Source organism: Lepidochelys olivacea, assembly GCF_965140295.1.
Source record: "Lepidochelys olivacea isolate rLepOli2 genome assembly, chromosome: 18".
Lineage (NCBI taxonomy): Eukaryota > Metazoa > Chordata > Testudines > Cheloniidae > Lepidochelys > Lepidochelys olivacea.
Genome location: NC_140428.1, coordinates 23,675,633 through 23,818,366, shown reverse-complemented (window position 1 = coordinate 23,818,366; position 142,734 = coordinate 23,675,633). Strand labels below are relative to the sequence as shown.

General features: G+C 45.9%; 3 protein-coding genes and 1 pseudogene across 8 annotated transcripts; 3 read left to right on the top strand and 1 right to left on the bottom strand.

Moving 5' to 3' along the window:
- Positions 1-24,900: 24,900 nt before the first annotated feature.
- LOC311532884 (uncharacterized protein) lies at positions 24,901-36,210 on the bottom strand. 4 transcript variants are annotated; one of them, XM_084651824.1, is made up of 3 exons: positions 36,102-36,210; positions 26,021-27,157; positions 24,901-25,432 (listed from the first exon to the last, which is right to left on the bottom strand). In XM_084651824.1, exons 2-3 carry the CDS (start codon positions 26,601-26,603, stop codon positions 25,191-25,193), a joined length of 825 nt encoding a protein of 274 aa, XP_084507950.1. In that variant the 5' UTR covers positions 26,604-27,157; positions 36,102-36,210; the 3' UTR covers positions 24,901-25,190. The 4 variants fall into 4 exon arrangements, with proteins under 4 accessions (XP_084507950.1, XP_084507949.1, XP_084507948.1 ...); XM_084651823.1 differs by lacking the exon at positions 36,102-36,210 and adding an exon at positions 35,769-36,070; XM_084651822.1 differs by lacking the exon at positions 36,102-36,210 and adding an exon at positions 33,519-33,607.
- On the top strand, positions 32,694-34,094 carry LOC311532984 (actin-related protein T2 pseudogene; annotated as a pseudogene). The gene is made up of 2 exons: positions 32,694-32,740; positions 33,289-34,094. The product of its transcript is annotated as an actin-related protein T2 pseudogene (transcript).
- SSU72 (SSU72 homolog, RNA polymerase II CTD phosphatase) lies at positions 35,189-97,230 on the top strand. The gene is made up of 5 exons (XM_084651826.1): positions 35,189-35,411; positions 51,152-51,295; positions 90,124-90,263; positions 94,725-94,843; positions 96,637-97,230. The coding sequence occupies exons 1-5, from the start codon at positions 35,332-35,334 to the stop codon at positions 96,736-96,738; spliced, it is 585 nt and encodes a 194-aa protein (XP_084507952.1). The 5' UTR covers positions 35,189-35,331; the 3' UTR covers positions 96,739-97,230.
- Positions 97,231-105,777: 8,547 nt separating this feature from the next.
- Positions 105,778-134,441, top strand: TMEM240 (transmembrane protein 240). 2 transcript variants are annotated; one of them, XM_084651781.1, is made up of 5 exons: positions 105,778-105,833; positions 106,847-107,137; positions 107,365-107,471; positions 127,091-127,299; positions 134,053-134,441. In XM_084651781.1, the coding sequence occupies exons 2-5, from the start codon at positions 107,087-107,089 to the stop codon at positions 134,199-134,201; spliced, it is 516 nt and encodes a 171-aa protein (XP_084507907.1). In that variant the 5' UTR covers positions 105,778-105,833; positions 106,847-107,086; the 3' UTR covers positions 134,202-134,441. The 2 variants fall into 2 exon arrangements, with proteins under 2 accessions (XP_084507907.1, XP_084507908.1); XM_084651782.1 differs by having other exon boundaries at positions 105,781-105,833; positions 107,330-107,471.
- Positions 134,442-142,734: the final 8,293 nt, after the last annotated feature.

The window sequence follows — 142,734 nt, the reverse complement described above, 5'->3', positions numbered from 1 at the left end:
AATGTAGCTGCAGCTGGGCTTGGTTGGGGCCTGGAGGTGGGGGTGGAGCGGGGCAGGAGTGTCAGTTATTGAAATATTTAAGGAGACCTATTTCAGGGGGTTCGGCTCATACCCTGAAAGGTAGTACAGTGTCTCTCTCCCATTGATTTCAGCGGGAGTTAGGTACCTAAAAACCTTTGAGGATCTTGGCATTAGTGCCTCCAGCCTTTCACATCTAGCAACACAGGCTCAGTTCCTGACTTGGTTACAAGTGAAAATATGTGAGCATCTGAGTTTTAGTCTCTAGCTCACAGTGGATGTTTTCCCTCACCCCTGAACCACCCTCCAGTTCTGGATAATTAATGATCACAGATCAGGTGGTGTCACAAGCCAGGAGTAAGGTGTGTTGACAGGGAAAGGCAGCTTGGACAGCATTTTCCTGCACAATGCCTAGGCCTAGCTAATGCTATCCGCTCCTCAATTCCATGAACATCAAGTTCACCCCCACACAAAGCCAGGTGACATTCCCAGATTCCTGACACCTTTATTTAAAGGGATAATTTTACCGCTCACTAGACCCTTTGAGCACTGTTCAGTGACAGCCCCAAAGCTTCGAGGAGGAGCTGGCAGATGGAACCATGCAAACAGGAACTGGCTTCCAGGTGGTGCTTCAGGTGCAAAGACATTGAGGATTCCTAACTGCAAACTCACCATGATGTAGCAACCTGACTGGAAAACACTTAGTGTAGCACCATTTGCTAGATATGCTTTGTGTGCAATCCTTGATCATATGGTTGGAAATTACAAAGTTACCTACTTCTGAATAGGCTCCTCTTTGTAAACAGCTGTGCACCTAATAGAAAATAGGTGCAAGATTGTCCTGCAGTGTCCCCCTCTACCTGAGACTATCGCAGGGGTTTATCCTGGTGCTTGAACGTCATAAACAAATAGGCAAAGTACCCATGACAGCTGCAAGCAGCGTGAGAGGTTTGGGGCTTATCAAGAGAGTTTCTACCCCTAGTTCCTGGGATGGTTTACAAAGCTGGGTAACTGTCATTATCCTGGTTTTGTGATGGGGGCAAATTTAGGCATAAAAATGTTGACTTGCCCAAGATCACAGTGAATCAGCGACACAGCTGGGAGGAAAAACAACGAGGAGTCCTTGTGGCACCACAGAGACTAACTCCTTGTTTTTGCTGATACAGACTAACATGGCTACCACTCTGACAGCTGGGAGGGTCTCCCAATGTCCTGTTCTCTGGCCACTGGACCACCCTGGTTCTTGCCCCACTAGCAAATGCTCACATTCCCTCTAAGGCTCTAGAGGAGCAATTAAGGCTGGAAAGTGGCTATGGGTCTATCTCTTTAAGAGGAAGAAAGCAGGCTGAGGTCAAGTGCTGCTGCGAAATGAGTTCTCAGATTGTTCTCTTTAAAACCGTCTTTGCCTAAAGAAGCCAACATATGAGTTTAGTGCCACAAAACTGCTGGTGACTTGTCTCTCTTTAAGGACGAAATATGAAAGGGAAAGAGCTCTGTGCTTTCTTTCTCAGGGCCAACAGCACTTCAACAAACCAGTCAGGAGACAGAAACTCAGAGGAAAGAGCTTAGAGATAAAATGGAAGGGAAAGGAGCCTAGCAGGGAGAGGAGATGAAGGTAAAACAGCCATTCCAGGAAGAGGGGCATGAACTGGCTGGGTAAACAGGTTTTACTGATGAGATGAAATTAGGAAGGGAGGAAACTAAATCAGATCAGGGAGGGGGCCAGAGAAAGTTGATCTTTTAATATTCTTTGTTCTTCTTTTCCGAGGGGAATTTCGTGCAGGTGCCAGGTGCTGGACTGAGCCATGGAGGTTAGAGTCATTGGCCCACAGAGCACAGGTACGGTTCCCCGGGCCTGCGGATGTTGTTGTTATTAATTTGTATTACAGTAGCTCCTAGAGGCCCTGCAATATGAGGGTCTTTGTTAACACCCTTTTGTGACAAGATGGGGAGCTACCCCTCCCTGGCTCCATCCCCCTTATATTGCCGTGCCCCATTCCAGCCAGGTCCTCAGTAGTCTCTGTCCCCTTCAGGGTGGTGGGGAGTCATGTTCTGTGGCTCTAGCGGGGCTAATCAGCCCGAGGTCTCCTGGGTTGAAGACCTTCTCCAAAAGCCACACCCACTCCACTGGGTTCCAGCTCAAGACCCTTGTGGGAACAGCCTGAGCCAGTCCCTTGCTGCTCCTTGAGCTACTCCTGCCTCTTCTCCTCTGTGGGCTTCCCCAGCCTCTTGTCCAGCTTCTCCCTCTTTGGGGTGTTGTTTGTCTCACCTTCTCACCAATTTGCTGGAGGGATCCGTGCTCTGCAATTCCTCTGCCCCTGGCGGCTGTCCCAGTTCCCTCCTGTCTTGCAGCCCTTTTATCTTGATCTTGACTCCCCACAGCAGTGAGTTCCACAGGTTGCCTATGTACTGTGTGAAGAAGTAGCCAAGTCTGGAGTGTTTTTCTTTGTAAATGAAAAAAAACTTTTTTTTTTTTTAATAAGATCCCTTGAAAAATTACACTTAACTGCTTTTACCAAACCTGCCCTCAACCCGCCATTTATTTCCCCCTGGTGACTTTTTGGACATTTACCCAAGTGCGGCTGGGCTTTGGGAGCATTCCTGAAGGCTTTGACAGAGGCAGATCAGGACTCTAATGCTGAGCTGTCCTCTGCTGCACGGTGGAGCACTCGGGATTTTTCTTCCAGATGATACAGAGACCTTTCGACGGACAGCTCAGCACAGCCTCACTTCAGAAATGACACATGTCGGACATCTCCAAAGTCACAAGCAGTCTGTGCGCTGCAATTCAATTCTGCTCAGGTGTAACAATCTCAGCTGTTTCAGGGCTCCCTTTAATAAGGTCTTTAATCTCCCAAAAAGCAGCCCTGGATAATTATGGCTCTCATAATGCTGCTGCTGGGTCCCTTTCTAGCAGCCCGAGAATTGCTCTGGCATGTCGGAGAGGCTGAAAAGAACTTTCATTTTCGTTTCTCCAGGGAGGGGGGAAACCCCAAAATCAATAAAACTGACCTTGAGCTAAGAACCGGCTTTGATCCTTTTATGATCGGGTAATTGAGGGAGGCGCTTTCTGATTTAATAAGCAGTTTGATTGCAGGCCAGATCACACTGAAAATTACGGGAAGGGATGTGCTGCAAAAGCCGTGACAGCTCTCCCTTGGCACGAGGTTATAGTTTAGAGAGGAAGATGCAGAGGAGAGAGAGGTTTCAGAGTGACAGGTTTCAGAGTAACAGTCGTGTTAGTCTGTATTCGCAAAAAGAAAAGGAGTACTTGTGGCACCTTAGAGACTAACCAATTTATTTGAGCATTAAGCTCATGCTCAAATAAATTGGTTAGTCTCTAAGGTGCCACAAGTACTCCTTTTCTTTTTAGAGAAGAGAGACTGGCTTTGGGAAGCAGAGATGGGTGGGTACCACAAATCATTTCCCACTGGCATTAGCTTGAATTTGAAAGTGGATTTGCTTGGGCTGCATACGTGCCCCTTCGGGGTTCATTTGTGTGGCTGAATTTGCTCCCGTGACTGTCTAGAGGGCAGCCAGAAAACTCTCAGGCCCAGAACACTTGTGCCAGATGGATTCTCAATTCTCATGCACAGGCATTTGCCCACCGTGAGCAACCTATTTGTGATGTGTCCCTAGAAATAGAGTTAGTGAACAGAACCCAGTAGGGTGAAATTCACCCATGGGCAGGGGGCCAGCACAAGACTTGTGTACCACTATGAGGGCTTTAAGGGTTGCTGAGAACTTGTGCTGTTCCTCTGCACAGGGTTGAATTTCACCACACTGGAGGGAATTGCAGTCTGATCATGGAACGATCATGAGCAGAGAAAAGAGGTGAATGTATTCTCACTGAATACACAACTAGTCACTGTACTCAGCTCTGCTGGGAGATCATTACGAACCAGAGTGCATAGTTCTCAGTGCTGCCAGTCCTCACTATTTTACTATGAGTCTCTTGATATTTGGTGTTTTTCCCAAAGCCCCAGCTCCTGGAGTCATGTGAGCATGTCAGAATCTCAGCTTTAATAATAAAAAAAGGTTTCTAGTCTTCGTGGTTGCAGCAGCTCTGTCTCTACAGCAGCCAGCGGTGTGATTTGCAGCTTGTGTAGATGTACTTGTGCTAGTTTTAAATTAGCTTGCTCACTAAAATAGCAGTGAGGATATGGTGGTGCGGGCTTCAGCGGAGGCTGCACAAGTCCACCTGGTGCCCCTGGGTATGTACTTGCTTGTGCAGCCTCACTTCTCTTTTTACTGAGCTGGTGAGAGTCCAGCTAACATGGCTAGGTCTCACAAGCTGCAAATCACACCCCTGGCTGCAGGGTAGAAGTAGCCTGGTGAAGCTTGAAAACATGACCCAAGTGCATCCTACAGGCTCAGGTTTCAGAGTAACAGCCGTGTTAGTCTGTATCCGCAAAAAGAACAGGAGTACTTGTGGCACCTTAGAGACTAACAAATTTATTAGGGCATAAGCTTTCATGGGCTGAAACCCACTTCATCGGAGGCATGCAGTGGAAAATACAGTAGGAAGATATATAGATATACACAGAGAACATGATAAAATGGGTGTTGCCGTACACACTATATGTAACGAGAGTGATCAATTAAGGTGAGCTATTATCAGCAGGAGGAAAAAAACCTTTTGTAGTGATAATCAGGCTGGCCCATTTCCAACAGTTGACAAGAAGGTGCGAGTAACAGTGGGGGGAGGGAAAAAAGCATGGGGAAATAGTTTTACTTTGTGTAATGACCCATCCGCTCCCAGTCTTTATTCAAGCCTAATTTAATGGTGTCCAGTTTGCAAATTAATTCCAATTCAGCAGTCTGTTGTTGGAATCTGTCTTTGAAGTTTTTTTTGTTGTAATATTGCGACTTTTAGGTCTGTAATCGAGTGACCAGGGAGATTGAAGTGTTCTCGGATTGGTTTTTCAATGTTATAATTCTTGATGTCTGATTTGTGTCCATTTATTCTTTTACGTAGAGACTGTCCAGTTTGACCAATGTACATGGCAGAGGGGCATTGCTGGAACATGATGGCATATATCATGGTAGATTCAGAAACCAGAAGATAAAATAAAAAGAACCTAAAACTTATTATTTAAAAAAAAAAATCTCATGCTTTTTGGGGACCTGACTCATAGTTTTTGAGCTATTGGAATTGGCAATACTGAGTTGTTACTCAAGCAAAACTTCCCCTCCCCTCTTGCATGTATTCTTCCTCAACAGAAATCTGGCGAGTGCATCCCCAGTACCCCACACTGTCTGACATCCAGCAGGGATATTTCCATGGGTGGCAAACTGGAGCTTTGCTTTGATCTCTTTTGACATCTCTCTGCTTTGGGATCATTAGCAAGAATGACAATGTGGTGTCGAGATGGAGAGTTGATTCGGGTAATCTCTGTGCATTTCACTCCAAGATTTCAAAGCACACGTGGCGTTATTTTGTGAACTCAGGCAGTGAGGAAGGAACCACCTTTCTGCATTGCTCACAAGATGTGCTAACAAGGGGTATTTTTAGATGCTTTGGGCATGTGGTGTGCAAGAACAGAAATGTTGTTATCACAGTGCGGCTTCTTCGCGGCATCATAAATAAGGAACTAGCTTGCTGCCAATACAGCCCAAGAAAGGGACACAGCAACAGGGACACATGCTCACTGCCGGCATCATTTTTCTTGCTTTTCCTGGAAGGAGATACAAACTGTGGTTGACACCCGGAGTGACAGGAGCCGAGATGGTTATTGCAGCTGACTCACTAGAGCAGGTGAGTCTGATTAGCTCCAGCCAAGGGATATAATGATATAATGAGAGTCTGTAGAGAGCTGTGGGCAAAAACCAGATTAGTCTTGCGGGGAAAACCTTGAAAGAAACCAAAGCTCAGGAAGAGGCTTCGGCTGAGGTCTGTTTGTTAATTACTACCAGTAAAAGCACAGGCCTGAAAGGGGGGTAAGTTTGTGCACTGTGTTGTCTGTAGGGTAGGGTGGAGGCTGCCTGTTTGCACCCTGTCTCTGGTTTCCTTTTGTCATTACTATTTGTATTATCATAACACCTCGGAGCTTGGACCAGGACCTCCATTGCGGTAGGCACAGCTGGGCAGACACAGGACAGAAAGATGGCCCTTACCCCTAAAGGTTTACAAGATCTCTGAGCTCCGTTCTGTGGGGAGGCTACGGCTGGCAGATCTGGACCCTGCCGTCTGCCGTGTCTTTCGCAGATGGGGGTCCGGCTTTCCATGGCGGTTTTGTTGTTTTCTGTCATCTAAACTCTCGTTCTTCGGAAAACCTGACCGCTGGTTCTCCATGGGTGGGCCCAGCACCAGCCACACCACAGGAGGCATGTTCACCAGGCACCTCCCCCAAACTGGACTTTCGGAAAGACTCGTCCTCGGATTTAGAGCAACTGACAGCAACTCCTGGGCACCTGATCCTACCGCAGGGGAGGCAGCACAAAGCTACCCTCTCCACAATCAGCACTAACCCATCCACCAGCCGGCAGCCTCAGGCCTGGACCTCTGGCTCCTCCAGGTCAGGAGTGAGAGTGGAGGAAGCTGGGGCTGCCGCTGGCCATGCTGTGCCTGCTCTGAGGGTAAATAGAGGGTTTCACTTCTCATGCTCGTACCATTTGAGGGCCTGGGTTCCATCCTCGGGGCTGACCCATGGGGTCACGTTATACCAGGGTGACGTTCTCTGGGAATTTCTCTCCGAGAGCGACTCTGCAATGTCCTGGGACATCCCCGCCACCCTCCCAACCAGGACTATGGAAGTGCTCAAGAAGAAGCTGCCCCTAGACCATCCATTGCAGGTTTTGTACTGAGCCCAGTGCTTGCTGGGCCACAGCTTTGGGGGTCTGGCCAATGCTGTGTGAGTCCGTAGTGCAGACTTGGGGAAGGCCAGCTCTGTTCTCATTAACGCTGGATAACTCCCTGGAGTTACTGCAGATTTAGACCAGCATGACCGGGGGCTTGTTTACATGGGGAAGTATGACCAGTTAGACCGAGATAGTTATACGGACACCACCCTAGGTGGACACTGTCATTCTGCTATAAGAGGGCCTCTTTCCAGTTTAGTTTATGTAACTTGGGAACGGATTTAAACTAAACAATGGCCCCCCCATATCAGTTTAAATTTCACACGAGATTATACCAGCTACACCTCCCATGTAGGTAAGAGCACTCACAGCTCATAGAGCCAGATCCTCAGCTCGTGTAAATCAACTCCAGTAAATCAACTTCGGTGGAGCGTCACTGATTTACCCCGGCTGGGGATCTGAGCTACAGTTACCAAGTCTCAGTGTCTTGATTTAAGGAGTTCTCAGTAAATGGGGCTTGGTCTCTAGTGATTGAATTCCCCCTCTCCTGCATTTAGTAAAGTCTCTGGTTACCTTTTTCCCAACATACCTCTGATTTTCTAGGCATGCCATGAAGCAGCTTTGGCTGCCTTTTTCCAGTTGATTAAAGGCTCATAAAAGTGTGATATACAAACAAGGATGTAATGAGACGTTTATGGGTTCTGTCGCTTTGAGTTAATTGCCAGCCAGTTAGATTTATCACTGACACGCGGTTTTAATTCATCATCATTCCTTCTTTTTTAATAATCAAATAGTGTTTAATTAACAATAACTGGTTTTCTGAGTGCACATTAAGTACACATTGGAGAGAGCCCGTAAACAAAATATATGTAGCTGGAGAGGTATCTAGAGCAGTTCTCAGTTTAATAACAACTTGCCTGCTAATTTATTGTGCTGTTGTACAGGGGCAGCCCAGACCGGGGTACATAACCCAGCCTCTGCTTATTGCAATCCTTAAATGGCTGCAATTTCATAAGAGCAGCAATAACACGAATCAGTTCCACTTGAATCAAAGTGGCAGCCTGTTTTGGAGCTGCCCAGGCTGGCTTCCTTCCCTGGTTGGAAGTGACTTGGTATCAGAATGAGAGCCAGTAAGGCAATGTAGCAGCTTGTTGTGTCCTCCCTGACTTGCAGGAGATGGAGACCTACATTTCCATTTGGACTCAAACTGAAACAAGCAACCAGCTAGGCTGGGAAGAGTTGGGGAGGTGGATGCGCAAAGGGTAGATTGCAAAGTCAGTCTGCAGCAAGGCCCTGCAAAGAGTTCATTTGAAGTAGTTTCAGAGTAACAGCCATGTTAGTCTGTATTTGCAAAAAGAAAAGGAGTACTTGTGGCACCTTAGAGACTAACCAATTTATTTGAGCATAAGCTTTCGTGAGCTCCGATGAAGTGAGCTGTAGCTCACGAAAGCTTATGCTCAAATAAATTGGTTAGTCTCTAAGGTGCCACAAGTCCTCCTTTTCATTTGAAGTAGGTTTGCCATAGTGTCCCTCTCCCCGGGGGAGGCTTGCTCCAGGCGATACTGATTTGTCTTTAAAGGGCAGGCGACAAATATCCTCTTCAAAGGTTTTCTCTGTTGCTCCTGCTGGGGTCATCTGGTTTTGGCAGGTGTCAGGTCAGTGGAAAGTGAGCTGTAGCTCACGAAAGCTTATGCTCTAATAAATCGGTTAGTCTCTAAGGTGCCACAAGTCCTCCTTTTCTTTTTGCGAATACAGACTAACATGGCTGCTACTCTGAAACCTGTCATTCTGATGAGTGTCTGTGACACTGACTCATTCTCCCTGGAGCCTCAGGCCCACATAAACTCCATGCTGTTTGGCAGTCTGCTTGGTGCTCTCACATAGGACCCACTGCTGTGCCCGTGTAAGCTGGATTGCACACTGTACTGGCCCTAAAGGAAGCATCGCCTATTGATTAGCACACAGCCTGGAGGCTGGGCACCTGGGTGCTCGGCGTAGCTCTTCCAGCTGACTCACTGTGTTAGCTTGGGCAAGTCATGAAGACCCGGTTTCTCAGACTTATTTAGCCAGACTCTACTGAAATCAATGGGAGTTAGGTTCCTAAATATCTTTGAGAATCTGGCCCGTGTGCCCTGTACCTCAGTCAGTAGCCACACTTCCATTACCTTCAGCAGTAGAGGAGCCTTAACCTCACTATACCTTGGCAATGGCCAGTCCTTCCAGTTGGTGAGTACCCCATCTCCCAGGGAGCCCTCCTCTCCCATTGCTGGGGTTGGGTGGCGCTTTTCCATCCACTTTTTTTTTCTCAGTGGAAGTTGGGGGGTTGACAAACTGACTGTTTTTGCAGAAGGTCTGTGACTTCCTTGGAACTTTGGGTTTTTCATTGGAAGCCTGAACAGTTTTTTGGAAGGTCTGTTTTCGATTTAATCAATGAAAATGTCAAAACTGTCCACGGGGGGGGAGAGGGGAAACCCATTTTCCGACCAGCTTTATTTGTTGCCTTTGTCAGATCAGGGGTTTGATGGGCATGAGACCTGCCAATTCCCAGGCTGGCTGAGAGCCATCCAAAGAACCTCATTCTGCATGGCCTGGCCCCCTGTGGTGTTGCTCAGACCTGCTTTGGAGCATTTTCTACTCTCTAGGCACTGGTGTAAATGATGACGCACACGGTGGAGAAACAAGCTTCAAGGAAACAAAACCCTGTATTCCCCCAGCTGTGTCCTCCCCGCCCCACCATGGTCCTCCTCCCTTCCTTGACCCACCCAGATTATTCCATACCCAACCCTGTACCCAGACACCCAGAACTCTGGAAGCAGAACGCAGAGCCTTGGGTCCAGCTCTGTGGCAGAACAGCATTGCCTTTCCCAGCTCCCTCCCCAGGGATGCTATGTCCACCACGAGCTGTTTGGACCGAAGACACAGGTGGCTCAGTGATTAAATCATATGACATGTCTGCAGCCGGTAGGTTTCCCATCTCAAGATAAGGGATCCCTGTCCTCTGCTGCCTGTTCATTTAAGCAGGTCCTTACGTGCAATGCTGCAGACACCAACCTGGGAAACTGGAGCTGTTGTCCTGGCTGTCACGTAGGAGATAAAAGCTGTCAACAAGCTTCAGGCAAGGAGCCGGCTCCCTCAGGCAGGAGAAATGAATGTACAGATGTTAACACAGCCAGACTGCTGCTGGCAGCGTCCAGAGCTTCCTGCAGCCCTGGAGCAGAGAGAATGCAGCTGGGAGAACAGGATTACTTTATAAGGGGGCAACTGAGGGCTCTGAATGGCACGAGGATGCCATTTCATCATGGCTGGCTGAGTCCCCAGCAGCCAAAGCGTCTTCTGGAAACACCACAGGTGGCTGGAGAAGGTGGGAGACCAAAGCTCTGCAAAGCACCTGAGGTGGGCATCTCTCCCAATATGGCCCCCGCTGGGCAGTTGCTTTGGACGGTGACCCTGAGGTTGGTTTGAGGGCTGGGAAGTTAGCCTCTTGATCGGCTATAACTCACTGGTCAATGTGTGTGATGCACCCCCTCCACAGAGGATGAGAGTCTGGTATGGGCCCAAGCGGGAGAGCTCAGGCTGGAGCAGCTCCCGCTTTTAGCTCTGGAGTTTCCCGGGTCAGTCCTTGGTGTTGGCCAAGATGGCAGCTGTCAAACTACCACAGGCCGGGCCCAAGTGTCGTGGCCTCTTTATGGGCAAAGGCTGATGCTTGGCACTTTCCCACAGGGTGGGAGGGTTCTGCATTTTTCCTCCGGCTGATTGTGATGCTGGCCAACCAGGTGCCAGCTCTTGGCAAGGCTTTAGGCCTCAGCTGAGTAGGGACAAATCCATTGCTGTCCCCCTGGGGGTTAGTATAGTTAAGATGGGTATTGGACTTAGGACAATGTGTTTAGTGCTTAGACTTTATGAAATGCTTGTAAGTGGCTGATCTCTCTTATAATATCTTTATCCCATGCTATAAGGTAATATTTAAGTTTTTGCTTTGCAACTGTAAAAAATGTTTGCTCTGAAATGGTGAACCCAGGCAGGAGGCATTGTCTCCTGCTCATCAGGAACGGCTGTCAAAGCTAAATGGGACATCGCAATGCAAAGACTTTGTTAATTTCCCCCTTACACCCATGAAGAGGCTACATGCAAAAGAGCTCATCCCATCAGCTTGAATTCTGGAAGAAAATAAAAATGGCTGAAAAGAAAATTTACATAGTTGTCTGGTGTAGTATATTTTGTAAAAAAGAATGAAACGCTAATAACCTGAGACCTCACCACACCGCCCCTGCTATTTAAACTTACTGAGAAGCTGGTAACTCTTATTTTATGGAGCCTCGGGATTAGCTAAATGTGTATTAAGGGCACAGGAAAATGTTAAACCAATATAATAATAATTAATTACTAAAACATTAAACCCGATGCCATTTCTGAGGTTCAAGTGGGCCCCAAATGCCTGCAGCTTAATTCTGAAGTTCTTGTTCGGCCCATATTGTACCATCAATTTTTAAGCAGAATTCCCCATTGATTTCAACTAGGGGGTCTATTTAAAAATCACTGACCTCAGTGGGAGACTTACCTGTATAAGGATCTCAGACTTTGCCCCAAAGAAACTATATTGACGACTAGGCACCGTCCCATTAATTGTATGTTCCATTGATTTATATTTCACAACAAATAGATTGTTAATTTGCAGGCTAAGGATGCAGAACAAATGTAAAAGTTAACAGAATAAACCCTTAATTGTGGGCCATCTCCTAGATTATTTAAATCAAAGCACTGGGACGGGATTCTGGGGTACAGAACTAAGAGTGGTCTGGATTGTGTCTACTCTGTATGAGCATTCACACTGCGCTGATTCCAGCGCCACAAGTCCTGTCCCACCATGCAGTGGGCTGAATGCAGAGCCTTGGATGGATTCTCTGGGATGTGCCTTTATTTGATCCGAAGTCCTGGACGGGACCCAGGAGGGGCTGTGGCCAGGGTATTACATAGACACTCTGATGGAACTTCATGCTGGAGCCCCTGTGAGCCATCTGGGCTCTGCATGGAGCAGCAAGGGACCAACCAGACCAAGCACAATCTGGGTAGCTGGACAGCTGGTGCCTTCCTCAGGCAGCCAATCAGAGTTGTTAATTACCTCTTCTCCAGCTTGGTGCAAGGGCGCTGCGTCCCCAGTTTAATATATTCATAAACCCCTCGAATGCTGACTCAGGGCCCAGTCCTGCAAGGCATGAGGGCCTTAAAGCCCCTTTGAGTTCAGTGGGAGTGAAGGGTGCTCAGTACCCCACAGGATCCGCTCTTTAATTTGTACCGATCTTCATGGCAAATTGATTGGGCTACACAGCTGTTCCCAGGGCTCTTAGCAGTTGATTCATCGTGGCCTCTTGCATGCAAAATTCATTCCGGTCGCTTGGAGGCCAGGGAAAACGGGGTGGGGTGGGCGGAAACGGTTTCCAGACCGTTCTCCTGACTGGGCTGAAGCTCAGTAGCTTCGTGGTGAGCTCCAGTCCCAAACAGCGTCCCTGGGAGCTCTTGATTCTCGTGCCCTCTGTATTTTATAATTATGGAGGGAGCTGGGGAGCTGGAGCCTGCTTAGCACTGTCTCTTCCGGCATCGCCATCCACTTCCCTTCAATTACATTAATCACCGAGGATAGTCATCGCCTTGCATCAATACACCGCTCCAGCAGAAAACCTTGAACAACTCATCAGCTTGGTGCCCGGCATGTGTGGCCCGGGGTGAGATGGGCCAGACCGGGCCTGGAGTGTGGGGTGATTGCCTGCCTCCGTGTCATGTTTAATACAGAATCAGTATTTTTACTCAGGGTCTGTCTGAATTCAAATCAGAGCTGGTCCGCTTTGTGATTCCTGTGTGTGGATCTGATGCTGGATTGCCCACCCTGGAGACCAAAGGCCTCTGTCCACTACCCCCAAGGACCACATGGAATGTGGCAGGGCAGTCTTCCAGCATGCTGATCTGACAGCGTGTTGAGACCCAGCCCTGGAGGGGCTGCCTCTAGGACTGAGAGGGGTGTTCAAGTCCCCACGGGCCATTCAGTCCTTGGCCACACTGCTGCCCCAGGAAAGGGGACACTGCCGAGTTGTGTGTGTGGCCCAAGGCGAGACAGCAAAGCAGAGAGATGGGAGAGAGGTGATGACAGGCCGGGGGGAAGAGGACTGAGGCTGAGGACAGGCTCTGGCCGGTTCTCCCTAGTTAGGAGGGCTGTGATCATTTTTTCTCTAGCTGCTCACCAAGCCCAGTGCATTTCAGTGGGCACCCAGAAGGGCCCCGTAGTTTTGCCCAGCGTTCTGTAAACAGGGACGAGGGACTTTTCCCTTGTTAAATGCCTGCAACTCGAACCTGAAACACCATGCCAGGCACTACAGAGACAGAGGGAGGCATCTGGTATTGTTTTAAACAAAAGGGATCCCAGGAAGAGAATCATCTGGCCTCCAACGCAGAGATGGGGGCTGATCCAGGATCCCACCCCCCAACCTGCTTGTAATTTGGGAGGAATTCAGCTCAGGATTCACCTCAGGATCTAATAATGTTGCAGGTCACCCTCATCTCTCTGTCCCCACCTGTCTGTATTCACAGTGACACTTGGCTGCCATCTAGTGTTAAAAAAGAACCTGAAGCAGCAGCTGCTAAAACTTCGGGGAACTGCCTGTTGGTGAGCGTTGATAGAAACGTCTGGATGATTATTTTACAAGACACGCTAGTGGATGACCTAGTCTGCACTGACAGGCACGTGGAGAGAGACATATGAACAGAGTGTTTTAATGAGGCATATTTAGGAACAAATATAGGGACTGCTAGGAAAGCTATTCACGATTATTGTTTATGATTACTTTATTAAGCATACTTCAGTAACATCAGACATTTACATGGTGCATTACAAACACAGACCAAAACATGTTCCCTGCTCCAGAGATCTTACAGTGCAAATTCTCTTGGACATAGTTTTTCTGGGTCAGTAGAGGTGCCACAGGGATTCTGGCCATAGAGATTAATGGAGTAAAACTAAACAAGAGTTAGTCCTGATTAAATGCATGAATGGACACTCTTATTCCAGAATAAGAGCATCCACACATGGAGTTAATCAGGACTAGTTAATCCACCTTAAATTCACACTCTACTTTATTATGTATTAATTTTCATGTGTTGACAAACCCTAATCTGCTTTAAAATCACACCTTTAGTTAATCTGGCTGAATATTCCTGAGTGTCCCCATGTAGACAAGTTCTCGGCCCTCAGAAAGACTTGCCCATTTATTGCACATAGTCCAAGGCTTGTTTGCATACAGTTACCCAGTGTCACACCACTGGTTTACTGTTTCCAGTAGGTCTTCTTTTGAGGACACCCTTATTGTTATCACTTCTGCATATAGCAGCTTCTCACCTTTTCCCATTGGGGTTTTCCCACAGACAGAGAGCCAGCCCGTGGTACAGTCCAACTTTCACTTCCACAGGGCTTGTCATTCGAAAAGGGAAGGGACTTGTTGGTCTTTGGATCACCGTTCTAAGAGGTGTGTCATGCATTCCCCGTAATTATTAAATCCTCAGACACTCCCCCTGTCCTCAGCACCGGCGTGAGCATCATGCTCTCCCTTTTATCGTATGACTTTTCTAGGTCTATAAAAGCCCAGATGCTGTCCTGCTGGTGCCACTTCTATCCGCTTCTCTGTCCCTTGCCGAATTACAAACATGGTACCTGTGGTTCCTTGTCCTTTCCTAAGGAAGCTCACTGTTCTTGTCCAGGGAGGGGTTCCCCCATTTTCCTAATCCTAGCATCCCAGATGTCCACATTACACCATCCCCACCATGATAACTGGAGCTAACTGACATCACTCTGGGCAGGCACAGTAGAGTCAGCAGGGACAGTCTGACGATGGAGGCTGAACCTTTCCCCTGGCTCCTCCACACGGTCCCTGCAGGGCCCGAAGAGACCAACTTGGTAGTCTCTGCTACGTCTGCAGCAAACCCTGTTGCAGTGGCAGCATCTGGTCACAAGAGGGCAAGCTGCGAATGGCTTCTGATGATGGGCTGGCTCCTTTCACTCTAGGCATGATGATTTTGTGGATCAGGAGTGAGACCATTCCCCTACATGGAAGGAGTCTGCCTAAGAAAGAGGCCAGTAAGGCCCAGGCTGTGGAGGGTGGATTGGACTTTGCCTGGATGTTCTCCCCAGCTGAGCAGTATCTACTAATGATCTTTCCTGGAGAAGGGATTATGAGTGACATTCTGCCCTGGAGTTGCCTCCACCTGGCTCAGAAGGCATGGCCATAGCTGGGGGATCGTGGGGAGGCTTGACCATAGGTGGCGTGTCGGTCTTGGCAGCTGGAAGAATGCATTTAATTGATTCAGCAACAGCCTTTATTTGAGTGCACAAGCAAGCAGAAATTGCATCTATTCCAAATCCTTCCTGGAGTGTCCAGAGATGGATTTCAATCAAAAACTGGGATCCAGACCCAACCAACCTTTAGACGAGTCCAAGCCACGGTCCCTATGTCTAGATGATGGGCTAAACCGAACTCTGGGAAGTGACCTGATTCCCCACCCCAGACTTTGGTGAAGTTCAGATTCAAAATTTCACATCTGCCTCTTCTCTCCACAGTGGGCCAAACTAACCCCCAAATCTGGACAGCCTCTGGCTGGAGCAAAGTTTGGATCTGGATCTCAGCTTGTGACTTGGGCTCATCTCTGGATGGATAAGCGAGGAGAGGGCCGCTTGGTGCATAAATATGTGTCAACAAACTCCGTGAATAGAACTCCAGAGCAGAAGGAGCGGCCCAAGGCAGGGGTGTGCTTTGCTGCATCAAATGTTAGGTTGAAGGCTGGATGGCAGGAGCTGGAATAAAGACATCACCTTTGAATCATCAGCAACTACACTTCACATAAAGAAAAGGAGTACTTGTGGCACCTTAGAGACTAACCAATTTATTTGAGCATAACTTTCGTGAGCTACAGCTCACTTCATTGGATGCATACTGTGGAAAGTGTAGAAGATCTTATTATATACACATAAAGCATGAAAAAATACCTCCTCCCACCCCACTCTCCTGCTGGTAATAGCTTATCTAAAGTGATCACTCTCCTTACAATGTGTATGATAATCAAGTTGGGCCATTTCCAGCACAAATCCAGGTTTTCTCATCCCCCCCCAAACTCACTCTCCTGCTGGTAATAGCTTATCTAAAGTGACCACTCTCCTTACAATTTTCAGAGTAACAGCCGTGTTAGTCTGTATTCGCAAAAAGAAAAGGAGTACTTGTGGCACCTTAGAGACTAACATTCTCACAAATCTTGGGAGACAGGCCAGTTCTTGCCTACAGACAGCCCCCCAACCTGAAGCAAATACTCACCAGCAACCACACACCACACAACAGAACCACTAACCCAGGAACCTATCCTTGCAACAAAGCCCGCTGCCAACTGTGTCCACATATCTATTCAGGGGACACCGTCACAGGGCCTATTCACATCAGCCACACTATCAGAGGCTCGTTCACCTGCACATCTACCAATGTGATATATGCCATCATGTGCCAGCAATGCCCCTCTGCCCTGTACATTGGTCAAACTGGACAGTCTCTACGTAAAAGAATAAATGAACACAAATCAGACGTCAAGAATTATAACATTCAAAAACCAGTCGGAGAACACTTCAATCTCTTTGGTCACTCGATTACAGACCTAAAAGTTTCAATTCTTCAACAAAAAAACTTCAGAAACAGACTCCAACGAGAGACTGCTGAATTGGAATTAATTTGCAGACTGGATACAATTAACTTAGGCTTGAATAAAGACTAGGAGTGGATGGGTCATTGCACAAAGTAAAACTATTTCCCCATGTTATTCCTCTCCCTCCCCCCCACCCCCGCCACTGTTCCTTAGATGTTCTTGTCAACTGCTGGAAATGGCCCACCTTGATTATCACTACAAAAGGTCCCCCGCGCCCCCCCCCGCCCCCGCTCTCCTGCTGGTAATAGCTCACCTTACCTGATCACTCTCCTTACAGTGTGTATAGTAACACCCATTGTTTCATGTTCTCTATGTATATATAAATCTCCACACTGTATTTTCCACTGAATGCATCCGATGAAGTGAACTGTAGCTCATGAAAGCTTATGCTCAAATAAATTGGTTAGTCTCTAAGATACCACAAGTCCTCCTTTTCTTTTTGTGTCATACTTAGAGCTTCCTTGGTGTTGCAGCTTGGCCCCACTCAGCTGTCCAGAGACAATCCACCCTCAGTTAACACCCATCCTCCTGCCTTCTATGTGAACTGCTAAACAAACAGCTGCGGTCAAGAGAGGTGCTTGATTAAGCTCCAGTAGCTTTTGAATGCCTTGAGGAGGTTATGAAAGGAATTAGCGACTCCTTAAGAGGTTCTCAAGAGCTTGCCATTTGTTTTCTCTGAATGATATATATACACACATTTGGGAAAGCAGAAATTCTTCCAAACAACTCTGGAGTCAGTTCCTTTTTAATTGTGGATGAAAACCCCTCATTAGGTTAGAATTTGTGTTCTCGCCAGATGGCAGCGTCTGTGTGTGCCACTGCCATCTAATTGCAGACATTGATCAAGATTACAGCCAGCTGATTTCATTTCTGCCCTTAACTTCAGCTACTTGTGCCTATTAAATCTCTTTGCTCACCGCATTCCCACTGGCATTGTCCAATGCAAGGCCCTGGTGCCCTCCACTGAAACCGGATCTCTGCTGGCGGCACTGCTGGGGAGCCGTCAAGCTAAGGTTTGGGGTTGTTTTTTTTAAGGCTGAAAAGTGCTGTAATTAATGAGGAACTTGGCACCTGCTGGTTTGGGAGACTCGGGCTGCATGGCCCTGCCCAGGATGTTATGAGCAATGGAGGTGAAGAACAGCTTATGAGAAAGAAAGGGGGTGTGTTTATAGACGGGGGAACAATTGGGATTATGTGAAAAGCGGAGGGGATCAAACAGTGGCTAATGAGTGCTGAGGTCTGTTTGGATCCATCTCATGATTTCCCATTTAAGAAGTCCAACAGGTGATGCACATTTCTCCTCCTGCCTCCTCTGCTGAGAAATCAGCTAGAGTAGCAGCCGTACTCAACCTGGGGGCCACGACTACCCTGCCCTTCCCATATTGCTAACCGGGGGCCTGGCTAGATGGGGGTGAAAGTTCTGGGGAATCCTAGTCTGGAAAAGGTTGAGAACTGCGGTGCTGGAGGATCGTTGCCTTGAGGGCTGAAATTCAGCACAAGCAGGACTGAAGCATCGCTGAGCTCAGGCTGGCTTTTGAGTAACCTTTGGGAGACTCTAGAACTGCTCTGCGTACTGCAGCAAAACATTCATGGCATGACCCAGCCGAACTGTGTATCTTTTCCAACTCTCGATTGGGTCCGTGACACCAGGTGAAACTCAGCGGATTTGAATTGTGCAACAAACTGACAAATTAAACAAGCTTCCTGGTGAGTTTGGCACAGGCTTGTGAATCATTTGGGGTGGTCTGAGTTTCCAGGGGGAGCCTGGATCCCAAGTCTCAGGGTGACCACAGGCTCTGGAATTTCAAGATTTCCAGGCAAAGCCAAGTGAAATTCAGCCTCTATCTCTTTTGGAGTTTGCTGGAACTTGAAATACAGGGGCTGCAATGCCCGTTGGAGTGCAGGCGAGGAACTGCTTCCCACGGTCGCAAGACATACCCTGCGCATTCATCTGCCTGGCAGTGGTCCGCAAAACGCTGGCCTTCTCTGCGCATGAAGCTGAAGGCTGCCTTGATAGCTCAGAGACAGGGTTTATTGCTTGCTCACAAAGTTAATCCATCAAGCACTCCTGATGGTGATTTATTTCCCTTTGTTTCAAAGCTGTTCCTTGCAGGTTTTCAGTTGGCAAATATGAACTGGGAGAGAAAATGGGAGCAGAATTTCTGCATTTTAAGACAAGGCTCTTCTGCTTCCCATCACCATCGGGCTCGATGGCCCCCTTTTTGCCAAGCACCTGAAGGAGAATGTGTGGTCTAGTGGTCAGAGCTGGGGAGCCGGCATCAGGAAAGCATGGTTCCTATTCCTTGGGTGAGTTCCAACCTTTCTGTGCATCGTTTTCCTTGTCTGTCACATGAGGGTCAGCCATTTTATTGTCTATTATTTGCAAAATGCTTTGAGATCTGCCTGTATGAAGGTGCTCTTGACATGCTAAAGACTCCCTTGATAAAGGTGCTCGGGGTTAGTGGATTGAAGCATGACGTGCTTTCTGAATCAAAGCATCTGACACACTAACAACACTTCTTGGCTATGCATTTGTATACATCCATCCCCCTCCTGCTGCTACCGAAGTCAGTGAGAGGTTTCAAAGGGAGGAAGGAGTTGGGACCAACGGCCCCATCAAATCCTGGCATGCAGCAGGGCCACGGTACCCCTATTTAATCCCCCTTCTCAGGGCTAAATGTGGCCTTTCTGGCATCTTGTCCCTGGGTTTAGATGTGAGCTGCAGGACTTGATCATGCACAGCTTTGCCCTCTTTCTAAACTGGAAACAAAGCTGTCGGCCATGAAGTGCCTGCCTCCATCCCGTGCAGAGGAGGGAATTGCTGACTGCAGCCCAGCCCTTGTCTGCTTCCTATCTCAGGAATGCAGAAATCACCGTGGGAGCTGCCTTCCCCTGGCCCTGGAACAGGCAGTTTGCTGAGGAACTGCAATACGTTGGAAGAGCAGTTTTGGTTCCTCTGCCTTTCTCCCGTCTAGCTGTGAATTTCACGCAGCCCGCTCTCCTACCCCAGGCCAAGAGAACGCATGGATTTAAATCCCACCTTGGCCGACCTGCAGCTTGCTGCGGAGAGAGGCAGACACAGGAGTCTCCTGTTGGCTGGTAGGATTTACCTGTATTCTGTTCTGGCAGCCAAGATGCTGGTGACAGGTTGGAGGCGGGGTTTCGGACAATAATGAGTGACAGGTTTCAGAGTAACAGCCGTGTTAGTCTGTATTCGCAAAAAGAAAAGGAGTACCTGTGGCACCTTAGAGACTAACCAATTTGTTTGAGCATGAGCTTTCGTGAGCTACAGCTCACTTCATCGGATGCATACCGTGGAAACTGCAGCAGACTTTATATACACACAGAGATCATGAAACAATACCTCCTCCACGGTATGCATCCGATGAAGTGAGCTGTAGCTCACGAAAGCTCATGCTCAAATAAATTGGTTAGTCTCTAAGGTGCCACAAGTACTCCTTTTCTTTTTAATAATGAGTGAGGAGCTTGGGGACTGAGTTGGGAGAGAGGTTAAGAGTTCCTGAATACGTCTAGCTTGACTGGGACAGAGATGAGGCGTGAGAGACACGATGAGCCTGATTCTCAGTTACTTCACTTCAGTGCACAGAGTAAAGTGCGGGTGGGGGGGGGAAGAGGGGTTCAGATGGCTTGAAGGCACCTTTGGGCAGCATATACCTGGGGCAATACAGGGGCCTGCCAAGTTCCCATCACATATTAGAGCATCCTCAGGGCTGCCCTGACTTAGACCCTACTTTCTATTGCTCCCAAAGAGTAGCTAGCTGTAAGCTGAGACTTTCAGCTGCCACGGGGATTAAAGCACATCTCCCCTGAAAGGGCCGAGTCCTGCCCTGAGAGTGGGTAGATTGCTATGGACCTGCTAGGACTTTTACTTTCTCTGTATCATTTAACTTGAGTAATGCTTCCTCCTCCATTCACCTTGATGCAGGACTATGGGAGCCCTGCATGAGAAAGGGTTACTCCCATAATGAAGGATTACAGGCTCAGGCCTCTGTCCTATCACATGCCCTCATAATGCTGACCTTGACGCCTCCTTCCAGGCTTGTTCCAGGCAGGGTTTGGGTGGGCTGTCCGTTTGCTCTCCAAGAAGCTCTCATACGGCCTCTGGGATTGTGTGCCTGGAATATAAAAAGGCAGGCCCTGAAGTGAGCGGTGGAAGAACATCTGCTCAGTGAAGGGGTGATGAGAGAGAGCCACACTAACCCTTCAAACCGATGATTCGGCGTAATAATGACACCAGCGCCTGCCACGGCATCTGTTTGTACTCAGTGAGACAACAGCAGCAGTCTTTGACTAGCACCATTCTGGAGCTCTGGACTGGGGGGCGGCGGTTGTGCCCACCCCCCAGTGTGATTAGACAGTGCTAAAGTGTGCTTCCTCAATGATTTAAATGTGGCTGCATTTGTCAGTCGGATGGGAGCTGGGAACAATGTAATGGCCAGTATTAAACTGATGGCCACACTTCCTAGCGATTCCAGCTCCAGCATATCGACAGTGCTGATCAGATAAGTCAGAAAAGTGAGGGATAAAGGGAAGCCTGTTTATACCCAGCCTGCCTTGAGGACATCTTATGCTGCTATCCATCGAAGTCTTCCCTTTGGGTATGTCTACACTACGGAATAAGGTCGAATTTATAGAAGTCGGTTTTTTAGAAATCGGTTTTATATATTCGAGTGTGTGTGTCCCCACAGAAAATGCTCTAAGTGCATTAAGTGCATTAACTCGGCGGAGCGCTTCCACAGTACCGAGGCTAGAGTCGACTTCCGGAGCGTTGCACTGTGGGTAGCTATCCCACAGTTCCCGCAGTCTCCGCTGCCCATTGGAATTCTGGGTTGAGATCCCAATGCCTGATGGGGCTAAAACATTGTCGCGGGTGGTTCTGGGTACATATCGTCAGGCCCCCGTTCCCTCCCTCCCTCCCTCCGTGAAAGCAAGGGCAGACAATCGTTTCGCGCCTTTTTTCCTGAGTTACCTGTGCAGACGCCATACCACGGCAAGCATGGAGCCCGCTCAGGTAACCATCACCGTATGTCTCCTGGGTGCTGGCAGACGCGGTACGGCATTGCTACACAGTAGCAGCAACCCCTTGCCTTGTGGCAGCAGACGGTACAGTACGACTGGTAGCCGTCATCGTCATGTCCGAGGTGCTCCTGGCCACGTCGGCTGGGAGCGCCTGGGCAGACATGGGCGCAGGGACTAAATTTGGAGTGACTTGACCAGGTCATTCTCTTTAGTCCTGCAGTCAGTCCTATTGAACCGTCTTATGGTGAGCGGGCAGGCGATACGGACTGCTAGCAGTCGTACTGTACCATCTTCTGCCGAGCAGCCATGAGATGTGGATGGCATGCAGTCCTTCTGCACCGTCTGCTGCCAGCCAAAGATGTAAAAGATAGATGGAGTGGATCAAAACAAGAAATAGACCAGATTTGTTTTGTACTCATTTGCTTCCCCCCTCCCCTGTCTAGGGGACTCATTCTTCTAGGTCACACTGCAGTCACTCACAGAGAAGGTGCAGCGAGGTAAATCTAGCCATGTATCAATCAGAGGCCAGGCTAACCTTGTTCCAATAAGAACGATAACTTAGGTGCACCATTTCTTTTTGGAACCCTCCGTGAAGTCCTGCCTGAAATACTCCTAGATGTAAAGCCACCCCCTTTGTTGATTTTAGCTCCCTGAAGCCAACCCTGTAAGCCGTGTCCTCAGTCGCCCCTCCCGGTGTCAGAGCAATGGCAAACAATCGGGCATCTGAGAGTGCTGTCCAGAGCAGTCACAATGGAGCACTCTGATGGGGCTAAAACATTGTCGCGGGTGGTTCTGGGTACATATCGTCAGGCCCCCGTTCCCTCCCTCCCTCCGTGAAAGCAAGGGCAGACAATCATTTTGCGCCTTTTTTCCTGAGTTACCTGTGCAGACGCCATACCACAGCAAGCATGGAGCCCGCTCAGGTAACCGTCACCCTATGTCTCCTGGGTGCTGGCAGACGCGGTACGGCTTTGCTGCACAGTAGCAGCAACCCATTGCCTTCTGGCAGCAGACTGTGCAATACGACTGGTAGTCGTCCTCGTCGTGTCCGAGGTGCTCCTGGCCACGTCGGCTGGGAGCGCCTGGGCAGACATGGGCGCAGGGACTAAATTTGGAGTGACTTGACCAGGTCATTCTCTTTAGTCCTGCAGTCAGTCCTATTGAACCGTCTTATGGTGAGCGGGCAGGCGATACAGACTGCTAGCAGTCGTACTGTACCATCTTCTGCCAGGCAGGCAAGAGATGAGGATTGCTAGTAGTTGTATTGTACCATCTTCTGCCAGGCAGGCAAGAGATGAGGATGGCTAGCAGTCGTACTGTACCATCTTCTGCCAAGCAGCCATGAGATGTGGATGGCATGCAGTCCTTCTGCACCGTCTGCTGCCAGCCAAAGATGTAAAAGATAGATGGAGTGGGTCAAAACAAGAAATAGACCAGATTTGTTTTGTACTCATTTGCCTCCTCCCCTGTCTAGGGGACTCATTCCTCTAGGTCACACTGCAGTCACTCACAGAGAAGGTGCAGCGAGGTAAATCTAGCCATGTATCAATCAGAGGCCAGGCTAACCTCCTTGTTCCAATAAGAACAATAACTTAGGTGCACCATTTCTTATTGGAACCCTCCGTGAAGTCCTGCCTGAAATACTCCTTGATGTAAAGACACCCCCGTTGTTGATTTTAGCTCCCTGAAGCCAACCCTGTAAGCTGTGTCGTCAGTCACCCCTCCCGGCATCAGAGCAACGGCAGACAATCGTTCCGTGCCTTTTTTCTGCGCGGACGCCATACCAAGGCAAGCATGGAGGCCGCTCAGCTCACTTTGGCAATTAGGAGCACATTAAACACCACACGCATTATCCAGCAATATATGCAGCACCAGAACCTGGCAAAGCGATACCGGGCGAGGAGGCGACGTCAGCGCAGTCACGTGAGTGATCAGGACATGGTCACAGATTTCTCTGAAAGCATGGGCCCTGCCAATGCATGCATCATGGTGCTAATGGGGCAGGTTCATGCTGTGGAACGCCGATTCTGGGCTCGGGAAACAAGCACAGACTGGTGGGACCGCATAGTGTTGCAGGTCTGGGACGATTCCCAGTGGCTGCAAAACTTTCGCATGCGTAAGGGCACTTTCATGGAACTTTGTGACTTGCTTTCCCCTGCCCTGAGGCGCATGAATACCAAGATGAGAGCAGCCCTCACAGTTGAGAAGCGAGTGGCGATAGCCCTGTGGTAGCTTGCAACGCCAGACAGCTACCGGTCAGTTGGGAATCAATTTGGAGTGGGCAAATCTACTGTGGGGGCTGCTGTGATGCAAGTAGCCCACGCAATCAAAGATCTGCTGATATCAAGGGTAGTGACCCTGGGAAATGTGCAGGTCATAGTGGATGGCTTTGCTACAATGGGATTCCCTAACTGTGGTGGGGCCATAGATGGAACCCATATCCCTATCTTGGCACCGGAGCACCAAGCCGCCGAGTACATAAACCGCAAGGGGTACTTTTCGATAGTGCTGCAAGCTCTGGTGGATCACAAGGGACGTTTCACCAACGTCAACGTGGGATGGCCGGGAAGGGTACATGACGCTCGCATCTTCAGGAACTCTGGTCTGTTTCAAAAGCTGCAGGAAGGGACTTTCTTCCCAGACCAGAAAATAACTGTTGGGGATGTTGAAATGCCTATATGTATCCTTGGGGACCCAGCCTACACCTTAATGCCATGGCTCATGAAGCCGTACACAGGCAGCCTGGACAGTAGTCAGGAGCTGTTCAACTACAGGCTGAGCAAGTGCAGAATGGTGGTAGAATGTGCATTTGGACGTTTAAAGGCGCGCTGGCGCAGTTTACTGACTCGCTTAGACCTCAGCGAAACCAATATTCCCACTGTTATTACTGCTTGCTGTGTGCTCCACAATATCTGTGAGAGTAAGGGGGAGACGTTTATGGCGGGGTGGGAGGTTGAGGCAAATCGCCTGGCTGCTGGTTACGTGCAGCCAGACACCAGGGCGGTTAGAAGAGCACAGGAGGGCGCGGTACGCATCAGAGAAGCTTTGAAAACCAGTTTCATGACTGGCCAGGCTACGGTGTGAAAGTTCTGTTTGTTTCTCCTTGATGAAACCCCCCGCCCCTTGGTTCACTCTACTTCCCTGTAAGCTAACCACCCTCCCCTCCTCCCTTCAATCACCGCTTGCAGAGGCAATAAAGTCATTGTTGCTTCACATTCATGCATTCTTTATTCATTCATCACACAAATAGGGGGATGACTACCAAGGTAGCCCAGGAGGGGTGGTGGAGGAGGGAAGGAAAATGCCACACAGCACTTTAAGCACAGCACTTTAAAAGTTTACAACTTTAAAATTTATTGAATGACAGCCTTCTTTTTTTGGGGCAATCCTCTGTGGTGGAGTGGCTGGTTGGCCGGAGGCCCCCCCACCGCGTTCTTGGGCATCTGGGTGTGGAGGCTATGGAACTTGGGGAGGAGGGCGGTTGGTTACAGAGGGGCTGCAGTGGCAGTCTGTGCTCCAGCTGCCTTTGCTGCAGCTCAGCCATACACTGGAGCACACTGGTTTGGTCCTGCAGCAGCCTCAGCATTGAATCCTGCCTCCTCTCATCACGCTGCCGCCACATTTTGAGCTTCAGCCCTCTCTTCAGCCCGCCACCTCTCCTCCCGGTCATTTTGTGCTTTCCTGCACTCTGACATTATTTGCCTCCACGCATTCGTCTGTGCTCTGTCAGTGTGGGAGGACAGCATGAGCTCGGAGAACATTTCATCGCGAGTGCGTTTTTTTTTCTTTCTAAGCTTCACTAGCCTCTGGGAAGGAGAAGATCCTGTGATCATTGAAACACATGCAGCTGGTGGAGAAAAAAAAAGGGACAGCGGTATTTAAAAAGACACATTTTATAAAACAGTGGCTACACTCTTTCAGGGTAAACCTTGCTGTTAACATTACATACATAGCACATGTGCTTTCGTTACAAGGTCGCATTTTGCCTTCTCCCACCGCGTGACTACCCCCTCAACCTTCTCCCCTCCCTGTGGCTAACAGCGGGAAACATTTCTGTTTAGCCACAGGCAAACAGCCCAGCAGGAATGGGCTCCTCTGAGGGTCCCCTGAAGAAAAGCACTCTATTTCAACCAGGTGACCATGAATTATATCTCACTCTCCTGAGGATAACACAGAGAGATAAAGAACGGATGTTGTTTGAATGCCAGCAAACATACACTGCAATGCTTTGTTCTACAATGATTCCCGAGTACGTGTTACTGGCCTGGAGTGGTAAAGTGTCCTACCATGAAGGACGCAATAAGGCTGCCCTCCCCAGAAACCTTTTGCAAAGGCTTTAGGACTACATCTAGGAGAACCGCAAATGCCAGGGCAAAGTAATCCTTTCACATGCTTGCTTTTAAACCATGTATAGTATTTTAAAAGGTACACTCACCAGAGGTCCCTTCTCCGCCTGCTGGGTCCAGGAGGCAGCCTTGGGTGGGTTTGGGGGGTACTGGCTCCAGGTCTAGGGTGAGAAACAGTTCCTGGCTGTCGGGAAAACTGGTTTCTCCGCTTGCTTGCTGTGAGCTATCTACAACCTCCTCCTCATCATCATCTTCTTCGTCCCCAAAACCTGCTTCCATATTGCCTCCATCTCCATTGAAGGAGTCAAACAACACGGCTGGGGTAGTGGTGGCTGAACCCCCTAAAATGGCATGCAGCTCATCATAGAAGCGGCATGTTTGGGGCTCTGACCCAGAGCGGCTGTTCGCTTCTCTGGTTTTCTGGTAGGCTTGCCTCAGCTCCTTCAGTTTCACGCGGCACTGCTTCGGGTCCCTGTTATGGCCTCTGTCCTTCATGCCCTGGGAGATTTTGACAAAGGTTTTGGCATTTCGAAAACTGGAACGGAGTTCTGATAGCATGGATTCCTCTCCCCAAACAGCGATCAGATCCCGTACCTCCCGTTCGGTCCGTGCTGGAGCTCTTTTGCGATTCTGGGACTCCATCATGGTCACCTGTGCTGATGAGGTCTGCATGGTCACCTGCAGCTTTCCACGCTGGCCAAACAGGAAATGAGATTCCAAAGTTTGCGGTTCTTTTCCTGTCTACCTGGCCAGTGCATCTGAGTTGAGAGTGCTGTCCAGAGCGGTCATAATGGAGCACTCTGGGATAGCTCCCGGAGGCCAATACCATCGAATTGTGTCCACAGTACCCCAAATTCGAGCCGGCAACGTCGATTTAAGCGCTAATCCACTTGTCAGGGGTGGAGTAAGGAAATCGATTTTAAGAGCCCTTTAAGTCGAAATAAAGGGCTTCATTGTGTGGACGGGTGCAGGTTGACATCGATTTAACGCTGCTAAATTCGACCTAAAGTCCTAGTGTAGACCAGGGCTTTGATGTAACTTGGCTGGTGATGGCACATGCATTCCCAAGCAGCTCTCATCACAGGTTCTCCTTTGCGAAACCCTTGTAGGTCAGATGGCAGCATCTCAGATCCAGACAAATGCACTGAGCTTCAGACACAGGCTCTAGAGGGATTTTTAGATCGACTGTGGCTTTAAAGGTACCATCGATCTCTGCTGTCATAGACCTGTCAATAGATAATAGGCTGAGCAAAAACTCCAACTCTAAACACCCTGAACTTTGTGGCTCAGGCTCAAATCATACATGTATGGCCACCCCCACACCTCCCCCACCCCCGAGAGAGAAAGGGACTTGCACAAGGTCTCACTGTGAATCGGTGGCAGAGCCAGAAACAAACCCAGGAATCCTCGAGCCCTGCTCTGACCACAAGCCAATGCTTCCACGTGCACAATGAAAACAGTCATAACAAGGTTAACAGGGGTTACCCAGAGTTTTATGGGCTGGAGCCGCTCCCTTACTCTTCCTGCTGTGGAAGTCCCGTCCCCCCTGCTCTGACACCCCCACTGTTTTGTGATGCAGCTGATTAAAGCAGCTGACTCGCAGCCTGCAGTCTTGTGACGGGATATTTTGTGTTTGTTGCACTGAGCTGTCCTTTTACAAATCACACCGAGAGCAGTGAGGCTGCACGGGGAGGATTGCTGTGGGGAGGGGAAGGAATGGAACACCCCTGCCCCCACCCCCAATTTTTGAATGGCAGCAGACCAGTTCCCCAACAGCTGGTGCAGCCTTGGCACTGCAGTGGCACCAGTGGCCAACAGTGCATTGCCATCTGGGGCAAGAATGCCCAGGGCCCTCCCCCCCATAGTCACAGATGTGCTGATGTTGCCTTCCCCTCCCCAGCTGCCAAACCTCCCTGCTTGCTGAGGTGCATGGAACATGCTGTTCAGATGAAGAACTATGAGAATGCTCAAATCCCCAGGCTCTGTGAGCTAAACTCACACATATCTGGGTAGGAGGGGATCTGATTGTACCACCCTGCCTGCTGGCCTAGGGCATGAGTTCTTCCTAGCAAGGGAGGACAAATGCAGAGAAGGAAATGCATGTGGATTTCTTCAGAAGAGCACTTTCCAATGAGAAGGAATCAGCTTCTCTTTCCCTCCGAAGCCTCATCAGCATTACCCAAGCTGCTGACGTGACCGAATGCTGAAAAAGAGTTGTCTGACTCCAGAGTCTTAAGGATGCTGATGGAGAAGAAATAAAAAAAGGCCACACCCATAAAGATGAAAAACACCCCTCCCTGGCACTACTGAGGTAGCACTTCTACATCAAGGAGTCTTCTGCTTGCTTTTAGCCCTTTCAATAAATTGCTGACCTTTTTGGATTTAAAAAATCAAGCAGAAGCAAGAGTCATAAAGCCAAAAGAAGACGTTTTCTTATGTAAACAAGCAGGAGCAGTTCTCGTCAGTTTAACTTTCTGATTTTCAAGCACTCACCATAATGTCCTAGGCTACAGAGTATCAGAGGGGTGGCCGTGTTCGTCTGTATCCCCAAAAACAATGAGGAGACTGGTGGCATCTTAAAGACTAACAGATTTATTTGGGCATAAGCTTTCGTGGGGAAAAAACCCACTTCTTCAGATGCATGGGGTCTGCAGAGGAAGTTTTAAATAAAAACTTTGAATAATTAAATATTTATTTTCATACTAGGTTTGTTCAGGTCTTATAAAGATCACCAGTTGCCTGAAAGAGAGTCCCTTTAAATTGGAAAGCATGCAATCCAGCACTTCAAAAAAGTTTGTGTTCTTTTGTTTTTTAATACTTGTATAGACAATTGAAATCAAAAGAGTAGATTTTTTTCAAGGCTCAAATGGCACTTAGGCACTCAATTCCCATTTATGAAAATCTACCCCAAAGTCTCCTTCACTGATGTTGTCCTTTTTCCTTTTGGCAAAGACTTATATACAGATTATCTCCCACTTGTGTTTCTAATGGAGCTTGAAATGGCTTTGTTCTTATTATTCTTGTTGTGCATATGCTAATTAAAAGCCAAATCAACAAATGTTTGCACAAATAAGACAGATCTATGACAAGACAATAAGACTGATCTTAGGGATTTCAGTACCTATCTGGACTTAGAATTGCAGACTTGGAGGGCATAAAGATGTTGTAGGGAGGAGGGTTTTAGGTTTACTGGGAACTGGGGAACCTTTGGGGAAAGGAAGAGCCTATGCAGGAAGGATGGGCTGCACCTAACCCAAAATGGAACCAGATGGCTGGAGTGTAAAATTGAAAAAGTTGGAAAGGATTGTTTTAAACTAAGGGATTGGGGAAAGCTGGCAGATGTGGATGGTCACACGACCTGAGCGGAGGCATCCCTTAGGGATGAATTTATTAAAGGGGGAAGAGTAGCACTGGAATTGAATTGGAATTAATTTGCAAACTGGATACAATTAACTTAGGCTTGAATAAAGACTGGGAGTGGATGTGTCATTACACAAAGTAAAGCTATTTCCCCATGTTTATTCCCGCCCTACTGTTCTTGTCAACTGCTGGAAATGGCCCATCTTGATTATCACTACAAAAGGTTCCCCCACACCCTCCTGCGGGTAATAGCTCACCTTTCCTGATCACTCTTGTTACAGTCTGTATGGTAACACCCATTGTTTCATGTTCTCTGTGTATATAAAATCTCCCCACTGTATTTTCCACTGTATGCATCCGATGAAGTGAGCTGTAGCTCACGAAAGTTTACTCTCTAATAAATTTGTTAGTCTCTAAGCTGCCACAAGTCCTCCTTTTTTTTTTTGAAAGGGGGAAGTCTATCGCCTAGTAAAGAGGATTGAAAAGAAGTTGGTAAATTACAGGTGGGAGTTAGCGAGGAACAGTCATTTAAACACAACTCATGAAGGCAAGCAACTGAATATAGACAAATGGACAAGTGCTGATATACAAATGCTAGAAGTCTAACTACTAAGATGGGTTTCAGAGTAACAGCCGTGTTAGTCTGTATTCGCAAAAAGAAAAGGAGGACTTGTGGCACCTTAGAGACTAACCAATTTATTTGAGCATAAGCTTTTGTGAGCTACAGCTCACTTCATCGGATGCATCCTGTGGAAAGTGTAGAAGATCTTTTTATACACACAAAGCATGGAAAAAATACCCCCCCCCCCATACCCCACTCTCCTGCTGGTAATAGCCCATCCAAAGTGACCACTCTCTTTACAATGTGTATGATAATCAAGTTGGGCCATTTCCAGCACAAATCCAGGTTTTCTCACCCCCCACCCCCCCACAAACTCACTCTCCTGCTGGTAATAGCCCATCCAAAGTGACAACTCTCTTTACAATGTGTATGATAAACAAGGTGGGCCATTTCCAGCACAAATCCAGGTTCTCTCACCCCCCCCCCTTTTTTTCCAAAAACCACACACACAAACTCACTCTCCTGCTGGTAATAGCTTATCCAAAGTGACCACTCTCCTTACAATGTGTATGAAAATCAAGGTGGGCCATTTCCAGCACAAATCCAGGTTTTCTCACCCTCCGTCCCCCCCCAAACTCACTCTCCTGCTGGTAATAGCCCATCCAAAGTGATCACTCTCTTTACAATGTGCATGATAATCAAGGTGTGATTATCATGCACATTGTAAAGAGAGTGGTCACTTTGGATGGGCTATTACCAGCAGGAGAGTGAGTTTGTTGGGGGGGAGGCGGAGGGTGAGAAAACCTGTATTTGTGCTGGAAATGGCCCACCATGATTTTCATACACATTGTAAGGAGAGTGGTCACTTTTGGATAAGCTATTACCAGCAGGAGAGTGAGTTTGTATGTGTGGTTTTTGGAAAAAAAAAAGGGTGGGGTGAGAAAACCTGGATTTGTGCTGGAAATGGTCCACCTTGATTATCATACACATTGTAAAGAGAGTGGTCACTTTGGATGGGCTATTACCAGCAGGAGAGTGGGGTATGGGGGGGGTATTTTTTCCATGCTTTGTGTGTATAAAAAGATCTTCTACACTTTCCACAGGATGCATCCGATGAAGTGAGCTGTAGCTCACAAAAGCTTATGCTCAAATAAATTGGTTAGTCTCTAAGGTGCCACAAGTACTCCTTTTCTTTCTACTAAGATGGGTGGATTAGAATGCCTGGCATTAAATGAGCATATTGATATAATCGGCATCACAGAAACTTGGTGGAATGAGGATAATCAGCGGTATGTGGAAATACCAGGGTACAAAATATATAGGAATGACAGAGTAGGTAGTGCTGGTCGGGGAGTGGCTCTATATGAGTAAGAAAGCATAAAGTCCAATACAGTAAAAATCTTAAATAAATCAAACAATACCATAGACTCTGTAGGGATAGAAATTCCATGCTTGGCTAAGAGGATAGTAGTAAGAACATATTAGCAACCACCAGACCAGGGTGGTGACTGTGATTGTGAAATGCTCAGGGAGATTAGAGAGGCTACAAAGGCAGAAAACGCAACAATAATGGGGGATTTCAACTATCTTCATTTTGACTGGGAACATATCACCTCAGGAAGGGATGCAGAGATGAAATTTCTAGACACATTAAATGACTCCTCTTTGAGGCACCTAGTCCTGGAACCCACAACTGGAGAGAAGTCCTAAGTGGAGTACAGGATCTGATCCAAGAGGTGAATACAGCTGAACTGCTCTGTAATAGGCAGCAGGTTTAAAATAAACAAAAGAAAGTACGTCTTCACAGAGCCAACCTTTGGAACTCATTGCCAGGGGATGTTGTGAATGCCAAAAGTATAACTGGGCTCAAAAAAGAATGAGATAAATTCATGGAGCATAGGTCCATCAATGGCTATTAGCCAAGATGGTCAGAGACACAACCACATGCTCTGGGTGTCCCTAAACCTCCAACTACCAGAAGCTGGGTTTGGAGGACAGGGGATGGATCACTCAAAATTGCCCTGTTCTGTTCATTCCCTCTGGCCACTGTCAGAGACAGGATACTGGGCTAGATGGACAATTGTCTGACCCAGTGGGGCTATTCTTATGTTTGTACAAAGAATTACTCTACTTACAAAGTTGAATGATTGTAAGAGCAGGTGTTTTTTTGGATTTACTTAAATTAGACAAACCACTGGGTCTTCCACAGAGCTCCGTGCAGAAGGAGCCTTAAGTCCATGCAGATCTCTTTGCAGAACAAAGGCCTGATATAGGAGTGGGATAAACCCAGCAGGAGTACGTTCAGTCTGGTCTGAGGGGCCATGCTCCCGCAGCTCAGTCCTCCCACAGTCCAAGCTGAACTCTATTACAGAGCAACCCAGTTCATTTGGGCCTCCATCTTTAAATGCCCATCCATGCCAATTTTGCTGACCTGGCTTTAATTTATTGTCAATGTACCTCTGTTGCCCCCGGCACCTTTGCTTGGATAAGGACCCTCAAGAGGCAAAAGCAGATAGCTGCAACTGTGTCAGATATAGACTCTGCCATGAGCAGACTGGAAAAGTTTTCAAATTCATGCTTATCTTTTTGGATTGTCTGGGAGGCAACATAGTCAGTGCAGGCAACCTGGGTATCAGGACTCTAGCTTCATAGATGGTCAAAAGAGACCATTAATGATTATCTAGTCAACTCCTGTATAACACCGGCCAGAGAACTTGGCACAATAATTCCCACATGAAGCCCATAATTTGTGGCTGAGCTACAGCATATTTCTGAACAAGGTTCTGTTCCTGATTTGGGAAGGGCAGATGGTCTAGTGATCAGAGTAGAGGACTGGAACCATGGGCTCTACCCCTAGATCTGTCTCTAGTATCCTTTGTGACCTCAGGTAAGTTACTTAACCTCTGTGTTCCTTGATTTTCCATCTGTAAAATGGGGATAATATTTTCCTACTTTTGTAAAGAGCTTCGGGATCCTTGGATGGAATGCACTATCAAAATTTAGTGTGGTTATTATTGTTTTGTGACCTCAGGAATCTAGAATATTTATCCCTGAACATTCTAACTTCACTAAATTTCCAAAAAACCAAAACCAAGCCCCAGCGCCAACCTCAGCAGCTTCATTCTCTCTTCCTGCTGTAATGTTTGATTAAAAAATCTTACAAACCTGAGCTGTGATTTTTGACAATGGATCCGGTCATGTAAAGCTGGCATTGCAGGAGAGATGACATCAAGATCTGTCATTATTTCAGTGGTTGGTCACCCTAAAGTGAAAGCAGCTGTGCCTGGAGATGGTCAGGAGGAATACTATGTTGGAGAAGAAGCCCTGTCCAAGTTGGAGGACCTTATCTTTGAAATATCCTATTGACCATGGCAGGGCTGCATCTTGAGATGACGTGGAGAAGCTCTGGAGACACATCTAGGCGTGTGAGCTTAGAACAGATGCCAGCGAGAGGCCAGTGCTAAAGAGCGAGCCCCCTCTGAATCCCCTTCACAATTGAGAAAAAATAACTGAGCTGATGTTTGAGCATTTTAAGGTACCAGGTCTGTATCTATCTGTGCAGGCGACATTGGCATTGTATGCATCGGCTCATACCACTGGAATGGTAATGGACAGTGGAGATGGAGTTACCCATGCAGTGCCCATCTATGAAGGACACTGCTTACCTCATGCTGTTTCCAGGCTGGATGTTGAAGGCAGGGATATCACTGAATACCTCATGAGGCTCCTCTCGACAAGTGGCTGTTCTCTCATGAGCAGGGCTAAGAGAAATATGGTGAACTGTCAGATATCAAGGAAAAGTCCTGCTATGTGGCTTTAGACCCCAGCCAAGAGATTAAGAAGAAGTCAGAGGAGGTCCTGAGAGATTATAAACTTCCTGATGGAAATGCCATCAAAATTGGTCTTCACCTCTGCAGAGCACCAGAAAATCTTTTCACGTAGCATTGGCATTGATACACCCAGAGCTTCATACTCTGATTTCCAACAGAGTTACAAAGCGTGATGGGGATATTTGCCTGCATCTGTATGGCAATGTGGTATTGGCTGGTGGCTCATCCCTTTTTCAGAGACTAAATGAGAGGCTGTTTAAAGAGATAGAGCAGCAAGTCCGTAAAGGAGTTCATGTAAGGATTGTAGCCCTGCCAGACAGGAAGTGCTCTGTGCAGATGGGAGCTTCCATCATTACTTACCTGGCATCCTTCATGCCAATGTGGATCACTGTTTGGGACTACAAAGAATAAGGACCTTCTGTTATGCACAGAAAATGCTTTTAAGAGGTCTCAGGTCAGAGTTGAATTGTGTCAGCTACCATTGAGAATTGCACTGAAGACTTAACTGGAAAAAAAAGTTGTCCCGTGATGGTGATTGAATAAAAGTGAAAAAGTGCATTAAATGATCTTTGCAGTGTTGTTATAGCTGTGTTGGTCCCAGAATATTAGAGAGACAAGGCAGTTGAGGTACTATCTTTTATTGGACCAACTTCTGACAGTGAGAGAGACAAGCTTTCAAGTTACACAGAGCTACAGGACCTGAAGAAGAGCTCTGTGTAGCTCAGAAGCTTGTCTCTTTCACCAACCAAAGATATTACCTCACTCACCTTGTCTCTCTGTGGTATTTATAAGGTGCTCATCATTTTGGAATCTATGGTATTAGTAGTTATTATAGCCTAAAAAAAGGATGCTCTGGGGGATAAACTGATCACTACAATTGTCAGGTAGGAATTATCCCCCCACCCTCTTGTTCCCCCTCCCTGCCCCTGGCTTTGCACTCTGTGTAATCATTTGTGTCCCTGCCAAATGTGTGCCAGATGCCTCAGTATTAGGATTGTAAATTTAAATGGCTGCATGAGGGTCAGGGCAATGGCGAATCAGGGCCTTTTTCTATAAGAAAGTGAGTTCTAGAGAGTTTCCCTACTGAGACTGTCACTTAGTGCCAGAGGCTTTTCTGATGGTATCACCTACCCTTTAGGGACTCGGCAAACTCATTTCTCACCAGCTCCAAAGTGTGCCTGGCTTTTATGCCTGAGAGCCTGGGTGGGATTCGAACCGCTGTCCAAAAGGCAATTCATTCTGAAGCACATTCTCTGCCTCCTCCCCTGGGCATGGCACAGAGCGCTGGCAGGCCCTCTTGCTCCACTAGGGCGGCGCTGTCACACTTGTGCTTCTCCTTTCTATGACTGGCGGCCCCTCGCTCTGGTGTAACGCTCACAGATCCGTCTTCTCTATGGCTGGCGGACCTTCCCTGCGGTGGCGCTCTCTCTTTCGGCCCGCCTCTCGATGGTATGCGAAGGGCTCCGCTCTCGCGCGGTCTCTATGGTTAGGGGAAGCAGGTCGACGCTGCCCCTGGTGACACGTCCCGGCGCCGCCCGTCGTTGGCTCTGGCCGCCATTTTATGTGAGCCGCAGCCGGAGCCGGACGGCCGGGACCAGAGGAGTCACGATACCGGCGGAGGGGAGCTGGGCCTCTTCCGCGTCCCGCCATGCCCTCCTCGCCGCTCCGGGTGGCCGTGGTGTGCTCCAGCAACCAGAACCGCAGCATGGAGGCGCACAACATCCTTAGGTAACCGGGGCCTGCCCGTCACTCCCCCTTCCCCGGGACCGGGCCTGCCCGGCCCTGCCCGTCGTGGCCCCTTCCCTCGCCGAGGCCGCCCCTCGTCTTCCCCACGCACGGGGGCTGCTCGCCGCCGCGTCTGCCCTGGGGCCTGCCCCGGACCGGATCCCCGCGCCCCTGCACCGGGCCCAGCCCGCTATCCTGGGGGAGGCTCGTAATCTTCTCCGGCGACTGAGCCTCCCGGCCCTGGGCACTCCCCAGCCAGCGTCCCCCTCCCGCCCGCTTCCCTTTGCCCGAGCCACCTGGGCTCGGCCCCGCTGGAGCCCGGCCCGGGGGCGGGTTTGAACTGCTCCTTGTGAGACTGACCCCGGTTCCTGGTCTCCATCGGGTCTCGCCCCCGTATTGACATGGGGCGGGGGGGGGCGGTTCGGTTCACACTCTCGCCGGAAGAGATCGACGGGGCCCCACCTCCGCTGGCCTCGCTCAAGTCCCGGGCTGGGTTAATCTCCTTGGCCAGGGGTCTGGGCCCTATCCCGGCTTCCCCGGGCTGCTCCGCCCCTCTGATAAGGCTGGCCCGGTCCCAGGGCTCTGGCGGAGCATTAACATCCGCATCTCTCCCCCCCACAACAACCCCATGCTTGCCGGCCCGGAGCAATCCCATGGGCTGGCTTCTGGGGGGCTCGGCAGCCTAAAACCAACCTGCCCCGGCGTCATCCGCCCTCTCTGAATACACCGGCGGGATTCAGAGACTCGAGCCCCCTCTCGCTGGCTTGTTAGAGGGACACTGGACAGGCCGCTCAGCTCTGAACGTTCAATTTCCCCTTCAGGAATATGGCCGCTCGCATAGTTAGTGCTGCCAATGTTTTCAACTCTTCACTTAGTTTAGAGCGGAAAATACACGAGAGAGACCGAAAGGAGGGAGGAAAAAAGTGATGAGCCAGAAAGTGTGTTTGTTGAAGCTCCCTTATCTAGCACAAGGAAGTAATCTAGGTCTTGGCTTAAAATAACTTGAAAGGAAAGTTTAGGAATAAACTGAGGAATGTATTTAAAATGTTTTAAAGCACACATGGCACGTGATCAATAAAATATCTCTCTGGTGGTGGCAGCCATCTTGGTCGAAGGCAATTTACCATGTTAGTAATAGTCAAACTCATTGTAAGACTCATTGAGACAATATCATAAACATCCTGTTGTAAACAAAACTGCCTTTCCTGTTACTAAACACTAAAAAATATTAAAAATTAAGGGATTTTAAAAATGCAGTATACTTTTCACATTTTGCTGTTTTACTCTTTGTATTTCTCTCAGCTCCTACAAGGGAAACGGATGAAGTCACTTTCAGGTTCCCAATGCTGCAAGTTCTGTTGGGATTTAAAAAAAAAAATCATGAAAACATTTCTATTGGTCTTAGATCTTGCAATGAGCTCTTAGCCTGTTAGCACAAAACTTAGGTTTTAAACAATATGAGTTAATAGTTAACAACCCCTTAAAATCATCATTAAATGGCTGTCTGGATAAAAAATATTTTCTTTCTTGTGTGCTGATAATGCTTCAGACAATTAAAAAAGTAATAAGTTATAGAAATTTACTGCTTCCATTTCCAAAATGACAGGTGAAATTCAGTGTTGATAAGTGCAAATGCACATTGGAAAACATACATTCAAATGATGGTGTCTAAATTAGCTGTACCACTCAAGAAAGAGATGTTGGAGTCATCGTGGATCATTCTCTGAATATTCTGGCTCAATGTGCAGCAGCAGTCAAAAAGGCAAATAGAATGTTAGGAACCATTAGGAAGGGAATAGATAAGACAGAAAATATCATAATGCGATTAAATAAATCCATTGTAAGCCTATTCCTTTAATGCTGCATGTACTTCTGGTCACCCCATCTTAAAAAGATATCAGAATTGGAAAAACTACAGAGAAAGGCAACAAAAATGATTAGGGGTATGGACAGCTTCTGTGTGAGATTGATTAAAAAGACTGGGACTGCTCAGTTTAGAAAAGCTATGACTAAGGTGGGTATGATAGAAGTCTGTAAAATCATGAATGGTGTGGTGAGGGTGAATAGGGAAGTGTTACACACACACATACACAAAACACATACATACCTGGGGTCACTAATTGAAATAATAGGCAGATAGTTTAAAACAAAGATAAGGAAGTATTTATTCACACAGTCAACCTGTGGAACTTGTTGCAGTGGGATGTCATGAAGGTCAAAAGTATAACTGGGTTCAAAAAAGAATTAGAAAAATTCCCAGTGGATAGGTCCTTCAATGACTATTAGCCAAGATGGTCAGGGACGCAACCCCATGCTCTGGGAGTCCCTAAACTTCCAACCGCCAGAAGCTGGGACTGGACGACAGTGGATGGACCACTCGATAATTGCCCTCTTCTGTTCATTCCCTCTGAAGCGTCTGGTGCCAACCGTTGTTAGAAGACAGGATACTGGGCTAGATGGACCATTGGTCTGACCCAGTATGGTCATAATGTTCATTTATGCTGTTTTGCTTTTTACATATTCCTAATGTGGACAATGGAAAATATTCATTTTCTAGTGAACTTCAATTTGTGGTTTATAGACTCTTAAGTCAGAGATGGAAAATACCTACTTGATCATCCAGTCATCCATCTTGCTATTGTGGGATTGTGCCCTACAGTGCTTTACATGTTTTTCCAAAGCACACTACAACTAGATATTGCATCAAACAATGTGGGGGAATGTTTCAATTGAACAAAACTGTTACTGAAATTTTAAAATAGCATAGAGGCATTTATATTGCATTTTATAAAGTTTCTCAGACAAAAAATTAGGTTTTATAATACAGGATACTGTCCCTTTGAAACGATGGGCAGAGTTTTACATGATATCTAAAAATGCTTGAAAGAGCTTTCTGAAACGTGATGCTCTGAGGGGTTGTAAAACTATTCTGTTTGTAGTTTATTTTAAAATATTTGCACTGAGAAACTGAAACAATAAAATTAAAACCCTGTTACAGGGCTTTTCTTAGTGTTGAGGAAGTTCTATTAAATAGTTCATATCTTAAATACTGTTTACCCTACTCTCAAGTTTCAGTATTTATGGGTATAGGCTTTACAGATTTTGTTTAAAAAAAAAACAACACTAATTTTTTTTTAAGTCAAGTCTTTTCACTTTGGCAGTGTTATTTTTTTTCTAGTTCTTAATTAGTGGAGGAAACATTTGTCAATACTGCCCATCATCTTAAAAATTTACTCAGTTTATGATATTTTTGACCTGTCTGAAGCACTATAGAATTTTAAAACCATTTATTTTGTTAGTCTTAATACATGGTTTATGTGGGGTGTTTTCAATATTTTTATTGTAATAGGGTCTTATGCTTTTTTTTTTTTTAAATGCATGAAATTATCAGGTGTTTCAGGTAGGTTTGATATAAAATTGAAAACTTGTCCTTGACAAAAATCTCAATATTTGTCTCTGTTTTGGACTCAGAAATGCCAGTTCCAAATAAAAACGTTTTTCTGACACATTTCAACTCTTTTCTCTTCCCCCCCCCCCCAAAAAAAAAAAAAGGGAAAAAAAGAAAAACAGTGCTCTTGCGTATAGAAACTTCAGGATTTGGGATGGTTCAAAATTGATCAAATTATCTTTTAAAGGTCTGCTTCTGCTATAACCCCCCCTCAAATTTTAACCCTCTTTAAAAAAAAAAAAGGAAGATTTTTTTGAGAAATCTATAAACTCTTGACCCTTTTAAATTGAAGCACAGTGGATTCCATTTAGGGTGAGATGTATGGTTTAGTTTGGAAACTTAGCTAAGGCTGTTTGTCAGACTGACATTCTGTATAGCTTTATACTATCACTTATGCCTTACAGAGAGTCAGATATCTGTATGTTTTCTATATTCTTTGTTCTCTATGGCTGCAAATGTCCTACAAGATCAAACAATAGCTGCTTTCTGTTTTTTTTAAAATGGATTTCCCAATGTCCCAATATAGTCCCTCATCTATTACTTACAACTATATTTAAACTTTTTACAACTATAACGCTATGATACAAAAGTCGAACAAGATCTGTGAAACTACTGCATATATGTAGCTTGTTGAAATATAAAACCAAACACAAAATACCCCAAACAATATTGACCAAATAAATGACTTTCATATCTTAAAAGTTGCCAAACCGGATGTCATTCTGTAACCATACTCAGCCACACCTAGCTTATCCTATGTTGTAATGACTTTTATAGTTTTCACTTGGGATACACTACAACAGAGGTTCTCAAACTGGGGGTCGGGACCCCTCAGGGGGTCATGAGGTGGTTATATGGGGGGTCGTGAGCTGTCAGCCTCCACGTCAAACCCCACTTTGCATCCAACATTTATAATGGTGTTAAATATGTAAAGTTTTTAATTTATAAGGGGGGTTATGCTCAGAGGCTTGCTATGTGAAAGGGGTCACCAGTGCAAAAGTTTGAGAACCACTCCACTACAACATGGTGACGTTCTCTTGCATAGTATTTTAAATGTATGCAGTAATACTACATAAAATCATAGTTATCTATGGGAATTTGCACAGTGAATGATAGTACCTTTGCATGTGTATATGTAAGCTTAATACAGTAGAATGTTACCGTTTCTCTCTTGGATCATGAAAATTTAAATACAAACGGGTCTATAATACACTGATACTGTCAAGGTCTCTGAGACCGTTTGCCACCCCTTAACTGGTTTAAAGTTGTTGTGCAAGAGCAGTAGCCATTTAGGGAAGGGGGAAGAATAACTTTGTCAGTGAAGAATTCTAATGAAAATGGATTTCTTTTAGTTTAAGAATCACGATCTATTCATAATGTAACTTTTATTTGTATAGTGGCAGTTCTCAAAGTCCCCAGTTGGGATCAATGCTCATATTGAGTATTGTATAAACTTGTAAAATGACATTTCCTGCAAGTATTTTGGGTCAGTCTAAGACAAGATGCAACAATTGAGTTGAGCAAACAGCAAAAGGGAATGGGGGGGGAGGAGGAGGAAGGTAACAGTAATAAAGTTCCATGGTTACATAGGTTAGTGGCAGGCACAGCATCATGGTTCTGAACCATTTACTTTTTTTTTTTATAAAAATATAATTAAATATCAAAGTCCCTGGGTTTGGTGATAGTATTGTTACAGTATAATGTGTATCAGTCTGTGAAACTGCAGTATATTAATAGAGAATGTATATAAAGCAAACATAGAATCCTACACTGAAATAATTCAGATTTATATTTCCTTTTATGAAGACACATTATAGTAGTACATCTCTACCCCGATATAACATGTCCTGATATAACACGAATTTGGCTGTAACACAGTAAAGCAGTGCTCTGGGGGGCAGGGCTGCGTGCTCCAGCGGAGCAGCGCGTCAGTGTGTCTGGCTCTGACACGGGGCTCTGAGTGGCGTGTTAAGGGTGCCAGTCCAGGGCTGAGGGGTTGGATAAGGGGCAGAGGGTCTCGGGAGGCGGTCAGGGAGCAGGGGGGTTTGGATGGTTTTGAGGGCGGGGTGGTCAGGGGATGGGGAACGGGGGTGTTGGATAGGGCGTGGGAGTCCCAGGGGGCCTGTCAGGGGGCAGGGGTGTGGATAGGGGTCGGGGCAGTCAGGGGGTTGGGTTGGGGGTGGTCTCTGGAGGGGGCAGTCAGGGAAAAGGAGCAGGGGGTCTTAGATGGGGGTGGGGTCTTCGGAGGGGTGGTTAGGGGTCGGGGGGGTCTCTGGAAGGGGTAGTCGGGACAAAGGGGGAGAGGGTTGGATGGGTCGGGAGTTCTGAGAGGTCAGTCGGGATGGGAAGTGACTATTAATAACGGAAATGTTCGAGGCCAAAGCAAGTTGGATATAACATGGTTTCACCTATAACGCGGTAAGATTTTTTGGCTCCCGAGGGCTGCGTTATATTGGGGTAGAGGTGTATTGTTGCCAGAAAAGACTATAAATTAATGTAAATGAACAAAGTTTTATTTGTTCTACAGCTATGTTCTTCAGGACAGAGAACTGTTTGTCAATTCATTATTGTAACCTCATTGTAAATGGACAGCACTATGTACATTGGATCATCTCAACATGGCAATTTGAACATATGTTTATATTTATATGCTAACTACAGGAATGAATGATGGTGTGATAAGCCAGTGAAGGAAAGACTAAATTACTGGGGTAAAAGGCAGCGTGAAGCCTCCAATATGCAGGCATAATATAGGGGCTATAGCAACTGCAATTATTTCCTTGCTTTTATCAGTTTGCATCACAGTTCAGTGTTCTTTATTAGTTTGTAAGCCTTAACTGAAAGTGATCTAACTCATTTACTGAACCTAGTGTCTGTGTCTAGGCCCACAGTACAGTGTGCTCAGTCCAGGAGGAAGGGAATACCCCTTGTAATCAAATTAGGAAAATCACTGGCAGGTTCTAAAGGCTGGGAAAGTCCATCTTCCATTGAGAACTTGGGAAATAAAATCCACCTTGAAGTAATGCAAGACAGGACAATGAACAGATCTGAATACCGAATAGACTGGGTACAACTTGTATAGTGCATTGTCCAAAATTATAAATTAAGCATGTAGGGAATTACAAATGGAAACAGGATGAAAAGAATTGGGATTAATTTACAAGACAGTATTTGGAAGCTTGCAGTATTATCCCCAAAAGAACGAGGAGTACTTGTGGCCCGTTGGAGACTAACAAATTTATTTGAGCATAAGCTTTTGTGGGCTAAAACCCACTTCATTGGATGTATGCCGTGGAAAATACAGTAGGAAGATAGATATAGATGTAGATATACATACACACACAGAACGTGATAAAATGGGTGTTGCCATACACACTATAATGAGAGTGATCAATTAAGGTGAACTGTTATCAGCAGGAGAAAACAGGATGGCCCATTTCCAACAGTTGACCAGTTGCTCTATACCTTGAGTATGCACAATTTATCTGATTCAAATTCTCCTTTTCTGTCACTTATAGCAGATACAAGGATTTTCTTTTATCTGCAAATCCTTTCAAATAAGAATTTCCAAATTCTTCTTAATGAATTTATATACTTTGTTATATATAAAGTACCATACTGAAAGTGCCTTCCTAAAAAGAAATGTACTTTTGAACTGTTTCAGGGTAGAGTTCTATGCCTACTATGTTTACACTGTTAATCTGTTGCAATTTCAGACTAATATAGTAACAACTCCTCAGTCTCTTGAAATTGGGATTTCTGTATTTGTAGCTGACTTCTGGTTTATTCAGAATTTGTAGCTTTTGAGTGAGGATTTATGCATTACATATACATTCATACAAGTTCATTTTTAGTAAATTGTATGTTTAGAATTGAGGTGGGGTGTGAGGTATATTATTAATGGTGTAAACAGAATGAGAGTTGAAAGCTTATAAGAAACTTCATTAGAGCCTTAAACCACAAATCATGTAATATTGGGGGTTTAACCACATAGGAGAAACAGAAGTTCAACCAAGTACAGTTTACAATAAACAAGCTTCAGTCAGAGTTTCTATACCAATTGTGTAGTATCAATCAGCAACTGAACTAAATGAAGAGTATGCTTAACTTTTTGTCAGATTCCCCATTTAGTTTACAAAAAATGTTTTTAAATTATTTAGCTTGAAACCAGCAAGAATGAGCAAATGCCAACATTGATTTATTACATTTTTATATTGATAGAATTTGACTTATTTGACAAACATATTCAAAAAGGCTAACGTAGAAATTGATCCAGTTGTCAACTTTCTGAAGATTTCAGAGACCGAAACCAGTCAGCAATACGCTTTTAGATTGCAAATGCAGTTTTTAAGAGTAAAATGCGTACTGGCTGAGTGGGATCCAACTTTAGATTAAACTGAAAACATTATTTAAAGAAATGCTGTTCATTATTCTACTTTTATTTATTATAATAGTGTGTGCTAAACTTGCCTAGGAACTGAACTTTTACTTTTTTCCTAAACAATGTTGTTGCCATTCAATTGCAATAAAGCAGTTATTTTACATCCCTTTATATTATTATGTTCAATATTGGCCACTTGAGAGAAGAATCTCAGCAGTATTTTGAGTTTAAGGTTAGGTGAGATTTCCTTTTTAGAACACAAGCCATATAAGGTTCCAGAATATTAACTTATCTGCTTGGACTAAAGTTCTGTTTCTTCTGCTTTAGATGTCACCAGCGTCTAAAACTGAATAAGGACTGCTGTGTCCTTTTTCAAGTGTTAACGATTCATCAGTGCTATTGAGCACTGCTGTCAGCTGTTAAACAACTGTTGTGTTCCTAGAAGTAGAGTTGTATGTCAAGTGCGTAGAGATCCGTCTGGTGGAAAATGCCATGGCCCCAGTTCAGCAATGTACTTAACTTAGTGCCTAACTTTAAGCATATGAATAGTCCGCCTGATTTCACTGAAACTGTCTTTGTGCTTAAAGCTGGGCACATGCATACCGAATCAGGGCCTATCTGTGTAAAGTTATTGCTAAACTAAGGCTATGTCTAAACTTGCAGAGTTTTGCACTGTCAGTTTCAGTGGTGATAGTGAACCGTTGAAAGAAAAGAGCTGGTTTGTGAACCCATTTACTTCCACAGAGAGTGTTTACATTTGCAGTACTTCCATCCCCGATGAGGCATCGCACAGAAGGCAGCTATCCCACAGTTCAGCTCTCTCTATTTTGATGATAGGCCTTGTGGAAAGGTGGGGTGAGGTGATCGTGGGGCATCCTGGGTCCCTGCACGGCCTCCTCTCCCCAAACGGTGATCAGCTCCAGTAGCTCGCATTGGTCCAAGCAGGGGATCATTTGCTCCATGGAGCAAGCGTTGTCACCTGGCCAAATGATAAGTGAGCACTTGCCAAGAAAACACAAAGGGGAGTTTCAAAGTTCCCCAGGGCTTTACAGGGGGAGGGTGGGGTTGTCTGTTTACCTGGTGTCAGAGCAGCAGAGCTGCTGGCCCCCCAGAGTGGTCACCTCTGCACTGTGGGATATCCTGCGGGGGCTAAAAGCTCTGTAAACAGGAAGAACGTGTCTTCACTTCCACATCACTGCAGAAGCATCACCAGTAAGAGCTGTATGCCTCTCGTGGAGGTGGTTTTCTTTTTGCGGTGAGACTTCTGAGGTTCACTGCAAAAAGTCATTAGTAAGTGTAGACGCTCCCATGGTTTTTGTGCAAAAAAGGGACTTTTTCAGCTTTAAATTGCAAGTGTAGACATGCCCTGAGTGTGGGTACAGTCTCCTATCTAGGCTCATAACTTTAACTAGCATTCATGGAAATTATTTACACAAATCTTACATCCATCAATGGACCTCTTAATGCATTGGGTTAGAATGAGGCATTTGCAGTGATCAGCAGTGATCTGAGGTGCGCTAGTATTGTCTTGCTGTTGCTGTGGATGGTGTACTTGGAGTTACCTTAATATTTCCCATATAGTTATAAATAACTTTACTCTGACCTTGATAATGCAAAACTCTGTATAAATTATCCTGTACTGTAAATGTTAGATTTCTTTTTTTTGGTATTACTGAAGCTTGGTGCTAGCTATCTGGATTCACTCACTAATCCAACTTGTTTAATTGCTTAGCAGAAGAAGGCTGTGCTGAGTAATTCAATTGGCACTAGCAATAATTTTTTGTACAGTTACCAGAAATGTGCTGAAACACTTTCAGATTATGTCAAAGCACAACATGTTGTGTAAGTGACACACACAGATGTACTCTGGCCACTACTAATGCAGTGTAAAGACTTTGGTTTTGAGAGCTGTGCTCTGACTGTTTAGGGAAGAGAGACGTCTCAAAAATAAGTCAGAATGCATCAGAATTTCAAATCTTGGGGTAGGAAGCCTTGCCAATGAAAAGTTTCTATTTATTATTTCAGATGAGATGCAGACTTCATCAAATGCAGCTTTTACCTTTTGAGAGAGGGTGGCTGTGGTAAGTGTTGTGGTGAAAGCTGTGGCCAGTATGTCTGCATCTCCCGTGACTCATTTCAGCCAGTGGTATTGTGGTATGCGAACAGAAAAAATCAAGGAGAAAAAAGTGGAAGAAAATGACTTGACTGTTGCAGTTCCACCATCCTGACCTGGGAGGGAGGGCGGGTAGAGAAAGAGGAAGAAGAAAAGGGTATGGTGCCAAAATCTTCTCTTACGCCATTATCTTATGGCAGAGTCGTATTGCGAAATCCCACTACTTGATGAAGTGATGACTGTAGGGCAGAAACAGATGGGTGGAGAAAGGGCAGGAGAGGGATAAGGGAGCTCCATTTTACAAACCTGTTTTTCACAGGTACAGACTGGCTAATTCACACTATTTGTAGTCCTTCCAGATACCATTTTACATCATGTAGTGTACAGAATTTATTAGTGAGCCTTATTTCCATATCAAATTTTTAAATGGGGGGATTTGTTCTTTTACTGAAGCGCTTCTCATAATTGACAACCTGTTTTCATGGACTTTAAAACATCTTATTGGTTATTGTAGCTACAGGAATGAAAGTTGATATAAATCTGATGTTTACTTCAGACCAGTTTGTGTTCACATTTCTTGTGTAACTGCATCTCAATTGTTTTGAAGTTAAGAAAATATTTGAATACTAGACAGCAGTATAAAAATTGAATTTTCATGTAAGAATAATGGGAGATTGGTGTTAGCTCCCCTATGAAGTTATTTCTGTAACAAACACTGCCTTTCTGGGATTCCACAGGTAGAAATGTACTGATGTATTTCAACTACAAAACAGATCTGGTGTTAGTTTGGATGCAGCAAAATTTACAAAAACTGAACAGTTTGAATTTCATCATTAAAATTTCCATCTGTCGTGGTTCTCCTATTGTACTTTTTTGCCCAGTAGGGGCAGTAGAATGAAACTAATGTAAGTATGGAAAATGGCCTAGGCATGAGTAACAGAGAGATTAGCCTCTGTGCCAAAGGTTGGGGAAGGGAAGAGAAATTAATCTTTTAAAAAATGAGTCTTCCTCTCTTCAACTGTGGGAAATCATATATGCTTTCCACTTCCATCCATCCCACCTATCCTCCCCTGGTCTAGCAGAATGAAACTTACCAGGATCACCTCAGTTTCATATCACAGTTCCTGTCTCCACTGTGTGCAGAAACAGTAGAGCATTCAGAATTATTGGAGAGGGAGAAAGTATAGGAAGGTGAGAAGAGGGGAAGATGGAATAAAAAGCACGGTAAGACAAATACATTACTAAGGCAGCCTTCCTCTTCTTTGTGGTGTGGGAACACATGAGAGTTTAGGATAAAGCTTGGTCCTTCACAATCTATGCCAAGAAGGTTTTGGAGCACTACAGAGACAGAGCACTCAGTCCCTGGGAATAGGATGTGCATAAACACTTAAAATTAAACACTTGTATTTTATTTTTGTTTCTTGCAATTTGATACTTGGAGAGCAAGGAATTGAGATGCTGAAGGTCAGTTGCTCACAGTACATGCTCACATCTGCTCTGGATCTCAGGGCTTGATAACTTCGGTCTCTTTTGTGTTTTGACAATTCAGTGACGTTGCAAGTCTGGGTCTTTAAAAAGCAAGCCAGACTCTTGAAATGCCTTTCCAGAAATCACATCAGAATTAGAAAGCCAGATGTTTTTACCTCCTAAACAATACTGACAGACTAATGGAGGAGTTCTTCTATGTGCTGATACTCAGCAAAGCTTAGCATTATTACAATCCTTTGTTTTCAAGTGGCAGCTTGCCGGGCAGCTTGCTGAGGTCAAGGGTGTTGGTGGCACTTAATACATTAATAAAATAGCCAACCAAATAACCCTAAATATGAGAAATGTGGTAGGCTTGAGCTTGGTGATATAGGATTATGGTTGGGAAGCCATACTGGGAGTAGAAGATATTTGCAGTGGTATTGCAGTATATGTGAAGCAACAGACTGATCCTGCTTCTCATAATCTTAACTCCACAAATATTCAACGGGGTGGGGTTGTGCGCACGTGTGCATACACCCCCCCCCTTTCCATAATGACCTAGTGAAAAGATATCTAAAAGTCAGCACCATGCAGTTGATTGTTTGTCTGCCCTCGAAATTTCTTTTCTGTTTTAATTATTAAAAGAATAGCTGCTGACAGGAATGGAATGGAAGACATGCCCGGTTTATTATGACTTTTGGCTACAAGTCAATAAAGTATCCATCAGACTCTGGCAAAATTTGTGGACAAACTAATTTTCAATCTGGTTGGAAAAACTTAGCTGATTCCGATGTTTGTACTTGTATTAAATTTAAACAATGCACATTTGGTGCTTTTAAAAAAATTGGTAGACAGGTTTATATAATTTAATTTAAAAAAAAATTAGTGTTCTGTTTGAAATACTGAGTACTATCATTTCTGATACTGCTCCTTCCTCCTTTCAGATGTCTTTCTGATCTGTAACAGTGAATGTTCTGCATTCGTACTTGTGCAATTCAGCATGGACTGATTTAAATGAAAGGAGGAAAGTAACTAAAAGTAGTCCTAATCGCTGTACAGCTGACTTAATTTGCTGAAATTTTATAGCCATCTCTTGGAAGCTGCATATGTGCATTTTTAAACAGTAAATTGACATTTCAGGGAGACTTAACCTTTGGGTTGTTAAGCATTGTATGCTTATCAATTTAATTGGAGAACTTTTTAAAATGGTAAAAGTCTTTCAGAAGACCTGTAATTTGGGTCAAGAAGTAGTGAATCTATAAGAATAAGTAAGATCTCTTGTTTAATCACTTGCTTTATTAGATATTGAAATTGCCAAGTGCATTTCTTAAGTAGGTACCCTGAAAGCTGCTATAGAGGGACTTCAGTCAAAACAAGTGAGAACCAAGCATAAGAGGATCTGTCACTTATACGTTGGAACCCAAATTCTGCAAACCTTTGTGTGTCTCAGCCCATTTTTTCCTGGTTAGACAACCAACTGTTTTGTTGGTGTGGCGGGTGGGGTGAATGGAGTGGAATAAAATTGATAAACAAAACTGCCTTTCTTTGCAGTGAAAATAATGGATGGGCTTGGAGTTTTTTTTGCTATCCCCCGACCTCTTCTTTACCCCATAATGATTGTCAATACACTGTACACGTTTGCTTTTTTGCTTAGTATGTAAGGTGGTTAGCGTCAATTAGCTACTACTAAAACTATAATTCAGTTATTTATTGCTCGTCATTTAATAAGATGTCAACTTACACTGTGTGTTGATTTTTTCCAAAATAAATTTCTCCTTCCTGGTAACAGTAGTGTGGTAAAGTCTCTTGGGTGGTCTGTGGGCCAAAAGGGGAGTCAGGACAGCAGCCAAAGGTTAGAAATGAAAAAGACCTTGTAGCTCATCTTGTCTATCACCCTGCCAATTCAGCATCGTTACCTACAGTATATGTTCTGGTATTCCATTGCATAGTTTTAAATGCCCAAGCAGGGGTGCTTCCATCACTTTCTCTGGCAGCGTATTCCATAGCTTAATAGTTTTGTTCTCAGGAAGATTTTTTCCTGATAATCAGCCCGAATATCCTTAAAAGGGTGTAGATACAGTGATGATGCAGTTACAGCTTTTGGTAGGGGAAAATACTTGGAGAAGTTGAAATTCATGGGATCTTGGTATTACGGTTTTTTGCACATTTTACTTCCTGATTACATCTGTGTTTAGCAAGGTTGGGGTGGGGGTAGAACCTGGTAGTTTTGATTTATTAGTGTATATAATTCAGTAATCAAGGTCCTGTGTCACATTAGAACCAAATTCTGTGGCAAGGGCCCTTAAATTCAGCAGCAGTATTATTTACTCATCTCCTTAAAATCTCGTCACTCCCTTCCTTTCCACTTCTATAAAACTCGGTGAAGGCTCACAGAATGTAAATTCAGTGATTTTAATTTGATGGTTTTTTTTTTCGTTATGCTCTCCAGGTTGCCCATTTTCATAGAACTTAGCTCCCATGATGTCCAGACAGTCCAGCTCAAACCTCTTCCTCCTCCCACCCAGTTGTGTGCCAGAGGAGAGCTGTATTTGTGCATATGTATACAATTCTATTCTGGTATAATACGTTTTCAAAGATGCAATATTGTGAAAATTAGACCTACAGGTGCACTAATAATTTTTAGTAAAATTTTAGGCTGGTATACATTTTCTTTTCAGAATTTTAAATGAGAGGAATCTGTTCCTTTTGGGACCGATTCCAAAGCAGTATCTCTCATCTGTGTTTAGTAGTGGTACCGATAGGTTATCAAGTATGTATCGGTCATACAGTGTGCTGCAAGTGACTCGCCATGGTGGAATATGAGAGCATCAAACCAAGGACTGGTGCCAAACTCAGGAGCTGCTATCTGCTTTATCTTCCTGCTGGAGTTTGAAATGGAGATCTGGCTTCAGTGCCAAAATTAATAATTCAAACTGAAGGGGAGACGCATGCTTAACTGTCAGAAGTAGCACACTGAATCTCATGCATTAGTCATGGGTAGTCTGAGAATAGATGCTATATAGGTGCAGATATATTTTTATAGTCATAAAATAGGTTCTGTGAAAGGCCCTAACAGCTTTACAGATTCTACTTGAAGGCCTCTGTTATAAGATACTGGGACTCTGTAGCAGAGTTATTTCTCTCCATTAAACCCTACTCATTATTAAAGGGTGGGACATGAGGACAAATTTCACTTTCTTACGTTCCAGCCTTCCCATAATAGATGTACTATCAAAAAATCCTTTGTAGTGGCTTAGATTGCATCAGTGTTTCAGGTGCACAGCTGGAGTCAATAGGAGAACTGTTACTATTGAATATTGCCTCTTCCATAGAAACTGATTTTGGATTGGCAAAAAATGAAGTGTTTTGACATTTTGGTGTATTAGAACTACACATTATCAGCTGTATTGGTGATAGTCTTGTGGCTAAGGCCTTATCTGCACTTGCTTGGTTTTTGCGTCGACACAGATGTCTAAGTGCAGGTGCCTAGTGTAGTCATGATTTGTACCAGTACAGCAGTTTTGAGTCCCTTTGCTAACTCTTTTTCAACCACTAATATCAGGAAGATCAAGATGAACTTTTTCAATCTCAAAGCTTTAATTTTATCTTCCTTGGGAGATACAGGTGGGGAGCTTGTTCTAACTTCGGGGGCTGCTTTTTTTGGTTTATGGATGAGTGTGGAATGTTTTGAAAATAAAGGTTTGTCTTATTAACCATGTCTCTTTTTTTCATAGTTTCTGTGCTCATCAATAAAGCTTCCCCCTTCTGTTTTCAGTCTCTCATTGTGCTTATGCTGCATATTAGGGTTGCACCCATACAGATGCAAAATTTGGGAGACAGCAGGAAGTACAACCTTTGATTATGTAACAGTTTTGAGTTCTTCCTGCACACTTTCCACTCTGTGGTTGAACAGACAACTCTTGGCATGAGGATATTAGAGAAACAGAGTTAAACAAAACCCACATAATTTCAGCTTCTTTAGAACACAATGGAAAAAAGTTTGTGAGTTTGAAAAAGAATACAATCCAATTTGTTTTGTTGTGATATCAGACAAAGACTGCCCGCAACTTCACACTTTCTGGCTGCCACTTTTTTGCAACATTACTAAAGTTATTTAAATGAAGTGTAGGATACATATTGTGCACCAAGACTTACATTAAATTGCAAATGTATAATTTTTTATCTTAAATGTGTTTAGAAGGTTGGATTCAGAGTTGACAGGTCTCTAAGAATCTTATTTTTTTTCCAAGTCCAGTGCATTGCTGTTCAGCACCTAGACATGTAGGTTTTAAATCTTTCCAATCTAATTATAAATCCCTTTTTGTGTCTTTCAGCAAACGAGGATTCAGTGTTCGATCCTTTGGAACAGGGACTCATGTGAAACTGCCAGGACCAGCACCAGACAAGCCGAATGTTTATGATTTCAAAACAACATATGATCAGATGTACAATGATCTGCTTAGGAAAGACAAAGAACTGTATCCCCGTGGAATGACCTTTTTAAAAAACCCTATATGGTTCATCTTTGAAAGGTGTAATTCATTATTTTGCATAAGGAATACACAGCTGCTTGACTGGCAAGAGCTTTGTTTTAAGGTTCTAGGCAGGTGTTTCACATTCTGTTAGGATCTCTAACACTCCCCTTGTAACTTGCTATTGAGTTATAATGCATGCATTCAAAATCCTCTTGTATAGTAAATTAACATACTTAGTTCTTGAACAGAACTATGAATATTTTACACCTTCATCCATGAACTGCACTGCACTGTGGGCTATGTTTTCCCAGTGCAGAGCCCATTCCTGGCAATGGGCATGCCAAGAGCTGCCACCAAAAGAATGAAAATCATATGTAGCTCAGTCAAGCAAACAGGTAAAGTTTAGAGTAGACTAGTGGCCTAAGGGGAGAGAACATAATCCATCAAATATTTTCTCTTCTCATCAAGAAGCTAATTGTTAATTTCTGGTTTTGGCTGTACATCAAAAACATATTCCTTAAGTATATTTCCAAGAATGGGCACAGAAAGCCCAATTAAATGTGAGGTTTACTCCCAAAGACCAGAGGTGACAAGGGTCAGGCACACTACCTTTCTTCACATCAGCCATGAGCACACAGTATTTTAGGACATCTATACTTTATATTTAAAACAAAAAAACCCCAAACACATCTTTAGTTTGCAAGATCAGGGCACTTGTTTGGGGTCTTGTTCTCTTTACGCAGGATCTGATTTTTAATATTAAAAATATAATTTGGTGTGAAAGGGAAAACTAAATTTATGTAGGTTTTGCTTATTAATTTCTAGTGGTAAATTACAAGGCCCTTGTTACAAAATGTGATGCCTCTGAAGCGAGTCTGGATAACAAGGTATAATATGGCAGTCTGTCCCATCCTTTACTGTTGCGTGACCTAGATTTTTAACTTCTAGGGAGCTGCATAAAAGTAATTTTGGATCAAATTAGTAAAATCTTGCTAATGTTAGATTTGATATCTATCTTCTATAGCTATCTGGAAATGGCAGCTAAAATGTTATCTTTTAAATATTTATTTTTAATATCTTTTGAAGCTTCACTATTATATAACTAAACAGTTTATTTTTGTATGGCTGAAATTTTTCAGTTTTTTTTTTTAAAAGGCTGAGAACAGGCAAACAGGCACTAGATGAAGATTAGAAAATGGGGAATACAGTGAAACCTATTTTAAGTGGCCACCCAAGGAATCAACAAGTTCAGTAGCCCAGTAGAAGAGATGGGCTTTCAACTATTGGTTCAACAAAATTGTGTACTGCAAGACTTGAGTAGGCTTTTAAAATTGTGTTAAGACATGGAGGAGGTCCTTAGTGCAGGTTTCACTGTGGCTTGATTTGAGTCAGCAGGTTTTTAGTTGTGTATTTGCTGACTAGAAAACATTAAATTTGAGCTCCATAAGACCCCAGTAGTGGTGGTTTCTTTCGTGTTGAGTTTTCTGAATGTACTCAGCTAAGACGAGCAGCTCCATAAAGCTGTACAGTACAATTAAATTTGATACTATGTTGGAAATTTCCTTCCACATGGTTTTCCCCAAAACGGATATCCATATTATGCAAGGACATTAGGGAACCCAATTTCTGATGAAAAGGCTGAGTAGCAGTATCTTTTAAATTTGAAATGTAGGGCATCCATTGAATCGGTACATAACTTAATTTTGTATGATCACATCTTTGGTGAAGAAAAGGGATATTTCCCAGCCAATCCATCCTCTAATTGAGATGGTGCACATCTCAATGCAAACACTTTTTTCCCCCTTCAAATAGAGGACTGTTTGAATTGTGCAGTCTTCATTCTCAAGCACTTAAGAATTTGCAGTGACTACCACTTTGCCTATTCTGTTGTATTGGGAACGTAGCACTGTTTTAAGATACAACAAAATTAAAACACATCTGGTCCTCTATCCAGTATCTTCTCTGGAGTTGCCTTTTGAGCTCTGCTCCACATTAGAGGCGGAGTGGCTATGCTCTGAGCCACAGATACTTATGCAGAGTGACATTGAGCACTCCTTTCTATTTTGATTTTCCCGTTTAAGCAAAAGCCCAGTTTGGGGTGGGGAAGGAGTTATGTCTGTATATTTTATGCCCTCAAATGTTGCAAATTCAAGTTCTTTGAAACAGATATACTTTTTCAGTACAAAAGGCAGCTCAACTTCCAGACTCTGGGTGAGTGGGTAAGTTCTTTCCTAAATTCGTGAAAACCAGAGACCCCTCTTGTTCCTGCCTGTGAGCCAAGGAGCAGCTATCTTTGGGACCATGGCATTGTTGGACTCAGTTAGGGCAGCTGATTACTCTTTGTGGGGGGGAAAGAGGTGCTTTGTCGTAGGGTGGGAGGGAACTACTTTTCCTTTGGTGTCTCAAAGGGGATGTGGGAGAAGGAGGGGGTCCAAATTCCTTGGCTTGTCCTTATGCTCCCCAAATCCTGCTATCTTCAGTTAAGTGGGGAGGACTGCCACCTTCAGCCTTTCCACATTGTCTGAAACAGCCGTTCTTAGTGACAAGGGCCAGTTTGTGTATCTCATTACCTCAGTATGGGAATATAGGTCCAATGCAGCACAGTGTGCTCCTGTGTTTAGGAGTGACTTCGTGCTTGAGTTCTGTAGGCCAGTGGGGAGATACGTGCACTGTGGACACTTGATATTCAGTAAGTAGTTTTGGCTAAACTACTCCAGCCCATCATCTGCTAGCCAGTCAACGAATTGATAACTGCTTCGGAAAGCAGCCGTCCCAACCAGGCCTGAAGTTCTACGATGGTGTGGACATCAGTCAGCTGAGGTAAAAAGCGGCTTAGAATGGCAAGGTGTGTGAAAACTCTTTTCTCTATCAGTGGTGGGGAGGAGGGAAGAACAACAAGAGAATCCACACTTATACAAAAATAAAAAGCATCTGGATTGCACTTAAATATATATTAGTGCAAATTCTCAAGTGTTATAGCTGTAGGTTATAAACCTTTCCATAAGTAATCTTCCACACTAAATGAGGACATATTTACAAATGTAGGTACTTCTCTGTGTTATAGGTAGAAGAATGAGAAATACTTTCAAAAGAGTAGCTTGTTAAAAAGGAATGCTTTTAGTTCAGAAGGAGTTGGGGATGCAGAAGTAACGAAGTTAGGTTCTGCAGGGATATACATGTAGTACTAAGAGATTAGTGTTTTAAAATTAAAATGAAGTCAAACACTTAAAATGAAATAAACATAGTTGTCAAGACTAAGTAATCAGGGCGGCTGTTGCTATGTAGGAGAGATTCAGCTGTTTAAATTCCCTCAGAATTACTGGGAGACGAGTAGCAACATTTTCAATAGTATTGAAGTCCCTTAGTTGCCAAAGTCCTGTTTTCATAAGCCTGTAGACCTATCATACGTGAACATACTTTGTCACTCGGGGGTGTGAAAAAACTCTCCCCCGCGTGATACAAGTTGCACCGACATAAGAGCTCCTGTGCATAGCGCTATGTCCACGGGAGAGCTTCTCTCACCGACATAACTTCTGCCACTTGTCGAGGTCATTTTATTATGCCAACAGGAGAGCTCTTGTGTTGGCATAGAGCGTCTTCACCAGACAGCAGCAGCGCTGTACGTATAGACATCATCTTAGCTTCAGAAGTGCCTGTCACCTTTGAAAATAGGATTTTAGATGCTTTTGAAAATTATGCCCTAGACTCTGTTAAAGGTTAGCATACGGAGTCAGATAAGTAGAATAAATATGAAACAAGATGACATACAGAAAATAGTAATTTTATGTCCATATGTTTAATCTGAAAAATACTTTACCCATCAAAGAGTCCATGACAGGAGACAGAAATATTGGTACCAATACCTGTGTGCCAAATACACTTGTTCTGTAGCCCAGTCTGTTACTAAAATATAGCTCCAAATTTTTATATTCACCCTTTTACTACTAAGAAACCATCTGTGTGGGGAAGGGAAACCCACTTGTGGACTCAATTTTGAATCTGCTCCTGCAGATACCAGCAGTTAACTAGAAATAGATCTTTAGTTATTGAGCATGTCAATTTCAGCCATACTGCCTTTTGTCAAATCCCTCAGGTAGGGTCATGCTTCTGCAGGCCTTGAGATCTGCTCCTGATGGAATTTAGTGGGAGTTTTCTCATTTGCTTTAATAGGACCAAGCTCGTAATTGGGAGCCTTCCAAAGAAAACCCAAGTGATGCGGCAAATATTGGTGATCGATAGGTGGCATTCTTTCCTCTGAGTCCATATTAAAAAGGGAATGGAAATGTTTAATTTAAAAAGGTCCCAAATTCTTAGCAGAAATTCATGTGCAAATATAAAAACTGCAAATACATGTTAAAATTACCTGTTTTATTTGTAATTTAAATCTACTATTTCATTAAGCTTTGGGATCTAAACCACAAAAAATCATTTTAATTAAAACCAATGCCTCATATGGTGTTAGCATCCCCAGTAGGACATTTTTCAAATTTATCTTTTAGATGAAAAGTAGAATCAAGGTCCTCCTGACAACTTATAGTCACTTATGGCTCTTTCTTTTCCTCATCCCCCCCCCCCCCCCCGTTCCCTCCCCCATGAGAAATGTTAATGTCTGTAGCCTGGCCAAAATCCAACTTTTTAAATTATATTCTGCCTACTTAAATTCTCCTTGAAGTTTCTCATGGATATAGGTTCTCAAACTTTATATTGGCAACCCCTTTCAGACAGCAACACCCTCCCCCCCTTATAAATTAAAAACAATTTTTTATATTTAACACTTTTAAATGCTACATTTGTAACCTTGTTTAAAATGAATTTACCTTTTCTCACCACTTTTAAATTGACTAAAACATATTTTTTTCTAATTATAAGCAGATTTTTTTTTTTAATATTTACTGTTTAATACTGGGAGGAAGCAAAACAAAAAACTTTCCACAGCAGACTTAGCACCCCATTACTTTTACTTCGGCGCTGCTGCTGTTGGCACGTGCTGTCCCAGAGCTGGGCGGCTGGAGAGCGGTGGCTGCTGACCAGACATCCAGCTCTGAAGGCACTAGCAGCAATGCAGAACTGGAAAAGTAAGGGTGACAATGCCATATCATGCCACCTCACTTCTGCATAACATTTGACCTTTCCGCTCAGAGGGGTGGCTTCGGGGGGCAGGGCAGTGCTAAGGCAAACTTTGAGATGGCTATAGCTCTTCAGCTGCTGAACAATCAAGACCTCTAATGTTGTCTCGGTCTCACCTTTTTTAGTCTCAAGACAACGAACATGCATGTACGATGCTACAATCCCCAGAGTCCAGTTTTCTTAAGGTGGTGATAATACAAATATATATTTTATTTAGGAACAATGATAGATGCATTATACGTTTACAATACTTTTTGAAGTAAACACACTACATTGCGACAGAAAGGTTTGTGTAATTTTCTAAAACACTAGATTTAAATTCCATATATTCTAGCAGTCGGTCTCTGTTTTGTGCATGTACTTGCGACCCCCTGAGGAGTTGCGACCCCCAGTTTGAGAACTGCTGATGTAGAACCTCTTCCTTTCCTAAACTACTGTTGCTAGGTGGAGTTAAACAGTTGCCTTCTACCTCAGAGCTGGTGGGTGAAATTGTTACGTATTAATTTGTAAATTGCTTTGGGATCCATCTAGATAAAAGATGGAATGTAAATTTATTATCAAACTAATTTCAGCTACGTTAAATACAAAAAATAAAAGGTTGCCAATTAGAAAAGATTAACATCCGTATTGTGAAGCTCTTCTCCCAAATCTTTAAAAGGGTATTACATTTGCAGGGAAGCTGGCTGAAACCAAATGTTTTTGAAAATAGCTTTTGATTAAAGTTGATGTCTTGGCAAAACACTGGCAAAATGCTCCATGTTGCAGAATAGTGCCCTTTTTGCCATCAGAAATATGGAGCTGACTAAGGCCTTGCATTTGCCCTGTTTTTAGCCATCACTGTCGCTGTATTGGTGCAACCCCTAGATCAGCACAGCTGCTGTTGGCACCTGTGGTGCTAACCATGGTTTCCAGCAGGGACAAGTTCTGCCAGGGCAAGTAGCTACTTTGTCTACTGTAGGGGCTTTCACTGGGCAGCGATGCCTGTGGCTGGTCACTGCTGATTATAACCATGACACATCCCCAAAGTTGATATGGCAGCATGAGGAGCTGCATGCAAAGTGCCTCTGATGTTCCAGTGAAGTGGTGAGTAGCTGACTCATCCCTGGTTGGTTGACAGCAGGAAATCCTGAATAGGGGTCACTCTGGAGGTCATTGAGGAGACTAACTGCCATCTCCAAGGTGTAGTGTGGTTTAAGACCCATTGATCTTACTAGAGGAGAGAAAGGCACATCTCAGTGGGGATAATGGGTTGACATTTTTGCTAGAGGCTCATTCCTTTCTCTCCCCTCCAGTAATATCCTAGGGATTATTGCATCCCTATAGCTGGGGTAATTCGCAATCCACAACTCCCGGAAATGTGCTTATATACAAGTCTCCTTCATCTCTGTTGCTCATGAGTCGTGGCCATCTTCTGGAGTGGTTGGAGTGATTACTTTTGCCACTTTTTATAGCTGTGTAAACAAGGTAGTAGGTTTATTTCGAAGTACATAATGATTAGCTGAATAATGCCTTTTAAAAAGAGACAGTGACACTGCAGAAAACAGACCCACACATGCGAGAAATCAAGGACTAAGTTTCCAAAAGCCAGACACCAACTGGCTCATCAGGTTAGTCTCTGTGCACAGCTCTCTGGGTTCCAAAGCACCATAGGACCAAATTCTGTAGCAGTAACTCCTAAATTCTGTGGCAGTGTTAAATTTACTATGTCATGAAATGCCTTCATTCCCATTTCACCCACCCACACATCTATGGGTCGTAGGTGAAAACATTTGTTGATTTAGTTCCAAAGATGGGGTTTCTGTTATGGTCTCTAAGCAGCCTAGCTCCACTCCTTGAGCTTGGGCTGTTGCACTGTTGCCCTGCTGACCAGCCTGTGCATTTGGCGTCCCTGCTCCTTGGCTGTAAGCTGCACTCCAGCTCTGGGTCTTCAACCTTGGGACTGACAGGAAAGAGAAGGTATATAGAGAAGGCCAGAAGTTCTGTTTAATGCAGAGAGTAACTTCCCTAGTCTTAGTAATCAAGAAGGATGCTTGAAGCCAAGTATGTACAAGTTTGAAACATACAGATTCTTCTCTGGAGAAGAGAAAATGGTGAAAATCCAGGAGAGGGGAATTGAGCTCTGCTCCCTAAAATCTAGACCCATTTAACGGGATCACCATTGTAAAACTTTGTTTTGCTCTTACTAGGAAGTTGAACTAGTATTTATTTTGGTTTGGTTCAGTTGCTTTAAGCATGTTAGGGTTCAGTTTGGGTTCAAGCCATCAAAAAAAATAAATGGGCCAGTAACCAGTTCAAATCAAGTTTAGGCCTTAATAGAAGTTAACTTAAAATTGAAACTCTTGGGTTTTTTTACTGTTTATTTTTCAACTTCGTGAGTTTTCCTAGTATTTTCTGTTGTCAAATAAACATGATTATTTCTTATGAACAATTTGAGCAAACTAAAATAACATCTGTTATTCGATCTCATATTGGACCTATACAGTTAAAGGATACATTTGAGTTTGGGGCAACTGGAGGCAGGAGCTGCCTTAGGGGTTGGGTATAGGTGGGAGGGCCTGTCTAAGGGGGAGAAGGGTTGAGGGGCCATTACTGTTTTCCTTGGGCTTGATGAGTTATTGTTAACTTCTGGGACCAGGGAGTATTCTACCTCATCTTTCCCCAGTGGAGAGTCTCGGGGATGGTTTGTCTGTCTCTGGGAACTCGCATGGTATGTAGGTAGCTCCTAAGCTTCCTTTCTCCTATCTTACTCTTGTGGCCTGGCAGCTTTCTATTCTCATTATACCGGAACAGGCCTTTCTGGTAGCATTCACATGCCTATCTTATAAAGAAAACACAATTACAATAGTCTTTTAAAATATTGATCTTAAAAAATGCGGAACCTTTATTTTTACCTGTAACTGAAATTTTTTTTTTCAGGTTCAGTAGGTAGGACAGTATTCTGGTTCAGGTTTGGTTCTGCTCCAAGTAAAAATTCTGGTTCAGTTAGTCTCCCTGGTTCTTACTAATCTTTGTTTCTGTTTATAGTTACTCCCTCCCTGCAAAAACCAAACAAACCTGAACAAATGGCAGCTGTTGCTTATGTCATGTGGACAGACCAACTTGCTGGCAAATATGGCCTCGTGGTTTCCCCCATAGCAGACCCTTACCCCTGGTTTACTCCTCTTTCTTCCACCTTCCCAAGAAGATGTATTCCTCTTCACTGGTGAGATGCAACATGATAAAGCTCAGTGAGAATAGGGTGAAGTACTAAGTGTTGGAGCAGGTCTATGTGCCTCAGTTGAGGGACCATTCTGATCATCCCAGAGTTTGGGGCGAGAAATGTGAAGCATGTGTCAGCATGGAACATTAGAGCTGCGTGAATAACCAAAAAATTATGGGGGGAAATAATTTCGAGTTGTCTTAGTGAAAATTGTTCAGCGAACCAAAAGTTGAATATTTTGCTTAAGGTTGAACAAAATACTTGTTTGAATTTTGAGATCTTTTAAAATATTTTTTTCAAATGAAATTGAAACAAACTTCAAAACAAAAAGTTGTATAGAATCAAAACCCTTTATTTAAAAAATGTCCAAATGAAATGTTTTGATTTTTTTCAATTGTTTTGACTGAAATATTTAGGTGAACTCAATGTTCCAATTGACCCAAATCTACAATATTTATTTATTGGTGGTAGGAGGGGGAAATTTTTTCTAAACATTTACCCAGCTCTAATGCACATAGTCTCCACAGGATCCAGATGAGCAGAGGTGGACTTAATCTCTTTTCTTGAGCACGGTGGTAGGTTTAGGAGGTGTACAGCTATGTGTTGTTGCAGCAGATCTGACCTACATTGAGAACTGTCTGTCCTGGGAGCCGTCACTATTTGTCTCCCTAAATTCTTCAGTTTGGCTTGGGAAGGTGTCTGAGTCATTGCTCTCAGGGGTTCTCCCACTGCTCCTCTCTCCCATGATTGGTCCAGAGGCAAATACTGAGGAGGCGGCTTCCTAAAGCTTCCCAACCCAGCCACCCGGAAATAGACTCTGTGGGGTGTGGTTGACTAGCTCTTCCTCAAGAGAAAAGGCATCACTGAAAGCTCTTCTCTTACTCAGCCCTTTCAGAGAGCATGTGCAGAAAGAAGTCTGTATAACTCCCAGAGAACATTTTTCTTGCTAACCCTCATCTGTAGGAATGATCACTGTGGTGAAGTAAGGAGACATTCTCCTGTTCTGAGAAAGGAGATGAGCAGATTGCTTTGGCTTTAAAGTCCTGGAGCCAGCAATTGCTCCGAGCAGGCTTTTTTTTCTTGCAGAATGTCCGGATTTCCTATCTGGAAGTTTCAACAGTTCAACTTCTGGGGGAAATGTCCTTTGATAAATCTAGTTCCTTGGGTACTTGCTCTGATCCTTTTATGGCATAGTTCTTTGGTTTCTCCTGCCGTGCCGCATCTCCCCCCCCCCCCCCCACCAGAGCCACTGGTTTAGGGATTGGAAGAGTGTAATCTGTATGCCAGGCGGCCTTTCTCTATTGTGGTAAGAAGGACTGTCCAATCTTAGAAGGAGTTGCCCTAAGCTTGAGATGTTGCAGAGCAACTCTTTATCAGCATATCATAGGGAATGTGGTCTAGACAAAAATGAGAGCTGGAGGTCCATCTTGAAACAATGTAGTCCAACATCCCTCCCCATTCAATTTTCAAGCCATTCTCTGATTAGTCTTAATCTGCTTGGAAAACTCAGATGATGTTAACAACAACCAGGAAAGAACCAGGATCACATCTTTAGCTCAGAAGACATAAAAACAAAGGAATTGCTATACTGGATGAGGTTGGTACTGAAGTAAGGCTTACTGGTCTATTTCCCAGGACCCACACCTGCCACCTTTCTAAAAATATGCATGTTTGCTACCCTTCTGTTTAGTTAGTAGCTGCTTTAACGGAGTTCCTATTTTTGTTCCAGCCCAGCTATTTCATTCTTCAGAACTTTTATGGATAGTTTCTCTACAATATTCCAGTTCTCCTTAATTGGTCCTCTTTCTCCCTGGTAGCCCAGCAGACAAACCTATTCTCTTGCAGGCTTCCAACTTTTGTCTTTTTTAAGGAATTTATTTTGTTTTCATGTCTTTCAGCTATTTGCTCTTCAGAGTCCTCCGTAGTTCTTAGATTTTTGTTCCTTTTTGTTGGCTTCACTACAGTTAATGCCATTTTCTGAGGGAGACTTGTGCAGCTCAAATAACCTCTTGAATCTGGCCCTTTTAACCATATTGTGCAACCTTGTCCCAGCTTCCTTTTTTGCTTAGAGGTATAAATGCCTTCTGGGAGTTTGATATGCTTTCAGCAGCTCCATGCCGAGTTTTGACTAGGATCAGAGCTTCATCCTCTTTCTTTCTAGAGTTAAGTGTTACAGTACTAGTTTTTGGGACAATTCCTCCTCTGAGGATGTTGACCTTAATTGTATTGTGGTCACTGTTACTTAATAGCCTCTCTAGAGCTGCTTGTTGAATCAATTCCTATTCAAGTATAGCCTCCCATCTTGCGTGCTCTAGAAACTAGTTCTTCCAAGAAGCAGTCCTTTAAGGAGCTGGAATAAAGTTTAGAGAAATTCCCATCATGGCAATTGATTTGTGACAATTGACCAAAGTTGCGTACTACCGTTTTGTTAAATTTAGTTGTTCCTTTCACGTCTGTCAGTCGTGTGCAGTCAGTGTCCTTTTCCTGATCAGGAAGCTGATATTCTAATCCCTCTGTATATTTGAATACTTATCTACATGGAAATACCTTTTATGAAAATACCTTTTCTAAAGGGAAAAGGTTTTGGAGTCTTGGATCATTTATCTTCTCCCTTTCCTAACCTCCCTCCCATGTACTTTCTTCTGGTACCCAAAATTGGCAGCCACGCTCACACTAGGCTTGACGTTGCCACTTCTAGTGCCAGTCAACACCATCTTCAGCTGTTCAGATTGGGGTCAGACAACTGAGGCCAGTTCTGTGTGTTAGACCAGGATTTTGAGACTTCTAAATCCACTGTTATCTATTTGTGGTAACCAGGGTTCCATGTTTTACAGGACTACAGCATTCACCTCTTTTTCTGCAATCGAAGGCAGCGTCCACACTATGAAGTTTTAGGAAACTTCCTACTAGTGCTTCTGTCCTTTCAGTTGCACTGGTGAGAGCCCTAATATAGGCATGGCTTCAGCAGCTTCTGATGATTTTACCCTTGTGTTGGTTACGTCTGCTCCATTCACTTCAGTAAGGTATTAACTGTGAAACCAGCTGAAATGTCAACATAAATTTTGCTGCTGATGATTTTAGCTTGAAACTTCCAGTTTAATGTGCTTGTCCCCTGTTGTTGGATTCACTGGTAGATACTGGGGGAGAAGTACACTGAGGTGGCTACTTGAGGCTGGGAACTAGTAGTTGAAGTCCATCCTTCTCCCCCTCATCGACCTTGATTTTTGGATCTTTATGGCCTCTCACTAAAGGGGTGGGGAAGGATAAGAGGAGATATAGAATACTCTGGTGCCAAAAACCTGAAGGGGGAGATTTTCAAAGGCACAAGCAGAAGTTAGTCACCCAGCTACAACTGAAAGTCAGTGGGAGTTGCAGTATTACCAATCCGAAGCATAGAAAAATCAGAGTTCGACCCCTCAAAACATGAGATTTTCAATAATAAATCTTAGGGTTCTTTTTATTTGCTTTCTGAGTCACTAGGGTTCATGTCTTCAAGCTTTTCTCTGAAACCATGATGGCTAGAACACTTTTTGTAAGTGAAAGCTGAGATTCTCATGTAATAACATGGCTCCTGGAGCTTCAAGAAAAGTGCCAGATATTGCGAGACTCATGATAATGGCAAGAGTTTGCAACCCTGGAGTAGGGTGCCTGATTGCCTTTTGTTCCTTTGAAAATTTCCCCCCTAGCTGCCTCTGTCGCAGTTCTGAGTTTCATAAGTCCCAGCTGTAGCTATTCAAATTACCTTGTTTCCTCTGGACAACTTCTGCAGTGTAGTTATGCATTGTCATTGCAGAATTCTGCAGCTCATTGAAAACTGGGAATTTGGAAGCTGTGCCAGAGTAAAATCAAACAAAACCCAAAACCTTTTTATTAAATTCAACAGATTTTAATTTTAAAACGACACAAGGAATGGTGTACTAATGGTCACTTTTTTTTCCCTTAAATTCAAAACGGTTTTAATGAATTTAATTGCCACAGAAATTCTAGTGTTCTGCGGAATTCAGTATTGCTGTGCCACAGAAATCTGCATCATAGGGAGCACTGGCCCTGCTAACAAGCATGAATTTTTAATGTGTGAACACAAGATTTGATTTAGTGAGGCTGAGTTACCACCTAGTTGAGTGTACGATCAGAATCCTGCAATAAGTAGCTCTGCAAGATACCATTAGGTCTTCTATTATGCTGCACATCCCACCTTAATGGACCTGATTGTCATGCACTGAAGAACGTATATGGCCTTTAAAGGTGCCACAGTCCTGAAACCTTGTATTCAGTAAAGGTCCCATAGGTTTTTCTCCAAAGATAGTGGTGGTTTAGCCACATGTTCTGCCCCAATTCCAGTTTGGCGAACTTTGCCTATGCAAATTCTCTTGAGCATCAGTTAGATATTGGAGAGATTCTCAAATGGATTGGTAGATCCTTTTTTGGTGGTCTACAAGGCCACCAAAAACGCAGTGCGGGTGGGAAGGATAAAGAAATGAAAAGGTTCTGAGTGGTCGAAGAGATGACTTCTAAGAAACAATTCTCAAAGAAAAATATGAGGAAGGACATAGTTTTTCACTCGCCTGGAACAACTGAGTAGCGTTGCAGTGTGCTGTTCTTTAACAGCCTCGCTAAACCGCATGGTCGGCTCCCATTCAGTGGTAGGTGACCTGATCTGTCGCCTTTGCAATCACTTACTAAAAGCCTGTATGATGCTTTGCAATCTGTTTGGATGAGAAGTGCTATAGAGATATGTAAGTCAGGTAACGGGATCTATGGGTTGCTTTAGAGAGATTTTTATTTAGTGTTGATGAGGGGAGGGACTTGCCTTATCTGACACATACTTGGGTTTGCTGTCATTGAAATTAAATCTTAGCGAAGAAAATACACAGAATAATGTAGCCAATAAGATAAAATTAAAAAGGGAACAGTCTTTGGGGGATTTGGGGAGCGGGAACGAGCTCTGCTGAACAAGAAGCCTTCAAAATCAAAATAATATTGGCCACTGAATCTGGTACATGATCTACAGTCAGGAGATTCTACGGGCTTTAATATGAAATATCTTTACCAGATTAAAGATATCCAGGGTGGGGAACCCTTCATTTTATGTAGTTGAACAGAGCTTAGACTCATAATGTAAACACTTCTGTTGGACTTGCTAGCCCTTGCATTGAGTTAAGATCACTGGTCTTTCAGAGCCTTGTTAATAAATATTGATTCTGGTACTACGCTGGAGTCCTGTTGTGTTGGGTGCTGTACAAGCATAGAAAAGAGATACCTGCCCTGAAGGACAGCATGGGTAGTTCTGGTGGATCTTCTATATGCAGATGTAGCAGTTGGATTGGCTTGATAAACTGTAGCCACTCAACTGATTTGTCAAGCTTATGTCACAAATGTAAAGGGAGTTTTGTAATAAATCAAAAAATCTCCATTAACAGGATGTCTATTGGATACATAACGTGCTTTGAATGGCACATAAAGGCAATCTATATTAAACCAATAAATAGTAACAACTCCAGGGAGGCATAAGCTATAAATATCTGAGTCTCAGACCTGATCTCTAGTGCATGGCGATTGGACTTGAAAGCTTTTAAAAATCTTGTAATGCCCTTGTGGGAAGGAAAGCGTTGCTAAAAGGGCATCTCCTGCATTTCTTGTGCACCCAGAGGCTCCTGCTGGGTGTTATGAATGCAGAATTGGGCTAACGTAGAACTTCAGACAATAACAATTATTGAAATAAGGAATAGCACAATGAGTAGAGAGCCGAGTGATTCAACGTTAAGCCTACTACACCATCTTGCACTCCTGCTGTGATGAGGGATGAGAAAAGCCTGACAGTATGTGTTAAGAATGTTAGCCTTTTACATTTTCTTCCACTTGTCAGTAACACACTTAATGTTACTTAAAAATAGTCTGTCTGTCTGAATCTATTTAATACTACTTGTATACTGCTAGCATAAAGATTGCCTGTAATTTACAATAATTGAGCCTGAGCTTAGCTTGAGAACAGAGTAATTCTTCACAAAACCGTAGAGTCTAGTTCACTGAGAATTTTATTTTCTTGGTTATTTGCAGTTGTTCTTATATCTGATTTCAAATGCCCTGAAGAAAATGCACATTTTCCTTGGAAGAAAAATATCTGAAGCCTTTAAAATTAACATGTAAATACCGCTGCAGCTAAATATTTTACAGTAAAAAAGTTGCAGGTAACCTGGGGTGCTTTGGCTATATCTATTCAAGTGAAGTCTTTCGAGTTTTCTACTGTGTTTTTAAACTTTGGATTTTTTTCCTTACATTTAATGATCTTAAAGATGAATATACAGCTGCTTTTCCAGGGTATCTTGGAGAAAGCAGCATGATCTGAGGGTGAATGGACATAGTGGGGGGAGATACCTTTAGTTAAGAGCAGAATTAAATGGACATAACATTACTTACTGTCATACCAGCTTTGGTTGTCCATTAGATAGATCTTACTAGCAAAGCAAGGTAGAACCAGGCTAGTGCTGGGATGAGAAACTTCCAAGGAAAATGCAAGGTGCTGAAGTGAGTCAAGGTGGTGATTCACGAAGGGATAGCTCAGTGGTTTGAGCATTGGCCTGCTAAACCCAGCGTTGTGAGTTCAATCCTTGAGGGGGCCATTTAGGGATCTGGGGCAAAAACTGGGGATTGGTCCTGCTTTGAGCAACGGGTTGGACTAGATGACCTCCTGAGGTCCCTTCCAGCCCTGATAGTCTATGATTCTATGACAGTTTATGCCAGATATGTGTACGGCTTATGTCTCCTAAGTGTAAATCAGCACCAGTATCTTCTGAGTCAGTGCTGAAACACTGTCCCTAAAAGGTGCTGTTCTGCCTGAGGTGCCATTTCCTGAATGAAACCTAACTCTTGGGACTTGTTTACTTGAGTAAATTGTGCTCCAGTTTCTTTCCTCCTCTTCACTCCTGACCTTTTTAATGTCCCCAGTTGAGCTTTAGCTTTTAGCTCTGTTCTCCCTGCAGAGATGTAATGGAGAGAAACCAACCTTATCAGAGATGTTTCATGGCCTGAGAGAGACCGAGAGGCGGACAGACTGAGGGAAGTAGCCAGGAGCAGTGAGGCTCACTTGCTGGCCTCCCTTTTATTCAGAAAACCTCCTTTTGTGCCTCAGGCTATTCACTTCCTTGTCGGAACCCCTAGAAAGTGTTTGAATGCCTAATGGTTCAAAGGACTCCCTTTCTGCACTTTCCATAAGACTATCCTGGCCAAATTCTACCTTGGGTAATGATATTCTACCCCTCACAACTCCCTCTATAGTTTCAATTGGCTATAGATACTCTTAAACTGTTGTGTAATGCTAATAAGCAGCTGTCATCTTCCACCTAAAGTGGCTGCCATTCAGTGGTGGGCGAAGTGGTTTCCTGCAGCTGATTTGTAAAGCACTCTGGGGTCCACCTGGCTGGAAGGTGCCGGCCTACTTTATTACATTCCTTTTGTCCTGGCCCTTGGCTGGGAGACTGTGCTCCGTGGAGCTTGTGCTGTGCTACACAATTTTTTTTTTTTTTTTGATACCTGACACTGAAAGGCTTTAAACCCTTGAGTTGAAATTCTGGCTCCATGGAAGTCAACGACAAAACTGATTTTAATTAAGTGAGGCCAAGATGTCACACTCTGCTGTTTTGTTCTTCGCTAGAAGACTCGGATGTCTGAGAAACTGAGTTGAGAGGGAAAAGTAATATTAAAAATTGGAATTTGAACAGCCTCTAAAAGGTCCAACTTTCTGCATATCAAAGTTTCCAGTCTTGCAGGAACGAGAGCTTTCTGGAGAAGGGACTAAAGATTCATTGATTCAAAACCTTAAAAAAAAGTTCTCAAAGGCAATGTTCACTACTAGATCCTTTTAAAATTAGACTCTTTTCTATAAGGACTGCACCTCACCTTTGTTGCATTCATGTTAAAATGGAAAGACTATTAAATTGGTATTTCCATTTCAAGGAGGCAATATTAACTGCAGGCTCCATTCAAGGATCAAAGAGTAGATCTCGTCTTTTCTTTCTAAATTTTTACTCAACTACATTTCCTCTCTTGCCATAGTGAGTCTCAGCTGCTCAGGCGTATACCCGAAAAGATCCAGAGCTTGAGACTCTTTCATATGTAAAACTGATCTTTAAGAAATCTTTAACAATTGTGCAAAGCAAGTCTAAGTTCCTTGATTTGTTGAATTTCAGTGATATCAAATGAAATGCATGTCAGCCAGGCAGCTTTGGATGAATGTACACCTTTCCCCCAACCCCCCCACAGACCAGAAGGTAGTCCATAAAAATAGCATACCCAAAGTAAAGGTGAGACCTTAACCTGAGGTCATATCTACTCTGGACAGACCGTTAAGATCTTAAGGCAAGTTGAGGAGTTTGGCCTGATTAACTTTGCCAAAATGACTACCTCTTCTCTTGCTAATGCTGTTGGTAAACTCCCTCCCTCCCTCCCAAGTCTGGCTGCATTTCAGTGGTGCTCTGTAGTTTGTAAAACACTCTTAAATTTCATTCTGAAGGATTCTAGAGTACAATATTTATTACATTAATGTACTCTAGAAAAGTGTGTTAGATGCATTGCTCTGGCTGAAGCAAATAGCTCTTTTCCAAGCCAATCAGTGAAGCAGATCAGTAATGAACATCTTTTACATTACTGCACCAATATCCATCAGGCAAAATAACTAACAACCCGTTAATGCTGAGCCCCATATAACCAAAGGGTCCCTGGAGCAGTGCAATGCTTGACTCTTATAAAACTGGACAGCTTGTTAGCCTCTCCCCCAGGTAACTTGTACAGTGACTGCAGCTCCTCCTGGTCAGCTTGGTTCTCGCTTCTCAGATACGAGTTCCCACTGCCTCTTCCCTGTTTCCACCTCTCCTTTCCACCTTTATGCTTTTTGCATCAGCTTCCACTGAGGCCTGGTCTACACTTAATTGTTTTGCAGGTGTAGCTATGTCGGTTAGGAATGTGGGGGGAAAAAAATCACACCCCTAACAGATATAGCTTTGTCAGCAAAAGCCTCAGTGTAGATGCAGTTATACCAGCAAAACAGTTTTTTGCTGATACAGCTTAGTATGACCTGTTCCAGCAAAAGAACTGTTTGCTGGCGTAAGAGGTGTCTCCACTAGGAAGGCTGGCTGGCATAGCTATATAGGCAAACCTTTTCTAATCCAGGCAGGGCATGAGCCTCCTAGTTTCTCCACTCATAGGCTTTCCAAAAAGAGTTAAGGAATGAGAGGCTGACCCTGCCATCAGTCCTAGTATAATGGAAAGGAATTACAATGGGCATTGGTTCTGTGATATTTTGGCAACATTTTGACATTTATCTCCCATAGATGCTTTGCCTCAATATTTATGTATCTCCAGAAGGTTAAGATTATCGCTTTTCCCTACCATTATCTTTACTTAAAAGTTGCTTGAATGAAAGCTTCTGATTAAAACTGGCTGACAATGACTTCTAAATGGGGCAATAGACTAATAGAGACAATCTTCTAGCCAATAACATTGCTATGTCACACCACTTTGTTTCCGTGTTTAGTTTGCGTGCAAGACCTATGAGAGATCCTCTTCCTTGTCCTGATATCCACTGTTCTGTAGAACTTTAGGCCTGGTCTACACACACTTCTTGTACCGATTTTAACTATTCCACTCCTACCCAAAATAATTAAATCAGTACAGCCTCTAGTATAGATGTAGTTGAACTGGTGTAAAGATGCCTTACACTAGTATAGCTGCTTCCCCTTCTGAAATGGGAATAGCTATACTTGTATAAGGCATCTCTAAACTGATTATAATTTTGAGTCTACACTAGGGCGCTTGTACCACATTAGCTATAGCGGTATAGTTAGTGATACAGTTTTTGTGCAGAAAAGACCTCTAGGGCATGTTTAAATTCATCGCCACTGTGAGCTGAGAACTTCAGTCATTGCCACTTCATCAGATTGCTCTTTTCCTGGCTGCTGCTTATTTTAGTTCCCTTCTGCTTTTCCATCATGCTTGTTGAACTAATCTGAGCATTGTCCCATTGAAGTTAATTCTTCAAAGGGCCAGTTCTGTGGGTGTTTTGGTTTCTGTGCTGGTAGCAGAAGCCCATCTCAGCCAGGGCTCTATTGCATACAGATTTTTAAAACAAACTTATTATAATATCTAGGTGGTATTACTGCATTCATAACCACAATATTTGAGCTTTACATACAGCATATTTGTAAATGTGTTATTTTGACTAATAGCTACTGAAACCAATCCATTTGAAAATTCTTATCACAGAATGTTGCAGCTGGGGGAGCAAATTCATTCCTTCAAAAGAAATGGTTCTCTGGCAAAGCTTGGGTTGGGCTCTAAGAGCCTTGAAAATGCCTAGGGGACAGTAGAGGACATCAAAAGAAGGAAGAGAACTTTTCAGCGTAGCAGCTGGATGAATTGGAACCCTACCTAGGCAAAATAGTAGTGGCCTGAAGTAGAGATTTTTGCAAATCACCTAGGAATTGAGTTCTTCAGAGCTGTATGACTGTCTTGGGGTTGTGTTGGGCTCTTGGGATTTTAACTGTTCCAGAAATCAAATCTAAATATGTGAAATACTTCAATATTTTAAAATCACCATGCCATTTAATGGATGTGTACATGTCTTAAAAACGACGAGTCCAGTGGCACCTTAAAGACTAACAGATTTATTTGGGCATAAGCTTTAGTGGGGAAAAAAACCCCACTTCTTCAGATGCGAGTCTTAAATGCATTCCTAAATAGCATGTAACTTCCACTTTATAAACTTTCATTTCCAGAGCAAACCGTCCCCTACACACCTGCTTATATGTTAAGTGCACCGCTCTGCTCAAATGGGATGCTCTGCCGCACCCTTTTTCTGCTAAAGGTGGCTCTTTCAAGTCAGCATTTGGGAAACTTGGGGGCAACGTGAGGGAAGCTTACACTGCTCTTTCCTTTGATATCCTTTCTCTAGTAGTAGGTTAGCAATCATCAGAACTGCCACAGTAGTGTCACTAGTCACAGTCAAGGCAGTACAATTGCTAGGCCTGACTTTTCCTTTGATGTGTCTACCAAGCCTTTACAATTAGGTTGGGTCCGTTTGTAACAGACCTGTTAAAAAGGTAGCCCAGAACATTGCCTTTCTGTTTGATGTTTCTCCATAATTGTAAGCAAAGCCACTTCCTAGTCTACCTTCTCAGCTATTTGAGACTGTCTAGGATCTTAAACACATCTGAGCATTCTTGTCTTGAAGGCTTATCTGCAATCCATTTGCAGTGAGTGTGGGTTATTTTTCTGTATATGTAATGCTTATATGATGTCTGCCACTTGGTAACATGAAGGGGCTTAGCTGTAGAGCAGATTAATTTCCCTTGGGGCAGAGCTAGTCTCCCTGCTACCAACAGGATTCCTCACCAGACTTCCCAAACTAAGCAGATACCAATATATTCTCTAACTGTGCCTTGTGGGATCACAGCTTTTCGTTTTCCTAAAGCATCTAGTAACTTGACGCTAGTACCTAACAATTTAAATCATAGAAGGTTCTTTTGGGAGAGTCCCTGTGTAGTGAATTTGATTTACATCTCTGATAATCTGAGCCTTTATAGTTCTTGATTTAATCCTGCTATTCTTGCCACCAGAGACATGAAATGTTGAGCTCAAGAAAACCAACCCTGTTGGCATATGTAGGTACAGAAGAGCAAGTGAAGCTTGATGTTTGTTCTTTTTGATCAGTGGTTCAAATCACAAATGCATGTGGAGTAAAATATCAATACTCTTAAAGATGCAGGATACTGAAATTCAGAGTGAACTGAACAAAATTCCTCTGGCAATAAACTTGCATCTGAGGGAGGTCTAGGTATAAATTATATGTTCCCCTAAAACATGTTGAGAATAAACTTGTGTGGCTTGTTTTGTGAGGCTCTGTGCAGGCAGATATGATTAGATGTTAGATTCAAAATAGGGTAAAATTTTCAGAAGGGCCTATGATGCCTGTCTCATTTTCAGAAATGGCTTAGATAGTTAAGAGCCTAAGTTATATTGACTTGAATGAAATTTAGGCTTCTAAGTCACGGGGTGCTTTTGAAATTTTTACCCATAACCTACATCTTGGGAAGGGAGGAATCCAGAAGAGAGGTAGGAGCAGGAAAAAGCCCTGAGTCAGCCACATCATGTCTGTCCTGCTTCTGGTGTGAGGCCCCCAAGTGTGTGGCTAGTCATGTGTGGGGAGCAGATTGAGTATGTTTTTTAAGAACGGAAGGGCGATTTATACCACAAGTGTAGGGGAAGTGGAGTGCTTGCTCTGCTTCCAACATGAATATTCTGGCACAGTTTCCTTTATTCAGGGAGAGAGGCCTAGGAGTGCAGAGCATCATAGACTTTTATAGCACTGGATCGTCATGCGGCATACTATATCTGGCAGTGTGAGTAGGAAGGGCCGTTATGGGAGTGGGAGGATACGTAATGCATCGCCAGCTGCAAATGCACATGCAGTGCGCTCCCAACAGAAAACAAGTTGGCTCAGCAGTATTCCCGCTTTCTCCCCCCGACCCCCGCCAAAAGAAAGCCCCAAAGAAAACATTCTGTGGATGACATTACTCCTGGCTTTGAAGCATTCTGCTTGGGTGATCTCTCTGTTAATGTATGCTACCAGCATGTGTGTAAGAAGTGTCTGGATGAGCTTCATGTCCCAGATAAAAGTGCTTAATCAGCTCTGAGAAATGTCTTTAAAAAGCAGCACTTTTTCAGAAATGATTTTCTACAGTGAATTTCTGAGATAAAGGGCAGGCAGCAAATGGCTGGGTGCGCTATAAATAGCATTATGCAAATGCCTGCAAATGATCCTCTAAACAGCCAAGGCCACGGCAAATGATGAACAAGTGGGGGAAAATGCCGTTACCCCTCTGATTTAGGAATAAGGTATGTTGAATACCATATGGAAGAGCGGTACTCAAAGTATGTGCTTGCGAATGCTTTGGACGCTAACCTTTCCTGGGGGGCGGGGAGGGAATGCAGCCGCACTGCAGAGCAGATGCTTTAGACTGGTCCAACACAAGGCGGTTGAAGATGAACCTATTGCTAAACCCTCTTCTTTCTGAACCGGGTGTATCTCGTCGCTGAAGCCGTCTTGCCCTTGTAACATGTGGAACAAAGCCACTTAGGGCTGTTTACGGTTAGATGTGGGCTGACGCAAGGCAGTTTAGAAATAAGTTTGCCTTTTTTTTTTTTTTTTTTTTTTTTTTTTTGGCCCAAAAACGTAGCTGAGGTAAGGAGGGATCCATATTTTCAAGATGCAGTTTCTCAGCTGTTACCCCTGGGTCCCGCGGCGGAGAAAGAGGTTAGACTATCATGCATTGTTGCTGCCCAGTAGAAGATTTGGAAGTCTCCAGCCACATTACAAGCATGTCTACTCCCGCTGTGAACCCGTGCTCGCATTGAGAACTGATGTGAAACGGGCTTGCTCTGAGAAGCATGTTATAAAAGTACTGTAGACAATGTAAGGTAGTGGTGTATAACAAGCGTCTCAAAACTGAATCCCTCTCCATGCTGGTCAGGAAGCTGCTAGAACCCAGCCAACAATAAGTATATTCAGATATGGTTGTTCTAGCACTAGGTCCTAAGACAACCCTTATACTGTTCTGAAAATCTCTTCTTGCAATTCCCTTGATATGAGCCCAAATCATCCTTTGCATCCAGAGCTTTTGGGGGCAGGGGGAGGAAGGAATAGGGAAAGGGATATCTCAGTTCATCTGAGTAGTGATGAGTAGGTGTTGAGCAGTTTCCATGGATGCTCCTGTGGAGGAAAGTGTCAGCTGAAGCCAGCATAAGTCTGCTCCTGGAATGATGCAGGCCTGTGCAGACTCTTAAAGCTGCCACATTCATGACAGGGCGCTGTTTGAAAAATTGGATAGGGAAGGGTGAGGAAATTAGCCCTTGCTTCCCGTATGGCATTTTCTAATCCATGCCACATTACTCCCGTGCATTTATTCCAATCAGTGGGGTGACTGTCCTAACTCATAGAATTTACTTCCAGAGACCTTTCCACGGTGGAGAGCCGTCTTGGACAGCTGAAACCAGTTTGAGGGATTGTGGCTGTGCACAGAACCACGCGCTCTGGTGACACTAAACAGAGTTGGAAAAAGAAAATGCCACTGCTGTCTCAGAGAGGGAGGGGGTCAGCATCTGGGATAATTAGTCTACCCTAAAATTCTGCAATGCCTCCTTCCCTGTACTCAGGCTTTAACATTGCCAGTAATCTACCCAGACGTGTCCTTCCTCATCCCTCCAGGCCTTCCCTCACATTGCCCCCAAGATTATGTTCTGAGGAGCAAAGTCGGCTACTTATCTGAAACCTTATGATGGGCTCCCTCTCTTCTCTGTTGCTTGATCCTCTGTGTTCATTCTCAACTCCCTTCCCACTGCTGCCAAGTTAGTGTGCCTCTGCGTGCTGCTCACTATTAGCTTGTCAGCATCCTGCAGTTCCCTTGCTAAGTGCTCCACGACTATCTGACTGGGGACCCCCCTCCCCATTACTGTAAATCTCTTTTCCCACAGATGGGCTGTAGGGCACTGAGCGCTAACAAGCGAGCCGTGACGGAAGCCTTGGGGCCCAGCAAAATGCTGCTAGGCATGCCGAGAAAAGAAGCAGCCATGGGATTGGGAGGGAATTTTTCCCAATACAGTTTGGCTTTCCAAAACACCCTTGTTTTGCCCGCCCACCATTAAGGTGATGTGCTGTGATGCTGCTCTTGCTGTCATTCCCAGGAGTAAAAACCCACTCAGACACATTAGCACCGTTGCCACTGGCCAGGTGTGGGTAGAAACCAGCTTGCTCTAGGAGCACCAGCAGTGCTGTAGGCCGGCAAGCAATGCAGCCGAGCCCCACACGCTGTTTTTCTGCTCCTTTCAACCTTGCAGTGAAAAGGGAAAATCGAGTCATGAAGCAATTGTCCTCTTTGTAAATGACCCATGCACTAAGTTCGCGGGCCAGTCTGTGCATAGTAAGGAAACAAATAATGCTGTCCAGTGGGAAATGCCTTTTTGTTAGCATATCCAGCTCATCTAACCCAGTGCTGGGCTGTTCCCTGGAAGAGGCGATTTTTGTCCCTGTCTGTGTTTATAAATGACTCCAGCTTCTACTGCTTCCCTCAGGAGACTATTTCACGGTCTAATAGAGCTCGCTATTAGGAAGTGTTTCTCTGCTACTCGGCCTAAATTTTACCTTGCTCAGTTTCATCCCCTTACTCCTAGGTGCACCTCCACAGCCATGATTAGGAGATCTGAGGGTTGCATTTTTCTTGATTGTGATCATTCTCTCAAATCCACACTCTCTCTCCAAGGCACTAATTTTTAAAAGAATCAACATAGGTTAAAATGCCAAATGCAAAAGCAATTGAGAAGCTTTCTCAAGTAGGAGCAATCAAAATTGTGCACAGCTGCTTCCTGTTAATAGGAAAGAGGGCCAAAGGCTGTCCCAGCATGGGTGTGTAGTACTAGGTGGGGCTTGGTACTTAGGACCTATCTACAGTAGGAGCACTGTACCATTACCGGAATTCCAGTATGCTATATCTGCAAAGTGCTCCTAGTTTGGGGGCAGCTATGCTGGCAAAGCTGCACTTTGTACCAGTATGTCAGTAACTCCTAGCTTTTATGTAGCTCTTTTCATCAGTAGATCTCAAAGTGACCACATTTGTAAGGCCCTATCTTCCCCATTTCAGTCCTGAGGAGCGAAATAAACTATACCAAGAAAAGTGTAGTTTTACCAGTACAGTATAGCTGTGTCTACACTAGAGACTTCAGCTGGCACAGCTATGTCAGTTAGGAATCACACCTTTGCCCACGCCCAATCAACCGTGCTATGGTGCCAGAAGCCTGTAGTGTAAACATAGGCTTCGTTGACGAAGGCAGCAGAAAGACCACCCTGTCAAAGGTGAGAAAGGGTAGCGAAGTTAAAGGCAAGACCCACAGGGCGAGGAAGAGAATGGTGAGACATGGTCCCTGGAGGTGGGTTACTGACCGTTTTAGAGAGGACTAATAATTAGAGCCTTTCACTTCTAGGTTGCCAATTTGAACCTTGCCCTGTTTCACCAATGAACAGAAGCTGTTACTGTTGTGGGTGGTGTGGAGACTCTGTGAAATGCAATGGGTGGCCAAGGCATTTCAACGCAAACCACTACCATCATAATTGGCCCCCTTCTTAGCAGTCTGAGCAGACAGGACATGGACTGAATGGGCCGTGAAGACTAAACTAAGCCAGAGGCTGTTCCTCCAGGGCAAGGTTGAGCTGTGTTGGGAATCCAGCCTTGCTGCTGCCCATTCAGGGGATAAATACTAGATTTCATTCTTCTTGTTATGAGCACTAAGCAACAAAATATTAAAGATTAAAAGCTACTGGCATCACAAGGAGCATCTTAATCTGACACCTATTTCCTGGATTAAACTGAACAGGTCATCCTAAGGATGACTGGGCAAACCAGATCGAGGTGGATTTGCGAAATGAAAAGCTTTGCATTTTCATGCTGAATTTATTCATCCAATGCAATAGAATAAAAATGACCTCAGTCAGGCTAGTATAGGGAGTATGTTGGTTTAGTTTGATCTTGAGTGCTCTTGTTTTCCCCACATGAAAATGTCCTTTGAAAACCTGTTTAGTTGCCATTTCACCTGGTGTTGTGGCTTCCTTAAGTGAAGTTGAGCCTGGCTAGTGCTTAGATGAGATCTCAGAGGAAATCCCACATGCTGCTGGTTCTGGTGATTCAATGGGTAGGAGCTCTTTCCTCTGACCCCATGTGGGATCAGCTCTCCAGGATAACATCAGGCACTGTGCTGTATTTCAGATGTGATTTAAAACTTTGTGGTGTTATGGCCTTTATCACAAAGATAAATGGCATCACCTCTGATGTCCGTGCTAAATTCAAATGTCAGAAATTGCATTCTGCCTACCTAAGTTTTCCACCTACAGTTTCAAACTAAATATGATGATTATCATAGAAATGTAGGGCTGGAAGGGACATCCAGAAGTCCTCTTGGTACAGCTCCCCTATGCTGAGGAAGGACCAAGTAAACCTAGAACATCCCTGACAGGTGTTTATTCAACCTGTTCTTTAAACCCACCAGTGATGGGGATTCCGCAACCTCCCTTAAATCCTATTCCAGAACTTACACTACCCTTGTAGTTAGAAAGTTTTTCCTAATATCTAACCTAAACCTTCACTTACTGTCACAAACTGTTGTGTGGTGCTACTGTGCACTACTGAACTGTTCCTGGCTGTAGTTCAGTGCAGGGTGACACAATTCCTTTGTGTAGTTCAGTAAACACTTCTGTGAGGCACCAGAAAAATGTTAGATAAGTGTTATGTATTGTGTGATCTTTGGGAGTAAGAGAACCAAAGGTTATTTGAGTTGAAATGTAGAATCCTAGAATCGTAGGACTGGGAGGGATCTTGAGAGGTCAATCTAGTCCAGTCGCCTGCATTGGTCCTACTTAAATCATTTCAAGGTTATGAACAATTAAACATACTTCAAGGGTCACAAGTTAGTTTGGGCCTAAAATTTAGATTTTTATTTTAAAAATACTACGAAAACTAAGATCAGTTAAAGGATTCCCCTACTTTGTGATACAACTATATTTTGTTTAGTTGTAAACATTCCCCTGCATTGATTGCAATCCAAACTTCATAGCATTACTAGCACATGATCCACAAAAGTAAAGTGACTAATCTGATTTTCATTGTCCAAGTGGAGAGGAATATAAAAATCAAGAACTGGTATTAATAAGTAACCTTGATATTTTAACTTTATTTCCAGTGTTGTGTAAGGCATTGACACCAAAAAACTTTTCAAATGTGTTTAACCCCAAAGTATCCCCTTTTTGTGTTTTAAGACACTTGATCTAATACTCGGAACCTGAGTTACGTTACACAATACAATGAGCTATATAGACACGGTCTGAACTACATAAATTTTATGTTTAAAAACATGCAGTTTCCATGCAAACTGAAATGGATCTAGCCATATTCTTGTAATAGTAAATTGTAACAGGCTGCAGTGTGGGACTTTTAATCCTGATTCTTTTTCAGTCTTATTCCCTGGAGAAATAAGGAAGGCTCTTAAACTACTGGAAAGCTAGATCAGTGTTTTTTTTTTCTAGGCCACCTGGAGGAAATGTTTGGTTTTCATTTCTGCTAATACGACACATACACAATACAGAATTGACGTTGTAAATAGTAGCCAGTTAGAAAGCTAAGATGATACCATGGAAAAATGAGACCTGTAAATGCCAGTCCAAACAGCTATAATTGGCTTGTCTGCATAGCAAAACAGAACATTTGGTTTCTACAAAGAAAAATTATGGTATCTGTACCGGTATGTTGACTACTGTACCCAGAGCATGAGCCATTTGCATGTCAGATTTTTATTTGAAGATTTAAAAGCCCTAGGTGCCGGGGATAGCTATAAAAATGTTTTCACCAAAAGTGTCCACTTCTTTGGTAAACGCAAAGTTAAAAGCTGGATACAATTTACCAAATGGTTTTTAATATAATCCCCACTGTGTTTTAGATAGCGACAAACTTTCATCTTAAATCAGTTGTGAATTTCATGTTTAAAAGGCTCATTTGGTAGGTGTATAAAATGGAACATTTGAAATACTTGGGTGGATTGAAGCTTAACTTGATAATATGTACAGAATGTTACCTAATATATGCCAGTAGTTGTACTCATGCACTATTTGCATAGTGCCTTTTGTGGGCCTGAGAAGGCTTTCCGGTATTAAACCGTGCACCATATTAAACCATATATTCAGACTCTGCTTAAATGCAGCCCCTTTTGAGCATTATCATGGTACCAACAGTGCTACACAGTAGGGGCAAGAAATTAAAATTAGGGCTGTCAAGTGATTAAAAAAATTCATCGGGTGATTAAACAATAATAGAATACCATTTACTTAAATATTTTGGATGTTTTCTACATTTTCAAATATATTGATTTCAATTATAACACAATACAAAGTGTATAGCGCTCACTTTATTTTTTATTACAGATATTTGCACTGTAAAAAACAAATTGTATTTTTCAATTCACCTAATACAAGTACTGTAGTGCAATCTCTTTATCATGAAAGTTGAACTTACAAATGTAGAATTATGTTAAAAAAAAATAAACTGCATTCAAAAATAATGCAAAACTTTAGAGCCTACAAGTCTACTCAGTCCTATTTCTTGTTCAGCCAATGGCTCAGACAAACAAGTTTGTTTACATTTGCAGGAGATAATGCTGTCTGCTTCTTGTTCACAATGTCACCTGAAAGTGAGAAGGTGTTCTTATGGCACTGTTGTAGCCTGCGTCACAAGATATTTACATGCCAGATGCGTTAAAGATTCATATGTCTCTTCATGCTTCAACCACCATTCCAGAGGACATGCATCTATGCCGATGATGGGTTCTGCTCTATAACAGTTCAAAGCAGTGTGGATCAGCACATGTTCATGTTCATCATCTGAGTCAGATGCCACCAGCAGAAGGTTGATTTTCTCTTTTGGTGGTTTGGGTTCTGTAGTTTCTGCATCAGAGTGTTGCTCTTTTAAGACTTCTGAAAGCATGCTCCACACTTCGTCCCTCTCGGATTTTGGAAGGCACTTCAGATGCTTAAATCTTGGGTGGAGTGCTGTAGCTATCTTTAGAAATCTCACATTTGGTACCTTCTTTGAGTTTTGTCAAATCTGCAGCGAAAGTGTTCTTAAAATGAACATGTGCTGGGTCATCATCCAAGACTGCTAGAACATGAAATATATGGCAGAATGTGGGTAAAATAGAGCTGGAGACATACAATTCTCCCCCAAGGAGTTCAGTCACAAATGTAATTAATGGATTCTTTTTTTAATGAGCATGGAAGCATGTCCTCTAGAATGGTGGTCGACACATGAAGGGGTATGCAAATGTTTAGCATATCTGGCACATAAATGCCTTGCAACACCGGCTACAAAAGTCCCGTGCGAATGCCTGTTCTCGCTTTCAGGTGACATTGTAAATAAGAAGCGGGCAGCATTATCTCCTGTAAGTGTAAACAAACTTGTTTGTCTTAGCGATTGGCTGAACGAGAAGTAGGACTGAGGGGACTGGTAGGCTCTGAAGTTTTGCGTTTTTGTTTCTGAGTGCCGTTATGTCCCAAAAAATCTACATTTGTAAGTTGCACTTTCATGATAGAGATTGCGCTTGTATGAGGTGAATTGAAAAATACTTTCTTTTATATCACTTTTACAGTGCAAATATTTGTAGTAATATAAAGTGAGCAGTGTACACTTTAGTCTGTATTTCAATCTTTGAAAATGTAGAAAAAAATATGTAATATATTTCAATTGGTATTCTATTTAACAGTGTGATTAAAACTGATTTAATTTTTTTAATTATGATTAATTTTTTGAGTTAATCTTATGAGTTAATTAATCAACAGCCCTAATTAAAATAGAATATCTGTCCAACTATGACAATGGCTTCCTATGCTGGAAAGGGCTGGCAGAGTGAAGTACCCATGGCGTGTATTGCCCTTGCCTCTTCATGCTGTGTGCCATAAACACATGATTGTCTAGCTGTGTTTGAAATTTAAATGCATCAGATACTACTGCTGTTTATTTTAAAGTATAGTTGGCCTAGGAAGATGATCTGTGCATTGTTGTCTGTGTGCCAACTCTAATTAATTAGAGCTCTATGGCTCAGATGCTGCTGAAATCTCTGTGAAGAAACAGATTATGCTAAACCCAGTTGGACAAAGAGTGAATAGTACATAATTAATGGAAAACTCAGGGTATCAGGGTGCACAGTTAGTGATCTATTCCTCCTTCCCTCACTTAACTCCCTTCCCCTGGCATGACTGTACAAGCCCCGTTTTATTTCCTGTTCCTCCCATTTCATTGTCCTCATCGCTTCCTTAGTTATTTACTCTGAATTATTTTTTCCCCTTATTTATATTTTGGCAGTGCCTTGAAGCTCTAGTCATGGACCAGGACCCCACGTGTGAGGAGTACCAACACAGAGCACAAAAAGACAGTCCCTCCCCCTAAAGAGCTTACAATCGAAGTAGTGACCCAATAAAGTTACCCATGTCTGAGCTATGCCATTGTTCAGGCCAAGGGCTGTTCCTGTTGAAGGTGAAACCATTTTCTTTGTGCATTAAGGGCCTAAATTTTCAAAAACTATTAGTTATTTTAGGTGCCCAACTTGACACCTTAAAGGGACTTGATACTCCAAGGGTGGATGCTAGGCACTGTCTGAAAATCAGACCTCTAAGATGTCTGAAGTTAGTCATACAAAATCACTAGTCACTTGAAAATGTAGGCCCTAGAATACATAGAATTATAAAGTAAACATCCAAGGGCATTTGAGGGAAAAGAACTTTTTTTGGCTATATCCTACTGCTACATCTGTTCTGTACTTTAAATTGTGTATGTAAAATGCTCAGTTAACCATAGAATGTCTGAGACCATGAGCAGACAAAATAGGTGGGTGGGGTCTAAATGCAAAGTCTGTTGCATCTGGAAATGGATATGAAGAATGTCCTATGTTTAGGAATGGTCATATTTTAAGAAGGGGAACTGTGAAGGTTTTTACATCTAAACCATACAAACAGCCAGTATTTTACTGTCCTCTCTGTATAGGAGGTTTTTGTCCCACATCCATCAATATGGAATTTGACCACCCTACACAGCAATAATTGTGGTACAACTACAGTGTCCTTCCAGCTACGTTTCATGCAGGAGCCCCTCTGTGTTTTGATATAACTGGTGACTCATTCTCCCCACTTTATTTATAATCAGGGGGAAAACAATCCCAAAATAAAATGGAACAATTGATTTAGGGCAACTTTTCCTGGCCTATTTTATATTGAGTTTGAAACGGACTTTCTTCTTTACTGTTACAAGCATTGTTACAAAAATTGCCTGCTTATGTACAAGTAGTTCTTGCCATGGTCTGGCTGAGGTAGCACCGGAAACCATATTCTATGATACTGGCAAGAATTGCCTCTCTTTTTTTTTTTTTTTAATAGTAACTTCCCTATTTTAATGCTTGTGAAAGGTGCTGGGATGAAAGTCCTGGAGACAGAAGCCTTTATCCACAAAATGTACATTATGGCCATTAGCTTCCTCCCCCTTGGTTCACCCCAACAATGTGCTTCAGTCCTTCTCTGAATGGTCCACATCCATAGGTGAAAAAGGAGTTCATTTGCCATTCTTGGTCTTTTGAAGACTGTTCACAATGGGTACAATGGTGAGCGCTGATAGATGTGGTTTTGTTTTTGTGTGGGTGTGTTTTTTGCGGTGTGGCCACCTACATGTTGGAAACTTGACTGGAAGCTCCCATTCTTCCCCTGTTGGCCATCAGAGGGTGGTAACTTCTGGCAACCTAATGATGTAGAGCTCCCTATCTCATTACTGAGTCATCTAGTTCCCCTGTAACTCTTTTTTTTAAAATGACAGGATGTTAGTGTAATAACTTCATCCCTTTTCATTTCAAGGTAAGATTATACAGAGTTGGTTTAATTAATTAGGATTGTCTTCATGCTGGATTTAATAAATGCATAGCAAAGTTTAGCATTAATTAATGTAACTGACAGGACTGATAAAAGCATGTGGTAGGCTCATTTTGTGAACACATCTGCTCATGTATTTAAGTCCTGACTTGCAGTACTCCTGCTCTTCTACTTCCTTGCCTTCCCTGATCAGAGATTCCCCGTGATGTCACATTGCAGGACAATTTTGGGAGTTGGACTAATGTTTCAATGTTAAAGAGCAGTTTAATAGCTGGCTGTACTATTTAATACACAATATGTCTGTATATTTTCATAGAACTGGAAGGGACCTTGAGAGGTCATCTAGTCCAGTCCCCTGCACTCAAGGCAGGACTAAGTATTATCTAGACCATCCCTGACAGGTGTTTGTCCAACCTGCTCTTAAAAATCCCCAGTGATGGAGATTATACCACCTCCCTAGAAAATTTATTCCAGTGCTTAACCACCCTGACAGGAAGTTTTTCCTAATGTCCAACCTAAACCGCCCTTGCTGCAAATTTTGTGTGATATTGCAGGAGTTCTTTTAATAAACCTCCCTTTTTGGGGTGCTTGCCCTTTCACAGTGCAGTAGTAGGTTAATGCATGAGGAAATATAATAGCATTGGTCACTAGCTTTGGGTTAGATCTTTCAAAAGCCATTTTTTCTGATTTCTGTGATCAAACCCTTTCACACTTCAACAGAGGGGCAGATTTTGATCTCGGTTACCCTGATGTAAATTTGGAGTAACTCCCCTTGAAGTTAATGGAGTTAATTACTTCTGATTCTCCCTGGTGTGAAGTGTGGAATCTCGCCTCACTTTGCGATGTCCAGAACACATCTGTTATGTGGTATCTGAAAGTTCTCTAACAATCTAATTCTCTTGTCTCAGCAGACTTTGCACTCTTTTTTTGCCATTTAAAGTGCTTAAAAGAAATCTGCCACCATCAAGTGCAAGACTTTTCCCTAATCCTAACTCCAAAAGAATGGACTCTGTTCAGGCTCTCTGGTTTCTGTGCTCCAAATCTCACTAGAATATCTGGTGCCCTGGCCAAGATCACAGCTTCACTGTCGCCTTGCTACAAAAGTAAAACTAGAGTTTTTTACATCATTGTGAGCTTGTATGGTGGTAATTTTCCACGCCCCCACGAGCCGTTTCCCTTTAATGCCACCTTGTCTTTTTCTCTTATTGTCCCCTTGTGGTTCCATATACGAAGTGTACGCCAATTAAAATCCTAATCTCTGAAAATGGTATCCACAGGTTTAGAGTTGGGTTAGGTCTGGCCTACAGCTGTGAAGATGCATCTTTAATGTGGGGGGAGAGGATAGAAAACATCTGGATGCTGACACTAAGTCAGCTTCTGAGGGATCTCTTCCATTTAATGCAGCTTGACTTAGCATCGCTTCAAGGGTCTGAGTGTGAGGCTCATAGTGACTTCTATCGTCTGTGATGGTAATGTACATTTATTCCCTTAAAATCTCTGTATTTCCTTGTTCCAGAATTGTCAATACGTGAATCATACAGAAGAGTGTTATCCCACCCTCAGAGAAGTTTGCACGAACACATTATTTTACATCTCAGATCATGCTGTTTACACGATGAACAGAATATTACTCTTACTAGACGCTTTTGTAAACTTTGGGGAGAGAACCTAGCCTTTAGTACGATCGACTATGCTCTAACTTTTTCTTAAATTTTAACTTCTGAAATAGAATTTAGAATAACTACAGTACTCAAAGGTGGTGAATAACTTCATTGTGGTATAAACATAAACAGAGAGCCTGGACCTAACACATTCAAGCCATACGGTTTTTGTTTTAAAAACCAAATCCCCCAACCACTGTATCTGTATTTTATTACATGATTCACTCTGTTTAAACATTTTGGCATGTTTAGTACAACTTTTGAAATAGTTGCAAATTATAGAACTATAAATCTTTAGGCCTCTGGAAAACTGTAAATGGCGGAATTGGGAATAAGAAAAAGGACACACGTCTAACTGGTTAGAAGCACAAAGTCGTACAAGAGAGATGACTGAAACTTAGATAAAGTGAACTTCTTTAAATTTTTAATTAGAAATTTTCAGGCTAAGTAGCAGAAATACATCTTTTAGACGATTTATTGAAATAGGAAGCAAAAATATTAAACTTAGAATTTAGATAAATGTTTTAGATAAATGTTTGCATGAAGAGAATTCCAACTGAGAATGTGTAAAAAAAGCTCGGGTTCTGCTGCATTGTCTTAAGTATCTACTCAATGGGCCTCATTCTCCTTACACTGGTTTAAGATCGGCACAATTCCACTAACTGCAATGGAGTTACTCCAGATTTACATTCATTTAAATGAGAGGCGAGCTGGGCTCATTAAGTAAGAAGAAAGACAATGCAGCAACAATAGGATGGAAGAACCCAGCAGCACAGGTTGGCAATTGGCAGTGATTCATGCTAAACAAATGCAATATAGATCCAGTCCTGTAGAAGTTATTTTGGGTGGGTGTTTAGAGAAAGTGATTGCTTGATCCAGTTTTCTTAACCAAATCACCATGGTTTGGAAGCCTAAGACTGTTTTAATATTTTAGTAGCTGACTAAACCTTATAATGATAGGACATTGCTGCACTCTTCAGAGTTGGCGACAAAGAATCCCTGTTGATGTCTTAAATACTAAGTTTTAATTCCTGTACCAGTACTATATAGCAATAAACCAAAGTGTCCTCTTACTATACAACACATAGAATATCAGGGTTGGAAGGGACCTCAGGAGGTCTAGTCCAGCCCCCTGCTCAAAGCAGGACCAGTCCCCAACTAAATCATCCCAGCCAGGGCTTTGTCAAACCTGACCTTTAAAACCTCAAAGGAAGGCTATTCCACCACCTCCCTAGATAACGCATTCCAGTGCTTCACCACCTCCTAATGAAAAAGTTTTTCCTAATATCCAACCTAAACCTCCCCCACTGCAACTTGAGACCATTACTCCTTGTTTTGTAATCTGCTACCACTGAGAACAGTCTAGATCCATCTTCTTTGGAACCCCTTTTCAGGTAGTTGAAAGCAGCTATCGAATTCCCCCCTCATTCTTCTCTTCTGCAGACTAAACAATCCCAGTTCCCTCAGCCTCTCCTCATAAGTCATGTGTTTCAGTCCCCTAATCATTTTTTGTTGCTCTCCGCTGGACGCTTTCCAATTTTTCCACATCCTTGTAGTGTGGGGCCCAAAACTGGACACAGTACTCCAGATGAGGCCTCACCAATGTTGAATAGAGGGGAATGATCACGTCCCTCGATCTGCTGGCAATGCCTCTACGTATACATCCCAAAATGCCGTTAGCCTTCTTGGCAACAAGGGCACACTATTGACTCTCAACCAGCTTCTCGTCCACTGTAACCCCTAGGTCCTTTTCTGCAGAACTGCTGCCGAGCCATTAGGTCCCTAGTCTGTAGAGGTACATGGGATTCTTCTGTCCTAAGTGCAGGAGTCTGCACTTGTCCTTGTTGAACCTCATCAGATTTCTTTTGGCCCAATCCTCTAATTTGTCTCGGTCCCTCTGTATCCTATCCCTACCCTCCAGTGTATCTACCACTCCTCCCGGTTTAGTGTCATCTGCAGACTTGCTGAGGGTGCAGTCCACGCCATCCTCCAGATCATTAATTAAGAATATTGAACAAAACTGGCCACAGGACTGACCCTTGGGGCACTCCGCTTGATACCGGCTGCCAACTAGACATGGAGCCATTGATCACTACCCATTGAGCCTGGCGATCTAGTCACTTTCTATCCACATCGTGACATCAGACTCTAAGCCGTCTACTGCGCTGCTTGTAAGAATAGCTTCTTTAGTGTGGATGAAAGCGTGACTGTGTGTTTGAGAGGAGTAAGAAAAGGAGGTGCCAGCGTGATATGTAACCTAAACACGTTCAGGCCGGTACTTCCCCTGGCTTTGGCATTGAGCTAGACTTTGAGGTGGGAATAGTCTGAGCTCAGAGTCGTCTGTTCAGCACGTGCGCGGCCAGCTGTGCTGAATTGCTTGTGAAGGTTTAAGATACGTATTGCTAACTATAAGGAATGAAGGAAGACACTCACTTTGCTGAGGACTTGCCTGTATGTATCTGCCAACTAATATACTAATAACACAGAGCTAGTGTGCATCTCTGTGTGTTTGAATTCTATGAGTTGGGAGGTTATGAATAAACTGATTAGAGGGGCAAACAGTGGGTGGGCTTATTCTTGTTTGGGATAAGGTGGGAGGACAGAGTATAATCTTCTATGAGATGATCTCTTGAAAAACAAAACTTTAAACTAAGTTGAGTTTGTTTTACTGTTCATTGTGATCTTTTTCGCTTTGTGTGGAATGAGTGGTGGACAGCTGATGAGTTGAGTTCTTTAAATTTTGCAAAGACCTAAAGAGTTTTTCCATACCAAGAAATGAACACCATACATCTTTCGTAAAATTGAGAGACTGCTCATGTAAATAGCTTGTGGCTTATTGACTAAAAATTAGTACATAGTGCTAAGGGTACAGGAGAAATTAGGTGTGCATGCAGGCAACATTTTCTGCCTAGAGTCAAACGCATTTGAGCCTAATGCTAATTATGCTTTTCAGTTTCACCCTTGTGGGATTCCATTGGCTTCAGTGGAGTTACTGTGGCATGAGATCAGAATCAGGCCCATTATAAAAGGCGGTGGGATCAAGGATGTAAAATGGGCATAATACAATTGACAAGTAGTGGTTTGTCTAGGTTGAAAACATCCTGGAGAAATGCATATGCTGCTAGTGTTGACTTGCTGAACATCACAGTGGTGAGGTTCCTGCTGGAGCTGAGAGCCAGCATTGCTGTTCAAAAGTCAAAGGAAAAGTTTGTGTACACCATCTGGAGAGGTGGCTATGCCAAAAAATGTGTCTGGAATGCATAGGGGAGGAGACAGTGGGGGTGGGACACTGTGTGGGCAGAAGAGGAAGGTCTGACTCAAATGACTCTCAAGATATCTGAGCAAGCATAGTGGAGACAGTGACACAAGTGTCACACCATGAAGGCATATTGAAATTCACCCCAGCTTGTGATGAGGGAAAGAAAACAATCATGAGTACATAATGCAAACACTCACCATTACCACCTCCAGTTTTTCAACGTGTGGTATGTTGGTTTTTTCAGGTGCAATGTGTATAATAAGAGCATATATGAAAATGGCATAAATCTTAAAATACTTGTTTCTGGCCTCTTATTCTGTATGTAGGCAGATGGCCCCTGGGAGAAAGTAGCTCTAAGTTGGCAGAAGAGGTAAAACTTGACTGTGGGCTTTTTAGTAAATGTAATTCTCTGCCTTAGTGTTCAGCAAAGAAAGCTAAAGGACAGATGCTAGAGACATATTTTATCTTAGAAAGGAAACATACCCGGGAGAAACTGATATTGTGCCAGAGCATGTGATTAAGAGAGTATATAGACCGAAAAATCCAGGACCAGATGGGTTCCAAATCAGGATTCTGAAGGAAGCAGAAATTGGGGGCATACCTGATAGATTGGAGAGTAGAAGGAAAGCATATGTTTTAGGCACATCCGGGGAACTAACATCCATTAAAGCAGAAGCATGAACAACATGGACTCCCAAAAGGAAGAACGTGGCTAGTAAATCCAGTGGAGCTTTTCAAGGATGTAACCAAGAGTGACCTGGTGAAACTATGGACCTAGTAAGTGCTATAGAACTATTTGAGTGGATAACTAATTGGCCATTGTAGACCAATCATAATTCCAAGTGAAAGCGTTTTTGGAGAAAGGGATAGCGCAAGGCTTGGGGGAGTGATTTTCATTAGTGATCTGGAAGAAGGAAACATTGCAGTGAGATGACAATTGGCTGAGGATATAAAAAGGGCAGTGCCAATCTTTCTTTTGCAGAGCAAAAGACATTCAGAAGAATGTTGTCTGTTAAGCAAGTGGTCTGGACAATTCACTGCAGAGAATGTAGGCTGATAGTGAAAGACCAAAATAATAGAAATAGACTATCCACTCTATCTACAGCAGAACACTGAGTAGGCAGAGGAGCTGGGGTTAATTTTTGATGCAATTCAAAACTTTTGTTTTATTAAACATCAGAATTCAGTGTTGAGGAGGGCATAGGTGAGCATCTGTAGGTTAGAGGAAGTGACTTAACGCAGTTCCTTCAACACCACTCGAGAATGGATTTGGGATAGTCTGAATAGATCTGGTTACCCAGGCAGCAGAGGGGAATTTTAGAACTCACAGGATAACGAGAATGAAAGATTCAGGGATTTGAGTCCTAAATTATTTCAAAGAGTTAGAAACTAGATCTTTAGAAAAGAAGTTAGAGGGGATCTGGGAGGAGTATGAATCTGTAAAGAATGTAAAAATGGATAGCTCACTTCAATGTTTGCAAGATTCAAGATCAGAAAGGGTCTGGCTACTAAAGAGGGGAATTTCTTGACACAAAAATCACACATTTGTAAATGGTGCATCTTTATACTGGTAATAATCAGTGCAAACTTGCATTCTCCAAAGACTTGTTTGTAAGTATCACTGCTTCTTCTAAGGTGAGAGGAAAGATGTGCATTGGCTAATAGGTTTTCTTCTATTCACACATTTTTGGTGTTCCTTCCTAATCCACGTCTGAAACTGCTTCCAGAGAGGGTTTTGCCTAAGGGCTTTAAGTTTAACCAATTTATTTGAGCATAAGCTTTTGTGAGCTACAGCTCACTTCATCGGATGCATACTGTGGAAAGTGTAGAAGATCTTTTTATACACGCAAGATCTTCTACACTTTCCACAGTATGCATCCGATGAAGTGAGCTGTAGCTCACGAAAGCTTATGCTCAAATAAATTGGTTAGTCTCTAAGGTGCCACAAGTACTCCTTTTCTTTTTGCAAATACAGACTAACATGGCTGTTACTCTGAAACCTGGCTTTAAGTTTGGTGTATTACCTTCTGAAAATATCTATTTTTAGAAATGGAGTGTCTGGAAATAAATAAGTGGTCTTTCACCTAGGTTTCAAATTATAGCAAGACTTTGTATGTTGAACAGTTTAAAAAACAATTGAAAAAAATCCTAGAGGCCTGATTCTGCAGTGGTTTGACAAAAAGCATAAATGAGCCACAGGTTAAAATGGCCCTGTATGCTGGCATATTTTACTGAAACCGAATGTTGCAGAAGCCTGGGAAGATAATGATGGTGTTGACAGCAGTATGTCCCATTCCTGTATGGAACTGGAATGCAGTGTGTGAATCCTGACCCTGAGATTAGTCATATCACTGTAATAGATACTAAGCAGCAGATGAAATTCATCCCTTTCATATGGAGACGGTATAAAGTTCCAATAAGCATAAATCAATGTCTTTCTCCAGCACACCCAGGCCTGGTGACATATTTTCAAGGCACTTTTCTCCTTTGGATTTTTTAATTCCCTTAAGAAGATCAGTTATACAAACCCAGTTCTGAGTAGGTCCCACACATTTTTGCAACTAGCATTAAGAGCACAATATGACTGGCTTGTAACATATAGGCCCTTACTGTGGGAAATATTGTATGCAAACAGAAGACATACATTTTTATGTATATAAAACGGGTACATGTCATTAATTGTTCAAGTATTGTGGCTACGGAACTCGCTCTATAAAAGACAGACGTTTCTTAAAGCTTCTTCATTTTCAGAGCCTTCGAGGGTGATTTTTGCTTCTGTACTGACAGTAATAGTAAATTTCTGTGAAGGTGGCTGTGTATTCCAGAGACGCTGTGAATTTTCCTGATTGGGTTGTTTTACCAGCTTTTAGGAGATTGCTGTAGAGTTCAGTTAAGTTCATTGACCTTTATATTTTCAAATAGGAGACATCTTTTATCTCTTCCTTGGGTGGGTTTATGGGGTTTTTGTTTTTTGTTTTGGTCCTAATTATTAGCTTCTAAGCAAACAAAGGCAAATAAAGAGTAATGGAAGCATTTACTTTACTGAAAATACAAAAATTTACTTTCCAAGTTACTTAACTCTAGAAACTTCAGATATACACAGAATGGGATTTTACACATGTTGGACAGAAATAAGCGAATCAAGCCACGACCAGAAAGATTCCAGAACTGCAAAGATGTGTTTGATCTGATTCTAACTTGTGAAGAAAGAGTCTATGATCAAGTAGTAGAAGGTAAGGACCTTGGATGGTTAAACTAAGTTTACTTCAATTACCCTTTTAGTCCCTCTCAAATTGGAAACATCTGTATCCAACCCATCTGGCGTCAGGTGGCAGATGCATCTGGGAAAAGACTAGTGGTCCCTGATCTGGGGTCAGATGTGTCATAAAGGTGATGGCTGGCTGGGAAAATGCCAACTATATCTGTAAAAGATGTTAGTGGGGTGTGCAGGTGCCTTCAAAGCAGGTTGGTGGGATTGGAGGAGCTATCCTGAAAGTCAAGTACATTTACAGACTAAGATTCCAAAAGCTTCTGAGGTCGGAATCCCAGCAGGCTGAATATGGTGCATCCTGTCTTTATGGAGAGGGTGTCACCTTGCAGGAGAGAGATGCAAGACAACCCTCCTACCTACTTCCCTGAAAGCAGAAGTTGCCATTTGGAAATGAGTCCATACAAAAGTCTAGGTGTGTCAGTTGCCCAATCTTTACTACAGTTCAGACCATGTTAACAGTAACCAGGCTCTGGCATAAATATGGCGAACATTGGTTCAGTGTGTCCACACAGCAGTGTCTCACCAGCTATGTTGGCCTGTCCACATCTCCATAATACATAACTGGGTCTGTATGTTCTAGGAGAGCTGCCTAGATTTTCCACAGATTACTGATTCAGCTGAAGACTGCCAGAGGCAGAGGGTTGCGGGTGCTCTTCTATCAGAGCCGTGCACCATGTGATATTTTCCCCCCTGCCTTCCCCACCCCCACCCCATGCAAATCCTGGCAGTGGGAAGACTCCTAGACTTTAAGGCTGATCATCTCGTCTGCCCTCCTGCACATTGCAGGCCACAGAACTCCACCCAGCCACTCCTGGAATAGACTACTAACCTCTGGCTGAGTTACTGAAGTCCTCAAATCATTATTAGAAGACTTCACATTACAGAGAATGCCCCATTTACATTAGTTTAAACTTGCAAAAGTGATCCATGTCCCCTGGTGCAGAAGAAGGCACTCCCCCTCTCCCCGCCAAAGAGTTACTGCCAGTCTGACCTGGGGGAAAATTCCTTCACAACCTTAACTGGTGATCAGTTAAACCCTGAGCATGTGTGCAAGACCCTGGAAAGCACCAAACACCTGGAAAAGAATTTTCTGTAGTAACTCAGAGCCCTCCACATCTAGTACCCGATCACTGGCTGTTGGGGATATTTGCTACTAGAAGTCGCAGGTGGGCTACATGCCACTGTAGGGAGTCCCATCATACCACCCCTCCATCAACTTATTGAGCTCAGTCTTGAAGCCAGCTAAGTTCTTGCCCACACTGCTTCCCTTGGAAAGCTATTCCAAGGCTATTAGAAATCTTCACCTAACTTGTTGATGGCCAATTTATATCCATTTGTTCTTGTTAGCATTGGTGCTTAACTTAAATAACCGATCTCCCTCCCGGGTATTTATCCCTCAGATATATTTATAGAGAGCAATCCTATTTCCCCTCAGCCTTCTTTTGGCTAGGCTAAACAAGCCATGTTGTTTGAGTCTCATCATAAGGTAGATTTTTCCATTTCTCTGATCACCCTAGTAGCCCTTCTCTGCACCTATTCCAGTTTGAATTAATCTTTCTTAAACATATGAGAGACCAGAATTGCACACAGTATTCCAGATGAGATCTCATTAGTGCCTTGTATAATGGTACTAACGCTTCCCAGTTTCTATTGGGAATATCTCGCCTGATGCATCCTAAAATTGAATTCGCCTTTTTCACGGCCGCATCACGTTCATGGCTGATAGTCAGCCTGTGATCAACCAATACAACAGGTCTTTCTCCTCCTTTGTTGCTTCCAACTGATAAATCCCCAGCTTATAGCAAAAATTCTTTTTGTTAGTCCCTAAGTGCATGAACTGGCTCTTTGCACCATTAAATTTCGTCCCATTGCTATTACTCCAGTTTTTAAGGTCCTCCAGATCTTCTTAGCTAGCTAGGCAAGGTTAGAGGGTCCCATCTGCATTTCAGCAGACCTGCATTAGAGCCTAGTTACTGCCTGACAATCATGTTACAACCCTGTCCATAAGCAGGGTTGAAGCCAGGTATGCCAAAACAGTCAGAAGCTGTGGGCTAACAGCCTTGGTGTGGATATATAGAGTCAGCTCCATTACAACCTGACTATGAACTTATTAAAAACTGTAGCTTGGATGATCCCATAGTCTGAGAGCTATCTCCAGTGCTTAATGGTATCAAGAAATGTTAAGTTTGTTTTTTATTGAGAGAAGTGGAAACTGGTTCATGTTACACTAAGTAAGCAGGTTTCAGAGTAACAGCTGTGTTAGTCTGTATTCGCAAAAAGAAAAGGAGTACTTGTGGCACCTTAGAGACTAACCAATTTATTTGAGCATAAGCTTTCGTGAGCTACAGCTCACTTCATCAGATGCAAAGCTTATGCTCAAATAAATTGGTTAGTCTCTAAGGTGCCACAAGTACTCCTTTTCTTTTTACTAAGTAAGCAACCGTTCAGTTGCTGAATAGTGAATGCTTAATGCTTACATGGCACTCTCTTGTGCTAAAGGCCTTTAAACAATCCTTATAATGTGCCAGAGACGTAGAGACGTGCTATCCCCATCCTGTGAATGGGGTAAATGAAGCCAAGAGGTGACATGCCCAAGGAAATGGAGGTTCAATAGCTTTCTTGGTGGTTCTTTCTCAGTTGAAGCCCTCTTTACCTGTTTCTCTTAATGCTGTCACAGAACAGCTGCCACTGTTGACAGAGCCCAGCTGAGTGTGCCAGAGGGGCTTTTGGAGAATCTTGAGGAGCCTCATGGGCGTGTGCCGCCACACGCTGAAGGCTAATGCAAATGTGATGGTGCTTAGAAGTGAGAGCGGAGGCAGGAACGGAGCAGTGTAGCAAAGTCACTAGAGGAGCTTCTGCTGAACTGTTGCCCTGCATTTATCTTTGGCCGGCATTGCCATCACCAAATACGAAGGACGCACTCTGGTTCGTTAGAAGAGTCTCTTTACTACTCCACTGGAGACAAAGTTCCTGTCTTAAACATCCCTACAAATGCTGTCCCTTAAAATTCAGAGTGCTTGGCTCCAACTAATGGTAAAATTAGCCTGGGGAGTATAAATCGATAGTATAGATGTAACAGTGCTTTGCACATACATGGTGCTTTTCAAGGGGGATTGTCCTCATGTTACAAATTGGGGAAACTGAGCACTATGAGGCTAAATCATTTGCTTGAGGGTATACAGTCAGTGTCTGTACCAGGAACAGAACCCAGCCTCCTCGGTAACCATTCAACATGCAATATTCCATGAATCGTGAGGAGTTGTCTTTAAATTCATAAAGCAGCCAATAAAATCCAGTATCTTATATGTTTAAATAAAAGTTTTGCCTGCCTGCTTAGTCCCGTATCAGCATGTTGCCAGCTCTCCAAATCACTGTCTATTTCCTTTGGGTTTCTGTCAGTTGTACTATTGCAGAGCTCTGGGGGCTTTAAGGGAGCTGGCTTGGACCCAGTTTGGCTTTTACAATAGTAAGCGCCCTGAGATCTGAATGAATTGCCACTAAACTCAGCATGCGCTGCTCGTAGAGAACAGCTCTTGCTCTAGTATTTTAGAAGAGCGTTTTGTCTATATGAGGGTCGGTGGTGGCAGGCAACTGCTCATTCAGTTTCCACATTGTGCACCTCTTTCACAGTGTGACGAGACTCTTCATAATTGGCAAATGAACGAGGGTTTGAGTGCTGCTGCATAGCTCCTGCTATGAATGGATGATGAAATGTTAAACCGGAGCCTTTGGCTAACTTTGCCAAGCTGAGGTTGCAGGAGGTGGGTGGGAAGGAGAGCCTCTTGTTAATGCAGAGCACATGACTGGAAGCTTTATAGAGTAGTGAGGAACCACACTAATAGATATTCCACAGCCTTGCAGAATATGCTTCCCTGGGAAGTGTTAACTTTTTTGATCTGTGAGTGAAACACATTAAGGCCAGTTATTTCAAAAATGACTAGTGAATTTGAGCCCTGGCTTTTGAGACACCTTAAAGGGACCTTACTTGCAGAGGATATGTGCAGAGCATTCTCTGAGAAACAGGCCTCTTTAAGGTGTCTCAAGTTGAGTACCCAAAATCACTAGTTGCTTTGGAAAATCTTTGCCTAGGTCTTTATGATCATCCAAGTAAAGGCTGGGCAAGTAACTTTTGTGCTTGGGCAGGTGAGCTCTTGTATCCTTCTGGAAGGTTCAATTATTTTATTTATAGCCAATCTCCTTTTGCTTCACTGAATACTTGGGGGTGCTGCACAGCAAAATAGAAAAACATAAAATAGCCTGACCTCTTAAAACAAGATTCAGGGAGGACTGAGACAGGACAAGACCTGTTTCGTTACTATAGCCCTCTCTCCCCATAAAGGCCTTACAAATATTTTCTTGGATGTCCATTTAAAGCCTGATGGTTTTCTGAAGTGTTGCTGTTTTGTGTGGTGTTCCCAACTAGATTTGAATTCCAGAGAACAGGAGACATGCCAACCCGTACATGTGATTAACGTGGACATTCAGGATAATCATGAGGAGGCGACTCTGGGAGCTTTCCTTATTTGTGAGCTATGTCAGTGTGTAAGTATAAAGTTCTCATGCCATATGGGCACCTTGGACTTAGCTGATTACAAGGTTTTTTTTAAAAAAATACTTAGTTTGTTTGTTTTTGTTTGTTTCACCTGTGGTAGGTGAATCTTTACCTAAAACAAAATCCATATTGACAAACTGATGTTTCTAGAATCCTTCCTTAGGATTCTCTTCAGAACGGATGTGCCTAGATGGATGAATCATCATTGAATGAATGTTTTTCTAGGCAAAAAAGTTTAAAACAAATACATAATTAGCCATGGGCATTGTACTTGAATGAATACACAATTCTTTTAGCAACTATTGTTTAAATCCAATATTGCATAGCCTGCACGCATCAGCACTTATTACACATTGAACCCCAGATGTGCTAACACTTCACTGTGTGCATGGAAACCGTATATACTTACAGGCGCTTATGTCGACCCAAGCTTTTACTATACAGTGATTATTTTTAGATGTTCGGTTCTGAGGTGTTACAAGAATGAGGAGTGCATCTTTTCGGAGGGTTGCCCAGAATGAATCCCTCATTTGTATGTGTGGTGGGGGAGACGTAAAATGCTTAAGCAGCTGGTACCTTCTACTTTCCACCTTCAATAGTCTTAGCCCTACCACCTTATTTAATCAACACTTGTATCTTTGCTGGCTGATGCATTAAATTCTAAAGAAATCTAGCATCGTGTCCACGAAGGCAAAGGGAAAATTCTTCCACAAGCTAATAAGCCTTGATATTCCACTCTTATGGCAGACTGGTATTCCATAGGGAGTCTGGTCTAATCTCTTGATGCCACACACACACTTTCAGTCTCCAGAACCTTCTGTAGGCTTGATGAGATGGCAAAGCTCTCAAGTCTCCTGTGTGTGCTTGTGGAACTTGCACCTAATGTGGAACTTGCCGCTACTTGGATTCTTTCGCAGGGAATACTGGGTGGGGTGGAGGAGAGGTCTCCTCGCATCGCATGATCCAGGAACATGTTCATATGTAGTGCTGCCAAGAATATGCTCTAAGTAAATTGGTTTGTTTGTTATGCTATTGTTACCCAGTCTGATCGGAAGAAAAATATCACCAATATGTTGAGTGGGAACTAGAGGGGCTGTAGATGTAACTTTCTTAGGTCCTATATAGTCTCTCTCGGTCTTCTCTTTTGTCTGAGGACAAGACATAATTCCTGGCCACACTAGTTAGAAGCCTCCACTGCTAATATAGGTAGTAGGGGACGAGGATCACAATGTAGATGGGACCTTGACTGTGTTTTGTAATCTGGCTCAAGTCTTGGCTGTGTGTTGAAATAGGATTAAGGTGCCATCCGCATCGCAAAATGGGACAAAGTTGTAACTAGGTCAGGGACAACGGTATTTAACCTGCTGCCTCGCACAGTGGTCTTTCTAATGTATATGGGGCCACTGTGTGTGTTTGAAAAATGGTTCTGATTCCAGTGTGAATATGGCCCAATGTGCCAGTCTGTCTGCCTGAATTCCTTTGGGGATTTGTTTTTGTTGCTAGTAGTGAACTCAACAACCAAGCTGCATCTTTAGTAATCAAATGTGGTACAAATTACATGTCGATATTATAGTTGCATGTTATTTTGTATGTTAAAGAATACATATGTGTATCTACATATTGGGTGCATTCTTAGAATTACTAGCAAATTGCCAATGAAGTCCTTAATGTTTTATAATTTGGTCCGATTTAGAAATAAACCTAAACAAAGGAGAGCTGCCTTGTTACAAACTCGATCAGCATCATCTGATGTCAATTACTGATGTGTTCTTCCTCTTCTTAGATACAGCACACAGAAGACATGGAAAACGAAATAGATGAGCTGTTACAGGAATTTGAAGAGAAAAGTGGAAGGACTTTTCTTCACACTGTCTGCTTTTATTAAAGCACATCCGTCGCTTAGGCCTTAATGCAGATGAAAGAAGCATGTGTGTAACGTTCTGACCATACTGTACTTTCCTGGAAGATGAACTTCGAACTTTTTTTGTTAATAATTTTCCTTTTCAGTGTTTGTTTTTACGTTTCAGGTGTTCTGCCACAGGCAGGCAGAGAGACCTGCTGAATTGTACATATGAAAATGAGAAATAAAAATATACATAAAGGCCACCTATTTAAAAATAAAAATCAAGATTTTTTTAAAATCCTACTTTAATTGTTGCAAGTGGGATTTTAATTATAAAGAGTGTTTCTTGAATATGATACAGTTTATATTGTATTTTTCCAGCTTACCAATTTATTTTATTTCAGTTGTGCATTTTTTTTCTTCTTTTAATGTAATTGACTGAATGGCTGGAATATGCAAAGATGTGAATGGGAAATGAGTATCTGTATAATATTAGATATGACATTGGAAGCATCCAATAAAAATGAAAATCTCTATTTCCTCCCTATCTTTGTTTTCAGAACAGAAGCTGGATACCTGCATGTTGGTTCCTTGTGATGAAACTAAAGGTCTCTAAAAAAGCATTAGAGAAAGTGGGGTTAAACAAATGAATGTGTGTTTTGAGGGTATGGCACTGAACTGGGACTTAGAAGTTCCAGTTTCTAGTCCTGGTTCTGCCAAAGATTTCATATCTGACCTTGGGCAAGCTGCAGAGTGTCTGCTCCTGACGTGAAATGCATTGAGGTCAGTGAGACTCCATACATGTGCAGGGATTTGCTTATGCACATCTCATTGCAAGAATCAGGGCCTTAATCTATTTCTGCCTCATTTCCCTGATATGTCACTTATAACCAAGGTGTGCTATGTGAGGATGAAATAATTACTTTAAGGCCTTAAGATACTATAATGACATGCCACAAGTAAACAGATGTGTTCCATATAAAGAATGGGAAAGTGTAAAACCTAGAAATAGGAATGATTTAATTATAAAAGGAAATTGAGTGTTTTTTGGATCTAAACATTCCCTCCCGTGTTATGGTCTCAAACAAGGTTAGTGTTTCTACTGGCAGGCCAAAAACTGACCAGTCACTGTTCATAAAGGAAAAGCAAAACATAATTGTATGGCTCAAACTGAGGGAAATGCCAAAGGTGAACAGCATAAACAGTGAAAATTAAGTAATTTATTAGAAGGTAAGAATGGAAAAAAGTGAAGAGCTACTGGTAGAAGATGAGAATCATATGTTTGATGGTGTCTCTTTAAAGGGAGCCTATCAAGGATTGAGAGAGGACTAGGTTTGTGTCCTTTTTACTTCTTTATGATGTATTATAAAAGGTGTTTGCTTATTTTAAAATGACACTGGAGTCAGAATCCAGATTCCTATGTTCTATTTCTGGTTCTCCCATTGACTTGCTATGGAGTCTTGGATAAAACTCTTACCCACCCACCCATTTCACAAAGACACTTAAGCATGTGCTTAAAGCTCCCTTGACTTCAATGGGATTTCAGCACATGCTTAAAGTTAAGCAAGGGCTTAAGTGCTTTCCTGAATTGGGGCCTTTGTGTGTGCTTTCCAATCTGTAAAATGCCGATATTTATCTACCTCTGTGAAACACTTTGAGATCTATGCATGAAAAGCCCCATGGAAGTGGCAAGTATCTACCACTTTCCTAATCTCTTTAACAAACCCAGTTCAAAGATGTATTTCTTAAAAGGTAGAATGGATGCAAGTCCAGTATCTGACCATGTTGCTTTGCACCCAGCAGCTCTTGTAGCTCTCAAGTGCAGCTTTCTGCCCCATCAAAGGCACCATGGAAATTCTGCCCCTCTTTGCCCATGCAAAGGCCAAGTCATGATTTGCATTAAAGTGAAAAGCCATGACCCTGTAGGCTGACGTGCTTTCCAGGAATGTCCTAAGTAACCACTAAATTATACTCTGATCATAGAAAGCCCTACCTCACTAAAATATCCACACATCATTCCCCCCCCCCCCCGCCAAAATGTAAAAGTTACAAACAGAAACCATCTCCTTGTGAATACATTCCTATGTCTAGAGGGGAGTTAAAACTGTGGCACTTATAAGCAGTATTGCTTGCATAGTAAATACATTTTCATTGTTTCTCTTCTCATCCTGTTTCCTTTTGTTCCTTGAGACTATTTACTTAAAGGCAGGATTTCATTCAACTTCATCTGCTTCTGCTCATTCATATGTTTGTGACATCATAGCTGATTGCTATGGGAATATTTGCAGGCAAAGAAAGATGGTTAAGATGACTCTAGGAGAGCTAAAGTGCTTAGAGATGGCCTCTTTAAGAAAGGCGTTCCATGCATCAATCATCCAGAATGATTGAACAAAAATGTAAAGCAGAATTATTGCTTCCGCTCCCTCACCTCAGATGGCATCAGCAGCTCTGTAGAGTTGAACCCGTGGCGAGCAGAAGCGGGCACAGTGTTGGGAGCTGTATCCCACTTCCATCTTCACTCTTTCTTTATTGTCCCTTCATAAAAACTGAGTAAGCATCTGAGGATATTATTGTACATGGCCAGTGAACATGAGTTTTGTTAGCTTTTATTTTAAGTGAGTGTGTATCCATATAAAATGTATATACATATCCAGGAGATCTTCAGAGGTATTCTTTCTGATTACATAGGAATATGCTATGTATATGTGTGTCTAGAAGGGAAGCATCCCCATTGCTCTAGCCATTAAGTGTGGATTCATGTAGAGAACTTGAACAGTTCAGCCAAAATTATTCCATTTGCCAAACAGCTAACCTGCTGTTCCTGCAGATTATGCATGAACCACTTGAATCCACCCTTCACCCCAGCTTTGCCTCCAGATGTACACAAAAGGCTTTGATCTAAAAGAATGCTCTGGGGTGTGGGATTCTACAGCATCACCCTCTCCTTTGTAAATTGTGCTTGGTCACTCAGAGGTGGAATTTAAACTGGGAGCAAATTTTTATCTCTGAGGCAGGAAATAAATTGTAATGTTAGCAGTCCTCCAAATTTTATGAGCTAAGCTGTATGCTGAAACATGCTTCATTAACAGCCACCTGAATGTATAGACGAGGAATAAGAGGGGCCCACAACCCAATGAAAAGTGATTCTAGCTGCCCTGTGCAGAGAGTGCTTTCCACTCGTACCTTGCTCTGCTGCCTTCTTGAGCTGTTCGTGTGCTGACGCATGTTGATTCTGAATTAAGTTATATGATGGCAAAGGAAAGATGTATTTGTACTCAAAGTGTTCCTCTGTTTGCCTCTAATGCCTTTCATCTTCATCAAAGCCCACAATAACAGGGTAGGGCCTAGAAAAACCCAAAAGGTTCCTTTTTAAAAAAAAAAAAAAAAAAAAAAGATCCTACTTGAGCGGTCTAAATCCAAGCAACCTCCTAGGCCAAAAAATGGCTTTCAAGATACAGATTAGACCAATGGGGATGAAAGGAAAAAAGGGATGAATTTCTGTTTAAGAATATGGAGACACTCCGTAAACCTAATGGATGATACTGGCACGAGAAAAAAATTTAAAATCACAAGTTTAAAACTTGCACATCATTGGGATGTCTGGGTGAAAGTGATTTGTAGTGGTGCAGCATTTTAATTGTATGGATATTCTGACATTACTTGAAGGTTTAACAAGAGTATAGATGGAAGAGCAGAGCTATCGATCTATATATAAAACCATCCTCACCTGTCTCGTCAATAATTGGGAAGCATTCAATCATTTTTCCTCATTCTGGAGTTGATGCTCTTTACATCCAGCTAGGAAAAATAATTAAGGGGTAATGCTCCTCGTGGGGTCTTGGATACAGTTGCTTAGCCCTCTGTTGGTCAGAATGGGTGGTGGTCCTGGTTAATCTCTCCAATCTGTATCAACCCAGAAGTGGTGGCCTGGAGTAAGAGATTCCTGGCAGTGATTTCTTCTTTCTAAATTTAGTGACTACCTTTCGTCAATATTGTTTTCACCACATTGCCTTCCCATGAAAGGCCTCATCGATTTAAGAATCTTTCATATCGATGTGTGTTTACAAGGCCTGGCTTCCCCTTGCTTCTAGAAGATTGTAATTATTTCTTGTACTTTTAAGTCATCTACCTAGGAACCCAGAGTAGTTCTTATCTCCCCAAGCTGAGTCCTTAGCAGATCACACCTCTAACTCCTTTGGGGATTTGCTCCCAGTGCCTGTCAGAGATGTGAAGTCGTGTGGGTTTCCAGGATACAGTTTAACAAGTCCCTCTTTTTACATAAGTTGCTTCTGATTCAGGGTTTTGGCTTTTTCTTTTGTGCTTATTTATCTTGACTTGTACATGAACTTCATAAGGCTTGGTGAAGGCCCTTCTTTTTGTCAGAAGCATTAGGATAATGTCTCGCAAATGGGCTTCTGGAACTAACTCCGCAACGAGAGACAAAGGTATTGTCTTGGGTCTATCTTGCTGATCTCATCCCTTACATTCTCCACACGTGGGCTTCCATTGCTGCCAGAAGACGTTCAAGGCACCAAGCAAGTGCAAATGGTGCAATAGACCTGTGTACAGTGGAGTAGAGAGAACTTTCCCTAGGATTGTAATATGACTGGAGACAATCCTGGAGTAAATTCTTTGGGTCTAGAATCCCCACAGGCTAGCTGGGCTCCTTAACCAGCTCGCTGCCAAGCAAGCCACCTACCTCCTATTCTTGGCCTCTTTTTTTCCCATGCCTACAGGTGCTAGGCAGGGTTCAGAGTGCTCAGCAAGCCACCAATTCTGGGAGCAGCATTGACGGAGAACCATTTAGCTGCAATGAGGGGTGCCTGCTGTAGGCCCTCAGTCAGTGAAGGGATAATGAGGAAAGCCTCTCGGCAGCAGCACTGATAAAGACAAAGCTCGACAGGTCAAACTGACCTGGCTGGTTTTTGTAGTGCTTTGCTGATGAAGATTTAGTGTAGTGGTGTTTTGTTTTTGTTTTGTCGTGTCTTCCCCCCACCACTTGGGACCAACGTTTCCTGTAAGCTGCAAGCACACACAAGCTCGCTGCATAATTGCAACTACCACCCATGTCACGTGGCTGGGAGCGTGGCTTACTCTGTGCGCCAGGCTCTCAACCTGCTGAAACTGCAGTAAGCAGCTCCTCACCCCATGGGGAAGCAGGATGGACCTACAGCTTGTGAGCAGTGGGGGGAAAGCAGGGGCTTCCGGGAAGGAGGTGCCCTCAAAAGCTGAAGCTCCTGGGAGGGGCTGGTTGTAGGGGTTCATGGGGTGTGGGGGGGAATACCTCTAGGCAACACTAGGACCCTTTTTGTTAGTGGGGGGTGGCTAATGGCTGTTTTTTCTGCACCTGGGAGGTGGCAACCATACTTACTCCTAAACTGTGGTGTGAACCATCCTGCCTTTGAAACTTGCCTATTGCAGACGTTCCAGCCCCATCTGAAATCTTCCCCTAGCACTTCAGCAGAGGGATGCTTCCTTAGCAGGGATCCTGCATACGAAGTCACACTTGGGAACCTAAATCAGTCTGTTCATACTGAAGACCAGCCTGAACTACGGAGTTTGGAGCCAGAGCAAGGTATGCTTTTCAAAGTTGGTGGGTCTCAAGATGTTAGATCCATCCCCATGCAGAGTTAGGCAGCCACATGGTGCTGGCCTAAACTTCACTGCCGTATGGGCTATCTTTGCCTTTACTGCTTTGCAGGGAGAGTGCTTAAAAGTGAAGTGCGAGACCCCCAAGTAAATGAAACACACAAATCACCTCTGACTATTATTACAGATTACAGGCCAGTTTTTCAGGTGCCTAGCACCCATTTAGACACCTAAATAAGGTCTAGATTTTCAAGAGTTCAATACCCAACACCCTGAACTCTTGAAAGATCTGGGCTCTGTTCTGGGTGCTGAGCTCTTCTGATGTTTGGTATTTTAGACAAGCACAGGTCATTACTTAGGGCCTGCAACAAAGCAGGAGCTTTCTGTTCTGCATTTCCCAGTAGCTCCCCTTTCACAGGCCTACCTTTTCCCTCTGGCTCCTTTCATCGTCAAAGGAGGAATTCAAGCAAAAGTGATGTGAGCCTGTTTCTCGTGAATGGCATGTTAGCATCTCTTGCTGGAGCCACACAGGGCAGCAAGATCTGTGGCAGCTTCCCACACGGGCATCTCTGCCAACCTACCAAAAGCCTGACCTTGTTTACCATTTCAGCCAATAGGGCTGGGTTTTTTAAGGCCTGTTTAAGGGTGAGAAGGAGGCATGTACTGTAAGCCTGAAAGGATAACAAAAAGGATAATGGCTGGAGTCTAACTGGTCCAAACGGGGTCTTGAGGTGCTTTGGTTTGAAAGGGAGAGGAAATGACCTTGCTGATTTGATTATAATGGTGCCAAACTGCATAGTGATTGTATAATGCAGACTACAGGTGCTTGTCTACATGGGAATGACAAAACTAGAATTGCATAAGGTGTGAAGATAAACTGCTATAAAGAGGAGCTTAGAGACGACACCTAGGAGACCACAAGGCACCATAATGTCAGGGTAAGAAACTGGTACAGGAGTGACTCGAGGGAAGAGCTCCACCTACCAAATTGCTGGCACCTGAAAATTGATTCCATCTAGCTTGTAAGGTTGGACAGGACCTCAGCTATGCCGGAGTGGCTGCAGGCCAGCCAGAAATCCCAAGCACCCACAATTCCTTGGGACTTGTTTTAGAGCCAACTGTTCTCTTCTGTGGTTTAGCTTGGTTGTTACTTTAGTGCTCTGCCAGTTATAGAAGAGCATTTTTAGCTGCATTACCCTCACAGAGGTCTGCAGATAGAAATTGTTTCACAGCTCAACGAGACATGAAACCAGCCCCAGGCTGGGTAGGGTGAGGCAAGAGACCTATAGATGTCACACTGCTCCTTTGGGAAGGGTGGAACTGAAATAGTCCACACAGCCCCCTTCTCCACCCATCTTTTGTGCCCCTTGCACAAAGGATCTAAAATATCAAATATTTTGTGTGTGCACTTTTCGTTTTCTTTCTTTAATCTGCAGTGCAATTTGTGTTCTAATTTAAGGACACAATTTAGTGATGTTAATTATGTGACAGTATTTTGGTCTCTTCCATACCCAGTAGTAGGTTAATGACTGCTCCTTAAAGCGTGGAGATTATATAACAAAGTCATTATAGATGGAAGGCTGACTGAATGCCGTTATGGGCCGAAGAACAAAAACAAAGAAACTACTTTCCCTAGCCCCACCCCATAAAATCTGTTTCAATCTCTCTAATAAGCTTCAGAAACAAATTGCACCTAGGTGCCACCAAGGTGAAAGTGAGCTCCAGAAAGGACAGGACTTTCATGATGAAAGCCCTATGTGTGAACATGACCTAACAACCTCTGAGCTGCCTGTTTTCACAGGATTTCCCCCTCTCCACACACATTTTTAAATACATTCAGAAGTGAAATTTTTGTAAGGAAATATCTATGCCAGGTGATCACTTGTTTTCCCTGAGAGTCCATGATGAGGTCAGGCTGATCCAGTGAGGTCAATGGAGTTGCACCAGGGATGAGTTTGGTGCCGCGTGTTCTGCTTTGGGTTTTATTATTATTTTATTATTATTTATTTAGAAACCAGGTTTTAAAAAACTGGCTGAACTGAGACAATGGCAATGTTTTTTTCTGCCAGGAGAAGAATGGAACCCTATGGGTCTAACCATCTTCTCACTCACACCTGTTCTAGAGGAGCGTGACTGTCTCCAGATTTACTGCAGGGTAAGAGAGATCAGAATCTGTCTCTATATTTTTAGAATCCCTTCCTGCTACTAATGTACTCTAAGGCACCACAGAAATTAATGGGCTTAATGTGCAGCAATGGATATTTAGATTAGCCATTAGGAAAAACTTTCTAACTTTGGGAGTAGTTAAATTCTGGGAAGAGGCTTCCAAAGGAGGTTGTGGAATCCCCAAAGTTGGAGGGTTTCAAGGCCCTGTCAAGGATGGTCCAGGTGGCCCTGCCTCAGGACAGACAGCTGGACTTGACTCTTCAGGGTCCCTTCCAGCCCTACATTGCCATGATCCCTCCCCCACCCCCCCCTTAGAATCCCTGTTCCCTATATGTTAACACAGGCTCCTTCTTCACCCTGCAGGTGGAGACCTATAACTTATGAGTAAAATAATTTGGGAGACAAGGCAGGAAAGGATGCTGGGGCCTAGTGGAGAGCAATGATCAGGACTGCCACCATCCCTTGGTTTGAAAAGAGGGTGGGGGGGTTGAGAGACAACCCTCTCCAAAAAAAGAAAGAGGCTGTCACTCTCTGCGATGGAAAACGGCCAGCAGAGGGCGATAGTAAGACAGGGAAACGCCACACCGAGGCCTATGAGGGACTAGCTGCCGAGGCCAAGGGGAGATCAGGTGGAGCGGGTCAGGTGTTCGCGTCCCGCTCCCGGGCTCCTCCCACACCCTTTGTAACATTGGCCTGGGCTCCTCAGGTCAGTTGTGGGCGTGGTGCCGGTGTCCCTGGGATCCCCTAGCAGAGAGTCGTCCCCCCCAGCTCTGCCTCCACTGAGCCTTCCCCTCTCTGCCATGCCTCCACCTCTGTGCCCCCCGGGCTCGCAAGCAAGCAGCTGCTGTGGGAAAGTCCCTGAAAAAGCAAATGCCTTTGACACCCTCATGCCCGCTGCGTGTGTGTTGGGGGGCTCGGCTCACTTATATCTGAGTCCTCCCCCCCCCCCACTACATCAGCCTAAATCAGGGGCTGGGGGTGTCCTTCGCTCCAGTGCCCGAGTCCCTCCCTGGCCGGCGCTGGGGACCGAGAGAGACGCGCAGGGGGGAGCGAACGCGATTAAAAATCGGGGCCAAACCCCCTTCCTTGCGCGGTGATCCAAAATTGTGCAGGGGGGCGGGGAGGTGTGTGTGTGTGGGGGGGGGGAGATGATGACTGTGGGGGGGTTGTGTGTGTGTGTGAGGGGAGATTTGTGGGGGGGGAAGATGACTGTGTGTGGGGGGAGATGACTGTGTGTGTATGGGGGGAGATGACTGTGGGGGGGGTTGTGTGTGTATGGGGGGAGATGACTGGGAGGGGGGGAATAAAGAGAAGGCAGCCGTGCAGCGCGCCCTCCCTCCCCGAGCCATGAGCCTGGCGCTGGATCGCAGCCTCCTCCCCAAGTAGGTAAATGCCTTTGATGGGCTGGGATGGCGCGTCTGTGTGTGTGGGAACCCGGGGAGGGGGGGGGGCGCGGGGAAGTAGCGAGAAGCCCCCCCCCCCAGCCTCCTTCCACACGCCTCCCTCCCTGCAACACCGCTCCGAAGCGCGGGGGTGGGGAGGGAGCGGGCCCGGGGGAGCCCGGTTTGCAGGGAAATACGTGCCCGGATCCTTTCTTTCTCCCCCCGCGGGGTGGGGGAAGGCTCGGGGGGGGGGTCACTTGCTGCCGAGGAATCCTCCTGCTGCCTGGAAGGGCTTTGTGCACGTAGGGAGTTGCAGGTCTTTAGCCCCCCCCCCCATTGCTGGGCTGCGTGGTGCGGCATACCGATTCCAGCTGCAGTCCCCCCAAAAGAGAAGCGGGGGCCGGGGAGGGGGGGCGCGGTGCAGCGAGCACCCGGCCCGGTCACGTTCGCTGCTGCCGGAGAAGGGGACGCGGGCGGGCAGCGGCCGCTGATGGGGACCGGGGCGCGTCTGGCCCCGGCGGGCGGGATCTGGCCCTTGGAGCAATTGACCAGGGGGAGCAAAGCCCCGGCATGACGCTCCCCGCGGCTGCACCAGCTGGTCCCTCGGTCTGATTTCTCCTCTTCCCTGCCGCCACGGGCACAGCTTTGCACCAATTGGTCGGGGATTTTTTTGTTTGGGGGTGGGGGGGGGGGAGGAAGGGAAGGAGGAAATGGAGGAGGAGGAGGGCGGGGGGGGTTTGTATTTTTATTTATTTATTTATTTTTAAACCCGAGCCTTCCAAATATTGACTGATCTGGCCACTTTCCTGGCGACCCACAGCCCCTTTTCCCCCTCCCCTGTTTATTTTGTGGCGGTTGGATCCGCTTCCAGTTGCTGCATGCGGGGCTGTGTGCGGGTGGGGTGTGCAGGGGTGGGGAAGCGTAGCGCGCCTCCCTCCCTCCGCTGACGGGGGGAGGGCGGGAGTGGGGGGAGAAAGGGATTTTTTTTTTTTTACCTGTCACATTTGTCCTAGAAAAAGACAGCGAGAGGGAGAGCGAGGCATTCCCGGCGCAAGGGGGACAGGAGGGGGGGGTGTTGGGGGTCAGGCGCCCCCCCCCACGCACCCCAGGATTGCAGCTTGGAGAGAGAAGGGGGCGTATGTGACCAAACCTGACCTCTGGGAATAACCCGGCCCCTGCTTTTTTATCTGTTTTTTTTTTGAGGGGGGGTGGGGGGAATAGACAAAACATTTGTCAATTTCCAGTTGCTGTCCATGAATGCAAACACCATGATTTTCATGATCCTGGGTGCCTCTATCGTTATGGTAAGAGATTTTGCTTATCACTTTATTTCCTTCCTCCCATCACATTAGCGTGTGTATCATTTATTTGGTGTGTGTGTGTGTCCATCCGTCCCTCCCATTAAAAAAAAAATTAAAAAGCAGCATTTAATATTTTTATGACTGCTCCAATCTTTAGCAACCAAACTAGAGTCAATGTTTTATTCCATCATCTAGAGTTGACCAGATGCCTTGGTTATGGGCTCTTACAGGCAATAGCTTGCTTGATGGACATGAATGCGCTGTTGGACCGGTTTCACAATTACATCTTACCGCATTTAAGAGGAGAAGATCGAGTTTGCCACTGCAACTGTGGAAGGTAAGTCACCCGCATGATATTCCTTATCCTCCTCCCTCCCTCTACTCATCTCATTGGAAAGGCACAGGCCAGGTTTAAGGAGCTCAGAGGGTGCAATCCCACCCGCACTAAGCATCCAGCAAGCAGCATGCAATGGATCACTGACTCCTAGGGTTTAGCATTTTGCATTCTGAATGTGCCTTCTGTGTATATCCACAGCAACCTTCTGCATGATCAGAATGAATTTTTTGGAGCAAGAGTTTGTTCTGAGCCTAGCATCCCCTTTTCCTTTTGTGTGTGTGTCAGCCCATGAAAAGTGAGTAACTTTTGCTTCAGCACTTGCCACGATTGTTCCATTGTCACCAGAGACCAGGGTACTTGTGTGTGTGTGTGCAATTTGGGGGGTGCTGTTTGTTCTGCTGTCGTTTCAAACAAATTGCCTCTGACTGCTTGCGAGACTCTCTGCTGAGGAGGGAATGATGCTCTCGAGGACAGGGTCACTTTGGGATCTTCGCTGCTGGTGTGTTTTAAATCTTTGACTTGCTTTGAATTCTTTGTGGCTTTTCTGTTTCTGAAGGTTATCTGGGTGCTTTTTGGGGCATAGTCAAGTTGTTGGTTGCAGCTGTTGTGTATTTGTTAACAAATCAAGAATGTAGGGTGGACTTTTCTTTAAGTAGCCCATTTTCAATGTAAGATGATAACTGGTGAATAAATCCACTCTTTATGATTGTGTAACAATGAGGTTAATTCCCCCTCACCCCACTAAAGAAAGTAACATTTCTTAAATTGTACATAGCCACTGCATAGCTAGGCGTTGTGTAGCTTGCGAAAGGCTGCTCTGTAGACATGGAGATTGGTATGTCTAGATCTTTAGAAATGGATATCTGCTGTGGGACCATTTTAAATTATTTTTCCAAACTTCTGTCTGATCCTCTTTTGCACTGTGTTACGGGCTGGGATGGGGTAATGATTTTCTGCCCATGGGATCAAAAGAGTATGATCTAATGCCTGCCAAAGGCCACCTCAAGGAAGCCCTCCACCGTCCTACGTACTGATTTTAAGGTGTCCTTCACTCACCGCTTTGGGCTGCTGCTGTAATCCAGCTGCAAGCCATTCTCGGGGGACCACACACCTTCATTGTCCTTGGGGAAGACTTTAGCTCTTGAATGGGGTGGGGAGGGGGTTTAACCCAGGGAAACTCCTCTGGCCTTCCATCCTCTCCTTTCATGGCGTTATTCTACCAAGGGGACCAGTGTTGCTCCCCTCTCGTGGTCTCTCTTCAGTTCTCGCCCTTTCTGAGCCATCCTCTCCAGGGCAGCCAGACACTGGAGGAGCCCAGAGCAGGGCTGAATGCACTCCACTCCCAGTCTGAAAATGCTTTTGTGCATGACGCCCCTGGCCACCCCTTGCCCAACGCGCAAGGCCTCGAGGGTTTCTCATGAGGCAGTGCATGGGCCTGGGGCTGCTGGATTTGAGGGCTATCTGAAAAGCGGATGGCTCAATGGCCTACTAATTGGGTTCATAACACCTCGATTCCATGGAAGCTCAGATGTGACCCCGGGTGGTTGATGCAGCCCATACGTGGAGTGCCATGTAGCTTTCCGCGCTGGGGCAGATGGTCGTTCAGGGTGACCTTAACATTCCCTTGGCAGTTGTCTTAAGAGGAGGAGTGTGCCCAGTCACTATGGCTAAAATATTTCCCAGCTCACCACAACTGGTGGGTGAAATGAAATATAGCTTGTGAAGTGCTTTGGGATCTTCTGGGATGAAAGAACAATGTAACATCTTCTTATTTCTGGCGTGTCCCTGCTGCCCAAATCTGATGGGTGTGTTCCTCTGCCCTGGAATTCTGCATGGCCCCAGCAGCACTATGTAATCAAACACACACATGCTCCAGTACCTCTCTTCCCAAACAGAGACACTGGTTAATTTCTTAGAAAGAACCTTTCTTAGAAAAGCATCTTCCCAGCCTCCTAGCACAGTCCCGGCCCTAGGAGAAAGGGGAGCAAAATTCTGGGAAATGTCACCAATTTCCTGTCCTATGAAGAAGTAATAGCTATTGTCAACACAAATGGCACCAGGCGCACACCAGTCCTGTTTGTTAGTGGGTTCTGGCTGTGTGTAATTGATGGGGGCCTTTGTATGTGCACTCTGGTTATCTATATGTAGGAGAGAATTCGAAAGGGCATCCCTGAGCTGTGGGAGCCAATGTGAACTAGGGGACAGAATAATGGACTGAAATCCTTCACCTCCAAGCTCCGCTGTTGATTCACCATGTGGCTTTGGCAAATTGCTTGGCTGCTCAGTGCTTTGGTTTCCCCCTCTGTGAAATGGGGGCAGGGTGGACCTGCCTTGTCAGATTCATCAGTTGATGAAGTGCTTTGAATACATGTGGTCTGATCTGCAACTGGTGTCAATCGGAGAAGAGCCGTTGAAGCCAATGGAGCTGTGGTGATCTGCGCCAGCTGGGGATCTGGCCTGGGCTGTGCCATGTGAGTGATGCAAATGATTAATTAAAGGATTCTGCGTAAATGCTCTAGTATGAGCCAAATGGAATCCTTCTAAACTAAAAATCCTGTGGCTAGGGCTGTACTCCCAGGAACGTGAGTGACTGGCTAAGCAATGAAAAGGACAAGGGAGAAGGATGACATCTGAGTAAATTAGAGGCACATGCTAAGGGGAAAAAGTGCTGAGATAAATTTTGAGGGTTTTTTTTCTCACCGTCTCTCCAGCTTTGTCAATAGAGCTACTGTCTTGCCAGCTAATGAATCCAGGATTGTTTTTCCCTCTTCAATTTGGGGAGTCCGGTTGTATTATTTTCACTGGGATGGGGAGTGAGTGAGAGTGCCTTCTCCACAGAACTGGCCTTGCATGCTCTCGGCTCCCAGTCTGCCTGGCCCCTTGGGCACATCCCAGAAACAGGAGGGGGCATCTTTCCCACAAGTAACAAGGATCTTCACTGATCTTGTGTCAAATAGGAGAGAATCAGGAGCGTCCCCTCCTCCACGAGGAGGTGGTTTGACAACGATGAATAATTGTTGAGCCTATGTGCTATGTCCTATGTTCCCTCCACCGGCGCCTCCAATCCCAGGAGAAAACAGGGCAGATGATTACGCAATTATGGGCCTATCCCCGAAGTTTATCATCCTGAGAAACACGTCTCAGTACAGCGGGGTCCTGCCTGCGTGCAAAGATGATATTGTGAAATCAAGTGTTTCCAGCAGCCCCTGTCTAAGCCACGCATGGCTAGTGCTGTCCAGCATCACCTGATGATGGTTCCTCATCCCAGCTCTAGGAGCCACCTTCCCGAGCAGAAGCAGGAAGCTGGGGAGACCAGATGACTAGGGGGCTGGTGAGTGGAGATGGTTCCTTCCACCTCTAGCTTACTTAGCTCAGGTTGGGAGTGACCGGAAACTGTCACCATACAATGGCCTCCTTGTGGCCAGTTCGGTGCCTAGAGGGGAAGTAGCCTCACTTTGAACCCGCCACCCCCTCAGAAACTCTGTCAGTGCTGTCAGCCGTGCCCAACACTACAGTGACTGGTGGGGGGTCCTTAGAGGCCAAGGACTGAATGGGCCATGGAGACCGAGCTCCCCACTGCTGCCTAGGGGAGACCCTGCCAGGTCAGGACTGGGGGCCCTGGGTGATGCAGTGTGTGTGTGTGGGAAGCAGCGTGGTCAGCCCCATCCCTGTTCTGGGGCAAAGCCAAGGGCTGACGGGCTGCACCATTAATATGTGAGAGCACCCGGCCCCTTAGGGGGCTTGACAGAAGGCACAAAAAGACACTTGTTAGCCTTTTGCCAATCTGTATTCTCCGCTCAGACCTCACCTGTTGTGAGCTGAGGGGGGTGAAAGCGAGGCGAGCACGTAGTTAAAATGCTCCTTGGTCTGTCTGTTCTCTTTTCTTCAAGCCTCCCTAGGCAGGAAGTTGTGTGTGTTGGAAATGCAGCTGTGCTTTCTGCCGTTAGCCAGTCTGGACGCTCCATTCCCAACTCCCTAGGCAAGAAGTTGCGTATGGCGGCATTTGCAGTCCTTAGTCTCTCTCCCCCCTGTTCTCAAGCCCCCCACAACAGTAAGCTATGAGCACAGACCCTGAATCCAGGCTTCCTGGTTGTTGTCTGTCTCTGGTGTAGCAGTGGCAAGAAGCCCCATGAGCTGTTGCAGTGGGCACCCCCTGGCAGTGCAAGGCTCATTAATGTCAATCATGCAAAGGTACAGAACTGGGAAGCATGTTCTGCCTTGATTGCCCGGCTCTGCGCAGGGTGCCTCTTGTGGGGCGTTGGCTGTTGGCTGGAATCCGTGGGGTTTTGATAAGTCCTCTGTAAACTCCACCTCCATCCTCAACCCCACAACTCCATGAAAGGTGGGACTGCAGGGGCTCTGTGCTCCAGAACAGCATCCCTTGGGGGCTGGGGGAGGAGGAAGGTTTAGCTTTTATGTTAACATTTTGCATCGTGTTTTGGTCACCTCTTCCCTGCTCCCTGAATGTGCATGTACCTAGGCCCTTTTCATCCTTCCCTTCAAGACCCTTCCCCATCTCTGCTCATCCTGTCCTCCCTCGACCCCTCCTCATCCTCTTTTCCCCCTGCCCCCTTTGGGCTGGATCTGTTAAATCCTCTGCCCACAGAATTGCCCCGAGAGCTCGGTGCCTGGCATTTGCAGCCCTCTCCTTCCTTCGCCCACCCACGGCTCCGCACCGCCTCTGCATGCTGCCCCGTACGGCGAGGGCAGCCACTCGCTTCCCGTGTGCAGAGCTGCCTCCTCCTCCCGCCCCTTCCCAAAAATCCTGCATCAGTGAACCCTTGCTATGCTGCTTCCCCCATGGCCAAGGTCTCTGCTCCTTCTTGGGCCTCAGCTGCTGGCCTGCGTAGCGTCCGCGTCGGAGTGAGCTCATGGACCCTGCCTTTCTTGCATGTTCTATTCGGCACCATGTTGTTTATGGTGCTGTACGAATAATAGTGGCCGTGATGGTTCCAGGGAATATCAGGCCTGGCCGGGCATGTCAGGGAATTGGAGCCAGGTTCGAGTGCGCGGCTCAGGGGTTACCCTCCATTTGCCTCTAACTTCCTACCGAGGTCAGGGTTCGAATGGTTGGTTTTTTTAAGGGGTCGTTAAGCAGTGCCATGCAACCACCACTAGAGGATGCCCAAGAGCAGCTCATGCTGCACGTTGTCCCTGGGACTAGTAGCCCCCCCCAAGCTGCGTTTCAGCAGGATGGCAGGGGTGGCAGGCAGAAGGATGCTGAAGGAAAGCCCGTTAGCTGGTCCTATTGCCAGGGATGCAATAGCAGCTTCCTGACAGCGGGGTTATCACCTCGTATTCGCTGGGGCTCGCAGCCCGTCTGGGGTGTGTGTGTCTGAAGTGGGGGGCTGAGCCATCCTGCATGGTTACAATAACCTTGCTTGCAAACTGTTGCGGGGACGGGGGTGGAATCTCAGGTACAATCTCCGGGGCCTGTCTACACTGATGGGCTGTGACCACGCTGGAAAGGATGGTGAGGGTCATTCTTCCAGCAGGATAGCGCTGGGGACCAGGCTCAAGTGGAGGGGTGGCAAATGCAGTTCGACCCCATTGTGCAGCGGAGAGAGGGAGCCATTCAGCTTGGGTGTTCAGAAGGGGTCGGGAGTGGGGGTGCAGAAGGGGAATAGATTTATAGCTTATATGGCCAGAAGGGACCATTGTGATCATCTGGTCTGCCTTCCTCCAGAGCACGTAGCATAGGGCTTCCCTGAATTCATTCCTCTTTGAATTTTGAATTCATCGCCCCTTGATTTTAGAAAGTGCTGGGATGGAGAATCTCCTACAGTTCTCGGGACCTCGTCTGAGTGGTTAATCCCCCACTAACTAAGCACTTGCACGTTCTTTCCTGTCTGAATTTGTCCTTCTTCAACTTCCAGCCATTGGATCTTGTTAGACCTGTGTCTACTAAGTTGAAGAGCTCTCTGTTATCCGATAGCCGGTCCCTGCGTGGCTGCTTACAGACCGTACTCAAGTCACTCCTTAACCTTCTCTTTGATCATCTAACTGAGCTCCTGGAGCCTGTCACTATCAGGCAGGTTTTCTAATCCTTTAATCATTCTCATGGCTCTTCCCTGAACCCGCTCCAATGAACAACCTCCCTCTCGGATTGTGGGTGCCAGAACTGGACGCTACATTCCGGCCATGATCGCACCAGTGCCAGATACAGTGGGGAAATTAAAAAATCACTCCCGGATGGTTCCCTTGTTTCTGCAGCATTGCATCGGAGCAATGCACTTCATGGTGGGGAGCTGGCAGGATCCTCGGGTAACCAGCACAAACCCAGCTGGCTGCCAAGCGGGGCCATCACTCTGGGCACAGAATTCCGAGTGGGACGGGCTGTGTGTTGGAAGCAGTGGGGTCGAACCTGGGACCTCAGGATCTAAAGGCAAGACCCTGTGTGGCCTGAGTGAAAAGAGCCGGCTCTATGGACCAAGGGTGTTGTGGGTTGGTCAGTCTCTGTCGCCCTGCCACTACTAGAGGGGGACAGAGGGCCACCCCCCTTTAACCTCTGCTCCTAGGGGCTTTGCCTGGCTGTACTGGGGTTTGCCCTGGGAGAGCCTTGACTGGCTGTAGCAATCCCCACAGCAGACACTGGGGAAAGAGCCCACTGGCTGTAAGTGCTGAGCTGGGCTGGTTGTCAGGTATGCACATGGTCTCTGCTGGGGGCACAGCAAGCGGATGGGGGAGCGGAAGTGGCGGGGATTTGGCTTTGCTTCGTTTTGCACCCCTGGCAGGGTCATACTCCGTGTGTATCTTTGTCCCCCTCTAGTAGCTGATCCAGGTAAGATGCTTTTTCCCCACTATGCCCTGCTAAAGGAGTGAGTCCTGTAGCCCAAGCAGTAAAGGCTTGTGCTTTTAGCACCACAGGTTGCTGGTTCGAGCCCCGCTCTTGTACATGGCAGGCCTTGGAAAATATAGGGGTGGCTTTATTTCAAAATAGAATGAAAATGTCATTAATTGGGCTGCGAAAAATAGGAAGTGTTGAGACATCCCCCTGTCTCTTTAATATAAATCTCCAGGCCAGCCTAGCCTGAGCCCAGCTCTGAGCTTGTGCTTGGGTGGAGTGTCTCAGTGCTGCTATTGGCCCCCAAGGAGCTGGGGAACCCGTAGGATGTGGGTCGGGACAGCAATGGGAAATGAGCACGAGCCTGCCAGGCCCCCGAAGCAGAGCAGCCACTGTGCACACGGATCGCTCACCCCACAGGAGCAGCTAGACAGAGAGATGGAGCAGGGTGTTACTGTCAGGCCTGATTAATAATAATCGATAAGGCTGCAGGTTGCTATGAGAATTGCTGCCCTGGATGAAGTGGTGGGCACCCAGGGGTTAATGGCATGTGCCCGCTGTGCACTGGGTGGGTCAGGACAGAGGCGCATTGGCAGAGCGGTGGGGGTGGGGGGCTGGAGGACTAGGAGCAGGGGGTGGGGGTGGGTCAGGACCGAGGTGCACTGGCAGAGTGGTGAGGGGGTGCAGGACTAGGGGTGGGGGTGGGTCAGGACCGAGGTGCACTGGCAGAGTGGTGAGGGGGTGCAGGACTAGGGGTGGGGGTGGGTCAGGACCGAGGTGCACCGGCAGAGCGGTGTGAGGTTCCCATACTGGACCAGCAGTGCCCCGACCAGTTGGGGCAGCGGGGCGGTGGGGGAGGGGGCTGTTTGCACGGTGCCCGTTTGCCCGGCCTGCCTGCACAAAGCCTGGCTCCGGCCCACGTTTGCTGTGCACAGGTGGCAGGTGGCGACAAAGCCTGGGAAGCGCAGCTGAGTGGGGAAGGGCTGGGCCCAGCCTCAGCCATCACTCAGTCTGTTCGTACCTAGCCCTGCGTTGAATGGAGACATGGCAGCTGGAATAGCACGTTCTCCTGATAATGCCTAGTACAACTCAGTCTGGTGGAAGAAGCCAGATCCCCAGCTGCTGTCTCTGGATGGAAGCTTCGAGTCGGACTCTAAGTCTGGGATGATGGAAAGAGCCCTGGAAAGGGGATCCTGGGAGGGGGAGAAGGGAAGGGCTCTGTATCCCTGGCCCAGGGAAGCCCAGGCCGGAGGAAGAGCTCAGCCTCCTGCACTAGTTAACGTGGTTGTGTCTCCATAGCCCTTGTGTGTGGAGGTGGAGCTGAGGGAGAGCCCTGGCTTCCAGCTCCCTGGACGCTGGGGAGGAGTTTCCAGAATCGGAACCTGGGTCCGCATTTCCCAGCTGGGGCCACGGTTCTTTAATGGGTTAAACCTGCCCCCAGCGCTGAACGCGCCCAGACACCAGGGGTTTGAATTCTGGGATCTAACGTGGCTTGGACCTGTCTCTAGCCGGGTTGTGATGTTCAGGGGGCCTTTAATCCCCATGGCCCCATCCTGGTTGGGAGATACTGGCCCAGGGAGACCCATCTCAGGTGGGGGGCCTGGAGCTTTGGATGACAATCAAGTAGCGAGAAGTGTAAGTCACCAGCACAGACATGGCAGCTGGACTCCAACCCGGATACACAGACAGCCTCTCTTAAGGGACTTGAATCCTGAGGCGTGGGCAGACCGAGGGCAGCCGTGCTGGGGAAATTCCTGGTATCCTAGACTGACACAGGGCGGCTTTCCCAGGAAGGGGGTAACTAGGCAGTGTCTGCGTTACGTTCAGTGCGCGGGCAGCAGGCAGGAGCGAGGTGACTGTTCTCTTCTTACCCTGGCAGCCAGTGGGTGGCTTGGCACCAGCCAAAGCTGCAATGGGATGCAACAGCGTTCTGCTGATGTCTAGTGCCCGAAGGGTTAATCTGAGGCTAGCAGGAGTGGGAGAAGGGGCTGGTGTAAAGAGAATAGAGCCCTTCAGTGGGGAACCCGGCTCCAGGACACCCTCCCACTGCACTTCCTGCTGTGGGGAGGGGAGCTGGGAGCTGCTGGATAGCCCTGGCCTGTGAGTGTGCGGCTCAGCTGGGCACCGCAGTGTGTGGGTTGGAGGGGCCGGGGGTCCCTTGCCGGGCTGGCTGCGGGGCCGTTGCTGTGCTCGGTGACGTGACTAGCTATGTGGAGAGCTGGCTTTGGACTGCCAGGGGCAGCGTGGTGTGGTGAGATGTCTGGGGACTCAGCGACATCCGGTATGTTTGGTACCGGTTGGGGGTGGGCGCTGGGACCGATCGGGGCTGCGAAGGAGAAGGGTTTGCGTCGCAGGCGGGAGATTTAGGTCAGTGTTTGTCATTGTGGGAACACGGGGGGTCAAGCTCCAGGTCCCTCTGTCAAGGTGGGTCTGTGTGGGTCACCCCCTGAAGGCAGGCTGAGTGCAGTGGCCCTGGAATGGGGTATTATATGCGGCCTGCCTTGTTAGAGGCTTTGGGGTCTGATAGTCCGGGCAGGGGAGACTGGGGGGTCAGGACTCCTGGGTTCAGTCTGCGATGCGGACTCTCTGTGGTTCGTTTTCCCCCTCTGGGTTGGGGATGAGCCTGGCCTGCTTCCCAGGGCTCAGACTCGGGGCAGAGTGCTGGGATGGCAACCCCGGGTGAGAGGCACAAGGCAGATGGCACCCGCGACACTGTCCCTCAGCACCGCCAGCTCCAGCTACCCCGCTAGCCCTCAGCTGGGCGATGCAGCACTGGTTGCCAGCCCGGGCCAGGCAGCAAACGAGCCAGTGTCTCAGGAGCAGGACCATCTCATGGTGCCTGCGAGACAGGGCAGCGTATTGGTCATTGCCCGTCTATAGCACCTGAGGCGGGGAAGGTCTCAAGGCCCGTTATGGACCAAAGGGCCAGTTTCTGCCTCCACATCCGGCAAGGGCGATTGCGCAGCATTCGGCCCCCGTGGGCCCCTCCTCGAAAGCTCGGCAGCTCCGAAGGCTGAGAGGAAGTGCAGCTTTGTGACTAATGCACTGTGCTGGGACTCAGGAGATTAGCTCCCAGCCCGGCTACCTCCTCCTCGAGTGCCCTTGGGGGAGGCACGTCCTCTCTCTCTCTGCCTCCGTTGCCCACCTGCAAATGGGGGTGACAGCACTGCCTTGCTCCCTCGGGCCCCTCTCGGCCGTGAGCGCCGCGCCTTGAGCTACAAGGCTCTGGCTTTCACTGCGCTGCTGAGCCTCTGTCCCCTGGGGCCTTGTGGAGCCGTTTACCCCGGGCCAAGTGGATGGGAAATGCCGCTGTTCTGGCTGGGCATGGCACCGCTGTGAATCGCTGCCCAGGGGGGCGAGGCAGAGGCGTGCCGGGCCTGCTAGTTGCACACAGGGGGTGGGGGTGGCGGGAATCTGAGTGACTGGCCCAAAGTCGCACAGTAAGGCGTAGCGGAGACTGGTAGTGGGGACTCCTGTCCCGGTCCCCCAGCTGACCGTGCTTCCTCGGCAGGGCCCGGGGGCAGTTGTTTTTCAGCAGTTTGGCTGGCCCTGGAGGCTAACGGTGCAGATCTCCAGGGTGAGCCCTCCTGTGCCGTGATGCTGCAGGGGGGTTTTGTTGCTGTCGCGGGCGTGTTTTCATGCCACAGGATTGAAAGCTGCCAACCAAAGCCCCAGAAGCTTCCTTCCGTCCTGCTGCAGCGCTGGAGTCGCACAGGCCAGGTTTGGGCACGGGGACGGCCCGTCACAGCCCTATCGCAGCCACTGCAGCCCGGAGGCGTGACGTCATTGCCACGCAGGCCTCCAAAAGGATGGGGGAGCGGAGCCGAGCCGAGGCGTCAGATTGCGCTGACGTCCCTGCTGGGGAGGAGAATGAAAAGACACGGACTGTTTCACGGCCTTTAAATGAACAGATCAATATGGTTTTGCCGAAGTTCTCCCCTAGCTGCATGCAGCCAACCAAGCCAGGAGGTACGGGATTGAGAGGGAGGCCCAAGTAGACAAGGTCACTGGAAGGAACCTTTGAGCTTGTCTGCGCACCGACTCCTCGTGCAGCTTTGAGGAGAAATCACCAGCTGCTTTGGTGAAGCTCTCCTGGTTCAGGGTGTCACTCAAGCATCACTGTGCCCGTGTGTATCCGACACCGTCTTTCGGGGGGAATCCCAGCTTGCTTCGAAAATCAGTGACGACACGGGAGGATTGAGACAGGTTCAACCGCAAAGGTGTGGGGCTGGTTTTTAGGGTTGAATTTTTTTTTTTTTTACTTTTGCCAATTTGGGTGCCTAAATGAGACCCAAGAGTGTTGGAAAACCTACCTTGTAAACCATTTCAGAATCACCGCCGCTGGCAATAATCTGACCTTTCATTTCGATAGTACGCTCCATCCCTGCAGCAGTCTACAGCTCGACATGGAGGGGTTGTTCACCTACCACTGGAATGCAGCCACCTCGGGGGGTGGGGTGGGGGGGTGGCAGCACTTTAACAGTTCACAGCAATCTACAAGAGTTGCTTCGGAAAGGTAACGGAGAAGCATCCTGCGTCCAGTGGAAAGTGCAGGATGGATGGAGGCTGGCTGTAATTAGCTAAACTGGAATTTGTCCTGGATCTGTTGTGAAAACTGCTAATGGATCTTTAATGACCAGGAACTGGACCTTGATTTATTTTCCAAAGCTTTTTCAGTTCACCTTTTAAGAGATCTGGACAGGACCTCATGGTGTCTTTTTAAAGACCTGTTTGCTTTGCCAGGGTGGGGTCTTTTAAAGCATGGGGAAAAAAAGTGATGTTTAGTTTGTGGCCCAGAAAGTTTGGATATCGGCTCATCTGGAACAAATGACCCGTCTCCTAGACAGCACCTTATTGAAGAGACACGGCCCCATAGCCAGGGGAAAGCAGGAGACATGGAGGCCTGTCTGACCTGGAGAGAGGTCACGAGAGCCACCTGTGAGCCAGCCTTTCTAATGAGTAGATGGGGCCGTCCCCTGGGCAAGTGAGCCACTCAACGGCCTCTGCTCGCCTTTCCTCGCCCCAGGTGTAAATTGGGAGGGGCGTGGGGCTCCCAGGCTGTGTGTGCTCCATGTGAACGGGGCGCTCTGCGCCCGGGGATGTTCCCTGAGTGGTGGGAATCACTTGCCAGGGGCCTGTGCTCTCTCACACATGCGCAGATGCTGGTGTTGGGAGGTGCTCTTGCCAAGGGAGGCATCTCGCAGCAGAAGGTTGGGAGGGGGGGCCTGACTCCCTTATGTCTTCAGCCTGCCTACCCCCTGCTGTTGGTTCTTCTCCTGCTACGATCCCGCCCCTCAGCCTGTACCGTACACCCTCCAGCACTGCCATTTCCCCCCGGCTCTGAGTTTGGCCCCACCTGTGATTCACTCACCAAGCACCTTTCTCTTGTTTGCCATGTCCAATGCCAGCTCCTTGCCCTGGTCCTTAAAGCTCCTGCCCTGCACCCACTGCATGGAGAGTTTCCTTTTTAATGGCTGCGGGGCTGTACTAGCCACTGGGCCAGCAGCTAACTGACACCAGTCCCGGCTTTTTTGCTGCGGCCATGTCAGTGATGCCTGTAAGTGGCATGTGGAGAGACCGACATAGCCACTGCCACTGTACGGGATGTGGGGAAGGCGAGGCGCCTGCTTTGCAGCCCAAAAGCTTTGCCTTTGCGAGTGCTGAGAGAGTCCTTGGGCTGCCCTGCTCCGAAAGCACAGCCTCTGCTGAGCAAGCCCCCTTTCCTGGCTGCCCCTCGCCGAGCGGTGCCGAGCTGCTCCAGGGCACAGGGCACCCCCAGTGAGCCTGGAGTGGGCCTGGCCATATCCAACCCCTCTCAAGTCCCAGGTGAGTCTGGTCTGTGAAACTTTGGGGCAGCCCACAAGGGGGCTGGGTGCTTGCAGCGTCTAAGAACTGGGTGACTTCAGATGCCACTCTTGGGAAAACTAGGCCATGCTGCAGGTCGGTGGCCGAACACAGGAGTCCTGGCTCCCAAGCCCCTTCTCTAGACTGTAGAGGATGCTGCCCCATTCCTCGGGGGGCCGTGCTGACTGGCTCCAAATACTAGTTCAATCCCCTTGTGCCGGAAAGGCCCCAGAGTGTGACGTTACACTCCATATGTTTTTCATGGAAATATGCTAATGAGTGTGAATATAGTGTAACTGGAATACGTGTTATGCAAAAGGTCTCTTGTAAGGTATCATTACAATGCTTATAATCTACTGAGTTTGGTCATCCTATTGTACGAATGTATCATTCTTGTATCTAAAACTAGGAATATGTAGCATAACTCTGAGGTCCTATTGTAATTATGGAAAGTGTGGGCCATTGATGGTGGCTTGGAATCTTGATGGCTCCCATTGACTAGGACAATTGGTTGTGAATGGCTCTGTTTACTTGCATACCTTCCTGGGTACATGCGGGCCAGCCTTGGAAGAATGGAGACTAGGGGTCTCACAGGCCATGTGACCATGTCATATGATACTGGAATCCATCTTAAACCTGGTGCTTTTCCATTTAGAAGGAGGGGTGGGAACCCAGAGAGAGACAAAGGATTCCCGCCTTGTGCCAAAGGTATAAAAGGGGGTGGAACAGAACGAAGGGCGGGCAGTCATGAGAAATCCCCGAGTTACCACCTCAGCTGGAACTAACAAGGACTATACCAGGGGAAAGGATTGGGCCCAGACTAGGAAGGAGTCTAGTCTGTGAAAGAAGCTTATTGGAACATTTGAGGATGAGATTTTACATGTAAAGAGGTTCTTAATGTGTTAGGCTTAGACTTGCGTGTTTTATTTTGCTTGGTCACTTACTTTGTTCTGTATGTTATTACTTGGAACCACTTAAATCCTACTTTTTATACTTAATAAAATCACTTTTGTTTATTAATGAACCCAGAGTAAGTGATTAATACCTGGGAGAGCAAACAGCTGTGCATATCTCTCTCAGTATTATAGACGGCGGACAATTTATGAGTTTACCCTGTATAAACTTTATTCAGAGTGAAACAGATTTATTTGGGGTTTGGATCCCATTGGGAGCTGGGTGTCTGGGTGCTGGAGACAGGAGTACTTACTGAGCAGTTTTTAGTTAAAGCCTGTAGCTTTGGGGGTGTGGTTCAGACCCTGAGTCTGGGTTGCAGCAGGCTAGCCTGTCTGGCTCAACAAGGCAGGGTTCTGGAGTCCCAAGCTGGCAGGGAAAATGGGCTCAGAGGTAATCTCAGCACATCAGGTGACAGTCCCAAGGCAGTCTCTGTGAGCGAACCCATCACACAGAGGGAGTGTTAATCTGTCCCCAGGGGTGTTGGAGGGATGACCACTGGCTGCAGGTTTGCAGCACCAGCAGGTGGGAGCCAGACATGCGTCAAGAGCAGGGATTTGCCAAACTGAACCTCTCCCCAGAGCTCCGATGGGCTGTGTTATGCTGGGCGCCACCAAAGCTGTTCCTATTTGTGCTGGGGGCCTGATCAGCAGGGGCAGGAGAAGCTGTTATGCCCTCCACCCCCTGCGAGTGCAGAGGTGACTCTCCAGACTTACTTCGCATCTAGCACACGGTACCAGCCTGTGGTCCCTGGGCCAGATTCAGATCTGCAGGGGACGTTCTCCAGCCTCCACCCCCTTGAGCCATCTCGTCCCGTTCCTTTCTAAAGCTCCCGTTTCGTTCAGCAGGGCCCCTGGACCTTTGTTTTATTAATAGCGCTCTGCGCTTACGTATCAATGTCTCGTGAATGATACCGCCAGAGTCCCCGACAACTGAGGCTGGAATGGAAACTTCATCAGGTTCCCCTCCCCCTGCCAGGGTTCCAGCCAATTTGCAATAAAACCCCCAACCTGTGAATTAGCAGCGAGACTTGGCCCTTTGTGCCGGACAAAGGGAACATGATGGTATCTCTAGAACTGTTCCTGGCAAGGGTGCGTGCTGTGCAGCCCCACAACCCAGTGCGCGGCAGTAATCAATGTTATCTCCACGGCACACTGTTCCTCTGATAAACCTCCGGTGTTTTAAAAAACCTGTCTGAGTGTTAGCAATCACAATTCAAAGGCCAAGCGCTGGGGATTCAAGGTGTCCTGAATTGGCACTGCAGCTTGACTTTCTGGGTGCGCTGGTGCTGGATGGCTTGTCTTTCAGATGAGACGTACAACTGACGGCCCGGGCACCTAGGATTTCTGGCACTTTAGAAGCTAGGTATTAATCCTGCTAAACTTCAAATCCAGGGTGCAATTTTGCCTCCTTCAATCCCCGCCCCTTATACTTTTCATTGGATCAACGCTTAGCATAGAGGATTCCTGATTCTGATTAGGACCCCCTAGGTGCTATTATATTACAAATAATAATTGTTGTGTGGTTTTGCTGAGTGCTGTTAAGCAATTGCTGCGTTCCACCCCAGAGGTGGCTGCATTTCAGTGGTGCATGAAGTGATTTCAGGTGGGCGGGGCGTGTGTGTAATCTGTAAGGCATTTAGGATCCCTGCGGATGACTCTCCCAAGAGAAACATAACTGCTAATGTTGTTGTAATCTATGGTTTAGATGCCTTTGAGGATTCCCTATCAACAGGTACAGTGGAGGCTCCTCTGAGTTTGCACTCTCAGAACTTGGTGAAATCTCATTTTTGGCTGAAACAGAAGAAGAAGAACTGAAAATGCAAATAGAGGGGAAAGTGCTCAGTACTGCCTCCTGCAGGTAGAGTTCCTTCCAATGGCTGCACAAGAGAATTCTTGCTGGTCAAGTGGTGTTGAGGTTTGGAGTGAGTCTCAGTGAGTGCAGGGTGCACTGGGCATCTCGCCTCTCCCATACCAGAGGGGATGTGAAAGAGGCAGCTGCTTGCCTTCCCTCTGAGTAACCGTGCTGGGGAGAATGCAGGCTCTGACCTAGGCTAGGTGGCTCTCAGGTGGCAAAGGAAATGCCTGCTTTGGAGCAGCTTGTGGGAGGCTGTCAGCTGTTCTCACCTGCAAATTTATTTCTAAGCTAAGTACAGGTGTACTTGCCCCAGCTGCATGTGAACACGTGTGTGTCCCTTGAAGCCCTGAATGCCGGTTTCCACCAGAAACAAAATCCCAAGTCCAGGCTCTGGTGGCTATTGACGATCTGGTGGCTCTTTCCTTGAGTAGGCTGTCTCTGTGATGTCTTGGGGGCAGAGGAAGGCAGGCTCCACCCCAGAGGTAGCTGCATTTTCAATGGGGCTCTGTGTACCAAGGGGAATCCTGCTTCCGTTCAAGTCTAAAGACACAAGTTCCTATAGAGCCTATGACCTTATTCCCGACTGCTGGGGGTACAACGGCAAGGCAGTAGGCACAGAACCCCCCAGAGTTTTTCTCTGGGGGGGGGGGGAAGGAGGGATATAAAGCTGAGCTCAGTGCTCCATGAGCTAATCCAGCCCCTGCCACGGGTATAGTGACCCCCAACAGCCATTAGTCTTATGTTTGCCCAGAAAGGAGCCTCCTTGACGAGGGAGACCCCCGACCCGTCACACGTCCTCACTCCCCAGCGTTGGCAGCCTTTGGGGGTTGCCCTTGTGCCCAGCGAGGGAGATTCCCGCGCTGCGTTGGTGGGGCCGGAATGAAAAGCTGAGGAAAAAGATGCTTGCAAGCCGGACATGTAAGCCGGGCCTGTTGCTTGGAAGGCACAGTCACCTTGAGAGTTCCTGCTAGCTGGGGCGGCCTCTTTCCCCGGCTGCGTCTGGGCCCCCTCTCAGCACCAGGGAGTCCTTGAAAGGAGGTGGCAGCTTTGATCAGCGGCGGGGGGGTGGTAACTGGACTGCTCATTGCCTCTCACCCCGAGAAGAGCTCAGGAGCTGCTCCCTGGGGTCGGACCTGGGAACAGACGGGCCCCCGGCGGTACCCCTGCTCTGTGGGGCCCTGGCGCCATTCCCCGGGGGCTGCTGGCGGGTTGGCCCCCCGTTCAGCGATTGCTGAGCTGACGGCTGTTTTCAGAAGGTTCCTCTGAGACGCGGTTTGTTTGTGTAAATATTTGGACGTTTCTCAGGCGTGATTATGCAGCAGCCTGCTCTCCTCATGCATATTCAGAGGCCTCCAGCGACTGATTTCCCCCAGGGATATTGGCTCGAGGCTGGGGTGACGGGCCCCAAGGGAGGGCAGTGGGTCTGATGCTGGTGGGGGTGGGTCGAGGAGCAGGTGTCTGTGCCCCTGCATCCCTGCTCCGCTGCTGTGCCCTGCGCTGGCAGCCCTGGCTGGGCGGCAGTGACCAGGATTCTGCAGTGGTCGGCTGCAGGCTGCTGCGACGCTGATGGGCACTTGGTGGTGGTTACCAAGCACTCTTCCCAGCCACTGACTGGCTTTGCGGGACTCCCTGGCTGTCAGCAGCAGCGACAGCCCATGCCAGAGCAGTCCCCTCCCCGGGAGGAAATTGAGCAACATTGGGGGAATCTAGAGCTCCCCAGGCCCCCTGTCTGCATGTCTCTTGTCTTCCCATAGCTCATCCCTGGCTGCCCTGCTGCTTCTTCTCTCCAGTCCCTGCCCCAGTTTCCTGGATGTAACTCTCCTGAGCCTCTGGGCTCCTTAGTCTTTCAGCAAGTTCATGTTCTAGTCTTTCTTTCATGGGGCCAGGCTGTAGCATATGGGGATCCCACGGCACCCACCAACCAAACCCAAGCATGCCTGTGCTTGCTCTGGAGCAGCAGAGAGAGCCAGGAATGGGGGAGCCCCTCATGGGGTAGGGCAGGAGGAGGGGATGCGGGCGAGTGGCGCCTCAAGGCAGGTAGAGCGCTCTGTGGCTTGGAGAGCACAATTCTGGAAGGTGCTGCTGCCTGGGGTTGGGGGTGGGGTGGATCTGGGGGCCTGGAGCCAGCCCTCGCTCGAGGGAGCGGCACTGTGCTTCCTGTCTCACCGGCTCTGATACAGAAGCATCCCTGCTGGCTCGGCTGCCTGGGCTCTTGTTGGCTGGAGCCTGGGCCAGTCCCCTTGGCTGTGGGGGTCTGGAGGCTCTGGCTGGAGCCTTCTGCTCAGCTGAGTGGGGACTTGGCGCTATTGCCATCTGATGGGTTGGCATGGGGTGAGATGAGTGTGCTGGGTCTCGGGCCAGCTCCCAGGGCTCCATGTCCCAGAAAACAGCTCTCCAGCTGGAGCCAACCGGCCTGTGGGCAACCTCTGTGCAGATGGGCTGTTGGGACGAGGTATCTTGAGAGGTCCCACATTTCATGGCCTGGGCAGGTTGGGAGACTATGAAAAGTTTTTCCGTGCTGCGCTGCAGGAAGTGGCTTAGCTGGACTCTGAGCCTTCGCCGTGGGCCAGTGCTGGGGCAGGGTGCTCCCGGCTGGCCAGTTCTAGGCTGGTGTGACAATCTGAGAACTCTTTCTATTCTGTTTGACGCTGGGTGTATCTGTCAGACTGCACACTCCATTTTCAGTGTGGGGCTTGTCTGCCTTCTCTGGTGTCGTTTTACCTCCATGTTGGACTAAAAGCCCAAGGGGTAGTGACATAGCGCTAACAGCAGAGAGTCGTTAAACTGTCATGGTCCTCTGTTCACATGGAAGCCTGCTTGGAGAAAGAATTGGCTACCCTACCACCCAGAAGAACCGGTCTGCCCAGGTGTGCCGGTAGCTAAGCAATGGGTCACCTGGTGGGGGAGCTTCGATCACCTGATGAGGCTGATCCGGGTGGGGGTGGGGGTGTCACCTGATAACGGGACCTGGAAATTATTAAAGAAAGGGTTTCTCACTGGCCCTTTGAGAGAGAAGGTTGTGCCCAGGAAGCGTGCCAGAGAGGCCAGCGAAAGAAACCGTGCTGGAGTCTGCCCAGACCAACTGGTGCTTAAGAGCATGCTGGTACAGCGTGGTGGGACCCAAACCCTCTTGAGTGTCCATCAGGGGAAGAGAGACACGGTGGGTGAGGGAATATCTTTTATTGACTCTCTGCTGGTGAGAGAGACAAGCTTTCAAGCTACCCAGGGCTGTGACAGCTGGTCCAAGAACTGTCAGATCTGTGTCCCTGCAAGAGGAGGTCTAGTGCTTTAACTGTACAGGGGTGTGTGTGTGTGTGTGTGGATAAGGCCCAAGTGTTCAAAAATCACAAATCAGACTCCAAACACAAATCGTGAGATTGGCTTAAAAATCATGAGATTAAAAAAAACCAACAACCCTCCAACAACAACCCAGTAAAAATTCTAGTCTTTTTTTTCTTTGCCTTCAAGTGTCCTGAGCCTCTAGGATGGACTCAGGTCACGTTTTCAAGTTTTCCCTGGAGCCACAGTGGCTAGCAATGTACTTTTAAAAAAATACCTGAAAGCTGAGATTCTCCCGTCATGGTTTGACTCAGAACTGGGCCTCTAAGGAAACCACCAAATTTTGTGAGCTCTGCAATAAAATCATTTGCATCGCCTAGGATTTTCTATCGCACCCATCAGCATGATGTCTGTACCGTGGTGGTGCGTTTGTGCATCCAGCACTACATGAATAAACTGCGCTGAAGTTAGTGTGGACAGGGTCAACATGGCATAATAAGGTGCATCTCTACTGCCAGGAATAAAGGTGCATTGGTTGCCCGTTTAGCCTATTATAAGGATTTCCATCTTCCAAAACTGACTACTCAATTTCACGCCAACCTAATGAGAGAGTTAGGGAAACTGAGGCATGTGGGTGGGGGAGTGACTTGCCCAGGAGCCGTTCAGTCTCAGAATGGGAACATGAGTTCCTGATTCCCTGCACTCACGCTACTGGACCCCCTTCCCTAAAATCCTGCCTCCGGTGACATTAAAAATAAACGCTGTGAAAACACTTCTGTTCCCACTACAGCGGCAAACAAAAAGCACTTGACTTGCCCCCTGCACCATAGGGGCTGATGAATGGAGCTTGTTTTCTACTGTCATCTGCTGATGCTTCTCCCTTTTATGTTCCCCCCTGCAACAGGCATCATGTACATTACGTTATTCCATACGACGGGGATCAATCGGTGGTGGATTCCTCGGAGAATTACTTTGTGACTGACAATGTAACCAAGCAGGAGATTGATCTGATGCTGGGACTTTTGCTGGGCTTTTGTATAAGCTGGTTTCTGGTGTGGATGGATGGAGTTCTCCATTATGCTGTGCGAGCCTGGAGAACAAGCCGACGGTATGGTAAGTGCCTCCCTGCCAGCTCCCCACCCCTGCTGGAGTCTTTTGGCTCATCAAAGGAAGTTTGAATTGTTGTTGTTCGGGGCTTGCGGGGTTTTAATATTCTTTTCAGAGGGTTTGTATGTTTTTGACTAATTTGTCAGAGGCTTGTTTGGCTGAATTTCAGCTCTCTACATTAAAAAGTGAACTTTACCTGTAAATATTTACATGAAAATCCATGGTACCATGAGGGGGGATTTGCTGGAAATTGATATTTACTCGTGAACACAAGATTGAGCAAAGAAGTGTTTGCTGGAGAATGAAATGTATATGGAAAGTCCTATTGTTTGCATGTGTAAATTTGTTGTATGCAGTGGTATAGCCATGTGGGTCACAGGATCTCAGAGATTCAAGATGGGGGATGTAATATCTTTTATTGGACCGACTTCTGTTGGTGAAAGAGACGAGCTTTTGAGCTTACACTGAGCTTTTCCTGTCTCTTTCACCAACAGAAGTCGGTCCAATAAAAGATATCCCCTCCCCCACCTTGGCTGGGTAAATTTGTGGCATTCTGGGAATTGGATAGAAAGATGAAACGTGTGTAAACATTTCTGTGTATATATTTACAGCGAGGCATCAACTTGCAGTGGCAAGTTGATGTTGGCAGCAGGGGGAAATTAAATGTCCATGTATACTGGTGGTGATGCGATGAAATTCTCTCTCACACATCCCTCCTCTGGTCTTGATCAGCATTGTTCCAGATGTGGTCATTTGTGCTGTGCATGCTGGGGAATCTCCACTTGGCAATGGCAGCAGTCAGGAGGGACTGGATGGGCTGAGAGCAGGAGCAATAGGAACATAGGAGTTACCACACTGCATCAAACCTGTGGCCTATCAAATCCAGCAACCTGGCAGCGGCCAGCCACAGATGTGTAGAGGGAAGGTTCAAGACACTCTTTCTCTAGTCCCATGGTTTCCCAGCACAGGCTTTCCCTGGTATTGTGACTGGAAAAGAAACCGAGAAAACAGCATTACAATAACAAAAGGCGACTTATTTCAGAGTGGTAGCCGTGTTAGTCTGTATCACCAAAAACAGTGAGGAGTCCTTGTGGCACCTTAGAAACCAACAAATTTATTTGGGCATAAGCTTTCGTGGGCTAGAACCCACTTCATCAGATGCATGGAGTGGAAAATACAGTAGCAGGTATAAATACAACGACTTGAAATCCTATCGTCTAATCAGTGTCTGTGTAAATTACACTCTCTAAATGCCAGTTGAGGTCTGTTAAATTACAATTTGCTTTTTTTAAAAGAAAGCTTTATGCGCAAACCTATAAAAAAATTCTAATTAGGGAAACTGTCTGCCTCTTTCTAAAAACTTCCATCAGAATGATATTAATTTCTCATTAGAGCTTCCAAATCCCCAGCAACCTGCCCAAGCAATTTCTGAATTGGGCTGTCTCTTAAGACTTCTGTGCTGTCTGTTCTGAAGTGGAAGGCTCATTTTCAGAGGGGTCCTGCAAGATCTAAGGTATACAGCTAATGATGGGGCCGTACTGCCGCCCTCTAGCCATCCCACCCGCGGCCATCATATCGTCAGATCTCATGAGCTAAGCAGGGCTGAGACAGGTTAGCATGTGGATGGGAGGAGAGAGAGAGAGACAGCTGGAGCATCACAGTCTTTGAGAGCTGATTTCTTTAGTTATGTGTCGGGTTGAAGTATAAATAACTGGGTGGAATCTTTAACTCCTTGTAAACAGGGTCTTCATAGACAACTGTTAGTAACTTAAAGGGGGAAAGGGCCCATCTATCTCTTTGATCTAGCCAGTTTTTCTTTCATTCCTTCTTTTTGCTTTTCTGTGTACACATGCCCTATAAACTTTAGAGGGGGTTAAGTAGCCAGTGATTCATTAGGGCAGTAAATTGCACTGTCTACTCCTCTAGGCCTCCCAGGCCAGAGATGTGATGTTCAGGAGAAAATAGGACCCCGCTGGGAAAAATAAATACCTTCCCTTCAAACCGCCCATCACTAGAGGCAGTGACGTGGAGCTGGGATGCGTCAGGGGAGCCAGCCCATGGTGTCCAGCTAGGGTGACCAGAGGTCCCGATTTCATAGGGACAGTCCCGATATTTGGGGCTTTGTCTTGTATAGGCTCCTATTACCCCCCCGGCCCTGTCCCGATTTTTCACACTTGCTGTCTGGTCACCCTGCGTCCAGCGCTTTGGGCACTCCTGGGTAAAAGCTGCAGAGGGGGCCCCAGCAGTTTGTCACTTGGCCGGATGTGCAGAGTGCAGCTGTCATGCTGGCAATAGGGAGGGCAGCTCTTGAATGCAGAGGTAGCCTGTGCTCTATTGTGGGGGAGGGTGAGTGCCCCCCACAGGGCGTCTGGTGAATCAGCATTTGTGCATGCTCCCAGGCTTAGCTCTGTGTGTCGGTGTGTCTCTGTGCAGCCGGGCGGGTGTGCCTGTGGTTCGGTACGCGTGCGGGTGTGTCTAGGCATGTCCACGTGAGCACACACGCAAGTGACGGTGGGGCTGTGAGTGAGCTTGGGGTGGCTGTGTGTGTTTGGGCGTGCGTGCGTGTGCACACAGGCAGACAGCTGTTTGTGCGCGGGCGTGTTTCCATGTGAACCTGCCTGGCCTGTTTCAGGGGTGGTTTGTGCGGGGGCAGCTGGGGAGCACACCGGCCTGGCTGTCCCACTGAGCTTGAGCTGAGTGAGGTCAGCTACTCTGGAAAGTGCTCGGGGACCAAAGCAGAGCCAAAACCCAACAACAAAAGAATGACACCCCCGCAGCAAAGAGGAGCCCTCCAAACTTCTGGAAGCAGAATAACAGCTCCCCTGGCAAAGGCTTGGGGAAGAAGGCAGGAGCCCTGCTCAGTGGATTGCCCCCCTGAACAAACTGCACATGGCTCGTCTCCAAGAATGCACCCCTTTAGTCTGGGGTGTCCCACTGGAAGTGACTTGGCTTGGGGCCTCCTGTAATCTGGCCCTGACGCCTTGCAGGGAGTCAGGCAAAGCTGCGACCTGCCCCAGTGCAGCCAATCCCTGGCTTCCCAGCAGGGCAGAGAGTCTCCCCTGGGAGTTTGCAGGGGTGCAGCTAGATGGGACTCTCAAAGCCCCAGAAGGGCTTAGAATAAAACCTGGGATGGATTCTCTGAGCCAGATCCATCACTGTTCATCAGCTGAGGGGGCTGGTGGGGATCCTCGCACAGCAGCAGCCCCACTTCCATGGCCCCAGGGGGTGCTGTGTAAGGATTCTGAAAAGTCACCCCACTTCCCTCTGGGCTGCCCAGGCCCCATCCGCTCTGCCTTCATCGGCCCATCCTGGAATCCCGCTGTGCCCAGAGGTGTTCCAGGGGTACTAGCAAGGGAAGGAGTTGACCTCTGCCCTGCACTCCTTTGTGCTAGCGTAGGGGATGCAAAAGGGCAGCGTTGAATTGGGCCCTGTGGGGGCAGCTTGTCCTTCGGCTGTTCCAGAGTCCTCACTGGGAACCGGGAAGGGCTGTGTCCAGAGTGTGTCACGTCTCGGCCAGGCAGTGCATGCGTTTGTCTCAGTTTATCCTACCTTGGAACAGCATCTCTGACTCTGAGCATTCAACAGAAAAATCACAAGTCAGGCCCCTGCAGTCATGAGATTTTCTAAAACATCTACCTGAGATTTCTGAGCCTTTAGGGGTCCCGTTTTCAAGCTCTTTTCTGTAACCAGGGAAGTGAAAAACTTCCCCTTTCAAACAAAAGGAAAGAGAGCTGAGATTGTCACCTGACTCCAGCCGCTGGGGCTTTAAGAAAATTACCAAATAGCATGAGACTCAGCAACGCCTAAGGCTGCACACGTCGGGTGGACAGTGTTTTTAGTCCTACCTGCCTTTTTCTGTTGGGAGCTCAGTCGAATGGAGTGTGGAGAGGGGCAGTTCTCTCTCTGTTCACTTTGCTCTCCTGGGAGGTTACAGACGAAGTTGGTTCTTCAGAGAAAGGCAGGCTGCCTTTCATAGCAGGCACCTTCACTGGGAACCCCGCATGGGGACTGGCTCCACTTGGAATAATGAAGCAGCTCCATTGCTGAGAATTCTTAGCCATTGCTGGACTGGGGTTCTGTCACTGGCACGCCGGGGGTTACAGAAAAATGGCCCAATAAAAGCAAACTAAAAATGAAATAAAGTGGCTGTAGCAGAGCAGGAAATGAAATGAACCCCGTGTTTGAATCGTAGAATCATAGAATATCAGGGTTGGAAGGAACCTCAGGAGGTCATCTAGTCCACCCCCCTGCTCAAAAGCAGGACCTATACCCAATGAAATCATCCCAGCCAGGGCTTTGTCAAGCCTGACCTTCAAAACTTCTAAGGAAGGAGATTCCACCACCTCCCTAGGCAACGCATTCCAGTGTTTCACCACCCTCCTAGTGAAAAAGGTTTTCCTAATAGCCAGTGTGCAAGGACACACTGAGGTCTGAACATCTCCAGCTGCTGTTGTGTGGTGCTTTCCGGCTTCACCGCATTTTGCCAACTGATTAGTCCACTCGTGAGCCAAGAGTAATTATTACCATGAGCCGCATTTTACAGAGGGGAAACTGGGGCACAAAGCAACTAAATGACCTGCCCAAAGAGGGGGAGAGGCTGAGATTAGAACTGTTGTATTAATTTAGATGCAATGTATGGCCCCTTAAGTGTGAAAGGTGTTAACAGGACCCTGTTGCCATCCAGCATCAACAGCTTTGAACGAGGGTCAGTGTTTGCTGTACAGAGTCCTCAGCCTGCTTAGTACCATGGCATACCCACCACTTAAAAGCCTTGTATTAAAGGTCCAGAATAAGAAGGAAACCGAGTTAAAGCCTTTGAAATGTAAAGCATCATGTTCGGCTTTCGTTTTAATAGCATTCCGGGTTCCCTTTGCGGTTGGCTGGAGAGCATTTTTAGAAGGAAAAGACCTCCTGTCTGGCAGCCTGTGAGCTGGTTTCCGAGATGGTGCGATCTGTCCTTTTTAGGGAAAAGATGAGTTCGCTGAGATGGGCTGGAGCTGGTTTTGGTTAAAGACCAATCCTATTTCCTAGAATCATGCCTCCCCGTCTTTCCAGACGACCATACCCCTTTCAGGAGTCTGATTTGTCCTGGGTACCCCCAAGTTTCACCTCACTTCATAACTACTTGCTTACAAAATCAGAGCTAGAAATGCAAAAGTGGCACAGCCTCGCTGTTACTGAAAAATGGTTTACTTTCTCATTTTCACCATAGAATGATAAAATACAGCGATTGGAATATGAATATTGTACTTCCATTTCAGTGTATAGGTTACAGAGCACTATGAACAAGTCCTTGTCTGTAGGAAATTTTAGTCTGTACTGACTTCACTACTGCTTTTTATGGAGCCTGTTGTAAAACTAGGCAAATACCTAGGTGAGTTGATGTACCCCCTGGAAGACCTCTGTGTATCCCCAGGCGTACGTGTGTACACACACACACACACACACACACACACACTTCCGCTCCTGGCTTTCAAATTTCATTTAAAAGAAAAAAGGTCTAGCTTTACAATTGTGAAGAAAACACGTCCTAAGGGTAAATTGTTTGTGGGTTGTCTTCCTGAGTTTGCAAACTGCCTGAAACTGCTGCTTTGAAAAGTATAAACTATCCCATTCCTCTCAATGGCTGTTGACTCTGAACCCTACAGCTGATAGTTTAAATGTCAAGAGAGTTCAACTATTTCACTGATGAGTGATTTTAGCAGAACTCTTCAGCTAATAGTCCATCTCCCACACTCCATGACTGCCTTTGACACTGACCCAAAGAGGGAAGTCAATATCAAAATGAATACAGGGGCCACGGTGCTGATTGCATCCTTTAATACCTTTAAAGACCCACTGCTGCAGAATTTTTCATTGTGGCCGCAGGGACCTTGCTCCAGAACGTAGGACCAGCATGGTATGGGGTCCTCCGAGCAGTGCAGTCTCCTTGCTTTAAAACAATACTTCTTGTTTTGTTTATATAGTCCCTGCTATCCACGGATCTGAGAGCACTTGTGGACAAATCTTTCCCCCCACCGTACCCAAAGAGGGTACAGGGTTTGGGGAGACTCCTGAGGGGTTACACATGTGACATGGGGGGGCTCAGGAGAGCAGGGCAGAGGTGGGCTGGGACTGCCCCACTGGAGATGGCCAGTGCTCACCTGTGATACACCTTTACTCCCTCTTGTAAAAAGAAAAGGAGGACTTGTGGCACCTTAGAGACTAACCAATTTATTTGAGCATAAGCTTTCGTGAGCTATAGCTCACTTCATCGAAAGCTTATGCTCAAATAAATTGGTTCGTCTCTAAGGTGCCACAAGTCCTCCTTTTCTTTTTGCTAATACAGACTGACACGGCTGTTACTCTGAAACTCCCTCTTGTGATACAAGTCGCTAATACTAGCCTCAGCTTTCAGATGGAGAAACTGAGGCATGGGGAGAGAGGACGCGACTTGCTGCCAGGCCACACAATGGGTCAGATGCTGAGTCGGGACTAGAACTCAAGGGCCAGCTTCTCTTATCCCTAAATACACTCCCCTGCTTTCTGATGTGCTGTCCCCTAGTTACGCAGCATGTCTCACACACTGTTGCCATCTTGGCCAACATGCTGGGGGGCCTGACCCCGAGACCTCCCGAACTAAAAGCATCATCTGCTGTCACCTGAGCCAAAGCTCTCCAGCTGAGGCTGTCACCGGCTCCGGGGATGACCCGCCCTGACCAATGGCTTACGGCCCGTTCAGCCACTAACCACTTCTTTCTCTTTTCTTTCCCCTGCCAGACAATTCTTGGTCTTGGATTCCGAAATTTTGTAACTTGAAGGAGTTCAGGAAACGTCATCACAGGCAGCACGAGGAGGCCACCGGGAACATGGTGCACATCAAGCAGAAGCTGTACCACAACGGACATCCCAGCCCCCGACACCTCTGAGAAACGCCTTCCCCTCCAGAGGCTGCAAAGCCATTTTAGAACTGGGCTTCTAGGGGAGCGTCTGTGAGTTCACTCCTCCATGGAAGACAGTGGAGGACACCATTTTATTTACCTAGGCGGGGTGATTCTGAGGCACGCCGCGAATGCACAACTAAGCCAGTTCTGGCTGCAAGGCAGCCAAGACATTGCACTGTGTTCATCGTTTTATTGTCAGACTTCTGTAGATATGTAAAAAAAAAAAAAAAAGGGGGGGGGGGAGGGGGAAAGATTTGCATTATACTTCCAAATCCCCGTCCCCACTGTTTGAAGTTCTCCTGCACCTTCAGTGTACCTCTTTTGGAATCTGCTCTCCTAGGGATCTGCTCTCAGAAGACATTAACGATGATCAGTCGAGAGCTAGAAGGCCTTTCAAATTGTTTTGCTCCATGATGTTTCCTTTCTTAGGATGATTCATGCCGCCGCAGGTTTGGATGGGGGCTCGTGCTGGCGCGTTTCCAAGGTGCAGTGTCCCTTTTTCTTTTGGCTTTTAGTTGTTTATTTTTTGCGGTCAATGAAGTTCTAGACAAACACAAATGAATTGTTCTTCCTGTTGGTCTACAGCGAACCCTGCCTTAAGCAAAGGCCCCCTAGGAAGCTGCAAAGAAATCACCCACCAACCAATGGGATTTTAGCATTTTAAGAGGGCTGATCCTGCTCCACCTTGCACCAGTTTTATGTTGGTGTCACTCCATTGATTTCACTGCTGTCACTCCGTGTTTACACCAGCATGAGAGGAGAATTGGAACCAGGGCCTTGGATGGGGTTGCTCCCAGGGCAAGAGAGGAGAATAAAACTCACGGAGATAAGTGGAGTTACATCCCCCATAAGCAAGGGGAAAAATCAGGCCCACCACTTGCTATATAAATGTTGTCAGTCGTTCACCGCACCCCCGGGAGGAAGTGATGTATCACCCCCATGTGACCAAAGGGGAAACTGAGGCACAGAGAAGGGCTGTGCCAGTGAGTCAGTGGCAGAGGTGGGAGTAGGCCCTGGAGACTCCCCACTCCTACTGTGAGTAAGGGGCGAGGGGCCGGCCCCAAGACCTGAAGGGCGAGTCCTGTATAACACTAATTTCTAATGAGGGCCTGTTGTAGTATTTAGTGGGCTTGAGTTTAAAGGGCAGAGGAAAAAAACGTGTTGAACCGTACCGGGAAAAATGAATGTCCCTTCTGTGAATTCTTGGATTCTGTGTGAACCCGCCTCAGTCTTGATTGCAATGTCTGGGTGGGGGAAAAAAGAAACCAACACACACAAAAACCCCCTTTGTCTTATTTTTAATTGGCTTCCTCTGTCTGCGACCAGTTTAATTTAGAAAACAAAACGCAGACCCAGAGCTTCGATATTTCATAGCACATCTGGCCTTGTAGTCACACCTCCTGTCTGGTTGGAAAATATGTGGCCAGCTGATCCACATCGGTGCTTGTGCGTTTGTCATTTAAGGCTTCCTGGCTGTAGGCACTTGGAAGTGTTTGGTTGAGAGAAGCTCCTTTCCAAGGCAAAGGGTGTTACAGCTGGGGTGGGTGAAATGACTCTTGTGAATTGGGCCTTATGGGCTAAATCCTCAGCTGGTGTAAACTGGCATTGACTTCAGCTGAGGAGCTGGCCCCTTGCCGTCAATAGAGATTGGCTAGCAAGCTGTCTTGGATGATTTAGACACAACAAATCCTGTGTCTGGACAGAGGGTTAGACTAGATGACCCGGGCGGGACTTTCTAACTCTGTGATTCTATGATGCCAATGTACACAGCCCGAGGATCTGCCTTTCATTTTTTTTAATATGTAAAGCAGCCCTGTGGAAGAAAATGAGCTTTACATCAGCCTGCCACAGGGAGCCTGCCACAGCAGTGAGCGGAACTAGGTGATCCCAGGCCAGGCTGCATTAGAACTGTAGTTCTGCTCTGCACTTTGACTTTGTGTTGCTGTTTCACACGTGACGCCACTTACCAATGAAAAGTGCCCAGGGATGGCTCACACTGCGCCAGCCGTGTGCGAGTTTCAGGCCAGGTCCTGCCTCTCGCCCAGAGGAAGCGAAATCCTTCACCATGCATGGGGCTGTGTCCATTTTCCATCTGGCCTCTTTTCCATACACAGACTAGTTTAGTTCCCCCCCCGCCCACCCCACAGCCCTACCTGAGCAACGGCAGGCTGTGGGCGTGATGCCCAAACCTGGCTAAGCCTCACGCCGTGGAAAAGCGCACATCCTCACAGCACAGGGTCTGACCCCCCCCCTCCCGGCCGCTGCAGGCAGCGGCAATACGCAATGAATTTAATGCACTTTGCAACAGGCATATTCAGCAAAAAGCAGCTGGGCCACAGGCACCTCTATGCAAAAAGGTCGGTGCACCCCTTATGCCCGGAGGTTGCTGGGTGGAGCCTCTGCACAGGTGTGAATTCACCGCCTCCAGGGCCGTTCTTACGTATGTTGCACCCGCATGACTTTGTTGGCCTGATTCGCTTCTCCCAGTGGTTTCCCGGGGTGGGGGGTTCCATGACCGTCACTAGAGCGACTCCAGATTTCCCCCAGTGTAACATAACAGCGGTCGGACCAGGGCCCACTCCCAGGAGGGGAAAACCTGTGCTACAGCTGGGCACTTCGTGAATGTTGGGCCCTAGGGACCGAATGGTGACATTCATGCCTGCAGAGCGGCAGCAGCCAGCCTAGCCTCCGGGTTTACAGGCACTCCTAATGGCATGGCCGCGCCGGACTTTTTCTGCCGAGGCAGCGCTCCCAGGCAGCTCCAGAGAAGCATTAGGTAAAAGAGTGCTGGTTCTTTGGTGGTTTGTTTTTTTAAGAGCCCCTGTGGCCCCCCCCCCCCCAGTATCAACCCAATGAGCATTAACGGGGTGGAAATTCCAAAGCGTTTTGATGGCGCAGAATCGAGGCCCATCCCATCCCCAGTGCTGGTCTTCCCTGGCCTTGACTGCCGCCGTCTGAGTGTGTGGGCTAGTGTTCTGTTGTCCAGTTGAGCCCGTTACTGTTGCTTGCAGCTCAGCTGTTTGTGACGTCTCCTGTCCTGGCGTCCCCCTTCCCCGTGCACGTGTCTGTTTTGCTTCTGCCTGGATGTTTGTGTGGGGTGTTTTTCCTCATTTAATTGTCTGAAGTGTAATAATAGTGGCTTGTTCGTTGTGCTCTTGCCTCTGATCCAGTCTAAAAACCACAGACAGCGAGAAGCGGGGGGCCTAGGTAGTAAGGAACGTCTGCAAAGCAGGGCTCAGGGTGGGTAAAGAGCAGGTGGGTCCTAGGGAATGGGGAAGCCTGGGCAGCAAGATTAGCGTGTGATGGCAGCTACAGAGGGATGGGGCCTGGGTAGCGCTGCATGCGGCTTAGTGCTCATGAAGCAGCTGCTTTGGAGAAGGTTTCGGCAGAAGGGGAATTTTCTGCAGCCTCAGGAGGGGCTATTTTTAGAGCAGACGGAGCTTAAAACTGTCTCTCTGCATTTGATCTCAAGAGCAGGGATTGGAACTAACATTTTCCCCTGTAATTTCAGACCAAGAGGCCCTGTGATTCTACCACTTTCAATAAAGAACAGAGGCATGCTCCTGTAAGGGCTTTAGCAAAGGAGACGGGCCTGCTGACGTCCCCCAAAGTCTGCCAGCAGCCCCTCTTTAAAGTCAAGCCTCCTGTGCCCAGATCTATGGACTAGTCCCCAGCTCCTCAATGAAATCCCTGCAGATCATGGTATTTAGACTCAATTCTGCCCATCCCTAGTTCTGGGCTTTCTTTCTCTTACTTCTTTCTTTAGGCTTAAAGACCCATACTTGACACAGGCAGGTCTTTGTTCCTGACAAGCCAATCCACTCCTTTTGTTTAGTTTCCCCCTCTGACATCATCATCACCCTTCCTGACATCAGGTTTGGTTTCTGCTGAGCTTGGCGGCTTATAGGTTAGGAAGAAGTATCAGGCAATGGGTTTAATGGTGCTGCACCAGGGCGATGTGGTGCCTTATTGGTTAGAGCACTCAGGCGAGCAGGGTTTTATTTTCAGCTGTACCCCAGTCCTGGTGGGTGACCTTGGGCAAAGCCAGTCACTGCCCTGTGCCTCAGTTTCCCCATCTGTGAAATGGGGGTGATGATACTGACCTCCTTTATAAAGTGCTTTGAGCTCTACTGCGGAACAGCACTAGGGGAGTTAGATATAATATGAGGGAGGTTTTTGACACCTTAGTTCTATGCACAAGTCTTCACTACAGAGGGAAAAGAAATGCCTAAAGTATCCGCTAAGAAACCAGATGGGGGATTCAGGTCTGGGCTGAGCACCAGCACAAGACCCATATCTCATGGGTATCACCGTTTTCTCAGTCGCACTGGCCCTCGGGGGGAAAGGGTGTGATCTCATTCCCTTACACTAAAATAGCAGGGGGCCAGCCCAGCAGAAATCAGAGCCCCATTGCGCCAGGAAGTGACAGTTCTCCCCTCAAAGAGCTCAGAGCCTAAATGGTGGCAAAAGAGAGGCAGAGGGAAGTGACTTGCCCCAAGTGCCCCAGCAGCTCAAGGGCAGAGCTGGGACATTGAGCCCAGTTGAGTACTCTATCCACTAGGCAATGCTGCCTCTGCATTAACTGTGTTTTTTGTGGGGGGGCATGTTGGGGAGGCTTTCAGGATGGGAGCTTGAAGAGGGAGTCAAGAGCATTCTGGAGCAGCTGCTTTAAAACCTTGTGTACACTAAGGAAATTATGCAGCTATTTCATAGACTCATAGACATGCAGGGCTGGAAGCGCCCTAGAGCTGACATCCAGTCCAGCCTCCCACAGTCAGGCAGGCTCAACTAAACCTAGAGCCTCCCTGACGTGTTTCTCTAATTACAATGATGGGGCTTCCACACCCTCCCTTGCAGAGCATAATTGCCCTTAAGAGTTCGAAAGCTTTTCCTGCTAGCTGACCTAAATTGCACTTGCTGCAGATTACGCCCATTATTTCTTGTCCTACTTTCAGTGGCCATGAGCTCAAATGCTCATAGTTCTCTTTACGACAGCCGTTAACATGCTTGAAGACCACTATCAGGTCCAGCCTCAGGTCTCTTTTCAGGGGGACTAAGGGCGCTCCAGTTGTTTAACCTCTCCTCCTAGGTCAGGTTTTCTGTTGTCATTTTTGTTGCTTTCCTCTGCAATTTGTCCACCTCTTTCCTAAAGCATGGCACTCAAAACTAGACAGTACGAAACCAGCTGGGGCCTGGCCAGGACCCCATAGAGCAGGACAGATCCCTGCCGTGTCTTACACACAACACTCCTGTTAATTCATGCTAGTGCCAGGGGCAGGCTGAGGCTACGTCTACACGGCCAAAAGAAAAGGGGGGGGGGCAAAGACACAGCCACTTGGCTTTTAACTGAGGTGAGCAGCTTGAGTTACACGAGCGTTGGCAAACCAGAGTTAAAAGCCAACTTGCCGTGTAGACATCAGATGGGCAGGCTCTCATCGAACCCTGCTTACAGCAGCTCTCATTAACCTGGGGTGTCAAATGCCAGTGGCCTCCCATCACAGCTTAAGTCTCACTGAAAGTCAATGGGACTTAGGCACTTTTGAAAACGCACATTCACGACCGGTCTTGATGCTGCAGACCCCGCTGGTCTGATTCAGTGAGCCAGGAAACGGCTCTGAGCTGTAGGCGAGCTATTGGAAAACGCTGGGGCTGCAATGCATGCATGCCCGGGGTGGCGTTTTTGTGTTTCAATACCTAGGGCAGGAGCGGGGAGTGCAGGAAAGGAAGTTTAAGAGGTGCTGTGATGCTGAGCTGTCAGTTCATTGCGTTCTGGTAAGATTCCAGTCGTGTTGCTGTTTCTGTCTGGGTAAAAGCGTGAGTTAATTTCTCCCTGGGTTGGTGTGTGTAGGCGTTCCCATTTGTATTACATGCTATGTTTTCCATACGATCCTCCATTCTATGGTCATATTTATTTTTAACTGTGGTCGCTCATTTTGTTCCCTTCTTCAAGCAGAGCACTGTGATTTATGCTAAGAAACGATGCAGGCACCATGAGTGATTAGTGTCACCCCAAAGGCCTCAATCCTGTGAGGTGCTAAGCACCCTTCCTTCACAATGACTAAGGCAGCAGAGTCTCTTACAGGATCAAGGCAGTTCTAATAACGCTCCACTATGGGGACACTGTAGCAAAACTTGAAGTAATACTTCCCTCAATTTGTAGTCCCGTTCGACCTGTTTTCTACACCCAAAAACAATTTTGCACACATCAAAGAGAGAAGTAGGCTCAGCCTACGTTGGTATTTCCTGAGAGACAGAGAGAGATTATGCTTTTATGGATTTAATCCTGCAATAATCTCTCTTGCGATCTGAAAAGCAATAATGGCTAATTTTCTTTTTGATGCGCTTGCATAAATGAATGTCATCTGTATTTCGTATTCTCCTGGACGTTGGGCTCGGAGCTGTGCTGTTTCTGCGCTGAGTGAAGGGGAGGGTGAGCAGCTCCTAGTGAAAGCTTCAGCAAGCTTTATGGGCAGGGGGCACACTGTGATTTTTTGGGGGGTGGGATGGGGGGGAAGTCAACGAGTGAATGTATTTCAGCCGAGCCTTCCCTTTCGATAATGTTTGTGTAATAGGTGATCGATTTAGCCGCCTGAAACCAAGCCCATCCTTTGCTGTTTGTCAGTAAAATAGTTTTTTGCATGTTTTGCATCTGTCTGGTTCTTTCCAAACTTTTGCAGAGAGGGAATCTTTTTAAAAGGAAGCAGGTTATTCCAAACATAGGGAGGCGGCTTCTAGTCAGTGTCACTCCCCTGGCCTCACAGAGTGTGTTGGCCCTGAGATATCACAGTGGTGGTGATCAGTACCTCTGCTATGTCTTTCTCCAGCATTATCTGTCCAGCGGCAGCATATTGAATAATGGAAGAGGGTTGTTCTCTAACAGAAGCCTCTGCTAATACGCATGCCCTGGCCTTAGAGTGAGTGGTAATATATGTATATAGTTAAACACACACACAAAGCAACTGCGTCCTCCTTGTGGGCAGAGGATTTATAACGGTTTCCATAAAACCAATCCATTCACACACTCAGATATGCTCACTCAGCCACATCCCAGTGATCAGGGTCTCTCCCCGCCTCTCAAATGAACGCAAGATGGCTTCACCATTGTTATAGGTCTCCAGAGAAAACTCTGCAGATCCGCTCTCTTGGTGGTTTAAGCACAGGCCTAAGAAATAGGATGTTATAAGGTCGAGTCTGCTGCTGGGGGATACTCCTTGGAGCTGCTGGGGCTAAGATTTTCAATGGATGTTTGGAGTGCAATTGGCATTGAAAATTACAGCCTCTCTGCCTCTGCTTCCCCATTTGACAAATAGGTCCGATTCTCCTCTTACTTATCCCAGTGTCAATTCATGAGCGTTACTCTTGATTTAACTGGGTGTGTGAGCAGAACCAGGCCCTCACTTAGTTCCCTTCAGTTGGATTCATTAAGTGCTTTGACCATGAGATGGACTAGGTATTACTCTCCTCCTGCCTTGGAGATTTTCTCCTGTACCTGGCTTTGTTTGGAACAACTTGGAGCAGTCAAGTCACATTGAACAATTCATCTGGGTCTTTTCCCCTGGTGAGATGTTGGAGCATGTATTTGTTAGACCTGCTTCGGCAGGCAGCTCGGGGGCACAGATGACTCAGGCTCAGATGAGACCATATGTGAAATCAAAGAGTGGGGAGGAAAAAACCAACCCCTGCAGAGAAGAAATTCAGAGGCTCCAGATATAGCAGAAACACGGGAAAAACCACACACAGGCGGGAGAATGAAGGCCGGTTGCTGGTACTGAAAGTGACTAATAGGAGCTGGTACCTTCACTAAAGGACACACTGGAGGTTAGGAAGAAGCCAAGAACATGGGAAGATTTTTCCAGCTGGTTCTCCACAGGGGAGAGAGACATTGAAAGAGGAACAAGGGCTGGAGGGCTAAGTCTGAGCTAAGTGGGTGTTGCCATCTGTTGCAGATCTCAGGGGCGTGCCCAATTGCAGCATGTAATATCAGCCTGTAAGCTCCCACCATGACAACGGAAGGGGACCATTTCGCTTCATGGAGACAGCATTGTCTGAGCCCATCACCAGCTCTTTAGGAGACCATCCTTCTAGTAAGAGGTGTGTGGTATTAAAGACCAGGGTGTTATGGGGAAGGAGGGAGAAAGGGAATCAAGTGAAGGGATGGTGTTTCCCAGCACCAACCAAAGCAATAATGATCATTGACACCTCCTCGCCCCACCCACAGCGATCACTCTGTGCTGGTAGCTATTGCCACAAACACGGGGTTAACAGAACACATCCCAAGGCTAATATGGAGGTGGCGTTTGGTGGGAAGATACAGGTCCCAGCAGTCAGAGCTCCACTTCGATCCAATCCACTAGGTTCCCAGTAAGCTGCTGTGGGCCTGCTGCTATAAACTAGCTTGTCAGAGCAGACTCCTCCCTGCTTCGACTTTTCTTGGCTGCGGGAGCCAGTACTAGTCTCTGTTCTATTCTTCCATCCGCGATGGGTCACAGTGAAGGCACTCAGGGACAGGCAATAAACC

What these genes read in the sequence shown, in the direction of transcription:
- TMEM240 (XM_084651781.1), top strand. Translation starts at nt 107,087, where the DNA reads ATGAATGCAAACACCATGATTTTCATGATCCTGGGTGCCTCTATCGTT. An exon ending in TGCCACTGCAACTGTGGAAG is followed by an intron (nt 107,472 to 127,090) that starts GTAAGTCACCCG and finishes CCCCTGCAACAG; the next exon opens with GCATCATGTACATTACGTTA. An exon ending in GAGAACAAGCCGACGGTATG is followed by an intron (nt 127,300 to 134,052) that starts GTAAGTGCCTCC and finishes TTCCCCTGCCAG; the next exon opens with ACAATTCTTGGTCTTGGATT.
- SSU72 (XM_084651826.1), top strand. Translation starts at nt 35,332, where the DNA reads ATGCCCTCCTCGCCGCTCCGGGTGGCCGTGGTGTGCTCCAGCAACCAG. An exon ending in CTTAGGAAAGACAAAGAACT is followed by an intron (nt 51,296 to 90,123) that starts GTATCCCCGTGG and finishes TAGAAACTTCAG; the next exon opens with ATATACACAGAATGGGATTT. An exon ending in TTTGTGAGCTATGTCAGTGT is followed by an intron (nt 94,844 to 96,636) that starts GTAAGTATAAAG and finishes TCCTCTTCTTAG; the next exon opens with ATACAGCACACAGAAGACAT.
- LOC311532884 (XM_084651824.1), bottom strand. Translation starts at nt 26,603, where the DNA reads ATGCAGACCTCATCAGCACAGGTGACCATGATGGAGTCCCAGAATCGC. An exon ending in AGGCGGAGAAGGGACCTCTG is followed by an intron (nt 25,433 to 26,020) that starts GTGAGTGTACCT and finishes TTTCTCCACCAG; the next exon opens with CTGCATGTGTTTCAATGATC.